The sequence below is a fragment of the Pinus tabuliformis genome, chromosome 4_1 (assembly GCF_031772625.1).
Source record: "Pinus tabuliformis cultivar Carrire ecotype Pingquan chromosome 4_1, CPIR1, whole genome shotgun sequence".
NCBI lineage: Eukaryota > Viridiplantae > Streptophyta > Pinopsida > Pinales > Pinaceae > Pinus > Pinus tabuliformis.
Window position 1 is genome coordinate 749,258,051 of NC_142303.1, and position 105,250 is coordinate 749,363,300.

Here is a 105,250-nt window from a genome sequence, read left to right on the forward strand (position 1 = left end):
TATTGTGAATATGCAGAGACATAATACTATGGCATGTTTATAGATCGTTGTTGGCTGAATGACTTGCAATTGGCTTTCAAGCTGTTGGTTCACCATAAGTTGGATGTACAAAATATTAGTTGGATTTGAAGAACAAATAAAGCTAGGATAAAAGGTCCAAATTTATGAAATTATTAGTTTCTTCCTTCCCCACCTTTCCATTGTTATTATTATTATTATAATACTAATAATAATATTATTATTATTACTAGATAGCTCCCTGGATGCCAACATTTCTGATTTCGTTCCACCATGCTTGTAGCTCTGTATCAAATTTCACTGCATCATCATTCTGGTAGTACAAGGACAGGTACTCCTTAACCCATGAAACCATTGCGAACCATATCTCCAATCCATCCACAGCGTAAGGGTAGTCTTCGATCATCAGCTTCAACCCGTAGGGCATTGATGAGTCCACCACTGCCATACCCCTGTCAAGTTGTAGCCACATTCAGGTAAAAATGTTAATCAAAATTCAAATGGTTGACACAAATATGAGGCTCAGATTTTAATCAGTATTGATTACTGTTTAGAAAACAAAGAGCACTAATCAGCACAGCATCATACCAGAGTTTGAATTCCATACATAAAACATTACAGTAAAAAACAGAACTGACTGAAAGAAAAAATCTGTATATAGAGAGATACAGTATAATTGTAAGGAGATCGTCCATATTTATAATAAATTGGGAGAAGCCCAACATTAAAAACTGGTCGTTGGATAGTTCACCAACCAAGTAATGATAGGTCAAATGTGCACAGTAATTAGATCACTGACCTAAATAATTTTAGTCTTTAACTCCATGGTGTATGTACAACAACAATTATGATTACCTTTTCATGAGATCTGCAGGTAACCCTTGTTCGTCAAGCCTCCATTGCCTGTACACTACCGAAGAAATATCTAAGGCATACTTTCCAGTAAACATTGTTCTTTTAAGAATTCCTCCGCCATTTATAAGAATCTGGCGAGCCAGAGCATTGATGTTGATTGTGTCCCGGAAATGAGGGCTCAATAGCTTGTGAACGGGATGCATCACACTCAGTTGTCTGTTAGTAGCAATAATAAATGGTTCCGTAATTGCATGAGTCTTGAGCCTAAAAGAATCCGACCATTACAGTCTCAGTCTGGACTATATATAGAATGATATTGTAAATATCAAACAAATTCTGCAGGTATTCTATTAGTTGTGGCTATTTGGGTTTTACCAGTGACTGATAAGCTGATGGTAACCAGAATCATTAACGGTCACGTACGCTTTAGCCAGCTGCCATAAAGCTCCTTCTGCGCCTTCCTCTGCTGGAGTAAACACCTTCCCAACACTTGCCCAATCTTCTGAAGTGGGTAGGCTCAACTCGATTGCAACTGGCCTTAATGTGCCATCCTTCTTCAGGAAGAGAATTGAACGAGAAGCATATGTCTTGGTGATAGACAGAGCATTTATTCGATCCAAATGGGGCATCAAGGCGTCATGGTGGTCCACAATGAAGAGTCTGTTATCCCAGAGAGCCTGAAAATATCATATCCATCTATGAATACATGAATCTATAAGGGTTCATTAGATAATTTGTTCTACAAACCCCTCTCACATACTCAACTGCATGACTGCCCTATTCAAGAAGCCATCTATTCCAATAAGCATGTGAATGAAAATCACCCATACAATTTACAAATTACAACAACAACCAACCAAAAAAAAAATGTACTCAGCAGACTAAGGCAACAAACTGGTCAAGTAATAATCTTCAAAAGGGCCAATATACTGGGACTGTCCATTCAACTAAGTATTACCACCTATATTTTATCCTGATTTAAGTATATTTCCAGTAACAATTCACCAAACCGTACTCAGCCTATGTGATGAAACAATATCACCAAAAGTTCAAAGTAAGCATGTTACCAATAGAACTGTTGGCTAAACCTATAAACAATCTTAATCATCCACTTCTACCTGCCTTCTTAGTATTAGGCTTTTACCAACAGGTGTGTGATTAAGTTGTTTCTCATCTTTTATTAGCTACCAGGTTTGACAGAAAAGAAGTGCAAATTTCCTGCCTCCACTATCTAACAGATCTGCTAATTTCTGAATCATTCAAAACTTGAACAGGGCCAATGTATTGAAATAACACCATGAGAGTCTCAGAACTTGTGCCTCCATTTATAAGCTATCTTAACTAAGCCATTTCTTATTCTTGGGACCCTTTTTCTGGAATGAACCTTCTGCTTATGGTGGGCCGATTAGGCATGTATCCGGCGTAAGGGTATTGCCCAAAATTAACTGCAGCATGAAGAGCCGAGGCCACCCATATGATTGTTGTTATTGCCTTTTCAACTTCTTCCACACTCTCCATGCTGTACCACCATGTCTCGTCCTTCTTGTCTCTGTGACCAACATTTCTGATTTCATTCCACCATGCTTGCAGCTCTGTATCAGATTTCACTGCATCATCATTTTGGTAGTACAAGGACAGGTACTCCTAAACCCATGAAACTATTGGGAACCATATCTCCAATCCATCCACAGCGTAAGGGTAGTCTTCGATCATCAGCACTGGCATACCCCTGTCAAGTTGTAGCCACATTCAGGTAAAAATGTTAATCAAAATTCAAATGGTTGACACAAAGATGAGGCTCAGATTTTAATCAGTGTTGATTACTGTTTAGAAAACAAAGAGCACTAATCAGCACAACATCATACCAGAGTTTGAATTCCATACATAAAACATTACAGTAAAAAAAAGAACTGACTGAAAGAAAAAATCTGTACACAGAGAGATACAGTATAATTGTAAGGAGATCGTCCATATTTATAATAAATTGGGAGAAGCCCAACATTGAAAACTGGTCGTTGGACAGTTCACCAACCAAGTAATGATAGGTCAAATGTGCACGGTAATTAGATCACTGACCTAAATAAATTTTAGTCTTTAACTCCATGGTGTATGTACAACAACAATTATGATTACCTTTTCATGAGATCTGCAGGTAACCCTTGTTCGTCAAGCCTCCATTGCCTGTACACTACCGAAGAAATCTCCAAGGCATACTTTCCAGTAAACACTGTTCTTTCAAGAATGCCTCCGCCATTTATAAGAATCTGGCGAGCCAGAGCATTGATGTTGATTGTGTCCCAGAAATGAGGGCTCAATAGCTTGTGAACGGGATGCATCACACTCAATTGTCTGTTAGTAGCAATAATAAATGGTTCTGTAACTGCATGAGTCTTGAGCCTGAAAGAATCCGACCATTACAGTCTCAGTCTGGACTATATATAGAATGATATTGTAAATATCAAACAAATTCTGCAGGTATTCTTCTATTAGTTGTGGCTATTTGGGTTTTACCAGTGACTGATAAGCTGATAGAATCCGACCATTACAGTCCCAGTCTGGACTATATATAGAATGATATTGTAAATATCAAACAAATTCTGCAGGTATTCTATTAGTTGTGGCTATTTGGCTTTTACCAGTGAATGATAAGCTGATGGTAACCAGAATCATTAACGGTCACGTATGCTTTAGCCAGCTGCCATAGAGCTCCTTCTGCGCCTTCCTCTGCTGGAGTAAACACCTTCCCAACACTTGCCCGATCTTCTGAAGGGGGGTAGGCTCAACTCGATTGCAACTGGCCTTAATGTGCCATCCTTCTGCCATCCTTCTTCAGGAAGAGAATTGAACGAGAAGCATATGTCTTGGTGATAGACAGAGCATTTATTCGATCCAGATGCGGTATCAAGGTGTCATGGTGGTCCAGAATGAAGAGTCTGTTATCCCAGAGAGCCTGAAAATATCATATCCATCTATGAATACATGAATCTCACTGCTGTTGTAGATCAAAAGACAAGCCAAATTACAAGGAACAAGCATTGAGTTGGATCAATATACCTGCTCCACTGTTAGACCGTCGAGATTATTTTCGATGTGTGAAGCAGTAATAGAACTGATCTGAGGACCAGACATCAAAAGGTCCAGTTTACTTCTCGGAGGAAAACTCTGTGAATTCAACCTTTCACAACACTAAAATTATGTAGCCTAAGCTTAATTAAAAATAGAGAGGAGACAGATGGGGACTAGAGGTCTGCTGATTACTTGGAGTCTCTGTATAACAAGAGGATTGACTCCGGCCAGCATCTGGCGCACAAATTCTTCATCTTTCCTCCATGCAAATTCTTCATCTGCACCCATTAATCCCATTTCCAGTAAGTTCAATTATTCAGAATCTGGTAGAAATCAAGCACAGAATAAGAAGATGCATGGACGTGTTTGGAAGAGAAATACTTACGGGCTATAACTTGAGGAAGGGGATACTTGAACAATTTTTCGCCGTCTGTTGTAAGAAACTCTTTGACAAGCTCAAAGGGAATGAAAATTTTGGAAGCTTCCAGAATTGCGTTGTTGGGCAACTTTTTCCCATCGGAAAAGAGCTTCTTAATGTCTTTAAAGGAGTCGAACTCATTCATAGTTGAATCAAACAGCGATTTGAGCTCTGGTACCAGGAATTGAACAATTGCCTTGAGGGAATGCGCTAAGAAATCAGACATTTTCAGATGCCCAAAACACTTATCTCGTGGGACACATCTCATACTGTTTACAGCATCGACACCCAAAATCCAGGTTCCGATGTCGCTGGAGAAACTGCAGCAGCAATGGCTGTCGCGTCCATCATTTTCTGAACATCCGACTTCTCTTATTCTCAAAGTCTTTTCAAACTGCAACTCAGGGAAATTAAAATATGGGTGACTAATAAGCATCTAATGACCGCCATTGCCATGAGCGAGAACCGCGAGACGAAAATTCATGAACCATTTCAGTTTCATGAACCGTTTTTTGGATCAACGATCAAACTTTGTTCAATCGTCTAACACCACAAATCTACGGTGAACAATAGGACATGGCGACGGCTGGGGCAATTCATTTCAAAGGAAAACGCCTTACGGTGTAAGGAAAACGCCTTACGGCGTAATAATTATCTTTGCAATGTAACGCAGATAAACTAGAAGGCAAAATTCAGGTGAAAGGGATTCAGTACGGTCTCTTGGTGTTCTTGCAAGGAAGGAGGAATAGATAAAGGCGGCAGAGTGCATGCAAAAAAAATAATATGTATTCAGTATGGCCACGCCTCCTTTTTTAAGAGCTAGGATCCTCGTTTGCAATACAAAGCTTTTCCTTTTCCACTGGTAAAGGTGGCAGAGAGTCAAATTGATCGTAAACGAATCTGGACATTTGCTAACTGCAGATATCAAATGCAGCATGCCCATTCAAACTTTAAAATTCAAATTTTAATCTCCCTGTAGAGGGAATGGGCATGGTGGTGGGGTTCTAGAGGTGGTGAACCCAAAATCTGTTTTGAATGAGATGCAGAGGGAGAAAAGAGGGGGAAGAGCTTGGTAGGAAGTTTAAGTTTTCATAATGGGTTCATTGCGTGATGTAGTACTCAACATAATGGGCTTCTGTTGGAATTAACTTCGTTTACAGCTGTCAGCATTAGAGTTATGAGGGAGGGGGTGCAATTGCGAAAGGAATTTGTGAACGGTCTTATCCACGATGATAGCGAGTAATGAGGTGATTTAGCTAGCCCATATCCCACGCTATCCAGGGTATGACAAGTTATGGGCACAGATACCTGAGTATAATACCTAGTACGGGTACGTAAATCAGACCCTGTGGTACACATTCCCTACCATAGATCATAACTTGAAAGATGCAGAGAGACCAGTGCCTCCATATGTGTCGGATTACAGCATTTATTGAATCAGACAAAGGAATTAAATCTTTGAAGCTCTAAAGTTCGGTAGAAAAATGGTCACTGAGGATATTGGAATTTACAGGCAAGAAACTAACTATAATTATTGCATAATCACAAAATTAATTAAGAAACATTTATACCTTCTAATGGAAACTCACAAAATTTCTTGACTAAAATCAAAATAATGAACAGGTTGAGTGAATAGTAAAGATTGTATCGATTGCCTATTCACGAGACTTATCTCTGTGTTCACGAGAATAGAATGCCCAAGGGCAGTAACATAAATCCATGAAGAAGTTAAGGCATGAAACCATAAATGTATTCAATAAGTATGATGATACAATATACATAATGAGAGGCTATCTATATAGTACAGATGCCTCAGTCGTCTATATAATTATGGCTAATCATAAATAATGACCATATCATACGTCCATTATGATATAGCAAACCATATCACATAATGCCAAAAACCCATTGAGATTTTCAATCAGCAGTGTCACATCCTGCACATTGGTTCTGGGAGCTCAATTTGAGACTAGAGAATTCTCAATGTCAATTACAAAGCGATATTTCACATCTTTGTTAATCATTCGTTCTAAGGCCTCATTAATATACTGGATTGGAATGACTTCAATGTTTGGATATACTCTTTCCTTTGCACAAAAATCAAGCATTTCTTGAATGTCTTTGGTGCCACCTGTTACACTCCCTGCAATCGATTTCATGCCTGCATGCAGAAACTCAAGTACGGATGTTATACTTAGTGATTCAGAAGATAGACGAGAATTGTGCAAATAACACATTTATTTTTCCATCAACTACAACTGTATCAGTCTACTTATCAGATTTTTACTTTTATCCTCAGATGATGCACCTTTAGTTTTTTTGGTAAAACACATAATGCACATAGAAATTTATGTTACCTTAAACCTAACACGTTTAGCATTTAAATAATGAATATATCTAACTTATAAATCATTGCTGTCATAGGCAACACGTGGTTCTTATGGTCTGTAGTATATTACAAGTTCCATTTTACAAAAAATACTGCATGGATCTTGGTGCCACACACATACGCCTAGTGACTTGAAACCAGAGAACTCTTAAGAAATGAAATACAGTACAGTTGATGAATCTTTCCTCTTTACAAAATAAAAATATATATGTATGGCATGGACTACTATTTTAGGAAGTTGTAGGTTTTCTAATCCAAGAACAACAAAGAGTGTGAAGGTCCACACAGAGCATTTACAAGAAGGCTCAAAGGAAGTGGCCAAAACTAACGTCATGGCAGAGACAAGCATAATAGGTAATCAAGTTAGCAAATAATTATATAGTTGCCAAGGTAATTCACAAAATACCAAATCCAAATTTTGCAAATATTGTGGTGGAAATAATCAGTGCAAAAGATTGTTTTCTAAAAAAAGACAATGACGATGAAAGGATTGGAGGTAGAGGTTGTAGTGGCAAGGGAAGAGGATAAAGAGATCAAAGTGATTTTGCAGAAAGTAATACAATGGTTCCTATTACTGAACAGAGAAAATAATAATCTTTTAATAGCCAGACACAGAAGTCAGTGCATCACGATGCATTTGGTATATTGATTCTGGTACTACCAAACACACCATTCATAAAAGAGAAGCCTTTTTCCGAGATTGATAGATGTGAAAATGTAGATATTGTTTTGGCTGATAACAATGTACATGAACTACAAGGTGTTGTCCCCTTTGTTGAAGTTCAATTATTCAGAATCTGGTAGAAATCAAGCACATAATAAGAAGATGCATGGACGTGTTTGGAAGAGAAATACTCACCGGCTATAACTTGAGGAAGGGGATACTTGAACAATTTTTCGCCGTCTGTTGTAAGAAACTCTTTGACAAGCTCAAAGGGAATGAAATTTTTGGCAGCTTCCAGAATTGAGTTGTTGGGCAACTTTTTCCCATCGGAAAAGAGCTTCTTAATGTCTTTAAAGGAGTCGAACTCATTCATAGTTGAATCAAACAGCGATTTGAGCTTTGGTACCAGGAATTGAACAATCGCCTTGAGGGAATGCGCTAAGAAATCAGACATTTTCAGATGCCCAAAACGCTCATCTCCTGGGACACATCTCGTACTGTTTACAGCATCGACACCCAAAATCCAGGTTCCGATGCCGCTGGAGAAATTGCAGCAGCAATGGCTGCCGCGTCCATCGTTTTCTGAACATCCGACTGCTATTATTCTCGAAGTCTTTTCAAACTGCAACTCAGGGAAATTAAAATATGGGCGACTAATAAGCATCTAATGACCGCCATTGCCATGAGCGAGAACTGCTAGACGAAAATTCATGAACCGTTTCAGTTTCATGAACCGTTTTTTATCAACGATCAAACTTTGTTCAATCGTCTAACACCACAAATCTACGGTGAACAATATGACACGTGCAAATAACACATTTATTTTTCCATCAACTACAACTGTATCAGTCTACTTATCAGATTTTTACTTTTATCCTCAGATGATGCACCTTTAGTTTTTTTGGTAAAACACATAATGCACATAGAAATTTATGTTACCTTAAACCTAACACGTTTAGCATTTAAATAATGAATATATCTAACTTATAAATCATTGCTGTCATAGACAACACGTGGTTCTTATGGTCTGTAGTATATTACAAGTTCCATTTTACAAAAAATATTGCATGGATCTTGGTGCCACACACATACGCCTAGTGACTTGAAACCAGAGAACTCTTAAGAAATGAAATACAGCACAGTTGATGAATCTTTCCTCTTTACAAAATAAAAATATATATGTATGGCATGGACTACTATTTTAGGAAGTTGTAGGTTTTCTAATCGAAGAACAACAAAGAGTGTGAAGGTCCACAGAGAGCATTTACAAGAAGGCTCAAAGGAAGTGGCCAAAACTAATGTCATGGCAGAGACAAGCATAATAGGTAATCAAGTTAGCAAATAATTATATAGTTGCCAAGGTAATTCACAAAATACCAAATCCAAATTTTGCAAATATTGTGGTGGAAATAATCAGTGCAAAAGATTGTTTTATGAAAAAAGACAATGACGATGAAAGGATTGGAGGTAGAGGTTGTAGTGGCAAGGGAAGAGGATAAAGAGATCAAAGTGATTTTGCAGAAAGTAATACAATGGTTCCTATTACTGAACAGAGAAAATAATAATCTTTTAATAGCCAGACACAGAAGTCAGTGCATCACTATGCATTTGGTATATTGATTCTGGTACTACCAAACACACCATTCATAAAAGAGAAGCCTTTTTCCGAGATTGATAGATGTGAAAATGTAGATATTGTTTTGGCTGATAACAATGTACATGAACTACAAGGTGTTGTCCCCTTTGTTGAAGTTCAATTATTCAGAATCTGGTAGAAATCAAGCACAGAATAAGAAGATGCATGGACGTGTTTGGAAGAGAAATACTCACCGGCTATAACTTGAGGAAGGGGATACTTGAACAATTTTTCGCCGTCTGTTGTAAGAAACTCTTTGACAAGCTCAAAGGGAATGAAATTTTTGGCAGCTTCCAGAATTGAGTTGTTGGGCAACTTTTTCCCATCGGAAAAGAGCTTCTTAATGTCTTTAAAGGAGTCGAACTCATTCATAGTTGAATCAAACAGCGATTTGAGCTCTGGTACCAGGAATTGAACAATTGCCTTGAGGGAATGCGCTAAGAAATCAGACATTTTCAGATGCCCAAAACGCTCATCTCGTGGGACACATCTCGTACTGTTTACAGCATCGACACCCAAAATCCAGGTTCCGATGCCGCTGGAGAAACTGCAGCAGCAATGGCTGCCGCGTCCATCGTTTTCTGAACATCCGACTTCTATTATTCTCGAAGTCTTTTCAAACTGCAACTCAGGGAAATTAAAATATGGGCGACTAATAAGCATCTAATGACCGCCATTGCCATGAGCGAGAACCGCTAGACGAAAATTCATGAACCGTTTCAGTTTCATGAACCGTTTTTGATCCGTTTTTTATCAACGATCAAACTTTGTTCAATCGTCTAACACCACAAATCTACGGTGAACAATATGACACGGCGACCGCTGAGGCAATTCATTTCAAAGAGGAACGCCTTACGGCGTAAAAATAGTCTAAAATAATTTATGAGATGATTAGTTCTGTGTTTTGTTCTTTGCAATTTAGTACTTTTCTTATTCAAGTTGATGATGAGCTGATCCAACCTTCCAACGAGCTCCTCGCTAAAAAGACAATGCCAAGAAACGGATGCTAACATGTTCTCGTTTGTCTTTGAATGCATCACATTCCAAAATGAAATGGTTTTCTAATTCCACAGTCCTAGACGTGCAAAATGTACACACCCATTCTTCCCAAGCTTCTTTAGGCCTTTTCCACTGTCATGTTTCACACCGAAGTTGATGTGAGTTGGTAACACCGAAGTTGATGTGAGTTGGTCCTTAATTAAGCAATAAGAACCTTTTCCCTCCACGAAATGCTAGCTCCAATGAACTCTTTTTGGTATAAATCACACGTAAGGTTGAATTTCTCAATATAATATTTCTTCTTTCTACCCAACTCTTTTTCCCATACCTTTTCACGAAACTTCTCCATAACAAAATCCTTTAGCTCCTTGCTATTTGTGGGACATGCATTGAGGTAGATATTCCATTTTTGCATCCATGTGTAGTTTTGTTTCATCCATGTTTTCTTTCTTTCACTCATGCCTTCATTGAAGATAACATTAGGTCATCTACCTACTCTCATTCATTCAATTCTTTTTAGGTATCTTATGAGCCGCACCATAGCAATTGCTTCAATGGAAGTTGCTCCTATTTCACTCAACATTATCTCATAAGGTACCGAACTTTTTATTTTGAAATTGCTCATGATCAAGCGTTTTTGGATTTTCTCAATTTATTTCCATTTTGAAACGGGAGTGTTGCTAGCCCACAATTCACGCCCATATAGCATCATTGGACAAACTAGGAGTCCAAAAAGCACTTTAATCATTTTCCAATCCCATAACTCTGCCTCTCTACATTTTTTTTGAAGAGCATATAATGCTTTCCACCCTCCTAAAATTCTCTTCTTTCTGCAGTCCTCCCAATTGAGTTTGTTGTTGAAATCAATCCCAAGGTACTTGTACTCATTTACTTCTTCAAGAATGTTGTCTTCAAAGAAGAAAGTATGTTGGCTCTGCTTCATTTTATTAGAAAAAAATCATTATTTTGTTCTTGCTAGTATTGACTTGCATCCCCACTGCTCTACAAAAATGCTCAAGGGCATATAAGTGCATTTGCAATCCATGGGTCGATTTAGAAATCAATACAATATCATCAACATATAAAAGAAGCTTTATCACCAACTCCTCCAACCGAACACCATCTCCACCTTGCAAATTTAGTCACTCTTCCAATTTATCAATATATAGACCAAAAAGAGTGGGGGATAGAGGGCAACCTTGTTTGAATCCAATGTCACTTCTAAAGCTTTATGAAATACCTGCTAAGGTTCTAATTTGACTTTCACTTCTTCGTAAAGTTTATGGACAACAACTCTATAATGCACAAGAATTTCAAGTTCTTCCATTCTACGCCACACTTATCCCTAGGGATTGTGTCAAATTCTTTTTTGAAGTCAACAAAGCAGCAAAATACTTCTTCTTTGTCCTCCCAAACCTTTTCAACAATGTGTCTCAATGTGATGCCATGATCCATTGTAGAATGTTTCGACATAAAACCCGCTTGTCCTCTTGCCCTCTTTTCTTTTACTTCTGCCCACTTGCTAATTCTGTCTTCTATCATGCTGCCGAAAAGCTTTGCAAACAAAGGATTTATCATAATTGTTCTATAGTTGGATGGATTATTTAATGTCTCCACTTTTAAAAAGGGGTATTGCTAGGCTAGTTTCCCAGTGTCTTGGGAATCCTTGCTGAAGGATGTTGTCGAATATTTTCATGATTTGCGGCGCAAGAGCGTTCATTCCCCATTTTAGATACTTTGCTTGAAGTTCAACCAAGCCCTTTGCCTTTCCTATTTTCAGCTTCTTAATTCCATTCTCCACCTCCTGTAATGTGAAGAGCTTTGAATTTGTGTTAATCATAGGGGCTGACTCCGCCTTAGATTCTTTCTCATAGAGTTGCCTTCCATATTCAAACCATTGATTGGCTATAATATTATTTTCAATTTTCTTCTTCCTTGGTTGCACTTCCTGCCAGAAAAGCTTTCGATTATTCTTGCTTAAATATATTAACTCTTCTCTCCTTGTTTGCATGAACTCATCTTTTTTCCTTTTTAGTATCTGCTTATATAATTTTACATTCATCTTCTCTTTTCCTGCCTTTTTCAATGTTCTCCTTACTATTTTGCATTCCTCATCAAACCAAGCATTTACAAGAAAACAATTTGATTCTGATTTTCTAATTTTTGCTCTTTTTCACTTCTCAAGTGCACTTTGAATTCTATTTGTTAACTCATGGTCGTTGAAGCGTTTGAAACCAGTTTTCTCCTTCTGAATTAATCTCTCTAACATTGTCTTAAAGATAGTACCATTTTCTTGTGTTAGAAGAATTTTGCCACTTGATAGTGATTGTCAAGAGCATTGGGTATAAAAGAATACTAACTTCATCTATCTTTTCTATTAAGCTTTGTGAATACATCACATAGTCAACAACACTTGCCCCATTGTATGTGTTGCAAGTGAAGGCTACAGTGAGGCTGCTTCTTGGAGTCGACGGCTCTGCTTCTCAGCCTACGTCACCCAAAATTCCCTGCTCCACCTTTCTGACTTCCTGGGTTTAATTTTAAGGATCGGCTATAGGTCTCCACTCGTTGTTTTTGGCCGATGCTCCCAATCGAAAAGAGAGGGAATGTTCACTAAACAATACGTCGTTTTGTGTGCCAATGTAATTTAACACATGTCATTAGTTTGTACCATTTTAGAGTTGGAAGCACTCTTGTCAAAGCTTTTCAACTGAATCTCATAAATGTGTTTTTGATTACCAAAAAAATGTCTCATAAATGTGTTTTTGACAAGCAACACAATTTCAAATCGTGGTGTGGTAATATGCAAAAGGGAAAAATGTGTTTTTTAAATCTCAAATATTTTCATTTACATAGTTGGAAAATTATCTTAATTTATTTGTTAAATTAGAGGTGGGATGGCTATTATTGGGTGTTATCCAAAATGCAAATGTAAGCTTGCTCATAACTGTAATTCAAGGCAAATCAAGTCACTTAGAATTACTCATGTGTGATCCATAAGGAGGCATGTTTTCACTCCTACCAAGTGAAATATCTCTTATAATAAACTTGTTAGTGTGTCATGAAATTAAACATTATTTTTATATTTCATTTCCTTGTGAAATTAAAGACATGTTTCCCTGGTCCGCTTGGGGTAGCTCAATTGGCAATGGTCGTGGAAATGAAATCTCACAGAATCGGAAGTCTTGGGTTCAAATCTTGTGCTACCCCCCTCAATCGGGGTGAGAAGTTGGACATGATGAAGATGTAATCCTACCAAGCTTACAAAAAAAAGACATGTTTCCTCGATCGAGTTGAGAGCCAAGACAGAGGTCACTATGGGATCTGGGCCACAATTATGGTTTTTATGATCATAAAAAAGGGTGGTGGCGTGGCCAACCCCACACATGTATATACATGCATGGGATGTCAGGGATTCAATATGAACGTTGGTGGAGGCATGTGGAGGGTCGTATGTGTTATCATTATAACCAATGTTGGAATTTTGAAAGGATGGAACAAGAAAATCTTTACAGGGAATTCGAAGCGAAAGAGGAGAATAGGGCTCTCAGCGGGAGGCAAGCTCAAGGCCCTAGTCTAGGCTCGTGTTGGTGCGCTCTCTTCTCTCCATATCCATCACAAATGATACTACAAGCAATCTTCATCTCCAAGTCTCCAAGTGTAATCCCTTTTCTTGTCCTCCAAAGTCTTGCCACACCATCCTCCCAACATGGGTCAGTGGCGCATGGGTCTTCTTTATTAAAGCATCTAGGCAAATTCTTAGCAGAAGTCTGATTACAGAGATGGTGAGACCATTGTCTCAGCATAACAACAATTATGGTTTTGGACGGGGGCGTGGCCGTGACCATGGTCATGCTCAGTCAACACCCACCAAGGGTTGAGGTCACGGGAGCTCTCAGCATTTAGGCACTTCAGCAGCCAATGCATATAGGAATGGTACCCATCCTTGAGCCCGCCAAGCCACCAACAAATGGGAGGTAGATATTCGAGCCTAGATGGATCCTAGTGAACAAGAGATATTGAACAATTTCATATATATTATTCCAGACCTGGGTAATACAAGAGGTTGTCGCTCTCTATTTTTGCAAACACTTCACATATATTGGATGATGAAGACTCTATTAGCTAAACCATTGATGTTGCCCTCTCAGGAAACCCAGTTTCCTCAGAGGAGATGCAAAATATTCATAGAGAACTTCAGTTAATTCAGTGCCAGATTTAGCACTAGAAGGACTGCCTAGCTTGTATCGAGAGGTACATTTTGTGGATGCCTCCAACAGAATAGCCTAGATCTAGTGCCAAAGGTCCAACGCCTGTGGAGTCTTATGATGATTAAAATCCTTTAGATGCATAGTCTAGTTTTTTGGTTTGCTGTTATAGGATTATAGTTATTAGAGGTCATAAAGACAATCAAGTTTATTTAGCTTTGTTGGAAAATCTCAGACAATTTCGTTTTTGCACTGCTTATAATGAAACCAGATGGTCAACAAACCAAGCTTCCCTTTGGGTAGGTTGAGACCATGTGGACAAGGATGTTGATGTTGTAATGTGTGCTACAATTTGAAGAAGTAATAGAAAGGTATTGCCCAAATTTACAAAAAAACAAAAATGTATGTTTACGAAAGTTAATGTATAGTTTGAGTGGGCTTAATTATCAAGAATATGCGTTTATTTTTAATAAGTTATACATAGGTATAGGGTATGTACACTTCGTAGACTTTAATAATCAAATCTTTGTGAGAAGGGAGATTCTTTGTCCCACAAATAAGGGGCCTCATACACCAATTTGACGTGTAGCTTACTAATGACCTTAGGATTACACCATCAATATTATTATATGGAGGCATGCACAAAACATATTTTGAAGTAAGTTGGGTACAAAGTTAGTTGATACGACTCTCAAGGTCAATGGGTATCTAAGTTCACTACTTTTTTAAGTGAAGGTTGTCATTCAAATCTAATAATTAAGAGCGCTAATAAAACAATAAACAATCTTAAATGTCAATTGGAGTTATCTTAGGTGGTTGGGAGGAAGGAATAGAATCCTCACCCAGGATCAATTCTCGTAAGTGATACGATGGAAGTTGACAGTTATGATAGTATACGTTATTCCTCATATGGAATATACAAGGTTGTATTTGTGAACAAAAAAAACAAATAATAAACAACATCAAATGAAAACTACCATCATATAAGCAACATTAGATTAGTGGTTCATCACTAAAAAAAATCACTTTTGATCTTCTTGTGATGGCATTTGGGAAACAACTTGGCGGAGACACAAATATCTAGAATCTTACCAAATTAAATTTGTTCCTACACAATCACATTTTTTCATTTCCTCATTGTTCTTAATGTGTGTCATGAAAATAAATGTGTGTTTTTAGTCAAAAGTTGAAGTGGGACACAAGGAAGCATGCATTGAGCAAAAAAAAAAAGGTTTATGTGAAGCATATAGATAGTGCAGTAATTAGGTACAAAATTAGTGGGTACAACTTATTAGGCCAATGGGTATCTAGATTCACTACACTTTTGAGCAAAAGATGCTAGAAAGTCGTTATTCAAATCTAGTAATATAAAACACTAATGCAATACTAAATGATATCAAAGAAAAGCCACCATGCTACAAGCAACACTAGGTCGGTGTATTCATTGCTTACATTGTCTTTCTTTTTGCTCTTCCTATGATAACATTTGGGAAGCAACTTGGCAAAGACATAAATGGGACATCCATTGTTGTCAAAACACTAGCTTTTGTTGTTTTTTTTGAGATAGTTATTCCCCTTTAGTATAAGTGGAAAGTGATTGCTAATCTTGAGCATTACAAATCCCAATCTTCTTATGTGTACATATATGTGCAATTTTGCTAAAGAGGAAAGTGTTTGAGTCCTTTCCTTCCATACAAGAAGGAATGAAGCCATTAAGGGGGTGGTTGGAGAGTTTTGTATTCAAAATCAAGAGCGCCCCGAGAATGAAGTATATCAATTTCCAAATGCTCGTTGAAAATGGTTTATTTGGGTGTGTCAATTAGGTTATCTCGGGCGGTTAGGAGGAAGGAACAGAATCCTACCCACCCAGGTTCGATTCCCGCAAGTGACATAATAGATGTTGATAGTAATAATAGTATAAATGTGTTCCTCATGTAGAATATACACCGTTGTATCTGTGGAAAAAAAAAGTAATAAACAATATCAGATGAAAACTACCATAATATAAGCAACACTAGATTAGTGGTTTCATCACTTGAATTTTCTTCACTTTTGCTCTTTTTGTGATGGCATTTGGGAAACAACTTGGTAGAGACACAAATATCTAAAATTTTACCAAAATAAATGTGTTCCTTCATAATCACATTTTTGCATTTCCTCATTGTTCTTAATGTGTGCCATGAAACTAAATTGTGTTTTTAGTCAAAAGTTGAAGTGGGATACAAGGAAGCATGCATTGAGCGAAAAAATACAGGTTTAGGTGAAGCATATAAATAGTGCAATTTTCCTCATGGTACACACCTTGAAGTAAATTGGGTACAAAGTTAGTGGGAACAACTTATAGGGTCAATGGGTATCTAAATTCACTACACTTTTGAGTGAAGATGCTAGAAAGTCGTCATTCATATCTAACAATATAAAACACTAATGCAATAATAAATTATATAAAAGAAAAGCCACCATCGTACAAGCAACACTAGATTAGTGTTTCATTGCTTACATTGTCTTTGTTTTTTCTCTTCCTAAGATAGCCAATAAAGGGGTGGTTGGACAGTTTTGTATTCCAAATCGGGAACACCCTGGGAATGAAGTATTTCAATTTCCAATTGCTCACTAAAAATGCCTTATTTGAGCTCATGTTTTATAACAACATTTTCCAACATTCCCACTCTACTTTCCTATAGTCAACATAGATGTGGTTCGTCTATTTGGTAGGGTTTGTTGCCTGAGTGGAATTGTGGAGTCAAAATAACACAGGGCATATAGTCTTGGAGTTAAGACAACTAAAGACATGCATCAACCTTCGTGGTACTCAATATTGTGATTATATTTTGAAAAGTTGGCATACAGTTTATGTTGTGAAATCAATGTATTTAGTGTTTTTAACCATTTGTTTTTGGGATTTAAATGTCTTATGCAATATTGTGATAAAGGTTTCATATTGTTGGTAATATTATGATTGATCATTGGATATATTTTGATGGTGTCATTCATATTAGGGTTTTGAACTAACAAAGGTACATGATAGAAACAATGAACAAAAGTTTAAACTCAAAAAACACATATAAAGGATAAGTTGATGACATCAAGAAACAATGTTAATTAAATTATTGGATAAATATGTGTAGAATTCAAGCCAAAAAATGTAAAGATTTAGTAGGCAAATATATGTATATAATTTATACAAAAAAATATAAATATTTCATAGACAACCTTGAGATAAAGTAGGTTTTTTTATTATACGTGATTCTTCTTCCATCTAATATAACCACCCCCCCCCCCAAGGCATGTGGAAGAGGTTAGCATTTGGAAGCTTTCAAGATACATTTAAGTTTGAAGTTGTTGAGGTCTAGGCACCAAGAAATTATATGCATTTATATAGATTATTTGTCATTATCTTTATATGTTGCACAAAAAAATTGGGTTGTTGCTAAGAAAATACCTTGGAAAAAGCAAGTTTTTAGAGTGTATTGCATAAGTGATTCTATTAATGATGATTTTCAATAATTCACTCTCTTATGTGTACACACTTTCAAATTTAAATAATGTCCATAACGAAAATTTATAACTACAAAGCCATATCCTCGTGCCATTTCTATAACTTTGAAGATAGTTTTTTTCTTCAAAAAATAGAATTATTAACTAGACAATACAATCATTCACACCACTAAAGATCATAACACATTATTTCTCTATAACATCTAGTTGGAAATAACCACTTACAAGCCATATCAAGCATGTTAGGTAGATTCAAACCAAGGTGGGTGACATCAACACTGAGAGTCCCATCCACTTGGTCTACCCCTAACAGGCTTTAAATATTACAATTTAAATAAATTTATAAAATACATTTAAATGCACTTATTTTTTTTTATAAATAATATTTACTTCAATTTAATTATCTACATAACTTACTAAAAGTTACAAGCTTCTTCAACTCTAACCAAGCAAAGTCAACCTTGACATAAAGATAACAATGGCATTTGCAAAAAAAATGGTATGAAAGTTAAATCATACAATCACAAATGATGGAGATGTATGGTCCTCGTGAATATGGAAAATATGATCCATAATAAAATTACAAATGGTTGAGACCTTCAAATCTAACAGTGGAAAGCACTAATGTAATAATAAGTGATATGATAGGAAGGGCACCCTACTATAATCAACACTAGATCAATAGACTCATCACTTACATTGTCTTTACTTCAACTTTTACTATGATAGCATTTGGGAAACAACTTGGAAAAGACATAAACGGGACGGTCATTGTTGATCATACACTAGTTTCAACTGCCCTTTGTTGGATAATCCCCTCTAACATGAGTGGGAAGTGATTTCCAATCTTGGGTATTGTAGATCTTATTTTTCTTATGTATACAATATGTGCCATTTTGCCAAAGACAAAAGTGCTCAAGGCCCATGCATGTTTCTTGCATGCACATGACAAACTTATGTCTATACTTATTTCCTTTCATACAAGAAACCATTATGGACGACAAGTTTGTATTTGGACTTATTCCCTTTCATAGAATAATGCATTAAAGGGGTGGGTGGAGAGTTGTAACGACCTGGAATCAAAACATACAAACTATGTACACCAATCATTGCTATTAATAATGAACACATAAAAATAACCAATTGATTAGCATATAATTTACGAAAACATGAGAAGATAAGACTTACTTGTAAAGCGACGATATATCTTATTGGAGATTTCGAAGCCTTGGCACTATTTTAATCTCACTGAGCATAACAAAGTTTTGGGGATGGCTCTCCACACAACCATATGCTTAACTGCACATAATCTTTCTACAACTGGCCACCCTTGAGCCCTCAATCAACTACTACAACTAGTGGATCATTTGTTTCTCAGCATTCTCTTATGGAATGAATGAATGTTTCTCATCTCCTTTCCATCCATTAAATAGAAAGGGGATTGGAATGTGGATCTTCATGCACACAATCCATGTGTCATCATGCCAACTTTTAAGTTTTCTTTAACTCAAGGTTTTTTCTTAATTTGATTCTCGCTTATTTTATTCTTTTTTACTTTTTGTTAACTTTATTTATTCTTGCTATTTTTATTTACTTATTCATAACTTCACTTTCTTATCATCATTTTATTTATTTATATATTAATATTCTCACATTTTGTTGTTTATTATTGCATTTATTATTATTATTATTTTCTGAATTATTAATATGGAGCGTTACATACTCCCTCTCCTCAATGAACTTCATCCTGAAGTTAAGCTTAATCATTTAACTTATGTATTTGTTTATTTATTACGCCATGTATACCATACATCCTTGGTTGAACTATTATATCAATAAGCATCGAAAGTTACATCAAAACATCAAGGAAATCCTAAGGAATCTCAAACTTATTTCCCAACTTTTGTAATCAGGCATAAAGGTTCATCGATCTATACCATAGCCCTAAGGCTCAAACCTCATCTAACCCAAGGCAAGCATATGATCCCAATACTCAGTGACTCCTAGCATCTCACAAGGTTGGTTCAACTCCCTCCACAACTCACTAAGGTGCACATCCCCAAGCATCAGAGTCCTACACACACCTCTAGACTTCGATGTCCCTACTCCAATATCAGGCACTCAGTCTCCCCAAGATGGTTTCTTAGCCCCTTGAGAGTTATACAATGAAAAAGAAATACTCACATGTGTAGTGTTGATTGAGTTTGTCCCCAACCCATATGGTGTTACATAGTCTCCCTTGTAGGTATGGACTCCCATGAGATTATCAAATAAATCACCGCTCTGCTTGGAAGTTTCTCTGATCAAGCCGTCTAGCCCAACTCATCCTTTGAGAATGACTCGCTAGATCCTCCAAAAATTTTCTCGGCCTCCAACAACTAAATGGACCCTCAATCCAGCTAAATCGAACTCTTGCCTCTAAAGATTCTGCATAGTCCTTGTGCAACCTCTCTGAGGAAACTCGGCCCTCCTATCGCTGACTCTTCGATACTGGAAAAAATTCTTTAGACTCAGTGTCTCTGCACCTCTTTGTCTCTATGTCCCCTCACTAGCTTGAACTCTTCCGGTTGAATGTTTCTCTCTAGAAAATTGAACTGCCAAGGGAAACTCACTCTCCAAGTGTATTCTCCATTAACCCCATTAACCTCCTCTTATAATCTCTAGTTGAATCTTCAACGACCATGATTAAATCGTTATCAATGGTTGAGATCATTTCTAAGTTGATCTGTGTGAGTTTCTAGATAATTCTCAACTTCAATTAATTTCTACTAATGAACCAATTTTCCTAATTTATGAAAAAATTAAATGATGGTCAATTAATTTAATTGAGCTATCTCTACATGGAGTTTCCATAAACGATTTCTGGGTTTTGGATACCTCATGTGTTTTAGCCTCTCCATAAAGTTTGAGACTGGAACACCATCCAATGTTATAAAACTAAGACTCCATCTTAGTGAGGAAGGTGTTCTCTCCCATAACATCATGTCTCTGCAACATCTCTACATTGTTGATGTTTTACATCCATGACTAATTTCCACTGTCCACCAACTACTACACAAATCTGATAATGTTGCATTTGTGTTGAAACTGACACTACATTGTACAACTATATCGCTGCCAACTCTGCCACTTCACTGCATATTATCTCATGTTGTTGTTGTTATTGTAACTACTAAAAAGTATGGACCAATTGTGTCCTCATGCTGCAACTATCTCCTGAGTCTTTGATTGTTACTAGCCTCTGCATTGTCTATTGAGTTTGTCTGCACTGTGCTCCTCGACACTTGACTACTACTAGTACTACCATTGTCCCTCAAGAACTGACTGCATCAATCCGACACTAACCCATCTGCTACTGAAAGATGTGGGCCCTTGTAGCAAGGGTAATTATCTAGGAAGAAACACCAAATTCATGTTCACCTTGATGGACCTTTCCCAGCTCTGCGCAACTCTGGAGTTTAGAACTCGATGTTTCCCCACCTCTCTCCTGGAGGTATAGCTGCATATAAAGCTAGTTGATTCTCCAGCCTAAATGATAGCTGATCATTTTTTGTCAAAGTTTCTACTTGCTCCTAATTCTCCTTCTTGTCCTTCTTCCTTTGAGGACACTAGGTACTGTAGTGACCAAACTCACCACATATAAAGCATTAAATATTTGACAGGTCCTTTTTCTTCTTCTCTCCTCCTCCCCGTGAGCCTTGTTCCTAACTGGGACCCATCTTTTCCTTTCCCTTTGATGTAAGGGATATGTTTTCCTCCTCCTTCACACCCTTCGATCCTTTGTTGTTGTTGCCACCAAGATTACTGTTGACTAGAGCAAGTCATGTTTCCTCCTGAGTGAAGTCTGCCCATAATTGACCCCATCCAGGTAGCATATCTTGTCCATAAATAATTGTGATGAAGGTAGCCCACTCCTCGGTGAAACCATTGAGAGAAACACACACAAGCTCAATGTCTTCTGACTTCTCACCTACAACTGCAAGCTCATATTGAATGTCCTAAATTTTGGTGTGATAGGGGGTAACTCCCTCTCCCTTCTGCATCCTGGTAATTCTCAGCTTCTCCTTTAGGAACACATTATGATTCTCGAAAGGATTATGGTATAGTGATGTGAGAGCATCCCACATCTCTTTGGCCATATTTTTGGTCGCAAGGTGAGAGACTATATGGTTCTAAACTCCATCTAGGATCAACCACTTCACCTTGGCTATTTCCTTCATGAAATTCTCTGGTGGTTGTTAGTCTGTAGGTTATGCTACAAATCGTTCTGCATACGCCTTGAAACCATGTTCATCTAGCAGAAAGGACATACTAGCCTTCCAAATGATATAGTTGGGTGCACCATCTAATCTGTCTTGATCTCTAAGCCCCATTGAGGCCATTTTCTATAGATCTCACAACTAGGTAATAAACAAGAATCTCCTCCTCTCCTGCTTGGCTACATGCTCTGTAATGTGCAGCCTTGCTAGCTATTTCTGCCTCTGCTACTAGAAGTCACGAATTTCCTAGAAAGGAAACCCTCTAAGAAAACTCCATATGTGTGTGTAATTTCTCTTCCACCAAACACTCTAAATATGTTACTGCAAACCCTCTATGCCCGGATCAAGAGTCTACTTTGTGAAAATTACAAATTTGTTGCTCCCTCTGCTTGCTGGAGTCACTTCCTAGACAAATCAACCCTTCCTACACCCTACAACTAGAAATTTGACCCCTTTGTCCAGCAATTCGCACTGCCTGGCTAGGAACTGCGCAACCCTTGGGAAAATTTGTCCTGATGCTCCCTCTGAACAACGAATGTCTCTCTCTTCGTCTTTCAGCCTCTAATACTTCAAACACACTCTAATACCAAGTGAAAATTTCAATTATTGCAGCAACTGGAAATTACTCTTCTAACTGATTAATGATTAACTTGTTTATTTGCTATGACAAACAACGAATAAAATCACAACTGCAATATTCACAATAAAAAAATGTTGCAAAAAATAAAATGCTAGAAACCAAGAAATGCTAGCACACACACACAAAATATGACACAATTATTTTTAGGCAAATGTCCCTGGAAAAACCTAATGTGTGAAAAAATGTGCAACAACAACGGGTTTTTATTATTATGCAACAATGAGAAATTCTTAGTACAACTAGATTCCAAAAACTGGCTATCCTCTACAAGAGAAACTTCCCAACAAAATTATGAGACAAATATTGTCTCACCCAACGCTAATCCAACTCCAAAATCTAGCACAAACCGGGCTGCTCGAACCCTTGTGCCATCCTTCTGCGTAGATGTTTTGTAGGCCCTCACACGCTCTACCTGAAATATGCTTTGATCAAGCCATATAAACCAACTCAACCTCTAAGAATGACTTGCTAGCTCCTCTGAAAATTTTCCTGACCTCCAACAACTGAATTGGCCCTCACTCTTATGATCTCTAGTTGAGTCTTCAATGGCCACGATTAAATCGTTATCAATGGATAAGATCATTTATGAGTTGATCTGCATGAGTTTCTATAAAATTTTCACCTTAATTAATTTTCATTAAATAACCAATTTTCCTAAGTTAGACTTTGGAAAAATTTAAATCATGGTCAGTTAATTTAATTGAGCTATCTCTAGGTGGAATTTCCATAAAAGATTTATGGGTTTTGGAGATCTCATGTGTTTTAGCCTCTCCACAATGATACTAGAACACCATCTGATGCTACAAAAACTAACAAAGCAACTTGATAGAGCAACTTCATCATTCCCAACACGATTATCACAATGATACCCTAGATTTTATGAACCATATTCAGTGGAATTTATGGGAGATGCATGAAAAGATGGTCAACTTATGGAGGAGACAACAACACATCCAGAATCATCTTGAGCGGTTGGAAACTCACCTGGCACACATGGAAGGATATGTTTAGTACGAATTCAAGCCCTCTCCATCCCTTGGCTTAGGTCTAAAGCATCCCAACCCGGTAAATTGTAGTGATGTTTGATGTTAATTGATTTCCTTCTATTTTTACGAGCACTTTGAAATTTTTTTCCAGTGTATGTAAATCATTGTCATTTTGTAAGTTTGTAATGTACTTGGGGATCCACAGATTGGCCAATAAATCTAATAAGAGTGAGTCCAACCAGTTTTTGGATATTGCCAATAGAAGATGTAATATTTTTTAATGATTAGAAAACCTCAATTTACTATATATATAAATAGATTTCAAATGCTTTCTAAATTAAATTTAAAAGTTTTCATATTTTTAATTTACTCGCTTTTCTAGATTAAAGATTTCCATGCTTTTATGGATTAAGTTTACATGCTTTTATAGATTATATTACATGATTTCATAGACTAAGTTTCAAATGCTTTCATAGATTAAGTTTCCATGTTTTCATAGACCACATTTACATGCTTTCATAGATTTAGTTTCCAAGTTTTCGTAGATCATATTTATATGCTTTCATAGATTAAGTTTCCATCTTTTCATAAATAAAATTTACCTATTTTCATAAATTAATTGTCCAATGTTTTATTAGATTAAATTTTCAATGATTTCCTATACTAATCTTCCAATTCTTTCCTAGATTAATTTCATAATGCTTTCCTAGATTAAATTTCCATCGCTTTCGAAGATTGAGATTTCTATTGCTTTGATAGAGTAATATTTAATTTCATGTCAAATTACTTGCTTTCATAAAATAGAATTTCTTTTCACATCAGTTTACATTTGATAGAATTGGAAACTAAATCCTTCGATATATTTTGTCGTACATTTCACAAGTTTACAAACCTTGATTGGAGACCTTTGAGAAGAGTATCTAATGAGAATGGTCTTTTCCGCGGGAGGAGGATTGAAACGCCTTAAATAAAAACTTGTTATCTAAATGTTTTAAATATATATTTTCTAAATATATTATAAGATTTTATAAAAATATGTTTCAGTTATTCTTGGAAAGATTTCAAATATTTTTGAAAATTAGACCTTTGAGAAGAGTAACTAATGAGAATGATCTTTTTCACAGGAGGAGGCTTGAAACACCTTAAATAAAAACACGTTATCTAAATGTTTTAAATATATTTTTTATAAATATATCATATGGATTTCTAAAAATATATTTTGAATATTGATGCGCATGCAACGCGAGCATGGATGTGCTCGTAAAGGCATAGAGCCTCGAGGCTAAGGCATTGTCCACTGCGTGGAACACTAGGATTTTGGAGAAGAAGTGGACCAACAACCAACCAATTCACTAGGGAGAGTAGACTTACCCCCTCCTTTTGATTCTCTAGAAGCACAGGTTCATCATGTTACATCACTCTTAGAGTAGCTGGCTCAAGATCAACATGAGAACCATAATGATGTTATTGCTTTTATGAACGATGTCCAACGCAACCAATGTCACATGATGGATAGGTTGGTCTCACTTAGTGGCAACTAGGAAAGTATTCAGGAGAGGTTGGATTTTCATTAAGGTAAGATGGAACACATGGAAACTCACATTGATGAAGCCTTTCATCCTTCTCCATTGCCAGGCAATGGACTAGACGCTCCAGCTCTAGGTAACTTGGCTGATCAAGGATGAATGTTGGTTGTATTTTGGTTCTTGGGCTCTAGTTTGGGCTATCTATATGTGGTCTCTCAGTTTTAGTTTATTATTGTCTTTTTTTTTTTTTTGTCACTACCTTATGACCAATAAATTTGGTAAAAATGAAGCCAAAAAAAATTTGCAACCAAACTTCTCACAATGTAATCATTAAAATGACTTAATAGAAAACTTTAACTTAAAAAAACATTAATTCAGAAAATAATAATCACATTGTGTACAACTTAAAAAAACCTTTAAAAGTGAATGACAAAATATATGATATTTACATTGTCTTTTCCTAGTCATACTTATTCACCACAACATCATCCGCTCATAAAAATAATATATATCAACTATTATTTAAAAATATTATGTAAATAAACTTAATATTTTAATTTAACATATTTTATAGTAATTATGATGGATATTTATATTATAGGAAAACATTTCAGGTTTTATGTCATTATTTCAGGTTTTTATTTTCACAGGCTTCTTGTTTCATCTCACTTCATACATGATCTAACCAAAACCTATCATCATAAAACAAATAATGATCTCATCAAAAAGTGTCATAAAACAAATTAGTTTAAAATGCATGGATTATTGTTTAATCAAATGCATGGATTTTGGTGCTTGCCTTATGACAAATTATGGATTGTTGTGCATCCATTCACGATTTTTTGTTTTTAGATTTATTGTTAGATTTTAGTTATAAGTTCAAATGCATGGATTTTGGTGCTTGCCATACATCATAATGACAAATTATGGATTGTTGTGCATCTATTCAAGATTTTTGGTTTTTAGATTTATTGTTAGATTTTAGTTTTAAACTTATAGCCTAATTAATTGTAAATGTCCACCATAGTAAATTATAAAATCAATTGAATTATTATTACAATTTACTAATGAATTCTAATTTAAAGGACAAATGTCGTGGTATGTTAAGTTAAAAATGATAAAAATATAAATAATAAATTTAATACAAGAAGTTTTGACTATGCATTATGATTTGGTAAGTTAAAAATGATAAAAATAATGAATTCTAATTTAAAGGACAAATGTCACGGTTTGTTAAGTTAAAAATGATAAAAATATAGATAAAACTTTAGTATTCTTTAAAAAAAAACAATCCATGAAAATAGGTCAAGAAGTATCATATTCAATGATGAGATTCTTTAATGGAAACTAACTCACATATCTTTAACTTTTGCTACATAGACTTGAGATTCACGGATTTCTCCCTCAAAATAATAATTTTTTTATTCAAAAATATATAAAATAATAATATACATATAGAATCATTTTTTCTAGCAAATAGATATTAATTTAATGGAACTATAAGTCTTGCAACACATATACTTTTCATATATGCTTTTTGTGCGTTCTTGCAACACATATACCTTTCGTCAATGTTTTTCTTTCTGTTCTTTTTTTCTTCTTCTTCTTTTTTCCTAATCTTTCAATTTTTCTTAATAGTTATTTTCCAATAACCACTTCAACCACGTTAATTCATAGTTTATGATTCACACCTTATTAGCCTTTTTTGAGGGAGGAAATAATATATGAAAACACATGCATAGTTGTCCCATTACATGCACAGGTCTTAGGGAGCAGAGGAGCGGAGCGCCTTCGACGTGGGTGACCAGGCGAACTACTAGCATCCTTCTCCAGGGGTCTTCAACTGCCCAGTTCCGACCCATCTGCATAGACGTAGGTCCTCCGGCGGTCGCGTGAATGGCGGGATTCTAGCGACCCCCCTGAACCAATCACTGGCCTACGCGATGGCTCCCACCTTTCCGACACGCCCTCCCTGCATGCATTGCAAATGTTGGGCTCATGGTGTCATAGTTATGCCAAGTTAGAACTCTCGTTTTAATCCCTCAATTGGCTTTCGCGCGTCTTTTTTCTGCCCCTCGGGACCCAGGTGCCTGTCTGAATCGATCCATGCTCTCTACTTTGTTTCGTCAACTTTTCCCATGTCTCTCCATGGCCTTTTTATACCTCTTTAGAACATAAGATTTTGTACACGCGACGCTGGCCGGATGTCTGGTGCATGTTTTCTCTGGAGCTCACGTTCAGGGTGTTTCGGCTTTCGCTCTAGGTCAGTTATTTTCACATCCTTGCTCTCAGTTTCATGCTTTTCTTTCCTCTTCTGTTACAAGGTAACATAGGTTGATCTTTCTGTCGCCATATGATACGACTGTATGATATCATCCCGTTTTATTTCTTGTTTAAGCTTTTTATGAGTCACAGTGTGTCTATATCTGGTTTTGATGAAGTGCTCTCAGGATGATAAAAGCACTTATTCTTAGATTTAGAAATCTAATTGTCATATACAAACCATGCACATATGTAAGGTTTAGAATAGGATATTGGTGGTGCATCTTCAAGGTTTATTGTTGTTGTTTGGGCTATGATGAACCTTCTTCATAGCAAAAAGCTTTCTCCAGAGGTCTCGTAATCGAGCCTCCCCAGACCCTGGCAAGGTTCTCCTTTCTCTCCTCCCCTCCGTAATTTTTTTTCTAGTGGCCGGTTTTGTTCTTGTCCTTTCCTGGATTTTTCAAATTGGTCTTGGCTTTCATGTTTTGATGTCAGTCACCTTTAAGCCTTGTACGAGTCCTATCAACCAAATCCTAAAAATATCCTTTTTGGGGTCCTTGGCGGCATAGATGTCATCTCCTGAACAATCTCTGAAGGCTGATTTTTTATGAATTGTTCCAGATTCTCTCTTTCAGTGTCCTTCTTCTGTACCCCCATCCGCCTTGATATTAATTTCCCATAGACTAGATTGGCCTCGAAAGTCAGTTTCCTTTTGGTTTTGGGTCCTTTTCCGGATTTGGATCTGTCCAAATTGTCATCATATCCTGAGGTAAGTTTTTGGCGGTGTATGGAGGGGGTCTCAGACGCTATTGCCACGGATGACCTTATCAAAGCTACCGTGGAAGCTGAGCAAGCATGGGGTGTTGCCTCATTGGCAGGGGATTGGCAATCAACTCTAAATGACTTGGTGGTCAAGCCATCCACTCAGAAATCTGATCTGTCCACACAAAAAGAAGTAGAGGCGTCACAGGAAGGTTGGTGCATAGGGGGAAAAAATTTCTGCTATAACAAGGCACGCAAGCCTGTCAAAACTTCTCCCCCCCCCCCGCATCTAGATGACAGGATTGAGAGCCTGCAGAACCTTGCTCTTAATGGTAAGTGGCATTTCCCCGAAATGTCCGATTCTGACATGAGGAAATGGCTTGCGAATTTCTAGAAACCTGTGATTGGCTATGTTCCGGTCATATCAAGCCTTATGAGAGAGTGGTATTGTTTCCACTTCCTAAGTGCTGCTAACGCCGAAGCCATTCAGAGTCGGCCATGGGTCTTCAAAAGGAGTTTTCTAGCCTTGTATAGATGGTATATCGGCTTTAATCCTCTGCAAAACACTCCCATGAATAATCTTATTTGGGTAAAATGCCCAAACCTTCCCCTAGAGCTGTGGTCAATTGAAACCCTAGAGGAGATTGGCAATGCTATAGGACTTTTCATCTACGTCGATCCTTGGTGTCTGGGTGAAAAGGATAAAAGAATCGCCTGGATTCTCATTCAAAAGCCGTTTAGGGGGGGTTATCCTGACCATATCGAGATTTCTTGGAAAAACCAGATCATTAAACAGAGATTGGATTTCTGGGGTATACCTTTTAGGTGTGCCGCTTGTCGCAAAATGGGCCACTTAGTTAAAAATTTCCCCAGTGTCAAATTGTCTGGCTTCAGGCGGGACAGGCAAAAGATGTTCTGCAACGACTTACCATCTTCTCCCTCTTCCCCGGGAATCCTGGTTCACAGTCCCAAATATCCTGTGTCCCCACGTGCTCAATCTATGGATCCACCTTTGCCCCCCCGATTCCATTCCTGACTGTCTGATTACTTCAAATAGCCCTGTCATTTGCAGCCTTTCTGGGATCCAAATATCCCCCATTCCTGAGCCGAGAGAGGATAGGCCAATCCCATCGCCGCGTCCTATGAACCAGAAGGAGTTCTTAACTGACTCTCATCCTTTGCTTTCGAAGGGGTAAGATTTTTCCGTTGGATCTATCCCCATTCCTATCTCATCCTCATCTCCGCAACCTGATCATGCTCGCCTGGGCCACATAAAAGGAAAGGAGCCATGTGTCTTGCTTACCCCCTTAAATTCCCCAGCCTCATCCCCTGTCAATCCCTATGACAGTGATCTGGATCACCTGCTCAACAGGAAATCCCTCGAATTGGAGCCTCTTATGATACACAAGCCCGGGAATATAGCAATGCTTGTCATCAGCCCGGACTCAGCAAGGAATATAACAGTCCAGAAGAAGAGTAGGGGCGGCAGCAGGCACTTTAGAGGGAGAACTACAGTTACAGATAGAGGAATCAGAAATTTGTCTTTGGTTGAGGTGCCCATCTATGATTTGCCAGATTCATAGCCTCTTAGAGCAAGCATGGCTAATGAAACATCTAAATGATCCCTATTATTTCTATGAATATTAGGGGTCTTGGCATTGATCCCAAATTCCTAACGCTAAAAAATTTCTTTTTCTATTCCAGGGCTGGTATAATCCTCATCCAGGAAACCATGCACAATCGGGAGGACAATTTATCTTATTTCAGGAAAATGCTTCCTACATGGTATATGGTTGCAATAGAGGCTTATGGTTTATCAGGGGGTCTTGCTACTCTCTGGGATCCAATTCGAGTAAGAGCAAAGGCTTACAGGTGTTGTGCAGGGATTAGCATTGCGACTTCCATCAGGGGATGTGAATCTCTCATCAATATTCTTAATATATACGCGCCATACAAAAACCGAGTTCCTTTTTGGACAAACCTTTTTTCTACAGATCTGTTTGACATTGATCATCTCCTTATTGCTGGTGACCTGAACATTGCACTGAGCACTGAAGAGGTATGGGGCCAGGGGAAGATAAACAATGCGCATGTTGATTTCATCAAGTTAGAAATGCTTAACAGGAATATGGTGGATATTATGCCCACGGTGATGAAACCGACATGGTCAAATGACAGAGTCGACAAGGCCTATATAGCTAAAACAATAGATCGTTTTCTCGTACATATTAGTATCCTTGACAAAATGGGCATGCACTGCTCAACTGTGGAAAATATTTTGGTCTCGGATCACAGACCTATTCTATTAACATGGCCTAGAAAACAATTCAGATTGGGATACTCATTCAAGTTTGACAGATCCCTCCTTCAGGACACAACTTTCAATGAATATATCAACAATGCGTGGAAAGAGATTAAGGAGAGGGCCAAGCCCCCCTTTTTCTCAACCTTCAGAGAAAAAATGGCAGAGATCAAGAAGATGTTCAAAAAATGGCAGATCCAAAAGCGACAGAAAGACAAAAGAGAATTACAGAGGGTTCAACAAGAGTTGGACTCTCTGCTGGGATCAACAGATTATGCCTCTTGCTCGTTCGAGATGAAGTGCCGCTTAAGGAAATTGGAGAAGCAAAAATTCAATTTGATGCAGCAGGAGGAATCATTATGGAGGCTCAAAAGCAGAGCCTTATGGATTCAGGAAGGTGATAAAAATACCAAGTTCTTTCATAATTATGCAAGTGTAAGAAGAGCCAAAAATTCCATTTGGAAAATAAAGGATGATAAGGGCGGGTATGCTGTCACACACGATGGTATTACTAAGCAGGCAGTCAAGTTTTTCAAGGAAAAATATTGCAGAAGAAAAGATATAGCTTTCAGGGATATTCTATGGGGCATTGACTTGATCCCGGAAATGTTTGATGATGAGAAGAACGAAGCTTTGTTTCAGCCAATCACTGAAAATGAGCTTTTTAGAGTTATGAAGTCTTTCAAGAAAGACAAATACCCTGGGCTCGACGAATGGACAATTGATTTCCTGATCCATTTCTTCGACTTTTTCAAATTGGATCTTCTGAGAATGGTGGAAGCATCCAGAATGTCGGGCAGCATTCACCACCACACTTCATCTACTCTGATTGCTCTTATCCCAAAGAAGGGAGAGCCTGAATCGTTCCTTGATTTCAGACCGATCTCTTTATGCAACATAACATTCAAGATCATTACTAAGATTATAGCTGAAAGAATCAAAGAGACGCTGGCATCCTGTCTTACTCCAAATTAGCATGCTTTTCTGAAAGGACGCAATATACTAGATGATGTCGCCAGTACACAGGAGTGCCTACATTCTATGTTCTCCCACAATTCAGAGGCTGCTATTATGAAAATCGATCTCCAGAAAGCTTATGATGTTTTGGACTGGGGGTTTATGCAAAGTCTCCTGGCAAAAATAGGTCTGAAACCCGACCCTATCCAATGGATCATGGCATGTATTGAAAATGTTAACTATGCCGTTATAATAAATGGTTTTCCCTCTCCTTATTTTTGTGCGGAAAGGGGCTTGCAACAGGGCTGCCCATTGTCGCCACTCCTTTTCATCTTGGCCATGAATTCCTTGAGTTTACACATCAACAGAGCAGTTGAGGAAAAAATGTATGTTCCGATAAAGATCTGCAAGCATATCTTCATTTCGCATAACCTGTTCGTTGATGACGTCCTATTATTTGCAATGTTGTCTAGAGCATCCTGGATCTGCCTTAAAAATATCCTTGACAGATTTCAAAAAGCGACTGGGCTTATTATTAACAAGGCAAAATCTTTCCTGTATCACAATGACTCCAACTGGGACATGATTATTTGGATCTCACAGCTCTTCGGGATAGAATCAAGATCTTTGAAAGAAGGAATCAAATATTTGGGATTCCACCTCAAAGCGAAAGCTTATACAAGGAACGATTGGCGATGGCTAATTGACAGATTTTTTAACAAGATTTCGATGTGGGAACATAGATCCTTATCTTTGGGAGGCAGAGTTGTCCTCACCAAACCTGTCTTGATGCAACTGGCGGTTTACTGGGCCCATCTTTCTATTCTCCCGGCTAGCATAATTCATTCCATGAACAGGATTTCCGCCAACTTTATCTGGGGTGCTAAGGCTGACCGAGGCAAAATCCATCTGTCTAAAATGAATAGCTTATCGATGCCAAAAAATCTCATGGGTTGGGGTCTTATGGATCAAAGGCTGTTCGGAAAGGCTCTGGTTTGCAAAACAATGTGGAGAGGCATCTTTGGCGCTAATCCTTGGAGTGCTATCATCCATCATAATTATCTAAAAGGTAGAAGTTTGGAGTTCTGGTTCAGGTTCGGCTCTATTGGAATTAAACAGGGTTCTACAATTTGGCACAGTTTCAGAAAAATGAAAAATACTTCTTAAACAATCTGAAATGGAGGATGTTCTCTGGAAGGAATATCTTTATTGGTATCGACTCTTTTGATGGCTATAGGGGGATTCTTCATGTTCTAGACCCTCTTCTTTTTGTCCTTCACAGAATGGTCATTTTTACATGGGACAAGATCATTGCGGATTGGAGGGGCCTTGTGCCTATTCTGAAGGACGCTGCCGAAATTGGCCTACCAGCTGCCTTGTTATCATCTTGGGAAAATGTCAAGAATGCTCTAGGGCAAGAATGGATAAAGCGTGCCTAGCCAGAAGATCATTTAGTATGGTCTCTATCACATTCTCATTCGACAACAAATGTAAAAGATATCTACTACGATCTTGTTTCCAAAAAGATTATGCCTGCAAGACAGATTTTTCCGTTGGTATGGTGGAAACTCGGTTGTCCTCTCAAAGTGATTATCTTCTCATGGTTAGTTTTCTACAACAAAAACTTAACATGGGAAAACTTGAGGAAGAGACGATGGCACAACCCTAGCAGATGTGTGTTGTGCGAAGCTGAGGAGGAGACAAACTTTCACATGTTCTTCAAATGTGCGGCCTCCCAACAAATCTGGTATGGTTTGTCTTTTTCTTTTCATTTACCTCACCTGGGTTTCATTTCTATTCATGCAGCTTTCGGTTGGTGGGGAAGACAAGAGGAATCTAAGCGTCCAATCCTTCCCATTGTGTTATGGTGTGTCTGGAAATGGAGAAATCTAAAGATTTTTTAAGACACAAATCTCCCTTTCAAGTCTGTTGTGTTAAGCATATCCACCCTCGATGAATCGATCCATAGTTAGGATTAAGATCCGAGCAGGTTCTTGGTTTGGAGCGAAGCGGAGCGCCTTCGACGTGGGTGACCAGGTGATCTACCAGCTTCCTTCACCTGGGGAATTCTGCTGCCCTGTTTTGACCTATCTGCATTGTCAAAGTTCCTCCGGCGGATGTGCGAATGGCAGCCGAATAAGTTCTGAGTGATATTTCGGGCACAGCTCTTTCGCTGTTTTTGGCTATGTTTGTCGTATCAGATCATCTATCAGCATGTTTCAGCGTTTATATGTTTTATATGTTTTTTTTTGTGCTTCGTTCATTTCAATATGTTCCTATGTGGATGCCCAAGGTTTTATATGTGACTCTCATTTATTTTCCTTGTAAAATCTGTACAAATATGTCTTTCTAGAGACTGGTCACCTTTTTTATGGGAACCACAAGCTACTCTGTACTCTACAGGTTATGTTGCATATATTGCCTCATATATATATATATATATATATATATATATATATAAAAATATAAATAAAAATAAATAAATCCTTTCATCCATAATTCCACTAATGTCTTGTTTTTTGTGATGTAGACCCTAAACATGAGATAATATAGGAGCCACATGTAGAGGAACCACATGTTGTGATAAGAGAGGCATGTTCCTTCTAGGGCATGTGGGTGGTTATAGATTTTTAGTGTAGCTATTATGTTATCACATTTTTTTTTTTTTAAATTTGATTCAATCCATATGTGATAGCGGCCAAGATGAATTAATTGTTCTTAAGATGGGTGAAACATATAATAACACATTTGTATTTTCATTTATATGACCACTCTTCATATATTGGGTCATGAGAAAATGATCTAGTCAAGATTTTTAATGAGGATATTGATGGGTGATTAGGCATATCGCATTGCATCTTTCATTCATTCCTTAATAACTTGATTTGTGGTTATGATTAATGCAACAATTCGATTCATGTCCTCAACCATATTTAATTATAGGTTAATTATAAGTAAAAGTAGGGGAGAGTTCATTGTTAGATCAGTAAGTTCAATTTTTTTTAGTGTTGCATAAGTGCTCTCATACGGTTAGATTGATCTCATGAAATGCTCTCAATAGGTATGTTTGATATCCTCTTAAGTATGGGGGTGTAAAAGTAGTAATGATGATCACTCAAAAGTATTTGTTTATGGTGAGGAAAGAGCATGAAAAATGGGTATGTAATAATGCTCCTTTCTCAGACAAAACTAATGTCGTTGACCCAGGAGATAGCTTGGATGAATTCTTAGGATATTAGGTATGTAAATTGACTCCTTACTTCGTCAAACTAATATATCAGGTAAGTAACACGGTTTCTTGATATAACTAGACATGTCTATGAGAAAAGAGCATAAAGTACTAGCCTTATCTCCCCTATATCATTCATGGGTTTTTTTCTTGTCATTTTCTTATTATTGCTTTTGTGGATTATTTCTCTAAGATAGTATTGATTCTTTGTTAGTTTGTTGATTTTTGATAAATTTATTAGTTAATTTATTAATCAGTGTCTCCAATGATAGGGGTGACTTCATTCATCTCATTGATTCTAAGGTAGGCTGATGATGTGATACCGTTAGGTTGGTTGGCTGGTGATATCTTCTATCTATCATATGCATCATACTCATCATCTGATTTGTGGGTGTGATGGATATGATGATTCGTAGTGTTGAAACCTAATCCTAAGGGATTGGGAAATTCATGAAATTTTTTAAATAGAAAAATAAAGGACATTGGAAGATGAATCCCAATAGTCTCCCTCTCCTCGTATATATCCATGTTTTCTCTTAATTCAAAAATAAATTCATTCATGGAGTCACTCACCTAGCCTGACATGAAATCAGAGCAAACCCCATTTTTAGTTTCCCTCTATCTTGTAACTCTTATTTATTTTGCCATTATCCTCTGTCTTGAATGCATTGTCCTCTGTTGAAGCATTGGAACCTATAATAGTTGCATGTAATAATTTTAACTCTCTTGTGGACAAGTTTGCTGAAAGAGATAAATATTTTGGGAAGAAGAAGACGATTGCTCAGTCTCCTGAAGAAGTTGGATGCCTTGCACAAAAAGAGAAGAATCAAGGACAAGGTTCTTCTATAGGAAGAGTTGGCCGAAGAGGATGAGGAAGGAAGAATTTTAGAGGGAGGGGGTATACATTTCCAAGGGAAAGGTATGATTTTCATTGCATACGGTGTAATAGAAATGGTCATGACGATTCCACATATAAGCTCTCATGGGACAAGATTAGACAGGAAAGGGATGAAGAAAAAGGAAAATCATTAGATAAAGGGAAAGGTAAAGCACCGAAGTCTGCTCATTATGTTGTGGCACATTGCAACGTTGGAGTAATTGAAGACTTATTTAATGCTTCACTTGCTTCATGGAAAGATGCTCGGTTTCTTGATTCAGGAGCAACATGCCACATGACTTTTAGAAGATATTTCTTTGAATAATTCAAAGGAAATGTTGATGGAGTAGTCTACTTTACAGGTAAGTCAAAAATCAAGCCATCAGGGCTTGGCACCGTTAAGCTCAAATTGCCTGGTCTTCCAGGCTTTCTTCTACATGATGTTCTATACCTATTGAATTTGAAGAGAAACTTGTTGTCTTTGGTCCACATCTATCAACAAGGATACTTATTCACATATTTGATGGTAAGGTTTAGGTTAGAAAATCATTAGATAGCTCACTTGCCATTACTGGGATAGAAGAAGAAAGACTATGGAAGCTGCAAAGAACCTTTGCTTATGCACATAACTTTTCATAGAGTTCTCACTATGGTGAAGGTATACTTCCATCAAGTCTTGTATGGCGTACTATATTTGAACATTTAAATTATGATATCCTTTGTTTGTTGAAGAAAAATGATGTTACTAGTTTGCCTACAATTCCTAGGAAACTTAAGCAATGTGATGCTTGTATCTTAGGAAATCACAACAAACAATGTTTTCATGATTCTCATTTAGAAAACTTGAACTCATTCATTTTGATATTTTTGGCCCAATGCCTATTCCTTCTGAAAATGGCAATAAATACATGATGACATTTATTGATGACTACACAAGAATGTGTTGGGTATACCTATTGAAGAATAAATCTGAAGCCTTTGAAACTTTTAAGAACTTTCATGCATGGAATTAAAATGATACACAATCTTATATTATCTCTCTTCGTATTGATAATTGATCTGAAATGGGGCACTAAAGGCTTCTTGTCATGCTTACAAGAACATCTCCCACTCCAAAGCTTATATATTCCCAAGATCTATGCTTATGATTGATATTTTGCAGAATTAAAAGAACTGGAAATAGGTGTATACTTTTTGTTTGCCTTTAACTGTTAAGTGCTTTAAGTTTATTTGCTTAAACTAATATAAAAACATATAACAGAAAATAATGCAAATAATAACCAACACACATAACACCAATATAATTAGGAGTTCACCCAAACATCTTGGGCTAAGTCTCCATGAGCTCTAGTCAACTCAAATAGGCTCCTTGGGATTATGGCTTAAATTCTTTTACAAGTAACACACTCAACTCCATAGGTTTACAACTGAACCAATGGGCTTAGAATGTCATCTTTATCCCTGGCTGTTTGGCTCTCTGGCCCTCAGCTCTCAGCTCTCAGCTCTCAGCTCTTGGCTCTTGGCTCTTGGCTCTAGCTCTCGGCTCTCACTCTCGGCTCTCGGCTCTCAGCTCTGGCTCTTGGCTCTTAGCTCTTGGCTCTCGGCTCTCGTCTCTGGCTCTTGGCTCTCGGCTCTCGCTCTTGGCTCTTGGCTCTTGGCTCTTGGCTCTTGGCTCTCGGCTCTGGCTCTCGGCTCTTGGCTCTTGGCTCTTGGCTCTCGGCTCTTGGCTCTCGGCTCTTGGCTCTCGGCTCTTAGCTCTCGGCTCTTGGATCTGGTCTCGGTTCTCGGCTCTCAGCTCTTAGCTCTCGGATCTTAGCTCTCGGCTCTGGCTCTCAGCTTGTTATGCTCTTAACCTGCAAAATGATACCCAAATACAGAATATGCGAAGAAAAGATACCCAGAACACAGAATAGCAATGATTTTATTATTCAAAGAGTAATGTTCACTTGCCTCTTCGAGGGGCCAACCTCCAATAGAGCAGAGCTCGATTACAAAATAAGACACGATGCTCCTCGCAGGGAGTCTCTATCCTTTATATATGACTCATACATGCACTACCACGGACCAATACCATGGGTTTTATTAATACCATCTATCTAATACTACGGCCCATTTGCAACTAACTATGGTTCCGTCATTAATTGCGGATTAACCACTTATAATTATTAATATGGGCTTTATTGACTCTTGACTATGACGTGATCCCATTACATAAATAAGGGGGTTAGGGTGGGACCCTAACATGCCCTCCCCCTTAAGACTAGCCTTGTCCTCAAGGCTGAAGCTGCGGAAACTGCTGAAGAATAGTGGCTGGTTCCCAAGTTGCATCTTCCGGAGAGGTGTCTTTCCATTTGGCGAGGACTTCCTTAATCATGTGGCCGCGCAGTTGCTTGTCTCGTGTGTCTAGGACCTATTCAGGTTGAAGCCAGATGGACCCTTCTTCGTCCAATTCAGGTAGACTGGTCTGAATTCTACAATTGTTCCCAATCACTTTCTTGAGGCATGAGACATGGAAAACTGGATGGATTTTTGCAGCAGGTGGCAAGGCCAACTTGTAAGCCACTTCTCCAATGCGCTGAAGTACTTGATATGGTTCGTAGAATTTGGGAGATAGTTTCTGACACCCCTTGTCTTTGAGTGATGTTTTCTTATATGGTTGTAGTCGTAAAAATACATGATCCCCTTCTTGAAATTGGCGCTCGGAGCGATGCTGGTCTACTTGTTGCTTCATGTTGTTCTGAGCTTGATGAAGATTCTCACGAAGATGGGCGAGCATGGTTGCGCGGTGTTTTAGGAGTTGATCCATTGCTTGTACTTTTGAGCACCCCTTGAGATACGAAGTAGGTGAAGGCGGGAGTTGACCATATACTGCTTCATAGGGAGTCATTTTGGTGGTGGCATGATAGTTGGTGTTATACCACCATTTAGCGAGAGGTAACCACTGCACCCAAAGGTGTTGCTTTTCTGAAGTGAAACACCTAAGGTAGGTTTCTAGACATTTGTTGACGGCTTCGGTTTGACCATCTGTTTGCGGATGATAGGAAGTACTGAGTTTTAGTTGAGTGCCTTGTATCCTGAAGAGTTCCTGCCAAAAATTACTGGTGAAGATCGGGTCGCGGTCGGACACAATAGAAGTGGGCATGCCATGCAATTTGAAGATCTGATCCATGAAAGATTGAGCGACCAAAGTTGGTGTAAACGGGTGGGGTAGGGCGCAGAAATGAGCATACTTCGACAGTCAGTCCACAACCACCATGATGACTGACATGTTCCCTGACTTTGGAAGACCTGTAATGAAATCCATAGAAACCTCCGTCCAAATTGATGCCGGAATGGGCAATGGTTGTAATGTGCCTAGTGTGTTGACGGTTTCCCCTTTGTGGCGTTGACAGACATCGCGTTCTGCTACGAAAGTAAGGATGTCCTTTTTCATGCCTGTCCAAAAAAATGATCTTCGGGTGCGCGCATACGTCTTCTGAAAGCCCGAATGTCCTGCAATGGGAGATGAGTGCAATTCCGCCAAAATGCAATTTTAAGGGTGGATGTTGGTGATATTACGACTCGTTCCTTGTAGCGAAGAATATCATCCTGCCACGAGTAGCCCTTGGTGGAATTTGGATCTACCTGCAATTGAGAAATGAGTTGGGAGAGCCCGGGGTGTGAAAACCATTCCCTGCGAGCCTCTTCAATCCATTCTGGAATGGGGAGGGAAATTGGTAGCAGAGTACTATCCTCCTCAAATTGGCGAGATAATGCATCTGCTACACTATTGTCTTTCCCTTTCTTGTAAATGATCTCATAATCATATCCCAGCATTTTGGCGAGCCATTTATTTTGTTGTGGGGAGGATAGGCATTGCTCCAAAAAATATTTAATATTGTGATGATGTGTGCGGATTTGGAAACGTTGCCCCAATAAGTAAGGTCGCCAGGTCTCGACTGCATGTAAGATGGCCATCATTTCCTTCTCGTAGGTAGATTGGCCCAGATTCCTCCCACTTAGTTGTTGGCTTGTGAAGGCCAACGGTCGCCCTTCCTGCATTAAGACCGCCCCAATACCTTTACCCGAAGCATCACATTCAATGACAAAAGATTTGGTGAAGTCAGGTAGTGCTAAGACTGGAGAGGAACACAGGGCATTTTTTAGAGCTGTAAAGGCCTGTTGTGCTTCCTCATTCCAGAAGAATGAATTTTTCTTTAGGAGTTGGGTGAGGGGCTTTGCTATGCGACCATAGTTGCGGACAAATTTACGATAATAGCCTGTGAGACCCAAAAATCCTCTCAAGCTCTTCAAGGTCTTAGGTTGAGGCCATTCCTGCATTGCTTGGATCTTTTTGGGGTCCACCTTGACACCATCACACCCCACAATGTGGCCCAAATACTCTACTTCTGCGATGCCAAACGAACACTTGGACATTTTGACAAATAATTTATGCTTGCGGAGCAGTTGCAAGAGTAGATCTACATGCTGAAGATGTGCGGCCCAAGTGCAACTATAGATGAGGATGTCATCGAAGAAGACAAGGACAAATTTCCTGAGATATGGTTTGAGAATGTAGTTCATAAGGCTCTGAAAAGTAGAGGGGGCATTACAAAGACCAAATAGCATGACCAGGAATTCATAATGGCCTTCATGAGTTCTGAAAGCAGTCTTGGGAATGTCGACTACCTTCATGCGAATTTGGTGGTAGCCTGAGCGAAGATCCAGCTTAGTGAAGAATTGAGCCCCATTGAGTTCATCCAGCAAATCATCAACCACCTAGATGGGAAATTTATCTTTGACTGTCAACTTATTGAGGGCCATGAAGTCGGGACACATCCGCCACTCCCCATCTTTCTTGAGCACCATGACCACTGGGGATGAATAAGGACTAATGCTGGGACGAATGACACCTGCTTCCAAAAGTTCCTTGATGATTTTTTCTATTTCATTCTTTTGGGTGAACGGATATCTGTATGGGCGAACATTTGGGGGTTGGGCCCCTGGAACCAAGGTGATGCTATGATCATGTTCCCCTCGCGAGGGTGGAAGCTCATGAGGCTTGTCAAAAACCGGCAGATGGTTATTTAAAATCTGTTGCATCTCAGGATGAATTGGCAGAGGCTTGGTTTCGACTGCTTGGATGGCATTAAATTGAGATACAACTCCATGATTGCCCTTTTTTAACAATTTTTCCATCCTATGCGAGCTGATGATAGAGGGGGCTCCCACTTGGAGTCCACGGAGGGTATGTGTGTAGTTGTTCTGCTTAAAACTCATATATAACTCCTGGAAATCCATTGTGATTGGCCCAAGAGTGCGGAGCCATTCAGCGCCGAGGACAATGTCGCAACCCGCCATGTGTATGGCAAACATGTGGGTTTTCAACTGATAATCCCCCATTTGAAGTTTGACATTTTCACAGTGGCCTTCACATTTCATTGTGCCTCCATCCGCAATTTGAACTTGGAAGTTAGAAACTGCTCGTACAAAACAATGCACTGCTTATGCGACTTTTTGATGGATGAAATTATGTGTACTTCCACTATCAACCAAGACTACTACTGGGCGATGTTTAATAAAACCTCTGATTTTGAGAGTTTGAGGGGAAGAAATCCCTGCCAAAGCATGCAACGAAATAACTGGTTCGTCAAAGACATTGTCCTTTTGGTTGTCTTCTTCTAGCGGCTCATGTTCCTCAAGTGGTGGATCTTCCTCTGTTGAGCTGTAGTCAGTGGCATCAATTTGAAAAAATTTGGGCTCCTTGCATTTATGACCTGGGGAGTATTTTTCATCATAGTAGTAACATAGTCCTTGCTTTCTTCTGTCGGCCATTTCCGCAGGGGACACCTTTTGGACCTTAAGTGTTTGAGTCGTGTTGTGAGCCTGTGGGGGGCGACCTTTAGCGGAGAAATTTGGGCGACTGTATTGGGCTGTTAATGCACGTTCCACGTTATGAGCTTACTTGCAAGCCTCCGTCCGTGTGGGAGGGTGGTGCAGTAGGACTTGAGCTTTGATGGCTTCTTTAAGACCGCTGATAAAACATTCCGTGTAGAACACATCTGAGAGACCCCAAATGCGGAAGGCTAAGGCTTCAAAAGCTGTAATATATTCATCCACTGTACCAGTCTGTCAGAGCTTAGTAAGACGTCCCAAAAAAGATGATTCTTGGTCAAAGCGGTCTTGAAGAGCTTTGGTGAATTTGGTCCAAGTCCTAAAAGGTCCAGTGCTACGTTGATGCCATTCCCACCATTGCCACCTTTCATTGTCCAAGTACATGCTCCCTAACATAAGTTGAGTCTCATCATCATGTGATTCAGTTTGAAATACTGCTCCATTTGTGCTATCCATGCCGACGGGTGAGAACCGTCAAATTTATGCATATCCAACTTGGGAGGTCGCTGACTGGGTTGTTGGTGGGTGTGCCAGACGTGAGGAGAGTGGCTAGACTCACCCTCATTGTGTCCATTGCCATTATACTCCTCCTCGTGGGCTTGCTCCTTGCCCTTTGGGATTATTTTCTCGACCTTGCTACATAGTCCGCTAAGCTGAATGTGGAGGTTTTGCACCGATTCTTCAAGTTTGTCCATCCTTTCATTGGCCATCACTTGAGCTCTAGTTTCTACCATACACCAACCTGATCTTTTGAAAATGGGGACCGCCCAAAAAAAAATTCCACTAAGAAGTGAATGGTACCACCGTGCTCAGCTCGTCGTCCTGATTCTGATGGGCTAGATCACCAATAAGCGCCCCGAAAGATCGCAGACCAAAAGTCATGCAAAAATTATACCCCAGTATAGGAACCCTTCACAACAACTCTGATCTGGTGGATCTGAGAGATCTGAATGGCGGATCTGATAGCTCTGGGCGGCGGAACAGACTGCTTCTGTGGATCTGATGGATCTAATAGATCGGAATGGCTGATCTGCGAACTCGAGACTGCGGGACTGATGTCTGCTGCTGCTGCACCCCTTTGCACAAGCGGATCTGGAAGAGATTATGTGTGATCCCCCGATAGAAAAGGGAACTATGGTCTTGAGGAGTGTCAGGTGCTATAGATCGCAATATACATAAGGGTCTGGCAGTAGTACTCGGCCCAATGTTTCAGGGCTCTAACTAGGGAGGATCGACCGTACCCTTAGCCGTACAACCCGACTACCCTATCGTACAGGTGAGTAATCTCTCCGAGTGCTATTCTCAGTGTAGTGTAGCCGCAAGACGACCGACGGTTTATCTATGGCGAGGTTTCAAGGGAGCCTAGGGGGCTTCCGATATACCCAGAGGGTACATGGAAGACAGTCCGTGCGTGGTTCTGTCTAATGCGCTACTACTCGAAGGGGTACCCACAGGGGTTACAAGGGAGTCCAACAGACGTGACCACCTCTTGTATTTCCTGCGTGCATGCCTCCCCAAATCCGCAGGTTTATGCGCTCAACGACAGATCCCGTGGTTTAAAGACGCCGGAACACGTCTCTAGCAAAAAAAAAAAAATTGCTAAGAAATGGAGATCCCACCGGCCATGGAAAGTGCTCTGATACCACTTGTTATGCTCTTAACCTGCAAAATGATACCCAAATACAGAATATGCGAAGAAAAGATACCCAGAACACAAAATAGCAATGATTTTATTATTCTGAGAGTAATGTTCACTTGCCTCTTCGAGGGGGCAACCTCCAATAGAGCAGAGCTCGATTACAAAATAAGACACGATGCTCCTCGCAGGGAGTCTCTATCCTTTATATATGACTCATACATGCAATACCACGGACCAATACCGTGGGTTTTATTAATACCATCTATCTAATACTACGGCCCATTTGCAACTAACTGTGGTTCCGTCATTAATTGCGGATTAACCACTTACAATTATTAATATGGGCTTTATTGACTCTTGACTATGACGTGATCCCATTACATAAATAAGGGGGTTAGGGTGGGACCCTAACACAGCTCTTGGCTCTCGCTCAGCTGTGAGCTCCCTCAAGGGAGACTTACTTCTCTGCTGCTACATGTTTGTGAGCCCCCCCTGTGAGAGTCATACTCTCTGGCTTTTGAGGAATCCTCTGACTCTGTGGTTCCCCTAGTAGTTCCTCTGTCTCTAATCTTGAGGAATCATTCCTTTGTGGTTCTGCATCTCTTCGACTGGCCCTCTAGCTCACTGGCTCTGTGGCTCTGTGTCTGGCTCTCTGGCTCTGCGCCTGGCCCTCTGGCTCACTGGCTCTGTGGCTCTGTGTCTTCTATAATGCATTCCTGTTACAGAAACACCCGTTTATAGCGTGGCATAGGTGCGATGGACTATTTCCAATGGAAATGACACAGTCGGTCGTTCTTCTGCCTACATTCCGAAAATAGCAGCATAACAGAAACACGCAGGAAACTCATGAAAAACACATCACGAGCCTTTAGGAGGAACTCAAATAAAGTTTAATCGCCCCTATAATCCTCTCAGGTTCGTCCTCTGATCGCATATCGCAATCGCATTACGTAAGGCCAAGAAACCCAAATACACAGCAATACACTGAAAATCCAAAATCCAGATTTCAAAATTTATGCAATTGCATTCAAAACCTCATTGTGTCCGTGCCTCAATCGCATACCACAATCGCAACAGGCATATGTCAACGACCCTTTATATGGTTGCGATCTCGATCACCAATCGCCGATATCGGTGCATCGCATATCGCAATCGCAATGTCCCAGGGGTCTATACAACTTTCCAATGGATTGTGTCGACCCAATATATATTGCCAATGTCGATCCGTCGATCCGATCATCGCAATCGCAAGTCACCCATCGTAATCGTTGATAAGCTCATCGCTTTAATCACAATTGCAATCGGCTCTGCCTGGGGTTCAAATATCACATGCAGGCCTCCCTCCGATGCGATATATTGGAGAGCGCTAATCGGGGAGTCTTCAGCCTTCAGTTTAAGTCCTCCCGTTGGAACCTTTCCGATGCGATATCTATATACAACTCCACCTTTGACCCTTTTCTTTATCCGACTCAGATTTTCAAAAGATTTGTGCCCTTTAGCACCTTATACCTCTTATATGAAGTCTTTTAGACTTACAGGTTTATCCAAGATCCATTTTGGATCAATAATGGAAAAGAATATACTTCAAATGAATTTGAAAACTATCTTCGCTAGCATGGGATCAAACATCAAACAATTGTGCCATAAAATCCTCAACAGAACGGTGTAGCTGAAAGAATGAACATGACATCCTTAAATATGGTATGTTCAATGATGTTTTTCAAGAATGTTAAGCTGATGTTTTGGGATGATGCATTTCTATGTGTTGTGTACATTAAGAATATGTGTCAATCTCATGCTCTAAAAAACAAGACTCTCTGTGAAATGTGGTATGGCCACATTCCTTCAGTGAGGCATCTTAGGGTTTTTGTTTCCACCTGTCATGCCTGCATATTGAAGGAACAAAGAAACAAACTTAGTGCAAGGAGTCAAAAATTTATCTTCTTGGGGTACTCATATGCCTCCAAAGCATACCATCCCTATGATGAAGTGAATAAGAAGTTTTTAATAACTAGAGATGTGATCTTTCTTGAATCTTCCAAGACTGACAATGTTATTGAGCATCAACTTGATCGCTTGGACAAATTCGAGCATGCAAAAACTTTTCAAGAGTTTGATAATGAGATTCCACATCTTGAAGGGGGGATCCGTATGTTGGATTAATCTACATAACCTCTTTTGAAGCACTCTCTCCCAGTCATGAAGCTCCAACCCCTGATCAAGAAGACACTTTCAACTAAGTAGCATGGACCATCTCAATCAATTAAGTAGCCTGGACCATCTCAGAAAGGTCCTCCAAAATGGCTCACAAAGACACTTGAAAGTGCTCATCCTGATGAGGTTGGAAATAGTGAGACCAGAAGTTTTTCTAGACAAAATGGAGGTGATGTAGATGATTTTGATTCACTTATTGATATGGATGTTTCTTATTATTGTGAACTAAATTTGTCTACAGATTTTGAACCAACTTCCTTCAAAGAAGTTGCTTCTAATGATGAATGGAAAGAAGCGATGCAGAAAAAATATGATGCTTTCGTAAAGAATGGCACCTGGAAGCTGGTTGATCCTCCATTGGCAACCAAACCAATAGGTTGCAAGTGGGTCTTCAAGAACAAGTATAAAGCGGATGGCTCACATCACAAGCATAAACCTAAACTCGTGGAAAAAAGTTTTTCATAGAAGGAAGGGGTCGATTATGAGGATACTTTTTCCCCCACAACAAAATAGGCTACCAACCAGACACTATTTGCCTTGGCAACTCAGAACGGTTGGAAAGTCCATCTAATGGGTTGTAAAAATTTCTTTCTTGAATGGAGACGTGGAAGATAATGTTTTTATGTCCCAACCAGAACGATTTGTTGTGAAGGGTCAAGAACACAAAGTATGCAAGCTTGAAAATCCTTGTATGGCCTAAAACAAGCATCATGAGCCTGGTACGAGAAATTGAATGAGCATCTTCTGAAACTTAATTTCAAACATCATGATCTTGATGATGCAACTTTGTTTTTCAATAAAGTAAATAATTGTATATCTTGTGGTGTATGTATATGATCTTTCGATGACAAGGAAAAATGACAATTTCATTGCATCCATAAAGAAAGAACTGAAGAAAGGTTTTAAAATGATAGATTTGGGGTATGTTCACTGTTATCTTGGTATTGAAGTAACCCAACATCCAAAGTTTATATTCCTCTCTTAGAAGAAGTACATTGGAGATCTGTTGAATAAATTTGGCATGGTTGAGTGCAATCCTTTAACTACTTGAATGAAACATAATTTAAAGCTCACATCCATTTAAGTAAAAGAATTTGAGGATGGAACAAAGTACAAACAACTTGTAGGAAGTCTCAACTACTTGACTACTACCAGACCAGACATTTCATTTGTTGTTGGAATGCTCTCTAGGTTTATGCAAAAGCCTTGTGAGGGTCATTAGTCTGTTGCAAAAAGAGTTCTAAAGTACTTGAAGGGAGCTCAATACTTTGGACTCAATTATACACAAGTGGATGACTTCAGCTTGATTGGATACTCTGATTCATATTTTGATGGAGATAAAGAAACTAGATTATCTACTTCAAGTTATGTTATGAGCCTTGGATCAGGAGTTGTCTCCTTGAGCTCACACAAACAATTAGTTCCAGCAAATTCCACAACTAAGGCAGAATATATGGCAGTAGCTAAAGCAACAAAGGAAATTGTGTGAATCAAGAGGATTCTGGAAGATTTGTTGGAGAAACAAATATATTCAACTCCTCTTTTAATTGACGACATTTCTGCAACAAAGTTGGCCAAGAACCCAAAGTTCCATGATTGAACCAAGCACATTAATTCAAAGTATCATTTAATTTGACATCATGTTGAGGCCAAGACTATCCATCTATGGCATTGTTTCACAAATGAGCAGATTGTAGACATCTTCACCAAAGCGCTTGGAAGAGAAAAGTTTGAAAGATTTAGAATGACGCTTGGACTCACCAACATCCTTTCATATTAAGGTGGGGGGAATGTTGACAACTAATCCTAAGGGATTGGGAAATTATTGTAAATGTTGTAAATAAAAAAAGAAAGGACATTGGAAGGTGAAGAGACATTGGAGGATGAATTCTAATAGTCTCACTCTCCTTGTATATATCCATGTTTTCTCTCAATACAAAAATCAATTCATTCTTGGAGTTACTCACCTACCCTAACACGTAGGTAGGATTAATACCATGATTCATAAATACATTGATTCCATTGGTTCACGGATAAGAAGTTGATGATGTGATGGTGGTCACTTCTCTCTCTTATATCCATTTTTTATATGTAGGTGGCTAGATCGTTCCCTCCATTCATTAATAGGTGGTACGATCATCATTCCCTTGAATCCTTAATATGGGAGGTGGGACCATTCCCTTAATTGGTAGGTAGGTGATGGGATCATTCCCTTCAATCCTTGTTTTTATATGGTAGGTATTAGATTAGGTGGCAGAATTATTCCCTTGCCTTGTTGATATCGAATGTTAACTATTTGTTGGTAGGGAAGGTCTTGTTGATTTCTAAATGATAGAACCAATAGATAAAATGATAGTTTCATTGATTGGTTGATAGAACAAAGGTAGTAAGTGGCTTTGGATTTGACCAACCTTTATGTAATGCATTAAGATGTTAGCATCGAATAAGATAGTAGATAACATTTCTTAAAATCCATAAAATTGCTTTCAAAAATGCATCCATATAAAAAAAAACAATAAAATATTAAATTTCATTATCCTACTTGTCAATTTTTACATAAAACATCTTCAATCAAAATGTTTTGTACACATATTAGTTTGAGGGTCTTTTTATTTTTAACACATCCACGACTGTGCAATTGCCTCTAACTTGGATCACACTATACATGGAAAATTTAAAATAGATCCATTGTTTAAATGTCTCTTGATACTACTCATAGCATGCTATTGTGTAAAATTGAATATTAAAAAATATTAAATATTGAATCTTTAATTATATCTTTTAATACAATAGTTATTTCTACAACATGTCTTTGCCCTTCTTGAAATCACTAGTAGTTTATATTATTGAAATATTCCCTAATTGTCAGCACTAAGAAATAGGATGAACAGGATGATTAAAAAACATAATGATGTTGGTGTATAACAATGAATTAGATGGTCTCCTTGCTTAATATCTTGCCTCTACTTTCTCTTTCTCTTTCATTCTATTTTTTTTATTATTGTTATAAAGGGTTGCTGCAATATAATTGTCCCATATCACAATAAACATTTGTTTGAGTTAGTGGAGCTTAATATTTGTTCCCTACCTCTTTGTTTCCATTGGAATAAATTTACTCAAGATATATTTGGGTAATAACATTGTGGAATTTGTGCATTATAACCTAAACTATTCAACAACGGTGAAATTTGAGTGCTTCACATAGCTTTAAATAGAGTTAGGGAATATCAGTATGGAAAAGCCTTGTTATTTTGTAAAAAAGAACATTAGTCGCTCTTTAGAGCTTATTAATTTTGAAAAAATAGAGTATTTTCAAGAGTATAGGAATGTATGCAAACAAGTTGTTTCCTTACTAAGTAACGAGGAAGGTCAAGATAAAATGATTTCTTTGTTAGTGTGGTAATTTATTCATTTATTTTTATAACATAAGCTAGAAAAATGTTTATATTAATAAAATCATTTTGCCAGAACTCACATGAAGAGATACATAGGAAAAAAACCGCAAAATTGTATATCATCATATAGAACTTACTAGTTCCACTTGCCTTCAATGTAATGAATCTATGAAAGGCGTATGCCTGTTTCATATGACTGTGTCTATACAAGTGTACTTTAAAGTTGATACAAACTTTCTCAAAAAGTTGGAGTGTATCTTATATCTGGGATATTATTTAGAATGGGCATATGCAACTTTGTGTACCTTTAATACCTAAACATCCATTATGTTAGAGCTTTTGTTAACAAAACATAGAGGTCCAAAAAATTGAGAAGACCTTACTAGGAAGCACAGAGGAAAACAAAAGATATGAAGAAGGAGGAGACATCACCTTCCCTTGCATCACATTTTTTAGAGAGTCCGATCTGCAGTTAATCTGAAGAAGTTATCATGACTATACCCAAGCTCAAATTGCCTTCAAGCTTGAGTAAACGATCTTCATCTCCTTAAGACTCCACTTTATTAAAATTTGTGTTGACTCAAGGATTTATGGGTGGTGTACAACACCCCATAGTCCATGGGTATCTAAGATTCAAGCACAAAGATATGTTGAACTGACTAACACGGCAATAATTAAAGAGAAAGCATGAGAGGGAAAATTCGTATGAGGAAATTCCAAAGGGAAAATACATTTTCCAGATGATTGGGGAGCTACCCCTAGATAAATTAGACTGAGGAACCTCCATTACTCTTGATCGAAGAGAATCCAAAAAGGCATAAGAATTAAAGTCCTCAAAACTTAGCGAAACCAACGTCAAGTTGAAGATCTCGTCACAAGGAATCCAACAACGCAAACCACACCTCAATCCAAGTTCGTATGCAAAAGTTATAAACGGTCAAAGTTCCAATCAAACTTGGCAAAAGGACAAAATTTAGTTATGCTCCAGATAAATTTGGACCCTAGTCAAAGTTGGTTGTCTATCTAGAAATTTCGAATTTGGGGGCCTAAAATTTACAAAGGCTTAGATACGGGACAATATTAGTCAGGACTAAAGTTGGAAAAATCACTGAAATTGGAGACACCTATGTTAATTTTAGCAACAATTTGCAAATTGTTTATATATATATATATATATATATATGAATGATTGTTTGTAACCCAAAGCAGAGGTCCGCGGGGATTGAACTTGCGACTCATCAAATAAACCAACACTCTAATTTTAATGCGGCAACCAACCAGCCAGTCGGCGAGGCTTTGCAAAGTTCATCGATGATATGTTATTTAAGTTGTGCCATTGCATTCAACAGATGGAGGAGGCACAACTGTGATGGGTGGAACAAGGAGGTCGATGGAACCAGGACAAGGCTAAGCAGAATTAGGTGCGCAACCCTGCGGGTGTGCTTTTTGAGAAAAATATTCCCAAGGTATATTACCTAGAATATTCTCAAGAATATTCCTAAAGTATTCTACCGTGGAATCTTAGAGATTTTTAGGTGTCCATAATTGGCAATGTGGGAATCTAGTTGATTGTATGCTCATTTTACTCAAAAATTAATAAGGATTTCATTGGTGTAGTTAGATTTGGGATTGGAGCAATGCATTTTCAAGTCACTCCCAGAAGTGAGGTATAATGATGTATTTTTCCATGTACTTTCCTTTCATTTTGTTAAGATAATATAGAGGCCTCTCCACTTTGAAGTCGGGCTAGCAGATGTAGCTCACATATTGTGAGTGAACTCCATTATCAAATATTGGTGCATTGTCTTTATGGTCTCCTTTAAGTTTGTTGGGCATGTGGTATAGTTGGGCGAACCCAAGGATGGGGGACGGACTCGAGGATGGTGGGTTAATGGATTGGGGTTTATGAATGCTTCAAAATGTATATAATATACTGTAACATTGAAAGGAATATAATGAAAAATCAATTTGATTTTCTTGGTTTGTATCAATTTGTTTTGTTCCCTACTAGACTGGTGGGATAATATGATTTTTGTTATAGGTAACAACACAACTACATTGAAATTTGATGAAATAGTATCATCCTTGTTGTTGGAGGAGATGAGACAAAAAAATATGGACAACCAAAATATAAATTGGAGCTAAACTGCAATTTCTGGGCTGAACTAGTCAAATCTGGCAAAGTTCCCTCAACGGGTCGCGCACATCCTCCTCAACGGCTTGCACACTTTGGAGCCCTGTTTGGAGGCCTTCCTGGTGTCAGAATGAGGTGCAGAATAGCTCGTTGGAAAGGTCTCTGAGTCTACTTTCCAACCCAACTGGAATTTTTGGATTTGTAGGTCATTTGCCTAGTCAAAAGTCAATTCTCCCAAGACTACTTCTGCAGCTCAAAAAAGGGGCAGAAAGTCAAAATTTGGCTGTATTTTGACCTTTTGGAGGCCCAAAACTCCATGAAAACTCAATTCCATCCATAGGCATGTGTAACTTTTCATGAAAAATCTAGCAATGTTTAGTTTTCGTAAAACGGAGCTATGATGACAAAGGGTCTCACCGGGGGTGAGACCCGTTGAGAAGCCAAAACCTGTAAATTTCCCAAAAATGCCAAAAATGAGCCAAAAATTCAAAAATTCAAAAAATTTTGTGCTTGGTGCTGTGAAGAGGCTAGTGGGTGTCATGATCCTTGAGGGATGCCTCAGCCAAGATACGGAGTGGGTTGGTCTTCTTCTTCCGCCTAAGAGCCTCGGACAACCTCCTTTGGAACATTTTCATCTTGGCCTTGCAAACATGCATCCTCGCCCAATAGTGATTCTTCATGTTCCTTAGCAGCTTTTTCTCTTGGTTGGCCTTAGCCAACAGCCTCTCCAAGTGGGCATTCTCCTGAATGAGCAATGACTCCCGGTCAGCAGGCAATGGATCACCGGGCCTCCTACGGTTCAAGACTCGGTCGCTACGAATCCTCCATAACTCATCAAGTGCCTTCTCCTCCTCTAGCTGTGTGTTCCGCTGCTCTAGATAAGTGATGGTCCATTGGGCACCCTCAAGTCTCCGCTGCAAAACATCATTCTCGGCCCTGAGCAGCTGAATGATCTCCTTTGCCTCTTGGCTGGGAGAACTGACCTCGAGATCAATCACTGGATCCTCATGAACCATGGGCTCTTTGCCCCTCTGCAATACCTGTGCTGGCGAAGAAAGCGAGGCCCCTTCCACCTGATGTGGAGATAACACTCGCTGATCTAAAGATGAAGGCGAGACCCCTTCCACCTGCTGTGGAGATAGCACTCGCCTAGCTGCTGCAAATAAGGCCCTTGGGCCTTTCTGATAGGTGACCAAAGGAGTGGAGCTGACATGTCGGGTGATGGGAACATCAGGCTGCTGAGATGGTCCTCCCTCCTCATGAATGGCCTCCTGATGTGGCTGAGGTGGCACTGTGAAAAACTCACGGGAGATGAACTCCTCCCATGAGATGCCCTGCTGAGTCAACTGATGAGAGACTATGAGCTGGATCAAACCATAGTGACAAAGGCTCCTGTACTGCTGAGCCGGGGTCTTCCTCTGCAACATGGGCACCATCCTCTGAACGTTATGAAACAGGAAGACTGGGAGGTTCATCATCCTCACTCGGGTGAAATGCATCAACATGCGAATGTGATATGAATACACCTGTGAAAATCTGCCCTCACATGTAAAATAATGCATGATAAGTCTCATGAGGGGAGCATACTCGCTCCGGAGAAATCTGAATGGGAAGACACCCGTCAATAGTCTCACAAATGATGGCCGGACATAAGGCTCAAAGTGAACAAAATCAAGTAACCTGCGCTTAGGCCACACCTCACCCACATTCGGTATCCCTGTAGCCTCTGAAATCACCTCAGGTGTCAATATGAAGTTCACCCCTGCAAGAGTGACATGTCCATCATGGAGGTGTAAGACAAACAAGCGGGCCAACTCTCTATGATGCTGAATCCGAGAGATCCTCTCACAAAACTGATAGCAAGACATGTACTGGAAGCAATTCACTGCCAAAGGACAAGCCTGTAACTCTGCCAAAGAAGTGGGCTCTTCCCGCTTATGATGTCCTCCCTTACCTCCTCTATGAGGCCTCCTCTGTTCCTCAACCTCTGTAGATGATGAATGGTCATCACTTTGCTCATAAGTTTCGGTATCTGACATGGTTTGGAGCAAAGTGGACAAGCTGAAGGACAAATTGAACTGCTGCCTCTGCCTGCAAAAGTGCTGAACTCTATGTTGTTTCAAGGGGAAAAAACATGAGGGGAATGTTAGGGGAGGGAACTTCTTAACGAGGAATGGGAATATATGAAAATACAGGGAATTTCAAGGGAAAATTTACAAATTTTCATGCATATAGGAACACATTTTAACATTGAGAAATCATTTGCAAAGAACATCTCATATGGGACAAAAACATGTATGATAGTGAACATGGAAGGGGCATACATGTATCAATAGGGACACCATACACCAAATTTACTTATAGGAGTTCATGTGTGTCATAAGGCAGATTTTTGTTTTTTTTTTTTAAGGAGTACATGTACATTGTTTTAACATAGAGGGAAAGTTTTCATGTACAAGGGGATGTCAAGGGTATGTAGGGGTTATGTACATGACTCTAGATATACAACAACATTTATTTTCACATGACTCTTTTCTTTATTTGCGAATGTATCTTTTCTTTTTGTTCTATTTTTGCATGTGTATGGTAGAGGGAATTAGGGTTTTGTGTGCTTGGGAGAGGGGTAGGGTTTATAGTTTAAGGATGGGGAAAAAGTCTACATTTTATGTACAAATAATATGGGACAGAGATGAAAGCATGACTGTGAATGAAAGGGGAAAAGAGGGAAGGGACCAAATGGGACAAAATCACTTGAAACAGTCACAAAACCCTAGCATTTTACAAACATTAACAAGCAGCCATATAAGTCTTTTCATTCGCTTGATACGATGTTAGAATCATAGCATACAAGCTTATTTTCATCATCAACCTCCAAAACAATGAGTAAAGACCCTACCTCAAGCAATGTAGATGATTTGAAGAGAAATTAGGGAATTTCTTTGAGTTTTACAGGCCAGCGGCTCAACGGGTCGCGCAGGCCTCCCAACGGGTCGCGCACCGCCCAACGGGTCGCGCCCGTAGTAAATTTGCACTGCGGGAAGGGTCTGGACGGGTCGCGCACCGCCCAACGGGTCGCGCACCTCCTTGAACGGGTCGTGCACCTCCAAACTGCCCGAAATCACTGTAATTTCGCCCTTTCTCCAATCACTCTCTCACAACTTCTCTTGCAAGCTTTGAAATGCACAATGAGAGTGAAAGGAGGGAATATGACCTTTTATAATCTTCATTTGAAAAAATTTCATCAATAAACCCACTTTATAAAGTCTATTTTGACACTTTTTTAAAACACTGATTTTTGGTTTCCTTTATCCTGAAGTTGACTTTTTGAGTGCTTTGACTTGATTCTTTTTGCAGGTAGATCATCTGAAGGACTGTGGCAAGGGGACCAAGGTTATTGCTACCTTTTTGAAGACTTTTTGGAAATTTATTCTTTTTACAATATTTATCATGACCTTGGCTTTAAAAATAGAGTTTTTAAATCCAAGTTTAAAAATGAACTGTATATGATGAAAATATCAAAGGAACATGTTTACCATCCTCCCTCTGGCTTGCTGGGGACTCAAGGATTTTCAGAGACATGACCTTGCAGAGACAAATGACCAAAACCCTAGACCTATAATTTTGACATTAAGACACATCAAGACAAGCTTGAAAAACTCAATGACTGATATGACCTGATCCAGCAAAGCCAAGAGGGGTATGAATTGACCAGCTCCTCCATCAGGGTTATGGCATGCCTAACGGGATGCAAACTTTGATACTGATGAGACACCTACTAATGCAAATGCAAAGAGCTTTGATCACTGATGGAGGGCTTTCAAGACCGACACTAACATTGGCTCCAATGGGGATGGTAGCTCGTTGGAGGTGCCAAGAACCTTAGACCTCTGGGAGAGCAGACCAGTGCCTTACAATCATTGGGCAATGGAGTCATTATTTTGAATGGATAACAAAAAACCTTTGACACATTTATTGAATGAAAACTTGACTGAAAACTGACTGAAACTTAACTGAAACTTGACTCAAACTGACTCGATGGCAAACTGAAATAACTTGAAAAAACTCACTCAACAGACCAAACACAAACGACTCATGACCGACTTAAAACAAAACTTTACAAAGCTTTTTGAAGGGCAGCAATCCATCAAGATTTGAAATCATGATGACAACCACCTGCATACTAATGAAATATGTACAATCATGTATAATGAGCTTTCCAATGTAACCAATCCAGCAGATGGCTACATACCCAATTTCTGCTCTCGCTTATCTCGAGCAGGCGAAACGATGAACCTGTAGGCAACTCAAAATAACCACTGAAACCAAAGCTTATGATAATGAACCAGGCAACATTTATCTTTTCTAATGCTTGCAGAAGAATGCCAAAGGGATCTTGATAATCCTGAAGCACTACCTTGTTTGGAGATCCAGCTGCAAAAATATAAGTACTCGCTTCATTCTGATCTGAAAGAACAGTGGGTTGCTGATTGATAGGAAGGCATAGAGAAGTATAAGCTTCTGCCATATGAGTGTTGGCTGTAAATTCCTTGACCGTGAGAAATTTTGACATATTTTCTCTCTCAAGCTTATATTCCTCAATTTCATGGTCTAGGTCATTCTTAAACATAAAACAATCCTCAAGATCATCAAACATGACAGCCTCATCATCTTCATGAAAGAAAATACTATATGTTTGCTTCTCTATAAAACTAATTACAAGACTGTCATTAGTTTCAAAAGAGGAAGAAGTTTCACCAACACTTTCGTGACCATGTGCACACTGCCGATTTGCTTTAGCTTGGGTTGTAGCATGACCTTTCAAAAGCTGATCTATCTCCTCTTCAGACAAAGGAGATAAGATTTTCTGTTTCCCTTTGCTCAAACAAGTCTTGTCTTCTTGAAATAACATTTCAAAACATGAAAAATCTGAATGACAGTCCTGATCTTCTGAAACTTGGAAACATTGTTGATCATCTTCATATGACATGGCAATCAAACTATCCAAATTATGATTGAAAGAAGAGTTTTCACTTACTTGAACAAACATCTCATCTTGTTGTTCATGAGCTGGCTGAATTACCTCCTCATGCAGGCTCTGTTCTGATGGCATAAGGACATTTGGATCAAGAACTTTGTCCATGATCTCAACAACAAAACTCTCCTTTTCAGGATTCAACACAAGGTATTCTTGGTCATCACAATCTGAATCTAGAACTGAAATAGCTGTCCTAACATTATCACATTCTGCAACCTGGTTTTCTTCTGTGGACAGATCTGAAACAAGCTCTTCTCTTTCATCAATTACAGCCATATGATCATCTTCAGCCTGGTGATCTTGATTCTGCTGCAAAATATCCTGATCATCTGGACAAGTATCCTCTAAGTTTTTTGTGTGCTGCTGAAACGGATTTTCATACAGAGCCTCCATAATCTCAACGTCCATAAAATTGTCATCTTCATAATACTTCTCAAGGCTTTCAATAAAACTATAAGCATGCTTGCAACAGTCTTGAACTAGATTTAATGATGGATAAGAGTCCTTATATCTTTCGATGAACATAGCATGAAAATCCTTTAAACAGTAAATACAAGCAGGCGGCAAACTTTCATACCATGATTGGGCTTTACCTTCCAGAGTGGCCAAGAATATCTTCATCAAGCAATCTTCAGGAAAATCCACCTTCAACTTGCGAATATGCATATGAAATCTGACTAGATGAAGAGCAGCATCCTTCTTACCATCATCATTAAATGTAGGCAGATTCCTTGACCAATCTACCTTTGGAATTTTATTCGGAAAACCTGGAATGTGATCTCGGCTCAAGGGAGCATATCTTCTTGCGATTTGGTCCATCTTGAAAAGCTCAAAGCTACTGATCTCCCTGCAGTGAAGTCACCATGAAGCATTGATCTCTGGAGTTTTTAGTGAAGGAGTCGCCAGTGAATGATTTCAGCCTTGTCAGTGTCTGATCGTTGTCCACTATCAACAATCAGATCTGAACTTGATACATGTACTGGGGTGAAATGCAAATGAAGTGCTGTATTCACAAGCTCACGGAGATTGACTGAAGCAACGTTTATCTACTTCCGCTAATGCAAAGCAAAAGCGTTTTCGAAGGCTACCTGGCATAACTTCAGGCTCCGTCTAAGACTTATGAAACAAACACATCAACCCACAAACAAGTTTGTTCTCCCCAGTATGGTCGCCAGTATGTTAGCACTTGAAATTTCACCTCAGGCTGAAAAGGCAAATCTCAAAGCTACATCAAACCATTCAGCCTCGTAGCTAGCCCTACGGGGCAGGAGAAGGCTCTCTCTGGTCAACCTCGGTAGATTTTCAATAGGATGAGATGACCAACAATGTATCACTGATATTAGGCTAGTAAACTGGTTATAAAGGTTGATTTTGGGGGTTTTTTGGGGTTTTTGGTGGCAAATTGAGGAGCTGCAATTTAGGGTGCGGGGATTGGACACAGTTTCTGCAGGGGGGTCTTTGGGGCAAGGTAGGAGCCTGTATTGATGTCTTTAGCTGAAGTGGATGATTAGGAAGAAAGATAAGAAGGCTAAAGAGAGCAAACAATGGATTTGAATTCTCTTTAGACAGCAGAAAACATGGAAATTAAATAAATTTGAAAGTAGAGCATGGCAAGCATGAATTCTGACTTTATCACTTCATTTGTTTAATATGCAGCAGTATAGAAAGGAAATGAATCACATAACAAAGCTTACAATAACATGAAGAAACACACCATCAACACCTGAGTCCACAAGAATCCCAAAGATGACTGCAAAACCCTGGTCTTCCTTAGCCAAAAATTGCAGAGATACAAGTGAAATATACAATGATAGCTCCTCCCTCAAGGGTCCAACCATGAAAATGAGCAAGAAAGTACATAATATAGATGATCTAACCTCTTTCCCTACCTCCATGGGTCGATCTCACTATCCTAGGAGCTGTTTGAACAACTTCTAAACTAAGCACTACAAAATAGGCAGTCAAAACAACTTGCCTCTATAAACTTGGAAACCAGTTCATACAGTCAATTTTACCCTTTTACATGCAAGAATCTTCTAGAAGAGTTAAACAAGAGTAAAAGTATCCAAAAAGTGCCACAAGTACAGTCAAGAGGACCACCATCGACCTCAGAAAGTCAAACTGGAGCTAAACTGCAATTTCTGGGCTGAACTGGTCAAATCTGGCAAAGTTCCCTCAACGGGTCGCGCACATCCTCCTCAACAGGTCGCGCACTTTGGAGCCCTGTTTGGAGGCCTTCCCGATGTCAGAATGAGGTGCAGGATAGCTCGTTGGAAAGGTCTCTGAGTCTACTTTCCAACCCAACTAGAAGTTTTGGATTTGGAGGTCATTTGCCCAGTCAAAAGTCAATTCTCCCAAGACTACTTCTGCAGCTCAAAAAAGGGGCAGAAAGTCAAAATTTGGCTGTATTTTGACCTTTTGGAGGCCCAAAACTCCATGAAAACTCAATTCCATCCATAGGCATGTGTAACTTTGCATGAAAAATCTAGCAATGTTGAGTTTTCGCAAAACGGAGCTATGATGACAAAGGGTCTCACCGGGGGTGAGACCCGTTGAGAAGCCAAAACCTGTAAATTTCCCAAAAATGCCAAAAATGAGCCAAAACTTCCAAAAAATTTTGTGCTTGGTGCTGTGAAGAGGCTAGTGGGTGTCATGATCCTTGAGGGATGCCTCAGCCAAGATACGGAGTGGGTTGGTCTTCTTCTTCCGCCTAAGAGCCTCGGACAACCTCCTTTGGAACATTTTCATCTTGGCCTTGCAAACATGCATCCTCGCCCAATAGTGATTCTTCATGTTCCTTAGCAGCTTTTTCTCTTGGTTGGCCTTAGCCAACAGCCTCTCCAAGTGGGCATTCTCCTGAATGAGCAATGACTCCCGGTCAGCAGGCAATGGATCACCGGGCCTCCTACGGTTCAAGACTCGGTCGCTACGAATCCTCCATAACTCATCAAGTGCCTTCTCCTCCTCTAGTTGTGTGTTCCGCTGCTCTAGATAAGTGATGGTCCATTGGGCACCCTCAAGTCTCCGCTGCAAAACATCATTCTCGGCCCTGAGCTGCTGAATGATCTCCTTTGCCTCTTGGCTAGGAGAACTGACCTCGAGATCAATCACTGGATCCTCATGAACCATGGGCTCTTTGCCCCTCTGCAATACCTGTGCTGGCGAAGAAAGCGAGGCCCCTTCCACCTGATGTGGAGATAACACTCGCTGATCTGAAGATGAAGGCGAGACCCCTTCCACCTGCTGTGGAGATAGTACTCGCCTAGCTGCTGCAAATAAGGCCCTTGGGCCTTTCTGATAGGTGACCAAAGGAGTGGAGCTGACATGTCGGGTGATGGGAACATCAGGCTGCTGATATGGTCCTCCCTCCTCATGAATGGCCTCCTGATGTGGCTGAGGTGGCACTGTGAAAAACTCACGGGAGATGAACTCCTCCCATGAGATGCCCTGCTGAGTCAACTGATGAGAGACTATGAGCTGGATCAAACCATAGTGACAAAGGATCCTATACTGCTGAGTCGGGGTCTTCCTCTGCAACATGGGCACCATCCTCTGAATGTTATGAAACAGGAAGACCGGGAGGTTCATCATCCTCACTCGGGTGAAATGCATCAACAGGCGAATGTGATATGAATACACCTGTGAAAATCTGCCCTCACATGTAAAATAATGCATGATAAGTCTCATGAGGGGAGCATACTCGCTCTGGAGAAATCTGAATGGGAAGACACCCGTCAATAGTCTCACAAATGATGGCCGGACATAAGGCTTAAAGTGAACAAAATCAAGTAACCTGCGCTTAGGCCACACCTCACCCACATTCGGTATCCCTGTAGCCTCTGAAATCACCTCAGGTGTCAATATGAAGTTCACCCCTACAAGAGTGACATGTCCATCATGGAGGTGTAAGACAAATAAGCGGGCCAACTCTCTATGATGCTGAATCCGAGAGATCCTCTCACAAAACTGATAGCAAGACATGTAATGGAAGCAATTCACTGCCAAAGGACAAGCCTGTAACTCTGCCAAAGAAGTGGGCTCTTCCCGCTTATGATGTCCTCCTTTACCTCCTCTACGAGGCCTCCTCTGTTCCTCAACCTCTGTAGATGATGAATGGTCATCACTTTGCTCATAAGTTTCGGTATCTGACATGGTTTGGAGCAAAGTGGACAAGCTGAAGGACAAATTGAACTGCTGCCTCTGCCTGCAAAAGTGCTGAACTCTATGATGTTTCAAGGGGAAAAAACATGAGGGGAATGTTAGGGGAGGGAACTTCTTAACGAGGAATGGGAATATATGAAAATAACAGGGAATTTCAAGGGAAACTTTACAAATTTTCATGCATATAGGAACACATTTTAACATTGAGAAATCATTTGCAAAGAACATCTCATATGGGACAAAAACATGTATGGTAGTGAACATGGAAGGGGCATACATGTATCAATAGGGACATAGGGACACCATGCACCAAATTTACTTATAGGAGTTCATGTGTGTCATAAGGCAGATTTTTGTTTTTTTTGTTTTTTAAGGAGTACATGTACATTGTTTTAACATAGAGGGAAAGTTTTCATGTACAAGGGGATGTCAAGGGTATGTAGGGGTTATGTACATGACTCTAGATATACAACAACATTTATTTTCACATGACTCTTTTCTTTATTTGCGAATGTATCTTTTCTTTTTGTTCTATTTTTGCATGTGTATGGTAGAGGGAATTAGGGTTTTGTGTGCTTGGGAGAGGGGTAGGGTTTATAGTTTAAGGATGGGGAAAAAGTCTACATTTTATGTACAAATAATATGGGACAAAGATGAAAGCATGACTGTGAATGAAAGGGGAAAAGAGGGAAGGGACCAAATGGGACAAAATCACTTGAAACAGTCACAAAACCCTAGCATTTTACAAACATTAACAAGCAGCCATATAAGTCTTTTCATTCGCTTGATACGAGGTTAGAATCATAGCATACAAGCTTATTTTCATCATCAACCTCCAAAACAATGAGTAAAGACCCTACCTCAAGCAATGTAGATGATTTGAAGAGAAATTAGGGAATTTCTTTGAGTTTTACAGGCCAGCGGCTCAACGGGTCGCGCAGGCCTCCCAACGGGTCGCGCACCGCCCAACGGGTCGCGCCCGTAGTAAATTTGCACTGCGGGAAGGGTCTGGACGGGTCGCGCACCTCCTTGAACGGGTCGTGCACCTCCAAACTGCCCGAAATCACTGTAATTTCGCCCTTTCTCCAATCACTCTCTCACAACTTCTCTTGCAAGCTTTGAAATGCACAATGAGAGTGAAAGGAGGGAATATGACCTTTTATAATCTTCATTTGAAAAAATTTCATCAATAAACCCACTTTATAAAGTCTATTTTGACACTTTTTTAAAACACTGATTTTTGGTTTCCTTTATCCTGAAGTTGACTTTTTGAGTGCTTTGACTTGATTCTTTTTGCAGGTAGATCATCTGAAGGACTGTGGCAAGGGGACCAAGGTTATTGCTGCCTTTTTGAAGACTTTTTGGAAATTTATTCTTTTTACAAAATTTATCATGACCTTGGCTTTAAAAATAGAGTTTTTAAATCCAAGTTTAAAAATGAACTGTATATGATGAAAATATCAAAGGAACATGTTTACCATCCTCCCTCTGGCTTGCTGGGGACTCAAGGATTTTCAGAGACATGACCTTGCAGAGACAAATGACCAAAACCCTAGACCTAGAATTTTGACATTAAGACACATCAAGACAAGCTTGAAAAACTCAATGACTGATATGACCTGATCCAGCAAAGCCAAGAGGGGTATGAATTGACCAGCTCCTCCATCAGGGTTATGGCATGCCTAACAGGATGCAAACTTTGACACTGATGAGACACCTACTAATGCAAATGCAAAGAGCTTTGATCACTGATGGAGGGCTTTCAAGACCGACACTAACAGAAGGATTATAACACTTTTTGGTGTTCTGCACATTCCAAGATTGGCCAGAAATCTAATTTTTGTAAGCAGGATGTACATTGTAGGTTTAAAAATAGTGTTTGTGAAAGATACCTACAAGATGGTTTGGGGAGCACTAGTATTGGTGAGGGGAGTTCTAACTGGGACTTTGTACAAACTTTTGGGTAGCGTTGTTATTGATGGGTGCAATAGTTATGTGGTTCCTGAAAGTGGAGCAAAAATTCTTGCAGTGTCTCGTGAAAATACTATGTTGCAGCATCAAATATTGGGACACATTAGAGAGAAGGGCCTTTAAATAGTACAAGGTAATTGTATGGTAGAAGGTATGTATAACTTCTCCCAATATTTAAATTTCTATGAACATTGTGTATATGGGAAGCAGAATCAGGTGAGTTTCCCCTATGGTGCTAAGAGAGTGTAAGAGATATTAGAGCTTGTGCACAGTGATTTGTTTGGACCTATTTCGGTTACATCTCTCAGTAAATCTGTGTATTGTGTATCATTTATAGATAACTTCTCAAGGAATACATGGATATATTTCCTCATGAAGATATCTGAAGTCTTTGACAGGTTTAAAGAACTTAAGGCTCTGGTGGAAAATTGGACAAAGAAGAAGATTAAGGTGTTAAGGATAGATAATGGTGGAGATTTATGCAAGAAGGAATTAAAAGAGTTATGTAAGAAGTGTGGTATAGCACGATAAAAGACTACTTCATATACACCTCAGCAAAATGGATTTGCAGAAAGAATGAACAAGATCTTGGTGGAAAAGGCAAGAAGCACGCCCAGTGTCGTTGGATTAAGATAGGAATTCTGGGCAGAAGCAGTCGATACTGCATGTTACTTGTTTAATAGATCACCTTGATCAGTGTTGGAGGATAAGACTCCACATGAGGTATGGTCTGGTAAGAAACCCTCTCTCTCACATCTCAGGGTATTTAGTTGCGATTCATATGTACATGTTCTAAAGGAGACAAGAACCAAGTTGGATAGTAAATGTGAAAGGTGCATATTTATTAGGTATAAGGACAATTTAAAAGGTTAAAAGATTTGGAACCTCGAAACAAGGAAGGTTGCGTACAATAGAGATGTGGAGTTTAGAGAAGTGAAAGATGTTATTAAACATGAATTTCTACCAAAGGAAGACAAACCAAAGAAGATAGAGTTTGACATTAAGGAGGAAGAATTAGACTCTACAAAGGAACAAGAATTAGAAGAGGAAGATATGCACACTCTAGTTTTAAGGAGATTATTTCGAGAGAGAAGGAAACCAAAGAGTTATAGTCCATCTACTTTCTATTTATATTTTGATTTATCTATTACTAATGATGATCCCAGAACTGTCAGTGAGTCACTTGATTCAGAGGATGGCAAACTTTGGAAAAAGGCCATGGTTGAATAAATGAAATCCTTGGACAAAAATCAGCCTTGGGATTTGGTGGAGTTACTGACTAGAAGGAAACCCATTGGTAGAAAATGGGCGTTTAAGAAGAATATGAATGTAGAAGGAAAGGTGGAGAAATACAAAGATCAGTTGGTAGCAAAAGGTTGCTCCCAGGTGCCAAGAATTGATTTTGGTGATATTTTTCCTTTTGTTTCCAAGTTAGCCTCTATTAGATTACTTGTATCTATTGATGTTGCTTTTTATTTTGAGGTAGAACATATGGATGTGAAGAAAATAGTTCTTTACGAGGATCCGGAAGAAGAGATCTACATGAAGAAACCATAAGTCTTTGCAGTGAAGGGTAAGAAATAATTGGTATGCACATTAAAAAAGTATATGTATGGGTTAAAGTAGCCACAAGGATGTGGTATCAAAATCTTGATACATATATATGGGGACTTGGATTCACAAGGAGCAAAGCAGATCATTTTGTGTATTTTAAATTAATTGGTGACCATGTTATTTATTTGGTATTGTATGTGGATGATATGTTGCTGATTGGAAATGACAAAAAAATTAACCAAGATTTGAAGACCCAATTATCCTCTTAATTCAACATGAAGGATCCTAGTGCTGCAAACTATATTTTGGGCATGGAAATTAAACGAGATCGGGCAAAGAGGAAGCTTTGGTTAAACCAGAGGAAGTATGTTGAGACAATATTACATAGGTTTAATATGCATGATAGTAAATCGGTGAAAGTTCCTATTCCTGTAGGTCTAAAGTTATCTATTGAACAATGTCCCAAGACATAAGAAGCGAAAGAGGACATGTCTCGTGTTCCATATGTGAGTGCAATAAGTAGCTTGATGTATGAAATGGTTTGTACTATACCATACATTGCACATGCAGTGGGAGTATTGAGCAGGTTTATGTCAAAACCCGGGAAGGAGCATTAGATAGTAGTGAAGCAAGCTTTCAGGTATTTGTGTGGCTCTAGTGATTATGGTTTGTGCTACCAAGGAAGACTAGGATTAGATATATTTTTGGACATACATGTCTTTGTTGATGCAAACTAGGCTGGAGATCTGGATTGGAGAAGATCTACAAGTGGGTATGTGTTTAACCTATCTGGAGGAGTAGTTAGTTGGATGAGAAAGAGACAGTATGTAGTGGCACTTTCAACTACAAAGGTTGAATACATGGCATCCACTCAAGCAAGCAAGGAAGAAATTTGGTTGCAGAGATTGTGTTCAAGTATGGGGTTGGTACAATGAGCTATAAGTATAGATTGTGATAGCCAAAGTGTAATTTTCTTGGCAAAGAATCTTACTTATCGTTCGAAGACAAAGCACATTGATGTTCAGTATCACTTTGTGAGGGATAAGGTTGAAGAAAAAAAGGTGTTGCTGGTAAAGGTGAAAACTCTGAATAATGTTGGAGATGTATTGAAAAAGTCTATCAACAATGAGAAATTTTCTTGGTGTAGAGAAACAATGGGCATTGCAACCTTGGACCAATGATTGTGCACTCTTGCACCCACTTATGTGGAAAGAAAACAACAAGTGGGAGAATGTTGGGGTATGTGTTATATTCTTTCCATGACTAGTCCCATGAGCTAGTAAGTGTGCCAGGTGTAGCAGGGGGGTCACATGGGGGCGGCAACCCCCCTTGTTGGGGGGTTTCTAGGGAGGAAGTAGCCCAATAATAGTTGGATGAACCTATCCATGATTTTTCGCATGGTTTTTGGCATGATGGTTTTTTCCCATGGTATTTTTTAGATGTTGTCAAAGAAACTATAATTATGTTCTAATCCAGGATTAATGAATTGGGTTTTATGAATGCTTCAACATGAATATATTTTATTGCAACATTGTGTTGATTGGTGCTAGAAATATGTCAACCAAGGGGGTCTCCCTGATGTGAAGTCCCAATTAGACATCACATCGTTTGGAATAGGAGCCCCATCCAGAATATCAACCTAGTTTCCATATATTCTTACAATTTATCCTTGGCTCTAACTGTTAACAAGAGAGAGAAGCGCATATGTGCCTTTGAAAAAGCAAGCAAGTGTACATGATGAATGTTCGGTTGCAGGTGTATCAAGGTTCTTCTACTGCAGAGGGAGGAAATGTGAGCCTCTAAGAGAGAGGTAATAATAACACCCAAGTAAAGGCACACACAAGCAAGAAAGAATCGCCTAACATCAAGCAAAATAGTCCACATAGATTCGACGATTGTTACAACCATTACAGAACATTCTCAATATGATAAGCACTAAAATAATCGAAATAGTTCAATTGCTTTAGTACAAGTGAAGGCTAACATGAATCATAAACATTTATAGAACAATCTTACAAATATTCACATTCCATGCATGAAAACGTGTTGGCCATCAAGCTTCAAGTGTTAAGAAAAAGTTCCAAGATACATGTATACAATGAACATCACTAACTCCAATAGTGGAGCATTGAAGCCACGACTTGCTCCCCAAAAGTACTGACTCTATCTCTCTGATGCCTTATGGGAGAAGCTAAGGTGAAAATTCCTTTTCATGAACAATGAGGGTGTATACATAACAAATGGGGCGATCCTTCATCTCCCTTATTACTCTTGTACTACTCTCGTGATTATTTAACTTCTCATCACTTTTTGACTTCCTACACGACTTTTCATATTACATAAACGATTGTTGGACTTTCACTTTACATTACATTTTCCAATATAGAATTACATAATCCATGAATGATGTGGCACTTGATGGCTCATGACATGACATGACACTGATGACATGGGCTACATGATGACATGACAATGTCAAGTCACTTTTTGTTGCTACTTTCTTTGTGTCTTCTTAAAAATATGGTGCATGTTTTTCTTCTTCTTCCTCCTTATGACTTGAATATAAGGAGTCTTCAATGTGGTCTTGCTCTTCCAACTCCTGTTATGATCCAGTGTTCCTTCGTCTTTTTGTCTAATTATCATATTATCTCCTCAGCTCCTTAGGTTCCTTGTAGCATGGTCTCCTTCTCCATCTCCTTCATCATCATCCTGACATGACAAAATAGAATACCTACGACTGAAATCCACCCATTAAAAGACGACATCATTCCGATAAACCCATAGCCTAAGATGCTTCATGAGATCACTTTTCAGGGTTGAACTGTTTGAGTGACTGACTCATGGATTGCATAGTTCCATAGGCCAAGGTTTGGGATTGAGGCTTGAGATTGTGCAATATGTAGTTCAGGATGGCCAGGGTCAAAGGATTGTGCAGTTGAGAGACTTAAGGACTTAGGCTGGAGGCTTGAGCCTTGATACTGCGTAATGCGTAATTATGGAGGCGTGGGCAGAGGGATTGCGCAGTTGAGGGACTCAAGGGCCCAAGCTGGAGGCATGTGTCTTGAGACTGCATAATGCACAATTCTAAAGGCCTGGGCTAAGTGAATGCGTAGTTGAGGAACTCAGGAGGTCAAGCTTGAGGCTTGAATTTTACCAATGTACAATTCATACAAGAGATACGCAGTTGAGGGGCTCAAGGGCTCAGGCTTGAGGCTTAAAGTTTCCCAATGCACAGTTCAAGAGGGTCAGAGGCCAAGTGATTCTGTAGTTGCACAGTTCAAGATCTCAAGGTTGAGGCTTGATGCTTGACACTGCATAATACATAGAGAGGGTTGGCTGGAGGAAAGGATTGCACAATTTTAGAGCTCAAGGGTTGGGACTGAGCACTGATATTGTGTAGTGCGTAGTTCTAAAAGGAAAGAATTGTGCATTACATAGTTCCAAGAGACAAGGTTGTTGCTTGAGGGTTTAAATTATGCAATGCGCAACTTAGGTTGGTTAAAGGAGGTTGAGTCATCTGGTCAGAGATTTTTCCCAATTTGACTAAGTGTTGGCTCAATGAGAGGAAGATAAGAAAAATAATGACTTTGAACATGACCACACACTTATAATACTTAATGACACAACATGGAACACTCAGAACAATTGAACAACATCCTTTCCTTAGTGTAACAACTTTGCGACAACCTATACCAAGTGCGACACCAAAGATACACTTTGCGACGACCGTGGTGACACTTGTGCGATCGTGCATGAAACTTTTGAAATGAGTACGATACATGTTTACATGATGAGCAAAGATTACCTCTTGAAACACACCAGAACTAGATTTTATATAATGTGCGACACTTAACATGCTAAAAGATGACATTAGCTATATCAACAAGAAAAGTGAGAATGACACTTGCAATATGTGAATGAAGGTGAAAGTGACACATTCCAGAGCAAATATAACATGAAATCAATATTAATAAAAGTGAAAGCAAGCAAAAGTGACAGTTGAAAACATGAAAACGACACTTACGAAAGCAAAGGTGCACAAAAGAGATGGTTTGAAAAACTCACCGAAATAGAAGTACAAACGCAACCAAAAGTGAGGGACTGAAAATGACCATGCGCACTGACTGTCAATAAGGGTTGAAGATTGCACAAGCACTATCTTGATGGGCTGTGCTATGCTTTTTCAAGCTTGTGTAAAAAATTGTGCTCATGAACTTGTTGTGAACTGATCATTTGTGAGCAAATGACTTTGATCGATCAAGAAGTAACCACGGAACGACCGGTCGCAAGATCTATAGTAGGCTCCAAAATTCAAGTGTAGGTAAAATTTTGGAGGGTGTTTGTCGTAGTGACAAGACTTAGTGACAAATATGTAGAACACCAACTTCTCTGCCTTGGTCAATTCTTTCGTGAAGGGTCTAGTTGTTTAGGGAGTATTGATTCATCATTCAGATTACCATGGCTTCCCACTTACCCTGTGCATAAAAATAGTCCCCTTCATTCCTTTACTCGGTTAAACACAAACACAAGATCAACTATCACACAATGTTTTGAATCAAGAAAGGGTAATGAAGTTTGTGAGCTTTAAATTTTCAGAGTATGTTTTTTCATCTCTGTTGTTGTTGTGCTGCCAATAGGCCTGGACAGTACCCCGACAAAGTCACTTCTGGGACAAAAACATTGCTCCGTTTCCAGCAAGCCTGGATAGTGCCTCGATGAAGTTGCTTGCTTCACCTCTCTGCATAGGAAGTCTTTCTCTTCTTTCACCTTTATTTACTTATTTATTTTATATAGGGTTGTGCATCGACGCTTATTTATTTCATGGGCGGAAGAGGAATCCTGACTTATTGAGAATAGAAGACTTTGTCCCTTCAGAGAAGCATGTATAAGACCTTTGATATTGGTTTTCTCGTTTAGGTTTCCCCCTTATCCTTCTCTACTTTATTGGATCATCCTAAAAACAACAAAACATAAAGACCCGAGTTTAGGCATGAGGTTTCTAGAATAGACATGGATATCATGGTTCGACACAAGGCTTTCCTTATGCAAGGATCGTATTTTCTGTTGGAATATCATCGACTAAAAGGTGTAACCAAGACAAGGAACAAGGACATGGAGTTAGCCAAATGTTGCAGTGTCACAAAGTCCATTTCTATGTTGCCACATTTCCTTTTGAGCCAACAGAGCATATTCATGTAAGGTGTTACAAAACGAAAGAAAAGACAACAAACAACAAGGAAACAAAACTAGAAGACATAATAGAAGGAGGCTAAACCAAAACATGATGTGAAACCAAAATCATAAAACACATGAAAAACTATAGAAAATTATTTCAATATGAATGTGTAGGTAAAATAACATGCAACTAGACCTATTCCTAACCTAACCACCTAAAAGTTTGGGGTCACGTATAATGGAATTTCCAATGTACCCACAATAGTTGTTCCTGACCTGCAATCACAAAGATATAATCAATTAAAATTGAGATAAAACAATGTGCAACAAAAAATATAAGAGCTACAATATTTTGCACAACAAATTGAAGGTCTTTCTTGTCAACAGAAAGATATGTCATAACCACTACTTCTAACCATTTCACACTCTTACCTCTTTTTTTTTCTTTTTCTTTTTTCCTGAAAATTGCAAGAAGACAAATCATGGGGGCTTCTTGCAAATGTGTCTTCATCTACACTCTACTCCTTAGAAAGCATGAGAAAAGGCCGAAAATTATTATTTACGATAGAGCTTTCCAGGTAATATTGCTCCAACCATTCAGTGACTGGATCATGGAACTCAAAACAATCCTCTTGAGAATCCTGAAATCTTTGAAAAGATGAATTTGCAATTAAAATTGTGGGATCACACTGAGAATTTTGTAAGGGAAGTGAATCTTATCATATTTAGAATGCTTGTCAAGATAGTAAGGGCTCGACATTCAGTGAAGTCTGAAGTGCCTCAACTACTTGACAAGTATCCGGATGGTGAGATAAACCACAAATATTAATCGATGTGAAACAACTATCATCAAATATACTGGTGGGAAAATGATAAAACTAATGACAGTTAATATTATGATCAGATGGATCATTTGTGGCAAGAGATTCTCGATGAGAAGATAACAAATATAGAGTAGTTTGAACATATTTACGAATTCCTTGAACAGATGAATCATCTTCCTCACATGATAAATGTAACAAACTATTTCCTTGTGATTGGTCGCATTCTGTACGGGCACGATAATCATCAAAAGAAGTGAAAAGGAATGCCAGTACAACAAACACATGAGACCAGTCAAGATATAGTGAATGAAGAAGAGTTTGATTCACACAATAACTCATGCATTCATTAGTACCGATGAAAGGAGAAATCGCGCTAAGGCAATATCCCTTTCATTTCCAAAATATCGATCGTGGACTGTTGGTTATGGGCCGACGTTTCTATCGGGAGTGTTAATTGGCGCTTTTGCCTTAAAAACTGGGACAACAACAATCAACATAAATACACAGAAATACGTGGAAACCCGACCATGAACGCCTAAGGCCGAATGTCAAATAGAATAAACCCGCATCCATAAACTTCTCAGGTCTGCTCTTTCCCAAGCCTTTTTGTTGTTCTTCAATCTCCGCCATTGATCAGCGTCACGATCCAACGGTCGACGCTTCATTGCACATCGCAGTTTTTGCAATCTGCCAGCACTTGATTCCTACGAAATGCAAGAGTTAACCTCCGTTGTTCGATCAACCCTTTGATCTGACGGTCCATAGTCCATTGCAACATCGCAAATCTCAGCTCATTGTAATATCGCAAATCTGGGTTTATCGCAGACACAAACTCTTTTACCGAATGAGATTTGTGATTAAATCTCCGCAGGTGATCTGGTTCTTGATCCGACGGTTGTCGCAACATCGCACAAGAAACTTGCATGACATTTAGCCACCCTTTCGGAGCCAATATGACTTTAGATTGCGATTTATAATTTTTCGGGTCCGGTTGCTAGATTAAATTATGCGCGTATTCCAACTGGATATCCATCCTATCGTCTAACCAACGAACGATCCGATCATCCCCGGATCTCAACTCGTTTATATTCCAGTTCAAGCATCCATCGGGTCCGTCTTTTGAAAAACCATTTACAGCCCTTAGGCCGTCCGATGAACCGCTTTCCTGTTGCAAAACCACTTTCAATGATCCAATGACTCTTCTTCTGCACTTCTTCACATATGATGGTATCTGCATCAACACTTAATTAACTCTACCATTTCGACTCGACACTTCACACAATAATTGAATTGTTTAACTTTGGATCGCTGTCGATCCTCACAGTGATCAATGGTCGATCAATAAACCCGTAACACATAAATTAACTCAACAACACATATATACACAACATAACTTAAAATGCATAAGTACACAGATACATGGAATTCGCACACACACGCAGATTTATATTATACAGAACTTGGTTACATTCTAAGTCATTTCAGCCTTAGTCACACTTCCTCTCTCGACTACATTGAATCCACACCTTGTTTACACAAATCTCTATCTGTCACTCTATCTATCTCACCTCCTTACACAGACTCTCTTATATAAGAAGTTACAAAAGGGAGGGATCGCTTACGATCCATGAATTTCTCCCACAATCGCTCAACAAACCCCTAAATCTCTCTATAAGCATACATGGCAGATTAAGTTACATTAAATAAGTCTTCTAGAGACTTTATCTATTCCATCATTTTAGCCTTGTTTTAACAGAATTTGCCTCTTGGTTTGCACGCTTGTCCACGTCTCCTCCTTCTCATCTTTGGATTCCTCTTTTAATGAAGAGTTCTCGTATGCTCCTGCATCAAGTACCCAAGAGGATTTCAGGTGCAATGAAGAACAAGATTCGCGATATAACATTCACAAGAAAGACCAAGAGCTGACTATTCTAAAATGAATATGATAGGCATGATTGTTTCAACTAAATATTATTTTCGAAATGGTTAACTTCACAGTTCCATGATTCTATGAGAGATACACATTCAAAACCTGAGTTTGATACAAGAGATTTGCATGAAGATGAATCAACTGAGGAGGATTCACGAATCCAATCAGAAATAAAAGCTTTCATGACTACATCCGAAATACCAAACATCTTTCATGAAGAATTTTTCATCGAGTGAAACAATGTGAAGAGAAGGATTTCATGAGAGAAACCATATATGAATTAGTTCGAGGACTTTACCCTAGTCGTGAGATCCTGTCATAACCATCAACGAAAGTTGAAGTGCCTCGACTACCTGGCAAGTCCCAAAACTTTCAAGGACTGTAAAAGCACATTTTGAAGATTGAACCACATCATGCATGGTGTGAGAATAACTACTACCATTGATTTCAATAAGACTACTACTAACCGATTGAATCCATCATTGATTCGATCATATTTTACAACAATAACCAGATTACTCAAGTTGAAAGATTGTCTTGATCGCAAATCTGGAGATAGATGAATCGGGAAATTTCATGAGAAAGTTGAGAAGAATCATCTTCATGCCAAAAAAAGGTAATGAGGGATGGAAATAATACTCAATGATTTGATTTTTTTTTTTCATCATGGATAATCTCACCAACTTGTGTCGATTGAAAATTTAACTCTTCAGATGGAGAACTTGAATAGTGTGGAGTATCTTCATCGCAAGTTTATGCATTACAAACGAGAGAGCACAACGGATAGTGAGATGAAGAGGAAGTATTGATAAGAACCTTTTGTTCAGATGGATCAGATTCAAGATATAATTCTATCAAATCAACATCTTCTGAAGGAACTAAAAGATCAGTTCGTGCATTTGGGCATACATCATCTTATACAATAATGGAGTCAGAATCATCAATATGATGGTTGTCCAAGACTTTAGATTTATCAGGCAAGTCGATTCTATTTGATTCATTACAAAGATTCTTTGATTCATTATCAGCCAAGAGTGAAGCAACACCATCTTCACTTAGAGGACTATGGAAAGGAGAAGAACGATCGAAACAATCCTCACTTTCTTATTCCTTTACCTGTGAAATGTGACTACCTTGCATCTATTCATTGCTTAGATTTGGAAGAGATGGTAGAGGATGATAAGTATCCAAATTAGATTCAAGATTTAAATTATGAGTGGTAATGTCATCTTGCGAAATGGAGAAATTAGCCTTCACCAATAGCCTTCATGAACCATTCTGGGATTTCCTGCATGGGATCTGAATCATGAAAATTGGAAGGGGAATGAGAAGCCAGATTATGAATTTGATTAGCAAATTTCCCTACTTTATTATCATCACAAGGAGGCACCCTCATCGAAACTGGAAAAGGAGGAGGACAAGGAACAAAAGGAGTAGTAGGTTCCTCCTCTGAAATTCAAGGTGTCTCATTATTTACAAGAGTTGGCGGAGTAAAAACATAAGAGGGTTTAGTTTCTCCATGCAAAGAGATATAAACCAAGTGCTTAAACTTGTGTTTAAACAAATCTCAATCTATGTCTTCTCTCGGAAGTTCGTAAAAAAGGTGGAAGAATTGATAAGGAAAAATCCTCAATTGATTCATTTCTTAGTTGATTAATTCTTTTAAGAACATGCTGGTAATCATACCTGTCAAATGCTTTATGAAGCTACTTCACAAGCTGGTTGAATGAATGGATAAAAGTAGCAGGTAATGTGTGATATCATCTCTTAACATGACCTTTAAATGTGAGGGTGAGCAATCTAGCCATGACATATTTGCAATGTATTCCACTAGAAAGGAAAAAACAGAAAACTTGAAACAAATGTTCACGAAGAGTTAATTCACCCTCGCCATCAAACTTAAATTAGGACAGGTTATGAAAAACTTCTGCAGGGATGGTAAGATTAAGCTCTTTAGAAAAACATCCCTGGATTATGATTTGGGGAAGAGCCATTTTGGATAATATATTCAAAGCAGACTTAATGGGCACAACCTGGCATCTGTCCTTCCTTCTAGCGCCATTTCTTGACAGGTGTTGGAAACCCGTCAACTAAGGGGGTCTCCCTGATGTGAAGTCCCATTAGACCTTACACCATTTAGAATAGGAGCCCCATCCGAAATATCAACCCGATTGCCATATATTCATACAGGGTTGCATTGGATTTAGTTGTCAACAAGAGAGAGAAGCACATATGTGCCTTTGAAAAAATAAGCAAGTGTGCCTGGTGAGTGTTCGGTTGCAGGTCTATCAAGGTTCTTCTAATTCAGAGGGAGGAAAAGTGAGTCTCTAAGAGAGAGGTAATATTACCACCCTAGTAGATGCGCACATAAGCAAGGACGGATCGCCTAACGTCAAGTAGAATAGTCCACATATATGCGATGATTGTTACAACCATTACAACACATTTTCAATATGCTAATCACTAAAATAACCGAAATAGTTCAACTACTTTAGTACAGGTGAAAGCAAACATGAATCCTAAACATTTATAAAACAGTCTTACAAATATTCACAGTCCATGCATGAAAATGTGTTGGCCATCAGGCTTTAAGTATTACGTAAAAGTCCCAAGATACATGTATACAATGAAAATCATTAGCTCCAATAGTGGAGCATTGGAGCCACTACTTGCTCCCCAAAAGTACTGACTTTGTCTCTCTAATGCCTTATGGGAGAATCCAAGGTGAAATGTTTTGTGCATGAACAATGAGGGTGCATATATAACAAATGGGGTGATCCTTCACCTCCCTTATAACTCTTGGACTAAGCTCATGAATGTTTGACTTCTCATGACTTTTCGACTTCCGACATGACTTTTCACATTACATAGACAACTCTTATACTTCCACTTTACATTACATTTTCCAATAAAGAATTACATAATCCACAAATGATGTGGTGCATAATGGCTCATGACATGACATGACACTTGTAATGTCCCCTAATAATAATAAATAAAATAAAAGAATAAATGATAAACAATAAAGAAAAGATAATAATGGTAAATAAATAGTAAAAATTAAAAACAAGATAATAATAGTAAATAAATAATAAATAATGAAGAGAATATAACAATAATAAATAAATAAAATAATAAATAATAATACTGAAGTTCTAAATAATTATATATAAAATTAAACTATAGAAATAAATAAAATTAAAAAAAAATGTAAAATAAAATAAGAAAGAGTTAAATTAAGAGAACTATAAAAATAAGTAAAGTTATCAAAAAGTAAAAATGAATAAAAAAAATAAAAAAATCAAATCAAGTAAAACTTAAAATAAAGAAATAAAAGTTGCATGTTGACACATGGAATGTGTGCATGCAGACCCTTTCTGTTGTTTGGTCTATTTAATAAATGACGAGGAAGATAAAATTCATCATTCCTTTATCCATTCTCTTGGGAGAAAAATGCTGTGAGACAAAGGATTCCCTAGCAGTAGTACGTTGATTGAGGGCTCAGGGGTGGTCAGTTGTAGAAATATTATGTATAGCTAAGCCGATAGAGAGTTTTCCCCAAAACTTTATTGAGGTTAGAGGGATTCAAATAGCATTCAACTCTGAAATCACAAGTAAGGAATATTATCGACTTACCTTTGTGCAACTGAGCCGATTGAGAGTTTTCCCCAAAACTTTGTTGAGGTTAGAGGGATTCAATTAGCGTTCAACTTTGAAAGGTAAGTCGTTTATGCTCGTGTTTTTGGAAATTCTATGTGAATTAATGGAATAGTTATGTGTTGATTATTAATTATATGATTGATCTAATTAGTTACACAATTTAATTTTGGGGTTGTTACATATGGTATCACAACGTTTTCAACTCTATATGGCCTCTAAATATATGTTTGAAAAAAATAAAATATTTAATTAGATTTATCAACGATTTTTGCTTCCCATAATAAAAAAAATAAATCGTTAAAATAAATATAATACACCCCTTTTTGTTACAATATATACATTCAAAATAATGATATCTAAAATTATATATATTTGTTAAAATTAAATTATTTTAAATTAAATAATATTATATAAGCTATTAAATAAATAGCAAGCTTAGAGCGAAGTTGCAATCCTAACACTATAATATATTATTTTTAAATTTATGATTAAATTGTTTTAAATTAATTCTAGAAAATTGTCACATATTTTGTTTATGATAAGGAATGGTAATTCTTACCATTTTTATTTTTATGTTTTTTACGTAGGGCTTATATTTAGGCCGATAGACCTTCCTTTGAGTGAGCTTTTCGTCTACATTTTGTTTCTATGCTTGACAGGTGGCGTGCACTTTCAACTGCCATATAGTTGACATCTGTCGTGCAATTCGTTTCTGTTTCTCCTCTTCAGCTTTTTGCTTTTCCTGTTTTCTTCCACGACCATTTCTATTCCTCCTGTTTCCGCTTTCTGCGTTCCGTGGGCGCTCTGCATTTTTCGCGTGCAACTTTTGTTTTCCTCATATCGTCAAGGCCTCACCTTCAGTGGTCTCGTCCTCTAATTGGGTGTCTGAAGTGCTCTTAATCTTGTTAAATGGTATGCCACAAATCTTCATGGTTCATCGTGCTTGTTTTTAAACCCTTTATTTGTTGGGTTGGATTCTGATAACATTAGTATGTTTATTTTGTGCTTATTTGTTTGGCTTTCTCTTATATTTAGGCTCTACTTGGTTAGCACACTGATTGCCCTAGCTTTAAGCTCGTTATTGTTGGCGATGGAGGAATTGATGCGCTATAAATAGGGTTTATGTTCAGTTTTGTCTGTTTTCTTTTTAAATCGGTTAGATTGACTGTAATATATTTTGTGAATCAGGGAAGACAACCTTCGTGAAGCGTCATCTTACCGGGGAGTTTGAGAAGAAATACGAGCGTGAGTACAATATGATTTGTTTTTATAATTACAAAGCTTCTGTATGCACTGTCTTCTACAATAAATGGTATTTTGTTTGGAGGTTTTTTCCATTTTTTTGTTGTTCTTGGACACATTTGAATCCCCATCACAATTTATGTTGATGTGGTTGGCTTTTAGATTTGATATAAACAGTGTCACTAGGTCGCCCCATGGATCGGTGTTGTAAAGGTTTTCAGTCATGTCCCTCTTCGTTTCAGGGTTTACTGGGTTGTGTTTTCCAGTTTGCAGCCCAACAAAAAATTACAAATATCATATCCTATTTTTAGTGGTTCTGCAGTTTGATCTACAGTATTTACCATAAATATGCCCATGGACAAAACTTCAAATATGATTTTCTTCATCAGCAGGCAGATCTTGGGTTGTGTAAATTAGAAAGATAATATAATGCCTTAAGCCTTAAGAAAAATCTTTCCATTTCCCCTTTCTTTCTCCTTACCTTCTTACAATCAGTGTTCTAATTAAATCACTCTAGGAGATTCAACCACCATTAATTGCATATACTTATTTTTTGGGATTCTAGTAACTGAATGTTTCCTTGATACGAAGAATCTTAATCATGCATTGTCATAATTCTCTTTGTTGGATCCTTTGGTAGAGGAGCGGTCTCTTGGGATTTTACGAAAGTAGTGTTTTTTGTCATCCTCTACAGGTGTAGTAGACACCTGTTGATTGGAGCACTGTACATTTGAGCTTTTGGGGTGCCTTTTCAACTTTTTGCTTAAAAAGGTCCTACATGGATTTAAACTTGGATCGATTCCAAGAGAACTTTTGACTTATCAATTCTATTTTCCCGTGTTGATATGTATGTAGTGTGGGCTCAGTAGCAACACTTTTTAACCTCAATATCAATGACAATGGAGCAACTATGAGCCCCTTTTTGGTTCCTTTTTATCAACGCTCTGTTTTACTCGTTTATGTCTCTTTATTTTGAAATTTAATTTAATTTAATTTTGAATTTATAGATAGACCGTGTTATTGGTTGTTTTGATCAATATTGGTTTGATTTTCCTGTTTTTGTTGGCATTTTCCTCGTTGAATTGGCAATGGTTCTGTATTTTTCCACTTATATTCATTTGAATTTTAATTTAGTTTAATTTTGAATTTATAGATAGACTGTATTATTGGTTGTTTTGATCAATACTGGTTTGCTTTTCCTGTTTCTGTTGGCATTTTCCTGATTGAATTGGTGAGGGTTCCGTATTTTTCCACTCCTATTTATTTGTTTCCTTCTTATTTACTGATTGGGATTTTGTTTGTTGCAATATTCATGGGCAATGTGCTGTTATCATGTTTCATGTTACTGCACGATTGACTTACAAGAATGTCCCAACGTGGCACAAAGATCTTTGCAGGTATCTCTTTTGCAGAGGGGTTGGATCTCTAAGTAGAAATGAAGGTTCTTAATTGTGTGGTGGCACAATTGCCTTAACTGATTAGCTAAATATCTTTGAGAATTTCAGGGTGTGTGAGAACATTCCTATTGTTCTTTGCGGAAACAAGGTTGATGTGAAGAATAGGCAAGTGAAAGCTAAGCAAGTTACTTTTCATAGAAAGAAGAATCTTCAGTACTATGAGATATCTGCAAAAAGTAACTACAACTTTGAGAAGCCATTCTTGTACTTGGCATGGAAGCTCTCAGGGTGAGCCTTTAATGTAGTTTCTGATGCTCCCTAATATAAATGTTATATTAAAAAATTTGCATTGATTCTATAATGGGTTATGTTTATAGGGATCCAAACCTTCATTTTGTGGAGTCACCTGCTCTTTCTCCTCCTGAGGTTCAGATAGACCTTGCAACCCAACAGCACTAAGTAGAATGCTATTATATATATATAATTTGTTCCATTTCTAAAAGATTGAAACTTTGGCTTACAATCTTTTATGTTGTCAGGTACGAGGCAGAACTTGTAGCAGCTGCGGCCCAACCCCTTCCAGATGACAATGATGATGCTTTTGAATAGCTTTGTTAAGATGCTTTTGCATATTTAGGGATTGGCGGATTCAATTAGTTTTGTATCATTGGAGTTTGCTCTTGAGTTCCGACATTTAACTCTGATTTGTATTTGGGGCTTAGAATAGCATTATCGCATCTCTATATGTGATTTGGGTACTATGCAGATGTTTTCATCGGTGGAGTTGGCTAAGCTATCTTAGTTCAACTCCATTACAAAGCTATTTTTATATGCTCAGACAGTTTTTTCCGTTATATACTCTTGCACATTTTGCACAAGAACTTTTTGTACTCTTCAAATATTTCAAGAATGCTCAAGTTCCTTTCGTTGTGTACTGTTGGGGGAAATGCTAGTTGCGATGATTGTTGCTTGTAATATATTATGGCTTGTTAAAACTTTATCTGAAAATTCTGGCTGTCTGAGGATTTATTTTAACTCTGAAATTGGTTTACATAGTTGATCACTGTGGCTATCAAGCCTCCTTGGGTATCCTTGTGGGTATGTTGTTTGTCGAACACATAAAGGTATCTCCATTTCATTAATTGGGCTCTCGATTGATTTTTGCATAAAGATTCACATTGTCTAAATCTTGAATGTAATAATAAGACATTGGAAACATTAAGTGGTTTTTCTTCACTACGAAAGGTAATTTGTTGCAAAAAAACATTTGTTGCACATTTTGACTTTTAGGTAAATCATAAACAGACTTGTTAATTGGGACTAAATTATTTTTGGTAAATGAAAGCCAGGTTTTACAATTAAGTTGGTGCTAGATAAACTGTCGAGTTTTTTCAATGAAGAGGACTCGACTGAATTTTATTCTACATATTCTTTTCTTTTTGTAGAATGAGGAATGGGATTTACTTTTTTCGATCAGCTAGACCAAGCCGGAAAGTTTAACATTGCATGCCAAGAAATAATAAATTATGGTCTTACAAATGGTTCAGGGTAAAAGTGTTAACCAATTGTTGACTGTATTGTGACTGTTAACTCGTGGGCTTGCGCAACTTATTTTACTGATGCATAGCGCCAAGCAATGAAGGATGTTAGTGTTATTGCTGGCTTGAATGTAGCTCGTATTATCAACGAACCCACAACTGCAGCAATAGCTTATGGCTTAGACAAGAAGGGTGGAGAGAAAAATATTGTTGTTTTTGATCTTGGTGGTGGCACATTTGATGTCAGTGTTCTGACTATTGACAACAGAGTTTTTGAGGTTTTGGCTACAAATGGTGATACCCATCTTGGAGGTAACCTGTCTGAACTCTGTCTGGCAGTTTTACATTACGAATTTGAATACATGCACGGTGCTTATCATTGACTTTTTTGGTTGGCTTTCGAGCTTTGAACTTACCGGGATGTACACTAATACGCAGGTGAGGACTTTGACTAAAGGATAATGGAATATTTCATCAAATTGATCAAGAAAAAGCACAGAAAGGATATTAGTAAGGATAGCATAAATGAATCAAAGAGATTTAGAACAGTCGGTGAAGGAGCGCGTTGTTAAGGCGCTCTGTAAGCATAGGTCAATGGTTCTAGTCTCGTCGATACCAAAAATCCAGCATGGTTTCCGTTGGTGCGGCTTAGGCCGGGTGCGATCCCCGGGTGACTTTGACGGCTTAGATGCCCCTGAGTCGTGGCCTCTCAGCCACAGGGTAAGCGTGATTTTCAGGATTCACCCACTTATCAATAAATAAAAGAAGATAGCAGAAATGAAATAAGACATTCAATGTGTTCCTTGTAATATAGATATAAACAAAACATCTAAAGAAAAGTAATTTCACAATGATCAAGTCCAAGAAAACAGGTTTTCCACAAACCAATTAACTCTTCTAGAAAAATTCAACAATTCCAATTTAATAATCCTATCGGTCTCTCTTTGTACCTTTTGGGACAATTGCTAGTTTTACTTTTATACTCCCTATATAAAGATATGTTTTTGACTTCGATTTTTTTTTTGAGTTTGACAAAATAGAGAAGCCCGCGTGGAGGTTGTTAGCCTAGAGGGCATTCGTTGATTATTGAAGGGCGCCGTGAAACCAAGGGTCTAGTTTCTAACTCTGCGCTACCTTCGTTTCTATAGACCCTCCCACTTTGTGTAGCCCCAAACATCAATTTATTCGCGTAACCCGCTTTTCACACAACAACATCTTAATCCAAGTGTTCAAAGATTTAACGTACTTACCTTGCGGTCCTTTGAGGAAGCGTCATTCCGCCTCGTTATAGCTGACTGAAGTATCTACCACGAACTCGGTGATAAACCCTCCTACAATTTGATCGAGCCAATGGCCCACAGTGCGCACGATCTTATCTTTCGATGCTTCTAGTCTACGCACCAACTCTGGAGTCCACACAATAGGTTTGTCGAGCCTACACCTTCCCTGACTATCTGCTAGCTTCGCAATCCACTCGTACAACTCAGAGGGGAAGGATGCAAAGAAGATTTCGTGGATTTCCGTATATAAGTAACGCTCTAACCACTCTTCCTTCGATACTCGCGGATTCCTATTTTCCTATGCTGCGAACTCGTGAATTTTCCTGTCCAACCACTCTTCAATTTCTTTCTTTGTCGGATTCCAATGACACGACATCAGACATCCCTTATGCAGATCCTGGTCCCGGCAACGAAACCATTTGTTGGCTTGTTGGGGCCTGACCCAAGTTTAGAGGTGATTTAGCCAAACAAATCCTGGTATTACTGGCCCTTTCAGCAATAGTCCACAGAGCGCGAACTGAGGTCTCACCCGAAGTAGTATGGGAGGGTGCTAGAACCAGGTTTTCGCACCCTGGAGATCTCTGATGGGTTCAAGTGGTCTGCGGTTCGATCCTGCACGCACGTCGCTACGCGCACTTACCCGTACCTCGCAGCTTGAGATGTTGCCTTCACATAGCCCTACTCAGGGGCTGAACGTTTTTATTACCCAAGTCCTTACTAGTATTCTGTTGTTAGTTGATCAACTTAGCCTACTTGTATGCGTTAAAGTATACTTAGAAATATAAATCATTCATACAGGTGTGCGGAGTAAATAAACAATATATTTGTAATTTATATCAAACATGCAATAACCCAAGAACATATACACAAAATTAAGATAAAACTTCTCTTTATTATTTTCTTCCTCAATTACAGACTCGACTCCACCCTGCGCACTCAATTGTGGACCACTAGGCCTCTGCACACTCAGCTGCAGAGCCTTCTCCTACTCTATAACCCAAGACATGCTTAGACACTTAGACTCTTACTCTTTTCTTCTACTTTGCTATCCGTTCTCTTTTACACTTAGAGCCTCGCTCTATTTATACAATCCCATGGTCCGCGGACCACGGGTAGGCCGACATTACATTACAAGACTAGGGCGGACAACCGTGTGACGCTATCATACATTTCGCGCTCTGCACCCGTAATTCACGGAGCCTTTACAAAAATATCGGGTCAAAACTTGGGCTTTGATCCCCAAAACATGCCTTGGGGGGATTCCATGCCCAACAATACCCCACAAATATTCACAACTCAATTGTCGACTCTAACTTTTTATGTGCATCCTTGGTAACATGATAGTTGACTGATGAACCAAACATCTTGAAGTGTGCCACATCTGGTTTCTTACCTGAAAAAGCTTCTTCTGGTGTACTCATCCCAAGAATTCAATGAGTGCTTTTGTTCTGCAAATAAACAACTATGTTGCATGCTTCAGCCTACAAGTGCAACGGTAGGCCCTGATCATATAACATCACCTGTGTCGCTCCCACAATACTCTGGTTCTTCCTTTCAGCAACCCCATTATTCTGTGGGTTATGAGGTGTTATTATCTCCAATCTAATGCCTTCTGATGCACAAAATTTCTTGAATTCAATCGACACATATTCTCCATCGTTATTGCTTCTAAGAGCTTTAACTTTCCTACCACTATCTTTCTCAACAAGTGCTTTAAATTCACGAAATTTAGCGAACATTTGATATTTATTCTGCATGAAGAAAATCCAACGCTTATGAGAAAAATTATCAACAAATATTACATAATACATGTGCTTGGTCGTGGATGTCGTCGAGAATGATCCACACACATCTGAGTGAACTCTATAAAGGACCGCTTGCGCTCGATTGTCTTTATCATGAAAGGAAGCTTTGGTGTACTTCCCCAACGTACAACCTTTGCATGTGTATCTCTGCTCTATTGTACCCTTGGGAAGTCCTGTACAAATTTGATGCATGATCTTCAAAGCTCCATGGTGCAAGTGACCCAATCTTCTATGCCACAACTCACTGATGTCTTAGTTTTGCACCTTCTCTGCTTTTGTGCTCAAAGCAGCACAATCTTCTACATCCAATTTTTAGAGGTTCTTCACCCAAAACCCGATCTGCTTCACCTGTCTTGAGGCTATGTGACGAAGGAAAGCCTTTTCCTTGCTAAATATCACATTGTATCCACGATCCTCCAACATGGCAACTTAAACCAAATTCTTCTTCAAACCCGGAACATACAGGACATCTTTTAATGTGAGAGGAGAACCATAATCCATCTGAAAGGTAACAATATCAATGTTGGTCACACCATACCTCCCATCATATCCCATCTCAATGTGCATCTGGAGGTCCTTTTCCTTCAAGTGACTGAAGAACTCTTTGTTGTTGGTCATATGGATTGAAGTTCCACTATCTAGGTACCACACACTACCTATCACCGATGTCACCATGCAAGCGATGAGGGTGAAAGCTAGTCAGAATTGTGAAGCAAGAGCTTCACATGCCGCTCCTCCTGCTGGCTTCTTACCGGCCTTCCAGTGTGAACACTTTGTAGCATAGTGTCCTAGCTTAACAATGAAAACATTTAATCTTCAACATGTCCTTATTCTTGCTACCCTTACTGGAACTTGATTTGGAATGGGATGACTTCCCCTTCCATTTCTTCACCTTTCCATCTAAGGCACAATTCTCCTCATCATCATGCTTGGATGAGGATGCATCTCTGGTGTTCTGTTGAATCTCTTCTTGTACCAAGTTGGACCACAATCGCTCCCACTCTAGTACCTTCTCCCTCCCATTAATTGAGTCCTGGTAGTTGTGCCAGCTCTTGGGAAGTCCTAGAAGTGTTAGGCTCACTAGATCATCTTCAGCAACTATAACACTGACACTTCCAAGCTCACCCTGACATTGGGTGAACTTGGTCAAGTACTTCAGTATTGTGTCGCCCTTCTCCATCTTGATCTTTCTGAGATTGTCCACCAGTGTCAACTTCCTATGGTCACTGTTGTTTTGAAACAGGTCTGCCAAGGCCTTCCACATTGCAAATGGAGTTTCCTTGCCATGGAGATTCGAGACAATATGATCTCGATATCCTTCTAGGATAATCCTTCTCGCCTTTGCCACACACTTTCTCCACTCTACCAGATCTTGAGCATCAATTGGCTTGGGAATATCTTTTTCTATGAATTCCTTAAGCCCGTTGTCTTCCAACACTGCCTCCATCCTGTCCTTCCAAGTAATATAGTAAGAACTACCCTCGAGGGCATATTCGAGTCTCAATCCGTAGAACGACATCCTGCTGGCATTGAAGTATGATACTGCAAATTCAATTTCTCCTGCAAAAGACAAACTCGTATTCTCCTCTTATATAGTGATTTCAATGCTGATACCATGTAGAAATTTCTTGTAGATTCAAACTTCAAATTGTAATATGCTAAAACAATTGACTTGAATCTACTCTACTCATCAGCGGAAACAATAAACGATCAATGAAATCATGAAGCATAAAAGAGAAAGAATTCAATCACACATAACATAATAATTTTATGAGGAAAGCCACGACTAAAAACCCATGTTTGTATATTGCATTAATAAAAAAATATGAGAAGATTACAATGCATTTCTCAAGCTTGAGAAACCTCTGCACTATCTCGATCTATCTCACTACTTCGCAAACAAGCTCCAACCAATACTTAGCCCAATCAACTACCTACCAAGCTCCTATTTCCTTGCGTAGTTTCCTACAGAATTAGCCCATATTTAATTGGGAAATTCCAAAAATATGAATTGTGCAATCCTCGCCTTCCTCTTATTGCATGCATCGCCTATATAATTCAGATGATTATACAACTAATAGTACATTGTCCCTTAACTCTAATCTCAACTAGTTCTTTCTCTGATCTGACATGCATGAGTTAATTATGAGTGAATCTTCAGTTGAATGGTTGATCAGTGTTGGTTACACCCCACTACTGGATCTTCCACTAATTCCTCCATCATTTGGAACTAGTGTAACTAACTTTAACTTAGTTAAACTGAATTAAATAATTACAACTCAAAATAAACTCAATGAGGGCTCCTAAAAAGTAGGAGATACTCTACATGACTCTAGTTAGACTCCCAACTCGAATTAATTGAGCCAACTAAGTCAAATTAGCTTAGTTAACTATTACAAGTTGCTATGAGATTTAGAATTACAATTTAATTCCTAATTTAATTTAAGGACAAAATTAAATTAGGATTTTCTTGTCGCATTTTCAACAATAATCGCCAAGGATATTGTCACTAGGTTGCTTGTTGTCTTGATCATTTCCGATTATCCAAAAGAATTACTAGGAAGAGATGTGTTCGTGGAAGAAGCCATTCTATCTAGTTTTGGATTAGACTACTAGTCAATAAAATTGGAGATAGATCTGAAAATGGCACCTCACAATAGGCCTTTTAGATTTGAAAGCTTTTGGCTCCAAAATTCTGATCTCCTTTCAAAGATGGAGGGTTAGTGGCAAGAAATTATAGTCCAAAGTATAAATCAAATGCAGACCTTCCAAATGAAGATGAAGGAATTGAAATCAAGTATAAAACAATGGAACCAAACAAAATTTGGGGATATTCACTTTCAGAAGCGAAAATTAGAAGCATGCATGGAAGAGATCCAACTTGAGGTCATAAGAGAAGACCTATCTGAAACATTAGTGGAGGAGGAGGGTCAAGTAATTTAGGCACTAGAGTAGTGTAGGAAATAAGAAGAGACCCTATGGAGACATAAATCTCGAATCCAGTGGTTGAGGGAGGGGGAAAGAAACACAAAGTTATTTCATAAAGCCATGATCAAGCACTAGCATAACAATAGGATTTTTCCCCATAATCTCAAGGGAAGGGAATAAGTTGTTACAACATTAGGACATGGAGGAGGAACTTGTGTCCTTCTATAAGGAGATTTTGATGGAAGTTGACCTCGACATAGTAAAATCCATAACCAAAATTACCAAACACATCCCCAAGTTGACTAATTCAAAATAAGATATAACTCTTATGACATAAATATCATTTTCTGAGGTGGAGGAAGCAATGAAAGAGATGCCTAACAACAAAGAACTAAGACCAGATAATTTCATGATTGACTTCTTCAAAGCTTCCTAGTAATTTATCGGCAAGGATGTTGTTAGGCCCCTATACTACTAGTGATTACCCCATTACTATTGTAGTTATACCCCTTATTTATATTGTTGTGCCCCTATTACCCCCATATTGTTACTTTTGTGCCCCATAGAATCCCTCTATTGTTATTTTTGTGGCTTTATATTATTATTGTTAGGTCGGCTAGATTATATTGTGACTCCTTAGACTCCTATATATAGAAAGGAGGTTTTGTCATTTGTAACATCCAAGAATTGTTCATTTATGTAATGTAAAGGAGGTTGCCCCCTCGAAGAGGCTGAATTCTAAGGCGTGGATCTCTCTTTTCTTTCTTTTTGTGAGCTGGTTTCATAACATTTGGTATCAGAGCTTTGGATTCTAGGGTTTCGATGCTCCAAACAGGTCATCGTGGAATTTTCGCTATACCTTTTTTTCTGTGACGTTTCAGAAGTCTAAAAAAAAACCCATTTGAGAAGAAATCGTGGTGAACCTTCGGTGCGAATTTCAAAGCTTTTCGCGCAATATTTTCGGAGATATGATCTGAGGAAGTTGGTCTTTTTGCAGACTCCTAAATTACACTCAAAACAGGTGACCTGGGGAAAATCGTCATAACTTTCTTTCTGAGCATTGGATTGAAATTTCGTAAGAAGGTGCAGAAAGAGGACAGACTGTAGTTTTCTTTTATATATTTTTCAGAGTCAAAGGTTGAAACAGTGACACGTGGCACTTCATACAAGTTCGCTCTACTAAACTAGTCTATAATCAGGTCACTGCGGGAGATTGTGCATAACTCTTTCTTGGAGAATCCAATTTGGATCAGACTGGTGGTATTGGAAAGAGGACATAGAGGGCTACTACAAGTAGCAATTTTAGAACTTAAATATTCGCAGGTACAGAGTTACAGTCGTTTCAAGTTCGGGGTCCTAAAATCAAGAAAAAGCAAGATGAGGAAGTTTGATGGCAAGGATCCGGTAAATTGGATACTTCAGATGGAGCAATATTTTGATCTACATGGTGTACCACTGTTACAAAAGGTATGTATTGAATCTTCATATTTAGAACCGGATCAATTTTTATGGTATAAAGGGCTTTGTTCTCGTAAAAAACTTGTTATGTGGTCAATTCTCACGGAGGAAATGATAGCACATTATGAGGATACAAAGAGCAACACCTTCTTTAGAGCAACACCACAACAATTGGAAAGAGTAAAAGGGCTTTGTGACATATTTGAAAGTAAAATTATGGCAACAAGGAAGTCTACCCCTCACAACTATAAAGATGGACGTGTTGTTCCTCCTAGCCTTCCACAACCTACAAGGGTTACACCACAACAATTGGAAGAAAAAAGAGAAAAAGGGCTTTGTTACAATTGTGATAGCAAATGCACTAAAGGTCATAAGTGTGCTGAGAAGAAATTATTTTACATAGAGTATGAAGAGGAGGAAGAAAAGGATCAAGAAACATCCAAAGAAGAGGATATATGCCAGGACCCGACCCCAGAGAAAGAAGAAATGAATCAGAACATATCTTGTAAACTATTGGCAAGAATGACCACTCCTCAAACTTTCAAGATAGAAGGAAATATCAAGAAGAAAAAGGTGCAAGAAGTGAAAGATCACATCAAGAAAGAAGAAATGAATCCAACCATATCTTGTAATTCACTGGTTAGAATTACCACTCCTCAAACTAGCGAGACAGAAGGACATATCAAGAAGAAAAATGTTCAAGAAGTGAAATATCACATCGAGCATCAAGAAATGAATCCGACCATATCTTGTAAAGGATTGGAAGAAATTGCCACTCCTCAAAATCTAAAGATAGAAGGACATATCAAGAAGAAAAAGGTTCAAGCAGTGAAAGATCACATCGAGCATCAACAACAAGTTCTCCAACTTTTAAAGGATAGCACCACTTCAGTGCAAAATCAAATGAAACAACAGGTAGATCAACATCATAGTGAAAAATGTTTTGATGTAAGTGAGTGGGTATTTTTACTGCTACATCTAAAGCAAGCTATTTATGAGAAGGAAACGTTGGCAATACTACATTGACTTAAAAAATGGCGACCTTACCGAATGGGAAGACTCTTCAAGGATGAGGATGTGGAAGCATTGTTTTGTGCTATTTCTATTATCCAACCAGATTGGATAAACGAAGCAAGGGATGAATGGAAGAAGGACAAAGAAGTATGGCCACTTATTCGAAACTTGCAAAAGATCCCAATTCAAACAATATTGCCAGATATTGAAAAGGAAGGAAAAATCATATTGGAACCTGGAGCAGTCACAGAAACAAGAACCCGACAGCTACGAAATCGATCAATTTCAGAGTATCTCATCAAGTGGAAGAACTTACCCGCTGAAGATTCCACATGGGAGGACAAGAATTTTATATAGAAGCATCAAGAACTACTCAAGCGTTGAGGACAACGCTTTTTGAAGGAGAGGGGCATGTTAGGCCCCTATACTACTAGTGATTACCCCATTACTATTGTAGTTATACCCCTTATTTATATTGTTGTGCCCCTATTACCCCCATATTGTTACTTTTGTGCCCCATAGAATCCCTCTATTGTTATTTTTGTGGCTTTATATTATTATTGTTAGGTCGGCTAGATTATATTGTGACTCCTTAGACTCCTATATATAGAAAGGAGGTTTTGTCATTTGTAACATCCAAGAATTGTTCATTTATGTAATGTAAAGGAGGTTGCCCCCTCGAAGAGGCTGAATTCTAAGGCGTGGATCTCTCTTTTCTTTCTTTTTGTGAGCTGGTTTCATAACAGATGTGCATCCCTTAGTGGAGGAATCTAGGTGCCTTTAATAAGTATGGTCTGAACTAAATTCTACTTTTCTTACTTTAATTCCTAAGAATAACAACTCAAGTGATCCAAGTGACTTCAGCCCAATCTCCTTGTGTAATGCAAAGTATAAAATTATTTCAATAGTCATTGTCAAAATGATTAAGCCCTTGTTAAAACATATCATTGCCTCAAAGCAAATGGGGTTCGTGGAGGGCCATCAGATCTTGGATGGAATTGTCACGACACATGAAGTAGTCCACTTGGTCAAAAATATCAGAAGGCGTGGGATGGTTATCAATCTAGATCTATCAAAGGCATATGATAGATTAAACTAGAAACATTTACTGAATGTTTTAGTTGCTTTTGGATTTTCTCCCAAATGGATTAGATGGATTAAATCCCTTATATCCACACCTTTCTTTTCCACATTGTTGAATGACTCTCCTAATCTACTTTGAGAGCATCTAGAGGTATGTAATAGGGATATCTACTATTCCCATTTCTATTCATTATAGTTGCAGAAAGTTTGGTGAGATACATAAATACGATAGTGAATCAAGGGCACCTTAAATGAATTTGCATTTTGGGTCAAGATTTTCCCATTACACGTCAACAATTTTTTGATGACATTATGAGTTTCAGTAAACCAACATTGCAAGACACAAGAATTATTGATATCATTCTTTCGAACTTCTAGGAAGCTTCAAACACTTCGATAAATGAGGAGAAGTTGAGTATATATTTCTTTGATACCAAAAGTATGGTCCAGAAAAACCTGGCCAGGAACCTCGGATTCGAGTTGAGATCCCTACATCTGAAGTATTTGGGAATTCTTCTCATAACGAACTCACTGAGGACCTCGTGCTGACAGAAAGTAACAAACAAAATTACCAATGGATTATACAATTGGGACTTTCGCTCATTGAACCTAGTAGGTTGTGTTAATCTCTTAAATTCAATCCTTTAGGCTCTCCCTATTTATCAACTATCAGTTTTACCACCCCTGAAGGTGGTATGTGGGGATATAGTTTCCTACTTCATGAAGTTTTTATGGCAAGGGGCTCAATAATCTAGGGAATGGGAATTAGTGGTCTGGGGGAGGGGGACTGGGCCTGCAATACCCTAAACTTTTGAACAAAGTAATGGGAGCCAAGTTGTGGTGGAGGAGGGTTCAAGGAGGTTCAGAGCTATGGAAACAAATTTGGGATATGAAATATAACTCAATCAATTCTCAGGTAGAGAAGGTAAGAACTCAAACTTTTCCTCCCACTTTTTATATTAGGAATCTAGCTTAGGAGAACAAATTCCTAATCCAAAATCATATGTTCTAGGAGATTATAAATGGACGAACCAGCAAGTTCCAGGAGGAATCCTGGCAACAACTTTTATGCCTAGAGAACAAAGAAGATCTTAGGCGGATCAAAGAGTTTACAATCTCTTTGGGCGCACACCTAGGTGAAAAACTTTTGGAAGGATGCCAACTTGTAATCTCAATGGAGGAAATGGAGAGCAACTGATAATTGACCCGAAGATCAAGTGTTGCAGGGCTGGTTGATCTTAAACCACCACTTGAGAGAGGAAAATTCAAGTTGCACAGGATCCTGATAAGTTAAGATGGGGTTACAAAACAAAAGGGATGTTAACTATAAAGGAAGCATATGGGATATTGATAGGCTACTCAAAAATCCCTCGGGAATCTTGGGAGAAGAGGATATGGTTAGGCAAACTATGGCCAAATGTCATTCATTTCTTGTGGCTTATTAAAAGAAAAAAGGTTGCTAACATGGGACCACCTAAGGATTTTTTTTTATTGGCCCTTCTTGGTGCCCTCTTTGGAAGGAGTGAGAGGAAAGTACATAACACTTATTAAATACCTGTGTTTATGTGGAAGACTTATGGAATCAATTGTTAGCCTTATTTGGGCATTTGAATCGCACCCAAAATAGACTGTGGGAAACTCTGGAGTCATGGTGATTATCTCTGTTTAAGAACCTAGTTGTCAACTAGGTTTGGACATTGGTATTAGGCTTCCCACTCTAGAATGTCTGGAAGGAGCGAAAAATAATTATATTCAAGGACCAAAAGACATGAAGGAAATTTTTCTGGCAAACCATGAAGCGAAACCTAGAAGAGGCAATTTTGTCAAAGAACTGGGATAGGAGGAATGGAAAGCATATATGGAGGAAGCAAGATATTGAAATCATTGGAGGTATCCCAGGACTTGGTGGATCCTAACAAATCTTATCACCCCAGGGATTCTCGATGTTTTCCATATGATTTTTCCTTTCTTCTTGTGGGATTTATCAAGCTCAATTTTGATGGGGCCTCCAAAGGAAACCCAGGGTTGGCAGGGTATGGAGGAAATGTTCCTTGCGATTCTATGTGGGACATTGTGGTTACACTAGCAATAATGTAGTTAGATTCACAAAGCTAGAAAAAGGCATGTTAATAGCAAGAGAAGAGGGTTTTGTCAGGATTCAAGTAGATGGAGACTCCTAATTGGTAATAGTTGCATTGAAGAAGTTAATCAACGGATCTATGGTCTCACAAGTAGTCATTAACTAGCGTTTTGAGCTCTTGGTATCCCAAATTCAAAAGTTATTATTATCGTTCCCTTATATAATCACCTCTCACTCACGAAGGTTTGGGAACAAGGCAACCGATCTGTTAGCAAATTGTGGTATCCAAGAATCTGATCTTGAATTTTCATCCCCATGGCCCCGATGAATAAGTGAAAGTTGGACCACCTAGTTGAATAACATCTTGGAGGAAAACAAAGTGTCCCCGATGGGGGTGGTGAACTGGGGCAGCTCCAGTCAACTCTTATGATCCTTGATGGTCATGGGTTGTATTCTGGTCTTAAGTGTTTTCTAGTTTCACTCGTCATGTCAGATCTAGTTAATGAGATTGTGCTAGAAACCCGCTATACGTTTTGGTTGTTTTCTTCTGGCCAACAAATTTGGTAGGAGTGAGGTTGGAAGAATTTTGAGGAACTTCATTCAAATATATAAATCTCTTTTGATCTAATAGAATTTCTTTGACTTACAATTATTTTTTTAGTTTATTATAACTTCATTTGTTGTATTTTATAGATTTGTTTAAATTAAAATCTACAAATCCCATGAGGAATAGACCACGTGTTAATGTTGCCCACCTTGGTTCCAATCATGGCTAACCTGTTTGATATGGCTTGGATGTGGCTACATCAAGTCAGAGGTTATAGAGATAGTAATGTGGTGTGATCCTTGACACTGTGGATGATTATATGTTCTAGTTGCTAATTTCCTTGTTTGAAAAATAAATATCTCAAAAGTTATAGAAATGGAGGGAGGAGATGGTTTTGTAGTTATAATTTTTTGTTATGAACTTTCTTTAAATTTGAAGATGGTATTTACACACAAACACAAGATGAGTTGTTGAAAATCATCATTAATATAATCACGTATATAATATGCTTTAATAACTTGCTCTTCTAAGGAACACACTAAAAAACAACACAAATTTATTGTTTGATCAAAATAAATTCATATATTTCTTATTGTTAGAACCTAACGACTTCAAACATAAATGTATCTTGAAAGCTTCCAAATGTTATCCTTTTCCACATGCATTCGAGCAAAGTTATAGTTTAGATGGAAGAAGATTTGTGTGCAATAAATATGCCTACTTGATTTAACGTTGCCTGCTAAATATTACATATTTTTGCCCCTAGATTCTACACATATATTTACCTACTAAATATTCACACTTCTTGGCTCAATTTCTACATATACTTCTCTAATAATTTAACAAACATTTTCCCTATGTTAGGTAAACTTAACTGAGTGAAAAGAGCCAAATTTGTTTGTGTCAAATGGTAGTGGCTTTGGGCATGTGGTTTAGCATACCCATGGCATTGCATGTAATGAGCCTATAAAAGGCTGGGAAGACTTCATTGTAATGAGGCCATGGAGTGAGCGATGAAGGCTCACTTGGCCAGTTTGGCCAGGGTTTTTGTAAGACTAATGAAATTTCATTGGGGTGGGTTTTTCCCCGAAGTTGGGGTTTTCTCGGATAAACATTTGTGTTTATGATTTATGATTGTTGCTAGTTATTTTATGTTTGTTCCCCTTGGTAACTAATTTATGTTTTTGGCAGTAAATTTTTTAACAATCGGTATTAGAGCCGAAGGTTGTGCTTTGGCTTCAGAAGGACGCTTTTGTTTCCAGGGGTTATTTGACCTTGTGCATGGAGAGATAAATGCAAATTATGATAGCCACAAGTACCAAGTGAGCTCTAAAGCAAGGTAGGAGGCATGATGCATTAGCGCACATTCCCACCTGGAAGAGGCATACTCCATACTGAAAATCGTGATGAAGGCATTGGAGCTGTGCGAAGGAGAGTGAGATTGCAGATCTATGGCTAAGAGTCAGCGTAAAATGTGCAGAGGTGGATCTAGCACAAAGTATAGATCTGGAAAAAAGGTGTGTTGATGTTGGTGTTTAGTTTTATGACTATTCAAATTATGGTCTTTTTGCATCATAATGCTAGTGATGACCTAGAACATGATCCAGATGGCATGGTGAGATTCTATGCTCGAAGAGCTTGAGCCGTGGTAGCAGAGGATGAGCTAAGAAATTGTAGCCCTCATACCATTGTGGAGGCACGCAGGTAGGCCCAGGCATAACCATCAAGAGTGATTGTCGACCTGAGTGTAATTGAGGGCATATCCACTAGGCTTATATTCAGATCATTATTAGAGGGATCACACACATGACATAGAGGATCTAGAAAGGAATAAAGGATGTGCTACCAGAGCAAGGTCGACCTGGGAGTGCAGTAGGGGTTACTCGGTAGTTATTTTGGTGGAGCAGCACAATGTTGCAAGGCTCCACAGGGGGATAACTTGACGTAGGTTACCAACTATGTGGAGCGGTTGCAAATTGAATTTGATGGGAGCAAGGTCGATCTGGAGTGCCATGGAGGTTACGGGTTAGCTCTAGTAGAATGTTGGCTCGATTGAGAATGATTATTGTGTGGATGGGGTCACAGAGGGCTTTGGATGAGTGGATTGGTTATGTGGACGACTTTGGATGCGTGAAGGATGTAGAGGGTGTGTGAAGATATTAGATGCAACAATGGGCATAAAGGCCCATGACAATTACATGTATGATCGAATGTGTGGTTTAAGATGAGAGGAGTTGGGTTATATATGCTTTCATTCCAAAAATGGTCTCGAAGCATGTTATGGAGAACCATGGTTATGCCAAGGGATGGGTGTCAAGGATGCTTACAAAATGTTTGACAGAATTTGCCTCATGGATGACCAAGGCAAAACTGGTTGCAAAGGGCTTTATTGTCGAAGTCTATGAGGAAACAAGGCAACAAGAGTGTATTACTCATGGAGAGAGGAGAGGATAGCTCAGGACAATTGCAAAATAAAAATAAAAATTATGATTATAATGGAGGAAAAAAATGTGCATGTAAATGGGTGTACTGTTGTAAGAATTGGTAAGGCATGCATTCCCTTGGGTAATCACTGGTAAAGTATGGGTTATACCTGGGTGATAAGGGACATGTTGGGTTAATTGATGTCCCATGTATAAAACTTTGAGGGGGGTAAGGGCCAGAGTGAGTAGGGTTGGGCTGACTCACTTGGCAAGGTTGGTTGGATTTAGTCAAGGAATCCCAAGTCAAGGTTTAAGGGGGGATTGTTAGGTAAACTTGACTCGGTGAAAAGAGTCAAATTTGATTGGGTCAAATGGTAGTGGTTTTGAGCACGTGGTTTAACATACCCATGGTTTTCTGCCCATGGTATTGCATGTAATGGAGCCTATAAAAGGCTAGGAAGACTTCATTATAATGAGGCCAAGGAGTGAGTGATGAAGGCTCACTTGGCCAGGTTGGCTAGGGTTTTGTCCAAGGCTAATGAAATTTCATTGGGTTGGGTTTTTCCCCGAAGTTGGGGTTTTCCCGGATAAACATTTGTGTTTATGGTTATTTTATGTTTGTTCCTCTCGGTAACTAATTTATGTTTGTTCCTCTCAGTAACTAATTTATGTTTATGGCAATGAATTTTTTAACACCCTATACTTATCATCTTATCCTTGTATATGCACTTTTTGAGTTTCAACTTTTGTTCATTGTTTCTATCATGTATCTTTGCACCATTGGGGGCAATTGTTCATTCAAAACCCTAATAAGGGCGACACAAACAAAATATCTAAAGAGCAATCATAATATTAATGACAATATAAACCCTCTATCATAATATTTCATAAGACCTTTAAATCCAAAATGCAAATGGTTAAAAACAATAAATATTCTCGCTTCTCAACATAGACAATGTAACAACTATTGAAAATATAATTACAATATTGAGTAACTCAAAGATTGATGCATGCCTTTGATTGTCTTGACTCTAATATTTTATTCCCTATGTTGTTTTGACTCCAAGATTCCACTTGAGCAACAAGCCATACCAAATGCACAAACCAAAACTATGTTGGCAATATGAAAATAGGGGGAGAATGTTGAAAATGTTGTTCTCAAACATGGGCCCAAATAATCCATTTTTAATGAGCATTTGGAAATTGATATACTTTAGTCTTGCAGTGCTCCTTATTCGTAATACAAAACTCGACACCTGCCTCCTTAATGACTTCTTGTATGAAAGGAAAAAAGTTGAGTCACAAGCTTACCCCAGCGATGCAAGAAACATGCATGGGCCTTAAACACTTTTCTCTTAAACAAAATTGTACATATATGTGTACATAAAAAAATTGGGATTCGCAATGCCCAAGATCAATAATAACTTCCCACTTATACTAGAAGGGGATAAATATTCCACAAAATTTAACTGAAGCTAGTGTTTAGGCAACAATGGACATCCCATATATGTTCATACCAAGTTGTTTCCCAAATGATATCATAAGAAGAACGAAAGAAAATATGGTGTAAGTAATGAATACATTGATTTAGTGTTGTTTATAGCATGGTGATCTTCCTCTGATATCGTTTATCATTTCATTAGTATTTTCCATTATTATTTTTTTATGACAACTCTCTAGCAACTTCCGTTCAAAGGTATTGTAAATCTAGATACTCGTTGGCCTTACAATTTGTACTCACTAGCTTTGTAGATAATTTACTTGAAGGTACATTGTGTGAGGAAAAACAACATTATCATTGTGCGAGGAAAAACAACATCATCTATATGCTTTACCTAACCTTGTTTTTCCCATCATCTATATAACCACCTCTCACTCGCGAAGGTCTGGGAACAAGGCAACTGATATGCTAGCAAATTGGGGTAGCCAAGAATATGATCTTGACTTTTCATCCCCGTGACCCGCATGAACAAGTGATAGTTGGTCCCTCTTTTTTCTTCTTAGGTCTCTTAATGTGCGGAGCATATGTCAACATAAAGACATGTTGCAAGGCTTTGTTTTCATAGTGGTTTTCTAGGGCTAAACTCCAGTTTGATCTGTGAACAAAACCCATTGGCTTCCAGGCACAAAGTAATAATTTTTTGCAGGAAAGCCCAGACCCATGTTGAGAGCCCACATATTTTCAGTAACTTAACAGAATCTATGTTCCATCAAACAGATTACTACTGACAAATTGCTTAAACCCATTTCACCTCTACTGAAAAAAGGTTGATACAGTCCTCGTTTTCTCCAATCCTTAACAAATTATTCTCTCGTTCTTGTAGCAGTGGTGGCATCTTCGAAATCAGTAGCTGTGAGGGACCACCAGGACAGATGTTCTGGGTTTTATGGACAAATGAGGCCCCAATAGAGCAAGGGATACAACCACAGATCATGCAACATGGAATTTAATTCACACAATGGAAAAAGGCTTACAGCTTCGACGAGACAAATGTCATTCTCACACCACAGGGACAGATGTCGGCTCAAAGGTAAAAGTGTAGGCAAATGTTTGGCTTGACCCTTTTCAAAAGAGACGTCTATCGGCGTAATAATCAAATGAAATTTGTTGATATTTAATACTAATGAAATAATGAAGGTCATTATGTTACAAGTAACATTAGATTAGTAGTTTCATCACTTAATTTTTATTTCTTTTGCTCTTGTTGTAATTTGTGATAACAATGATAACATTTGGAATATAATTCGGTAGAGAGACAAATATATAGAGCTTTATTAAAATTAATTTTATTCTTTTCTCAATTGTATTTTTACATTTTTATATTATTGTTTTTAGTGTGTCATGAAATTAAATGTGTGCTTTTAAGTTAAAAGTTAAAGTAGGTACGAGGAAGAATCCACCAAGTGAGAAAAACAAGGTTAGATAAAGCATATAGATAATGTTGTTTTTCCTCACACAATGTGCCTTTAAGTAAATTATGTACAAAGTTAGTGAGTACAACTTATAAGGCCAATGGGTATCTAGTTTATTGCACTTCTGAGTGAAAGTTGCTATACGGTCATTAAAATTTAATAATGGAGAATACCAGTGCAATGATAATCAATACCAAAGGAAGACCACCATGCTACAAGCAACACTAGGCAATGTATTCATTACTTACATCATCTTTTATTTTGTTCTTCTTATGATAGCATTTGGGAAACAACTTGGTATGAACATATATGGGATGTCCATTGTTCTCCAAACACTAGCTTCTAGGGAATAATTATCCCCTTCTAGTGCAAGTGGGAAGCTATTGTTGATCTTGGGCATTGCAAATCCTTTTTTTTTTATGTCCACATATATGTACAATTTTGTTAAAGAGAAAAGTGTTTAAGGCCCATGCATTTTTCTTACATAGGTGGGGCAGGCTTGTAACTTGACTTTTTTCCTTTCATACAAGAGGTCATTAAGGAGGCACGTGTAGAGTTTTGTATTGCGAATAAGGAGCATTGTGAGGCTTAAGTATATCAATTTCCAAATGCTCATTAAAAATGGCTTACTTGGGCCCATGTTTGAGAACAACATTTTTCAATATTCTCACCCTACTTTCATGTTGCCAACATAGATGTAGTTCTTGCATTTGGTAGGGTTTGTTGCCCAAGTGGAATCTTGGACTCAAAACAACACATGAAATAGAATCTTAGGGTCAAGACAAGCAAAGGCATGCATCAATCTTTGAGGTACAATTCAATATTGTGATTATATTTTCAATAGTTGTTACATTGTCTATGTTGAGAAGCCAAAGTATTTATTGTTTTTAATCATTTGCCTTTTGGATTTAAAGGTCTTAAGAAATATTATGATAGAGGGTTCATATTGATATTAATATTATGATTGTTCTTTGAATACTTTGATCGTGTCGTCCTTATTATGTGTTTTTAAACTAACAATTGCCCCCAAAGCTACAAAGATACATGATAGAAACAATGAACAAAAGTTGAAATTCAAAAAACACATATATAATGATAAGATGATGAGTATATGGAAAACGTTTGCTAAATTATTGGAAAAGTATGTGTAGAATTCGAGCCAAAAAATGTGAATATATAGTAGGCAAACATATGTGTAGAATTTAGGGCAAAAATTGTAACATATTTAGCACGCAACATTAAATCAAGTAGGCATATTTATTGTACACAAATCTTCTTGTAAGCATTTGGAAGCTTTCAACATGCTATACTTTTCCACATGCATTTGGGTGAAAGCTTTCAACATGCTATACTTTTCCACATGCATTTGGGTGAAGTTATAGTTTAGATGGAAGAAGATTTGTGTATAATAAATATGCCTACTTGATTTAATGTTGCGTGCTAAATATGTTACAATTTTTGCCCTAAATTCTACACATATGTTTGCATACTATATATTCACATTTTTTGGCTCGAATTCTACACATACTTTTCCAATAATTTAACAAACATTTTCCATATACTCATCATCTTATCATTATATATGTGTTTTTTGAATTTCAACTTTTGTTCATTGTTTCTATCATGTATCTTTGTAGCTTTAGGGGCAATTGTTAGTTTAAAAACACATAATAAGGACGACACGATCAAAGTATTCAAAAAACAATCATAATATTAATATCAATATGAACCCTCTATCATAATATTTATTAGGACCTTTAAATCCAAAAGGCAAATGGTTAAAAACAATAAATACTTTGGCTTCTCAACATAAACAATGTAACAACTATTGAAAATATAATCACAATATTGAATTGTACCTCAAAGATTGATGCATGCCTTTGCTTGTCTTGACCCTAAGATTCTATTTCATGTGTTGTTTTGAGTCCAAGATTCCACTTGGGCAACAAACCCTACCAAATGCAAGAACTACAACTATGTTGGCAACATGAAAGTAGGGTGAGAATATTGAAAAATGTTGTTCTCAAACATGGGCCCAAGTAAGCCATTTTTAATGAGCATTTGGAAATTGATATACTTAAGCCTCACAATGCTCCTTATTCGCAATACAAAACTCTACACGTGCCTCCTTAATGACCTCTTGTATGAAAGGAAAAAAGTCAAGTTACAAGCCTGCCCCACCTATGTAAGAAAAATGCATGGGCCTTAAACACTTTTCTCTTTAACAAAATTGTACATATATGTGGACATAAAAAAAAAAAGGATTTGCAATGCCCAAGATCAACAATAGCTTCCCACTTGCACTAGAAGGGGATAATTATTCCCTAGAATCTAGTGTTTGGAGAACAATGGACATCCCATATATGTTCATACCAAGTTGTTTCCCAAATGCTATCATAAGAAGAACAAAATAAAAGATGATGTAAGTAATGAATACATTGCCTAGTGTTGCTTGTAGCATGGTGGTCTTCCTTTGGTATTGATTATCATTGCACTGGTATTCTCCATTATTAAATTTTAATGACTGTATAGCAACTTTCACTCAGAAGTGCAATAAACTAGATACCCAATGGCCTTATAAGTTGTACTCACTAACTTTGTACATAATTTACTTAAAGGCACATTGTGTGAGGAAAAACAACATTATCTATATGCTTTATCTAACCTTGTTTTTCTCACTTGGTGGATTCTTCCTCGTACCTACTTTAACTTTTAACTTAAAAGCACACATTTAATTTCATGACACACTAAAAACAATAATAAAAAAATGTAAAAATACAATTGAGAAAAGAATAAAATTAATTTTAATAAAGCTCTATATATTTGTCTCTCTATTGAATTATATTCCAAATGTTATCATTGTTATCACAAATTACAACAAGAGCAAAAGAAATAAAAATTAAGTGATGAAACTACTAATCTAATGTTACTTGTAACATAATGACCTTCATTATTTCATTAGTATTAAATATCAACAAATTTCATTTGATTATTACGCCGATAGACGTCTCTTTCGAAAATGGTCAACCCAAACATTTGTCTACACTTTTACCTTTGAGCTGACATCTGTCCCTGTGGTGTGAGAATGACATTTGTCTCATCGAAGCTGTAAGCCTTTTTCCATTGTGTGAATTAAATTCCATGCTGCACGATCTGCGGTTGTATCCCTTGCTCTATTGGGGCCTCATTTGTCCATAAAACCCAGAACATCTGTCCTGGTGGTCCCTCACAGCTACTGATTTCGAAGATGCCACCACTGCTACAAGAACGAGAGAATAATTTGTTAAGGATTGGAGAAAACGAGGACTGTATCAACCTTTTTTCAGTAGAGGTGAAATGGGTTTAAGCGATTCGTCAGTAGTAATCTGTTTGATGGAACATAGATTCTGTTAAGTTACCGAAAATATGTGGGCTCTCAACATAGGTCTGGGCTTTCCTGCAAAAAATTATTACTTTGTGCCTGGAAGCCAATGGGTTTTGTTCACAGATCAAACTGAAGTTTAGCCCTAGAAAACCACTATGAAAACAAAGCCTTGCAACATGTCTTTATGTTGACATATGCTCCGCACATTAAGATACCTAAGAAGAAAAAAGAGGGACCAATGAGAAAGAAGGTGTAGGTAGAGACACATAGAATTATAGCCTTTATAAACATAGTGGAGAGAGGCAATTATTTTAGGTTTCTGACAAAATAAAAAGAGTGGCTAGCAAAGGAACCAAAACAGGTACTCCATCTAGATGAGGCTGGGAAAATGTATAGGGAATCAGTTTTTGTAAGAGGAAGAAAGGTCACAAGGTACATTGAAAGACATCCAGCCCTACTTGAGCTTTACAAACACATTGACAATAAAATGTGGATTAGGTTCACTTGCCTAATGGAGAAGCTTTTGGAAGAAGATAAAACTATCGTGGAAGAGAGAGAAAACCCAGATGGATACAGTGAGAAAACTAATCACAATGTCTTTAGACAAACGCATCGCAATATCCAAATTCCACCACTGTAGGCACATCTTTGGTCTTCTAGATGATTTCAGAGACAGAGTTAAAGAATACCCATAGTTTTTCTGAATTGTTGAAGAACATGGTCGTCGAATTTCATAACTTTCATAGTGGGAGATGGATCCTTCGTTGGTAGTGTTAGCCTTGGAAGCATTTGGCCCAAAAATGGACCCAAAACACTCCCAAAGTCTCCAAAGTTTGCTTAAAATCATGCCAAAGGATCTAAGTATGCCCCAAAGTCTTCAAATATTTATTAAGATCATTTAAAAATCACAACAGTCGCATGCCAAGAGCCCTTGGAAGGGCGGAAAATCACTATCGGGAGGCAAAAAATGCTTGAAAACCATGAAAAGCCATTATCATAGGCTTACACAGTGCAATCCATAGCATCCGTTAGATTTGGCCGATCAACGGCCTAGATCTAAGCGATGAATCGCAAATCGGCAAGCAGAGAGGACTTCAGGCTTGGCGGAAGGCACCGCCGCTCAGCGATCTTCGACGATCGGATCGGCGGGTCGTAATTGGCGGAGGCGAGTTAGCGGTTATCAACACAGACCAAGGGGAATGAGTGATTGTGATTGGCGATTAAACATGAACCGTCGATCATGCGCGCAGATCGACGACCAATGTTACATCGCCGGATCACTATCGGTGAAAACCTTAAGGGGCGGGGCCTTTACATATATATGTATGCGACCCGATTAACGGATCCGACGGCATTATAAATGATATTTCATAAGATTTCAGGTCCGCGCCAAAGCCATTTTTAATGCATTTTTTGTGTATTTCGTTATATAACGAAATACAAAGGGAAACAGGGCAGCGTTGATTGCGATGAAGCCCGGACCCAAAAGGGTTCGGGAATGAAAATGTATAATCTTTCAAATCTGCCAAAGCCCATTTTCAATGTATTTTTGTGTGTTTTCGTTGTTTAAACGAAATACAAAGGAACCTTGGAGTAGTGCGATAGCAATGAAACCCGGACTCAATGGTTTTCCGGAACGAAATTGTATATTATTTCAAGTCCGCCGAAACCGTTTTTTCCTGTTTTTCAGTGTTTTTCACGTATTTCCAAAATACACAGAGAAGGCGGGAATTTACAATATTGCATCATTTCTCTGTTTATAACAGAAAGAAGTCACTGTCCACATTTTAAAGGGATTTCATAGGCCCGAAGAGCCATTCCACCATAGAGTAGAGGCTAAATCAACCCAAAGCGATCGTGGAGCTACAACACGACATAGCCAGAATAAACATAATGATTGTGGGGCATCTCTAGCATGAGAGAGCTCCCAAACAACGCAACAAACTACCCAAAATATCTAAATGCGGTTATTCTTCTGTCAAAAGAAGAAACCTTCGAGCCATGCTTGCCTAGTCAGAGATCAAACAGTTAAACAAGACAGAGGGATAGATTAAGACCTCTCAAGCCTCAGAAGACTCAACATCATTGTAAAAAGCTATAAATATCTGAAAGCAAAATGTAATAGGGGTTCAACTTCTGGAGATTGTTCCTCCTTTGTTCCTTCAAGCTTCTCTTCTTCATTCTAGCAATATAAACTTCTTTTGCTATTATATGTTTAATGTCCATTTTCTCTGTTGTTTTATGCTTGCACTTTAATAGGTTATTCAGGTTTTCTGCTATGTCTAATGCCAGATAACTGTCATCTTATCTCTGCATTGATAAATTAGATTTGCAAGTCTCATTTACTTCCTGTAGCTAGCCATTCATATGTGTTGATGTATGCAATCTGCTGGTACAGTTAGTATTCTCCATCTATCCATTAAGTCTATAAATTATTGAGCATTAGTGGTCTAAAGCCTTGTTTTGTTGAGGGTGTTCATGCATGTCTTGAGTGAGAATAGAGCTGAAATGATTATTTGACTTGATCCAAACCATCATCCATTCCAATAGTTCTGAGAACAATATTGAAGATTATATGTTACCAGGCATCTTTGAGCTGCAACCTAGGAGAGTTTCTTGGAGTGATAACAGGTAGTTACAACCTTGGAGGCTAGTTATATTGGTAATGAGGAGAAAGTTAAAAAGGCATTTGTGTTTCCTATAAAGTATGCTAAGCGTCTCCCTACTAGCAAGGATGACGTGTAGATATTGAATGTTTGCAATACACTTCCTCTGGTTTCACGGTATTTTAACAACTCCAATTTGAACTTGCAGTCCCTGGAGGGGAAGAAGTATAGAGTGGGCTTGATTCATGAGTTTCTTAGCTCGACCCCAGAGAAGAAGGCCTCCATACATCATCTAGTGGAGTTCAAGGATGACTTCAAGCTGGGAAAAGACACCTACCGTACACTTAAGGAGTAGTCTCGTACCTTTTATTTGGAAGGCACCGAGATGAATTGGACAATATTTTTGAAAGATGCATATAGAGGGGAGTAATTAATTGAGAAAGACCCTCTCATGGTATTCAAAGAAAAGTTATTCAGTTATGGTATTTGAAATAGGGTGACCCAAAACTTAAGGAGCTTTTTCATGGATAGATACTTAGCTAAGATGAAAAGCAAGAAAAGGAAATTCATGAAGAAGTGGGAATGATGAAATCGGTAAAATGTAGCAATTGACAAAAGTTCCCATACCTAAGGTAGAAAGATGAGTTGGGTTGAAGGACAAAAAATATAGCTGAATTAATGGAATTAAGGCTGTTGTTTTCTCTTGTTAGTGAAAAGTAATGTACTATCCTCCATTGTATTGGAGACTCATCTTTGGTGATAAATTCCATGAATGGGAGATGCCAACTTTAGGATTATACTCTATTCCCTTAGGGGGATCAACTGATAGTGTTGTCTCTTCTTTGAATTTTTTTCACACACTCATATTTATAGCGAATTAAATGAAGATGCTATCAAGCTTTGTGTTTCCATCTAAATCTGTAATATTCACAACTCTGTAGAAGTTAAGCTGATCCTTTTAGACACAATTATGATTTACTCAAGTGTTTTTGTTGTTGAAAAGGTAAACAAAGTTTCTTATTTTGAAACTAAGTGCTTGATTTATAATGGCAACAATGTTTCAACACATGAAGAATGAAATTTTGGTTCTATCTTTAAATTGAAATTGCCAATTTTTTATTTTTTATTTTTTATATTTTATTTTATTTTTTAAATTTATTTTTTTTTTTATTTTTAATTTTATTTTATTTATTTATTATTTATTATTTTTATTATTTTTTTATTTTATTTTATTTTTTTTCAGGGAAAAAAATTACTTTTGTCTTCTCGGAAAGTGATTATATGATGGTTGGAGATTATTCTTTCAATGAAACCGCTATGGCAGACACCTCTAAGATAACGAATTTGTGTAATGGAAATGGCAGACATTACTTGCGCTGATGGGCTGAGCTGAATTGTGTCTCCTCGACCTGGAATCTTAAGTTATGGTAAATAAATAAACAAGGATGAGCATGCAAAGTGTGTCTGCATTGAACAATATTTTGATTCTTTTCACTGGTTGCAATGTTGTCGAATTTAGAGCCTTTTGGTATGTTTTGGATCCATTCTCGGGTTGTTGGCATTTATTTCTCTTTGGTCCTACTTTTAACAAATGTCTTGACTAAATTTGCATGCCCCCTTTGCAACATTGCGAATTTGAGTAGATTTTGACATGCATTTTGCGTTTATTCTCTTGTCTTGCCAACATCCTTTGTTGGTTCCGTAAGTAGGGAATCTAACAGTTTCTCATGAAGCTATTTGTCAAATAGTTTGGTAGGGAGATCCGTATCTACAGGGTTTTGTTTCATTTTGTTTCGTTTGGTCTTGGATTATAGATCTACTTTGTTTCCACAACGTTTAGCAGCACCAGACATGATATCAATAAGTTTGTCTTGTTTTCTTGGGTTTCTTGTTTGGCGATTTCGTCTTAGGAAAAGGATTTTCCGAATCCCGATGTTTTATTTATGTTTTCCATCATTTTATGCTTAAGTTTCTAAAAAATCCACTGGAATTAAGCATTATTAGTTGTGAGTGCTTCAACTAACAATGCTTTGACTCGTTGAATGCGTGCCACAAACAATGAGTCCAACATCATTTCCACCCTCATGTCTCTCTGTTTCTTCATTTATCTCTTAGGTACAATTTCCAAATGGGTATTTGTTAGAAACTTGTACGTTGCTTCGTTTGCATTTTCCCATCACTATGTGTAAATTGGATTCGGTTATGTTGATATTTATTGAGAGATTCGTTATTATAGTTATAGTTGGCACTCTACGACTTTGTACTTGGGGCTTTATTCATAGTGATTTGTTGACCTAGCAAAATTTTCAAGCCTGGGTTCTTTGCTGCTTAATCATTTTTTGAGTTGTTTTGGAAATAGGAAGCTTTCGATGAACACGCGACATTTTAGTAACAATGGTCTCTTTTTATTTCTCAGGTTTTTTTCCATTTATTAAAGGTTTCTGCAATATCTAAA

General features: G+C 38.3%; 3 protein-coding genes and 1 pseudogene across 3 annotated transcripts; 2 read left to right on the forward strand and 2 right to left on the reverse strand.

The window, feature by feature from the left end:
• Nucleotides 1-2,226: 2,226 nt before the first annotated feature.
• Nucleotides 2,227-4,583, reverse strand: LOC149178309 (linoleate 9S-lipoxygenase 6-like). Its single transcript, XM_089422045.1, has 7 exons — nt 4,325-4,583; nt 4,132-4,217; nt 3,928-4,035; nt 3,747-3,823; nt 3,007-3,270; nt 2,789-2,801; nt 2,227-2,517 (listed from the first exon to the last, which is right to left on the reverse strand). The coding sequence occupies exons 1-7, from the start codon at nt 4,581-4,583 to the stop codon at nt 2,227-2,229; spliced, it is 1,098 nt and encodes a 365-aa protein (XP_089278171.1).
• Nucleotides 4,584-6,315: 1,732 nt separating this feature from the next.
• Nucleotides 6,316-8,074, reverse strand: LOC149178310 (putative linoleate 9S-lipoxygenase 3). Its single transcript, XM_089422046.1, has 2 exons — nt 7,606-8,074; nt 6,316-6,518 (listed from the first exon to the last, which is right to left on the reverse strand). The coding sequence occupies exons 1-2, from the start codon at nt 8,072-8,074 to the stop codon at nt 6,316-6,318; spliced, it is 672 nt and encodes a 223-aa protein (XP_089278172.1).
• Nucleotides 8,075-32,728: 24,654 nt separating this feature from the next.
• On the forward strand, nt 32,729-78,558 carry LOC149178311 (GTP-binding nuclear protein Ran1B-like). Its single transcript, XM_089422048.1, has 7 exons — nt 32,729-32,876; nt 76,306-76,403; nt 77,367-77,450; nt 77,596-77,756; nt 77,865-78,044; nt 78,134-78,211; nt 78,296-78,558. The coding sequence occupies exons 1-7, from the start codon at nt 32,729-32,731 to the stop codon at nt 78,363-78,365; spliced, it is 819 nt and encodes a 272-aa protein (XP_089278174.1). The 3' UTR covers nt 78,366-78,558.
• Nucleotides 78,559-79,392: 834 nt separating this feature from the next.
• Nucleotides 79,393-103,326, forward strand: LOC149178312 (uncharacterized; annotated as a pseudogene).
• Nucleotides 103,327-105,250: the final 1,924 nt, after the last annotated feature.

Bases quoted from the DNA above. Each gene is read 5' to 3' on its own strand.
- LOC149178310 (XM_089422046.1), bottom strand. From the start codon at position 8,074: ATGCTTATTAGTCGCCCATATTTTAATTTCCCTGAGTTGCAGTTTGAA. The intron at 6,519-7,605 runs GTGAGTATTTCT...TTCTGCATGCAG, and splicing joins CCTTCCTCAAGTTATAGCCG to GCATGAAATCGATTGCAGGG.
- LOC149178309 (XM_089422045.1), bottom strand. From the start codon at position 4,583: ATGTCTGATTTCTTAGCGCATTCCCTCAAGGCAATTGTTCAATTCCTG. The intron at 4,036-4,131 runs GTAATCAGCAGA...TTGAATTCACAG, and splicing joins TTGTTATACAGAGACTCCAA to AGTTTTCCTCCGAGAAGTAA. The intron at 3,271-3,746 runs GTCTATCACCAA...GGATTCTTTCAG, and splicing joins CTGGATCGAATAAATGCTCT to GCTCAAGACTCATGCAGTTA.
- LOC149178311 (XM_089422048.1), top strand. From the start codon at position 32,729: ATGGTCATTTTTACATGGGACAAGATCATTGCGGATTGGAGGGGCCTT. The intron at 32,877-76,305 runs GTGCCTAGCCAG...TTTGTGAATCAG, and splicing joins AGGGCAAGAATGGATAAAGC to GGAAGACAACCTTCGTGAAG. The intron at 78,045-78,133 runs GTGAGCCTTTAA...TTATGTTTATAG, and splicing joins TTGGCATGGAAGCTCTCAGG to GGATCCAAACCTTCATTTTG.